General features: G+C 39.6%; 4 protein-coding genes and 1 long non-coding RNA gene across 7 annotated transcripts in view; 1 reads left to right on the top strand and 4 right to left on the bottom strand.

Moving 5' to 3' along the window:
* Positions 1-13,613: 13,613 nt before the first annotated feature.
* brcc3 (BRCA1/BRCA2-containing complex, subunit 3) lies at positions 13,614-15,450 on the bottom strand. The gene has a single exon (XM_034126053.1). It carries the CDS (start codon positions 15,355-15,357, stop codon positions 14,581-14,583), a length of 777 nt encoding a protein of 258 aa, XP_033981944.1. The 5' UTR covers positions 15,358-15,450; the 3' UTR covers positions 13,614-14,580.
* Positions 15,451-16,412: 962 nt separating this feature from the next.
* Positions 16,413-18,569, bottom strand: LOC117478871 (E3 ubiquitin/ISG15 ligase TRIM25-like). The gene has a single exon (XM_034125801.1). The coding sequence runs from the start codon at positions 18,408-18,410 to the stop codon at positions 16,734-16,736; it is 1,677 nt and encodes a 558-aa protein (XP_033981692.1). The 5' UTR covers positions 18,411-18,569; the 3' UTR covers positions 16,413-16,733.
* Positions 18,570-23,365: 4,796 nt separating this feature from the next.
* On the top strand, positions 23,366-79,550 carry rab27b (RAB27B, member RAS oncogene family). Of its 3 annotated transcripts, none has more exons than XM_034125804.1 (6): positions 23,366-23,633; positions 68,714-68,885; positions 72,457-72,545; positions 74,384-74,487; positions 74,691-74,814; positions 77,275-79,550. In XM_034125804.1, the coding sequence occupies exons 2-6, from the start codon at positions 68,733-68,735 to the stop codon at positions 77,459-77,461; spliced, it is 657 nt and encodes a 218-aa protein (XP_033981695.1). In that variant the 5' UTR covers positions 23,366-23,633; positions 68,714-68,732; the 3' UTR covers positions 77,462-79,550. The 3 variants fall into 3 exon arrangements, with proteins under 3 accessions (XP_033981695.1, XP_033981696.1, XP_033981698.1); XM_034125805.1 differs by lacking the exon at positions 23,366-23,633 and adding an exon at positions 52,098-52,233; XM_034125807.1 differs by lacking the exon at positions 23,366-23,633 and adding an exon at positions 53,287-53,418.
* Positions 79,551-83,815: 4,265 nt separating this feature from the next.
* Positions 83,816-98,070, bottom strand: LOC117478870 (cingulin-like protein 1). The gene is made up of 16 exons (XM_034125800.1): positions 97,787-98,070; positions 96,773-96,871; positions 95,868-96,023; positions 95,082-95,264; positions 94,930-94,988; positions 93,693-93,840; positions 93,503-93,607; positions 92,791-92,943; positions 92,303-92,470; positions 91,409-91,582; positions 90,263-90,352; positions 90,071-90,154; positions 89,117-89,235; positions 88,163-88,271; positions 86,471-86,634; positions 83,816-85,960 (listed from the first exon to the last, which is right to left on the bottom strand). Exons 2-16 carry the CDS (start codon positions 96,809-96,811, stop codon positions 85,837-85,839), a joined length of 1,875 nt encoding a protein of 624 aa, XP_033981691.1. The 5' UTR covers positions 96,812-96,871; positions 97,787-98,070; the 3' UTR covers positions 83,816-85,836.
* A 13,136-nt stretch (positions 98,071-111,206) lies between these two features.
* LOC117478875 overlaps positions 111,207-144,179 on the bottom strand; it is a 33,983-nt gene continuing 1,010 nt past the window's right edge. The window contains exons 2-4 of the long non-coding RNA XR_004555510.1: positions 125,978-126,085; positions 122,397-122,527; positions 111,207-111,222 (exon numbers count right to left, since the gene is read on the bottom strand). This is a non-coding gene — a long non-coding RNA (uncharacterized LOC117478875). The remainder of the gene's footprint in view (positions 111,223-122,396; positions 122,528-125,977; positions 126,086-144,179) is intronic.

Raw genomic sequence — 144,179 nt, forward strand, 5'->3', positions numbered from 1 at the left:
AATCTTTCTCTCTCCATTGACTTCAATACATAATTTTTCCGAAAATAAGTTCCCATGGAGGTCCACCGGAAGGGGAGGGACTTCGCCACTCTATATAATACCCTTTCCAAAAATGTATAGTTTAGCAAATCCCCACAAAAATTCCACGAAAGTTAAAATCAAGTTATAATGAACCTGACTATAAGTTGGATTCTATCAATTCCACCTGGTCTGGTGATTTCTGCTGAACGAAACTTAAAGCCTGCAGTACTTTTTCATTAAATCAAGGCCAATCATAAGCCTTTTTCATTTTTCAGCCTGCACAACAGTTTAACTTTAGAATGCAAAGTATGAAGAATACATATTTTACAATGCATTTAAAATGTTAGGTTAGAAAATATTGCATTTCATTTAACAACTTTGGGGCTTTCACCATCATTCTGACAATCTCAACATGTGTCTCCTGTTGATACGCATAGTAAATATTTTATAATATAAGACATTTAATCAGATTGAGTTTATCTATATCATAATTTGACAGGCTTCGTCAAAGCAGCCAAACTTAACATCACCATGATCACAGCATTGATGTTAAGCAGACCATTTCAACAGGAATGGTCTTCTTCTCTAATTCAATTCACTCACTGATCTATCCACTTGTGTCTTTTCACATTTTTGTATCTTTTATTTTCAGAAGTTACAAGGTGAGACAATACCATACATTAAGGACAAAACAACAAATCATAATAAAACCCACAAAACAAAAACAGACGAGAATCTTTATATCCATGCATCCAGGACCATGCATACAATCTGAAATTGTTGTTGTAGTTATTATTATAACATAATATCCAACTATATGTTATGCTACGGACAAAAAGTTTATTATTCCACCGACTTATTTTGGCCCTCTTCTCCTCCCACATTCAACATCGCAGAAACTCCGTTCAAACATCAAAACGTTCAGCTCGGTCGGGAATCACAGGCTATTACTTTTATCATTCATAACTTTCATAATTCCAGAGATACATCCCATAATACATCACATTTTTAATATTTCAACTTTAACATTGCGCAGCTCGTTAAGGCAGAGTGCGTGATGTCACCGCTAGAGTGTAGGAAATCTTGAAATTTGCCTTCATATTTTTTTTTAAAACTGCCATAATTCCCAAACCCTACATTCCTGAGACATCATTTTTCATGACAAACGTAGGAAAACATCTCGTAGCTTGAAAAATGACAAATAATTAAGCAAAAATAATTAAACAAAATGCCTCTTGAGGGCATGAAGTGACAACAACATTCAACATGTCTCCATTAAAACCCATTGTAATTTCAGGCTGATATTTCCTCACAGCAGCAGCCGCACACCTTTAGTTAAACTGCCAAAAAGGCCACATTATTAACCCGAAAGTACACAAAAATTACACTTCAGATACTCAACTTCCTTGACATGCTTCACGTTTTGAAATTTCACTGATATCTGTTATCGTTCTTCCACAAAACGTTCACATGTAAGAGGTTTATCTCTCATTCAGAACAATGCAAACCTTTGATCTCTACAGAGCTCGTTAGCTCAACTATAAACACCTGTGTAATGGAACCACGAATGATTCATCACTCCAACTACTTCAGATATGGTTAATGGTCGTGCCCTCAACAGCTCTACGTCAATTATGGGGTGTTCATCATATGCCGTTCAAGAGAAGAGAGAGAGGGCGATCAAGAGTAAGTCTGAAGTTCAAAGGCTCTCGAAGATCTATAGTAGATCTAGAGGGTAGAATAGAGAGGAATCGAGAGATACTGATCTCCTCGATTAGCTCGAGAGCATCTCGCTAATCTTCTATCACTCTCTATCTATTCTCTCATCTACTCTCTCTATCTCTCTCTATCTCTCTCTCTCTCTCTCTCTCTCTCTCTCTCTCTCTCTCTCTCTCTCTCTCTCTCTCTCTCTCTCTAATTCATTTTTACCGTAATTTAACTGGCCCAATTGCCAAGTTGTTACTTACTGTATTCATTTTACAGTAAGTCACTTGTCATTGCTGCCAGTTACATACTGTGAAATTTCACGTACTTGATTCAATAGGTGTCTGTGTCGGCGCGCCGCTCGCTAAGGCTCTCTACCTTTAGCTATCCTGTTTTTGTTTTATGTTTGTCAGAATGTCTCTGCTCTGCTCGTTTACGATCGCCAAGCTCTCCTCCACCTCAGACCCTCACTGGAGTTGATATTGCTGCCCAAACCTACATCTGGCAAACATAAATCGTCCCCCCCCCCCTCTACTGTCGAATATTCCCACCTACCTACGCCTGTTGCCCTGCATCCTGCCTCGCCGAAAGCGCTTTAGACGACGGGGAAAGCGTGGTGGTGCACTGGTCCATCTTAAGGCATACCTGACGGCTTCTTCTGGGACTTATCCACGCCTCGGATGTCATGGCCCTCCCGCTGCACGCCATGTGAGGGATCGGTGGATTCGCCCTGTTTTTCCGGAGCTGCGGACTCTGCTGGGCCCGCTGGCAGCTCCTCCTGCCCGACTGACTGCTCCCGGCCCGCGCGGCGTTCAACACGCACATCTTCGTCAGCTGAGACGCACTACACCTTCGGCAAGCCCGGAGCGAAAACTTTGCATGGCTTTGCTAAATGCTAGGTCGATAGCAAACAAAACGTTCCTGCTAAACGACTTCTTCACCTCTCGTGAACTGGATTTTATGTTTCTGACGGAGACCTGGGTCCACGCTGGCGAGTATACACCGTTCTCTGAACTTCTTCCTCCTGACTGTACATTCTTCAGCTCCCCCCGTGCCACCGGCCATGGTGGGGGCATAGCATCAGTGTTTAGAGCTAGCCTCCAATGCCGATTGCTTCACCCTGTAACTAGCTATGCTAGCTTTGAGTTGCAGCTTTTTGAGCTGAACCCGGCCTCGCCTATACTCTGCGTAGTCGTGTATCGTCCGCCAAAGTGCAATAAGGATTTTATAAATGACTTTTCTGACTTTCTGTCCGGGATCATGGTGAAATATGATCGTGTTTTGATCTCCGGAGACTTTAATGTCCATGTGTGTTGCGAGTCCAAACCTCTGGTTAGGGACTTTTTAAATCTCCTTGATTCTTTTGGTCTCGTTCAGTCCGTGGCTGGCCCAACACACGAAAAAGGACACACCTTGGACTTAGTATTATCGTTTGGACTGTCTGTATCTGTGGATGAAATATGTGCAGCAACGCGTATCTCAGACCATTTACCGGTTCTGTTTACAACCTCGATCCCTTCCGCAGGAGTCGAATCACGTGCCCCTGCGCGTCGTCTGCGTTCGATTAACCCCTTGACTGCCTCACGGTTTTCTGATGTTTTTAATGCTTCTCCTCAAGGTTCAAGGTTCAAGGTTCTTTATTGTCAATCTGACATAGCTACAGAGTAATTATGCAGTTGAAAATCTTATGTCACAGGCTTCTCCAACAATGCAACATAATAACATAACATAATAACAATAAGAGCATGAGCAATACAAAAATAATAATAGTTATAAAAATGAAATAAAGTTATGATGTGGAATAGTGCAGTATGAGTCTATATACAAGTTATTGGAATGATATATATATATTAGGTATTAGATACATACTACTGAGTAGCAGTTGAATGTTTGAAGTTGTTTCAACAGTTCAATTTTTTAACAGTCTCACTGCCCGCGGGAAGAAACTGTCTCCGAATCTTCTTGTCCTTGCCAGGATGCTGCGGTAACGTCTGCCAGACGGCAACAGAAAGAACAGTTTGTGGCTGGGGTGATGGGGGTCTTTGATAATCCGTAGTGATTTCTTCCTGAGCCGCTGGGAGTACAGGTCCTCCATGGATGGCAGCTCCGTCCTGGTGATGTGCTGTGCAGTTTTCACCACCCTCTGTAAAGCCTTACGATCGAGGTCGGTGCAGCTGCCGTACCAGGCCGTCATGCTGCCAGTGAGGATACTCTCTATCGTGCACCTGTAGAAGTTGCAGAGTATCCTGGAATCCATTTTGAACCTCCTCAACCTGCGGAGGAAGAAGAGCCGCTGTCGAGCTTTCTTAGTGATGGTGGTGGTGTGAAGAGACCATGTCAGGTCCTCAGTGATGTGGACCCCAAGGAACCTGAAGCTTTTGACTCTCTCCACCGTAGTCCCATTGATGGCGATGGGGGCGTGTCCCTCTCCCTGCTGCTTCCTGTAGTCCACAATCAGCTCCTTTGTTTTGCTGATGTTGAGATGGAGGTTGTTCTCCTGGCACCAAGATGTCAGGTTTTCGACCTCCTCTCTGTATGCCGTCTCGTCATCGTCTGTGATCTGGCCGATGACGGTCGTGTCATCAGCAAACTTCACGATGGTGTTGGAGCTGTGTGTGGCCACGCAGTCGTGGGTGAACAGGGAGTAGAGGAGAGGGCTGAGCACGCAGCCTTGAGGGGCACCGGTGTTGAGAATCAGGGTGGAGGATGTGATATTTCCCACCCGCACTGCCTGGGGTCTGCCCGTCAGGAAGTTCAGGATCCAGTCGCAGAGGGCGCTGTTGAGTCCGAGGTCTCTGAGCTTGATGGCCAGCTTGGAGGGCACAATGGTGTTGAATGCTGAACTGTAGTCAATGAACAGCATTCTCACATATGTGTTCCTCTTCTTCGGGTCCAGGTGTGAGAGGGCAGTGTGGAGGGTGAGGGCTATGGCGTCGTCTGTGGACCTGTTTGCTCTGTAGGCAAACTGCAGGGGGTCCAGAGATTCAGGGAGGGAGGAGGTGATGAATAATTTGACTAACCGCTCAAAGCACTTCATTATGATGGAGGTGAGTGCTACTGGGCGGTAGTCGTTGGGGCAGGTGATGATTGTCTTTTTGGGGACAGGAATGATGGTGGAGTGTTTAAGACATGTGGGGACTACAGACTGCAGCAGGGACCTGTTGAAGATGTCTGTGAACACCTCTGCCAGCTGAACTGCACACACCCTGAGAACACGGCCAGGGATGCCATCAGGTCCAGGAGCCTTGTGTGGGTTAACCCTTTTAAAGGATTTACACACATCTGCCCTATTTAAAACAAAAGGGCAGTGTAGCTCCTGGTCCCTCTGTACCTCCACAGCCTGGCTGCTCTCAAAGCGTGCAAAAAAACTGTTTAGCTCATCTGGGAGAGATGCGCACGCAGACACTCCCGCAGCACCCCCCGCTGCTCCTTTGTAGTCAGTCATTGTCCTTAGTCCCGCCCACATATTCCTAGTGTTACAGCCTTTGAAGTCAGATTCCACCTTCTCTTTGTACTGTCTCTTTGCATTTTTTATTGCTCTCCGGAGATCATACCTAGACTTCCTGTACTCCTCCAAATCTCCCGCTGTGTGCGCGAGAGTGCGCGCTTTCAGTTTGCCGCGCACCTCACCGTTTACCCAGGGCTTTTGATTTGGGAATGTCCGTACAGAAACCTTCGGTACCACGTCATCGATGCATTTCCCAATGTAGCAGATGACAGTGTCCGTGTGTGTGTTGATGTTATTGTCCTCAAACACACTCCAATCCGTAGATGCAAAGCAATCCTGCAGTGCTGAATCTGACTCCTCGCTCCATCGTTGTACTGTCCTTGTTATCGGTCTGTCCCTTTTAAGTTTCTGCTTGTACGCAGGCAACAACAGTAGTGAGATATGGTCTGATTTGCCGAAGGGAGGGCGAGGGAGAGCCTTATATCCATTCCGGAAAGGGGAATAAACATGGTCCAGTATGTTTCCCCCGCGCGTCGGGAAGTTGATGTGTTGGTAATATTTTGGCAAAACCTTCTTCATGTTGGCGGTGTTTGAAATCTCCGGCCACAACGAACGCCGCATCTGGCCGTGAAGTCTCGGTTTTATCAATAAACCCAAACAGCTGATCGAGTGCCGTGTTGTTGTCGGCGAGTGGCTGCGGCGGGATATACACTGCTGTTATCACAACAGATGTGAATTCCCTCGGCAGATGGAAGGCCCGACATGAGATCATGAGGTGCTCTAGCTGTGCGGAACAGTCCGATGAAATAATCTTCACATCTGAGCACCAGTTGTTGTTAGTCATTACACACACACCGCCTCCCTTACTTTTCCCCGAGTTAGCAGTCCGGTCCTGACGAAAAATAGAGAATCCGTCAGGGACAATAGCGGAGTCCGGGATAGCGGGGTTGAGCCAAGTCTCAGTGAGAATTAACACGTTACAGTTCTTAATGTCCCGTTGAAAAGCAATCCGGCTTCTGAGTTCATCTAGCTTATTTTCAATGGATTGAACATTAGCCAGAAGAATACTCGGAAGAGGGGGCCGATTCTCACGTTTTCTCAGTTTGACCAGCAACCCGGCCCGGCATCCCCGCTTTGTCTTCTTCTTGCGTCTCTCAGGTAGAACAGCAACAGGTAGCCATGGTGAATCTCCATTGTCTGTCGGAGGGTTAATATTGTCCACGAAGTTTCGCAATTGGAAAAGTTCCTCTCTGCTATATTGTATGGCAGAGTAGGTGCGGTCGGCTAGCATGTTGCGAACCATGTTAAAAGTAAAACGGCAAAAGTAAAAGAAATATGTACAAAATACGAAAATGGGCAAAGTTGGAGAGGAGCACAAAGACGATGCGGCCATCTTCACCGGCGCATCACATCACATCCTATCTGTAAATTAGAGGTGAACTGTGTTTTTAGTGCTGATGAGCTTATCTCCATGTTTGACTCGACATGTACACTAATACTGGATTCTGTTGCTCCTTTTACGCTTAGACGCACCAAAGTTCTCTCAGAGCCGTGGCTCAATGACTGTACTCGCGCTCTTAGAAGCACCTGCAGGCGTGCAGAGAGAAAATGGAAAAAGGATAAACTCCATGTCTCCTTAGAAATCCTTCGTGCTTGCCTTTCTGACTACCAGACGGCAGTCAAAGCAGCCAAAACAGAGCACATTTCTCTGCTAATCTCCAAAAATAGCCATTAACCTCAAGTTCTTTTTAATGTCCTCAACTCGATCATTAATCCCTGTGATGTTTCTTCTATTGTCCCATCGACTACTCTCTGTGATAAGTTTCTCACATTTTTTATTGAAAAAGTATCTGCTCTTAGGCTAGCCCACACTAGTGCTACCCCAGATCCTGCTCCTTTTCTGTGCCCTGCTGTCCTCGACCACTTTGAGCCTGTATCCCTCTCTTCTCTCTCTGCACCTCAGACAGCATTCCCTCTCGCCTTCTCAGTGATGTTTTAGGATCAGTTGGAACAAGTATTTTATTACTTATAAATACCTCTCTTAGCTCAGGATGTGTCCCAGCTGCCTTCAAACATGCCGTGGTTAAGCCACTACTTAAAAAGAAAAATCTCGACCCTTCCATTCTCGCTAATTTTAGGCCCATCTCCCAGCTACCTTTTTTATCAAAAGCCCTGGAGCGTGTAGTCTACGCCCAGCTGCAGTCTTTTTTAACCACGCATGGAATCCATGAAAAGTTTCAGTCTGGCTTCAAATCCATGCACAGTACTGAAACAGCCCTTTTAAGAGTTTTTAATGATCTGCTCCTAGCCGCCGACTCAGGTAGCCCAGCTGTCTTGGTGCTGTTAGACCTGACAGCTGCCTTCGACACTGTGGACCATAGCATCCTGTTGTCACGGCTTGAACAGTCCGCTGGCATCACAGGCTCTGCCCTTGCATGGTTCAGGTCCTACCTGACAGACCGTAGCTTCTCAGTGCAGCTAGGTGCCTTCTCCTCAGCCATAGCCCCTCTTACCTGTGGGGTTCCCCAAGGCTCGATTTTGGGCCCCATCCTTTTTCTACTGTACATACTGCCCCGAGGTTCAATTCTCACAAAACACAACATCCCCTTCCACTGCTACGCCGACGATGTACAGATCTATCTGCCACTCAATTCAAATGTTAACTCATTACAGCTATTGATGGACTGCTTAGCAGAGATCAAATCCTGGCTGAGCCAAAATGTCCTCAACCTCAATGAGAGCAAGACTGAGGTTATCTTTTTTGGACCCCAACCTCTAGCCTCCCAGGTTGATATTCTGGGCTCCCTCAAAAATAATATCCTGCCCTCTGTCACGAACCTTGGAGTGACCTTCAATAGCGCTTTTAAATTTGATAAGCAGGTCAGCAGCGTAGTCAAAACCTGCTTTTTTTAAATACGACTATTGGCCAAGACTAAGTCGTTTTTATCGTTTTAGGACCTGGAAAGGGTTATTAATGCCTTTGTTACCTCGAGGTTGGACTACTGCAACGCTCTGTACGTGGGTATGGACCAGGCGTCAATTAAACGCCTGCAGCTAGTCCAGAACGCAGCTGCACGTCTACTCACTGTTATTATGGGTTTTTTATATATAAACTATAAAACTCAATACACACACACACACACACACACACACACACACACACACACACACACACACACACACACACACACACACACACACACACACACACACACACACACACACACACACTAAAGTGTCCAAACCCATGTTATATTATTCAGTTTGCTTCAATCTCCCCTGGTAGTTTGGCGTTGTCAAAAACCTTCTTTGTCTAGATGTCTGTATTTTCTTCACCTGTAATTACTTTAACTACAGCACATTTTTTCACACAAAATAAATATATTAAAAAAAAAACTTTTATAATTATAATCAAAGTAAGAACAAAGTATCAAACATAGGAATGTGAAAGAACCTTGGGTGTGGCCCTTTATAGAGAGATACTCACACTGCTTAAGGCAGCTAGAGCTGACACAAATGACATAAATAATGAAAGTTGTAACAGATTAAATTATCAATATGTATTCAGTACATAAAGCCATGAACAATAAGTGAGAGGTAGAAGAGAACTGTTGAAGGAAACTTTGCAGATTGGGTCAATAAATGAACCGGTTTGATGAGTAATAATAACAATGTAATGGGAAGACAAACACCTCTCTTTGGAAAAAAGCACTACCTGGAAACCACTCCCACTTGGTATATTGTTAGTCTCATGCTCGATATTCAGAGGCAGTGAGAGGTGACATGGCGCTGCAAGGAGAGCTCTGTCGGGACAAACTGTGCTGTTTTATCTGCAAGGATCTGATTAAGAATCCAGTGACTATTCCCTGTGGACACAGCTACTGTTTGAGCTGTATTTGTAGACGTTGGGATGGAGAGAAGCAGAAGAAAATACACAGCTGTCCTCAGTGCAGCCAGACCTTTGAACAGAGGTATGTCCTGATGAAAAACACCATGTTGGCAGAGTTAGTGGAGGAAGGGAAGAATAAGAAAAACACAGTGGGACTGAAGAAGAAGAAGAAGAAGAAGAAAAAGAAAGAACCCCAAGCTGGTCCATCTGATCCCTGTGATGCTGGACCTGGAAATGTGGGATGTGACATCTGCAGTCCTACAGGGAGAAAGAGGAAAGCTCTGAAGTCCTGTCTGCAGTGTCGGGTCTCTTACTGTGAGCAGCACCTCAAGCCTCACTATGAAGTTCCATTCAAGAAACACAAGCTAATTGAAGCTTCAAAGCTTCAGGAGAACATCTGCTCTCAACATGATAAGGTAATGGAAATCTTCTGCCGCACCGATCAGAAGTGTATCTGCATTCTCTGCTCCATGGATGAACATAAAGGCCACGACACAGTTTCAGCTGCAGCAGAAATGGCCGAGAAGAAGAAAGAGCTCGGGGTGAGTCGGCAAAATATACAGCCGAGAATCCAGAACAAAGAGAAAGTTGTGAAGCTGCTTCAGCAGGAGGTGGAGGCCATCAATCTCTCTGCTGTTAAAGCAGTCAGGGAAAGCGAGTCCACATGTACTGAATTATTCAATCTCATTGAGAAAAGAAGCTCTGATGTGAAGCAGAAGATTATATCCCAGCAGGAATATGAAGTGAGTCGGGTCAAACGGTTTCAGGAGATGCTGCAGAAGGACATCAGTGATCTGAGGAGGAAAGACACTGAGCTGGAGAAACTCTCACAAACAGATGATCAGATCAAGTTTCTACAGGCCTACCGCTCACTGTCAAATCTCAGGGACGCTAAGAAACCATTCAGAGTCAACAAGGGTCCTGTACGATACTTTGAGGATGTGACAGCAGCTGTGTCAGAGGCCAGAGGTAAAGTACTGGAGAGCTTTGATAAGGAATGGATGAAGATCTCAGAGACAGTGACTGAAGTGGATGTTAAATTGTTGCCAGACCCCCAGACCAAAGCTGAGCTTTCACAATATACAGGCCCCAACAGTCTTCTCAAATTGGATCCAAACACAGCGAGTATGCAGATACAATTATCTGAAGATAACAGGAAGGCAACATTAGTGAGAGAGCCACAGTCATATGATCCACACGTAGACAGATTCATGGCTAGGTCTCAGGTTCTGTGTGGAAAAGGTCTGACTAATCTTTGTTACTGGGAAGTGGAGTGGAGTGGTTTAGGTGGTTCAGTAGCAGTCGCATACAGAGATGTTCCCAGAACAGGACAGGAAAGTGCATTCGGGGACAATGACAAGTCTTGGGCACTAGAGTTTAGTAAAACGATTTGTAACTTCAAACACAACGGTGAAAAAAAGGCCATTTCTGTTCCTCAATCCTCAAGGATTGGTGTTTTCTTGGATCAAAAGGCAGGTGTTCTCTCCTTCCACAGCGTCTCTGAAACCATCACCCTCCTCCACAGAGTGCAGACCACATTCACTCAGCCGCTCTTTGCTGGACTCGGTGTTTATTATTATGGATCTACTGCTACATTTCGTGACACCAAGGTGGAACAACTGTCAAGTGAGGTCAGTGAAAACTAAATGGACATTATTTTGTGAGATCTGCAGCTGAGATGTGTGATCTCACATAGAGTTGTTCATATCATTGTGTCTCCCAGAAAACAATGAGCAGAATATCTTTTGTAACCTTTTGTTAGATTCTTTTTTGTGTGCCTTTTTTTCAATATTTATTTTGGGTAGGGACATAGGGGCTCAGATAAATAAAACATATATACAGTCTTTAACATATGCAATTTTAAGTAGTGCCTGTTTGTCACGTGAGGGACAACCTCTGACATACAGTATCTTGTTTATTCTATATTGAGATATTATTGTATCTTCTCATCATTAATTAGAACATTGACTTGATTGTGTTTTGAAATGTAGAAATGTAATGTAAAAGGGAAGATTGAACATGAACTTTAAAACTAGATTTGCTGATTAGATTCTGTCGATAACTGTTAATGAGTCAATTGTTTTTTAAAGAATGAATAAAGTTTTTTCTGATTTATTTGATGTCTTTGTTTCTTTCTTCTTAATAGTCATCCAAAAATGTTAAATGTCGGCCCACGGCATGAGTTAAATAAAGATGACATTTATACAGAGATGGCAAAAGATGATACACGGATCGTGTTAAAATCAATAGGCATGACTCCAAATAATAATGATCACGACAACCAACAGTGGATTAAAGTTTAAAACTAAAGTAACCAGCCTGTTTTGAAAATAAAAGAAGTAGAAAGTACAGGTATTTGTGTTAAAAATGTAAGAAGTAAAAAGTCGTCAGAAAAATAAGTAGTGGAGTAAAGTACTGATACCAGAAAAATGTACTTAAAGGTAGGGTAGAATGGAGAAACCAGGGTTGCGTTCGAATACTCCAAAAAAACAGCTCCTAAGTTCTAACCCTATCGTCTATTCCTTGACCTCGGAGTGAAACGTCATGGGGTTAAGGGATAGTGGATAGGAGAATTCAAAAGGATTTAGGAGAAGAGACTGCGGCACTTTAGAGAATCCGACTGCACTTTCACTATCCGACGTGTTTATGATGCGCCAGCAGAGGTCATAAATGTGCGCCTGCTGCTGTGGGGAAACTATGGAAACTACAGTTTTCTATCCAGCGGACTACAACATGGATGTTTAATAAGAACGAGGGACTACTGTAAACTCATCTAGAGACTCTGCACCGTGCTCTGATGCTGTTGTTTTATGCTTTATGAACGGGGACAACAGAGAAACATATTCTTCATGACCAAAGTTGGAATTGAAATAAAAAAGGAAAGTGAAACTTATGCTCGTCACCCTCTCCCTCCGGTCCACATTAATACAAATGATCCCAATACATATGATTGTATGAAAAGATCTTAAAATCAATACAAATGTATTTATTATAAACGTTAGCCCTTAACATCTATCACTGTGTATATCACCATTCAAACATCTTTTAAAAGTTGAACAAACCCCACACAGCTCAGTAAAGACTGTGAAATGTTGACTTTATTTGATCATTTCAGTAAAAACTAACGTTCATATTTCTCTTTTTGATTATAATACTGATGAACGTTCAAAACAAAGCACTTTGGCAACTTACCACATACGTTTTAAAATGCTTAATAAGCACCGTAACTTTCATGATATCATTTCTCGTTCATAATCGGTTGTTTCCGTGAACGGCCGACTGTTGTGTGACGGCAAATGCTGCGGCCGCAAGGCATTGTGGGGCAGCATTTTCTCCTCTCCTTTCGGTTAGGGAGGTCCAGTGGTTCCTAGGCTAAAGGAGGTTATAAAGGAAGTTTGAAACCTCCTTTCCTTTTAATTTAGAGAATTCGAACGGCACTTATCATGGCTGCCACTGAGGGACTTCCGGGTCATTTCACTCCGTTAGGAAGGTTCCTAAGCTAAATGGACTATTCGAATGCAACCCGGCTCGAGATCGCTAGAATTTGAAAATACACAACCGGAGAAAATCAGCCTCTTCCTTACAGAGCCCCTCCTCCAACACACACGAACGCGCACATGACCAATGAGGGCACGAGATACGTTTGTGCACGAGATGGAAGGCTGACAGGCAGGTAGGCCATCCAGTTATTTTAGCCGGGCCGGCTCAGATGATTGGTTGTGCTTTTTACAGTACTACGGCTTCCACAGATGACATTTTTTTATGTATTTATTGTCAAAGCATTTAATATATTCATTGCTATCGGGATGTTAAGAGCATTCCATGGAATATAACAAAAAGTGTTTCTGAGGTAAATTACCTACCCCACCTTCAAGTACAGTTACGAAGTATTTGTACTCCACTACTTTCCACCTCTGCATTTAAAACAAATATAGACCTGTTTGAGTATCAAAAACTGGCACTACAAGAACACTAAAGGTCAATAAGAAAGAACAAGACAAAAAACTCAGATGCGAAAATAAAGAAATTAGTTAAATCAGCAGACACCACCTGTCCCCAAGCGAAAAGTAAGCCAATGGGGACATCTGGTGGTACACACACACACACCCACACACACCACACACACACACACACTAAACTGGGGAGGAAATGGATGCGGCAACACCACACATATGTTCATATGGCAATTATACGGTTTTGTTTTTAATCCAAACTAATAACACGGGATGATAAATAAGGTAATGCCTAGATTCCCCTTTGCGAGAAAAAGGCAGCTGCTGATCAGTTTTGGACAAAATAAGCAACTTGAGGATGAAATGAAAACTGAAAACTGAAAAGGCCCTATTTTTTGCCCTTTCTTGTAGTGTGGTGTGCAAAGGCTCAAATCCCTGTGTTCCCTCCAGAAGGAGTTTCTCTCCCACACACACTAATGAGTAAATTAGTCTTCTACATTGTTGTGTGCTGATTTAGGAGAGCACACATTTAGTGTGACCAGCAGCTAGAAATTAATCATTGATATAAAAGTATGATAAAAAGAATATCACCACAACATTTCATAACTAAACGAAAGTGACAGTGAAGTCTCTGTCTTTTTATTTACATTTCACAGATGCAGAGAAACACACCATGATATTCACACCTGTATGATGCTCCTTCAAAAACATCTGGAGAAGACAGGAGAGGGAACAAAGCAAACGGGGTAAACAAAATGTCATCCGAAGCATTACAGATGCTTCCGTTTATGTTTAACAGCAACCGCTAACATCCTCTTCACCCAATAACCCCCATTCACAGCATACAGTATGTACAGCTACTGTCATTAGTCCAAAGGCACATTCTCTGTCACTCCTCCAACAAAGGGAGGCGTGTTTTTACCAGTTTACCATCAATTATTTTATATTTCACATCAGATTTTGCTTCAGTTGTCCATTAGTGTCATGGTGGGTAAGGGTATCTTTCCATCACATTGTCATCATTCCAACCTAATGAAAATATCTTGCTTTTGGCAGGATTAAAAAAGTTTTAGAGATACCAAATCCACCTAACTAAGGAATATAAGATATTTTCTTAACAAAACTACGCCTCCGAGGAAACGGAACCCCTAAAATGCTCTGATTCCCGCTTCTCAAATGTGACGATTCAAAGCTTTTCCTTTTTATATCATTGTTAATCTTAAAACTTATGGTCAGACTTAAGACATTCTCTCGGAGGTTGTGATGGACATTTTGTCATCCTTCTCTGATATATTATAGGCCAAATCCCAGTTTACACATTACTGAAAGTACAAGTTAGACCAGCTCTAGTCTCAATATAACACAGTCTGATCATACTTTTGGCATTAGACCGTTTTCTTTATATTATGGACACTTCGGTTCATACTAATATTGAGGTTTGATACCAAGCCCTGCCTGGTACATGGTAAAGAAGCTAAAACCAGCCAAACAGAAGGTCCGTTTCCCCTGTCCAACAACAGCAGGACAACAAGTGTCCCCCCATCCACCCTCCATGTCCCCCCGGCTCAGGGAGCAGCCAGCTCCCGCAGCAGCCTCTCCTTCTCCAGCTGCAGCTCCACGATGCTCTGCTTGTTCTGCTCCAGCCGGTCCTCCAGCCACTGCAGCAGCGGGCCGCTCACCGCAGACATCTGGCTGCACAGGTTCTTGGTGAACACCGAGCCGTTGTGGATCTTGGTGACGGGGTCCAGGTGCGCCAGGCTGTGGATCTTGCGGTAGGTGTCCTGCTCCTCCTGGCACAGGATCTTCGGCAGCTCCACGGCGGACTCCAGGCACACCTTCCCGATGGCTTCACGGGGCACCACGTGGATGGGGATCTCCACCCGCTCGTACTCGGAGCCCTTCTGCACGGACTGGAAGCAGGTGTAGAGCACGCGCCCCGTCTTGGTGTTCTTGTCCTCTATGAAGCAGGAGAAGATGAGGCCCACGAAGCACTGGTCCAGCATCTGGTACATGGCCTGCGTCCTGACATCGACGTGGGAGGGCCACACAGTGATGTGCGGGTGGGAGTGGTACCAGCCCACCACCCGCATCGGGCGGCCGGTCATGTCTGCCAGCCGCTCCGCCTCGGTGGAGGCCGCGGACAGCTGCTCCGGGGAGATCTCCACCCGGTCCTTCCTCTTGTCAGAGCGGCGGAGGATGATGACCGAGTGGATGTGGACGATCCTGGCGGGCTCAGCCTCTCCGATGCACAGCCCCATCACCTCCTCCTTCTCCGTGCTCAGCGCGTGGTTCATGCACACCAGGAAGGCGTCGGACTCCAGGTGAACCGCACTCACCGCCATGATGTCAAACTACTGAAGTGTACCGTCGTCCCGGACCAAAACATAAACAGCAGCGCTTCACTTCCGCGTTCTGAAGTGCCGCATAAAAACAGTCCGTGTTGGTGCAAGCGGATTTGATATAAGGTTCCGCTTATTTTCGAGTGACTTCTTCTTCTTTGGTTTTAACGGCTGGCAACCAGTGTTAAAGGTGCATTAACTGCCACCTACTGTATTGCAGTGTGGACCAGAATTATCTACCCCCCCCCCCCCCCCCCCCCAAAAAAAATCAGCTCGTCTTAAATAATATATTGGTCTCCCTGACCCAATGTCTAATATCTCTTTGAGAGTTGGGTGAACCAAGCCTTCTGATTTCTGTCTGTAGAGTTTCTCTTGTCTGTATTTGTCACAAAACCTTTACCGAAATAACGTGCATTCATATTAATTGTTTATTAATTTTACTTCACTTTACTTACTATTTACACCTCATCTTAAATATATTACTTCTCATTATCCGTATACATTTAGTACATTCAGTTAACCTGTCGGAAATAATTTCTAACCCACATTTATATACATTTTTTTATGTATTCTCCCCAGACCTTGGTTATATTTTAACTTTTATTATTTTCCCCTTTTATATTGTCATTTGAACTTGCGTGGTTTTTCTTTTATAACATAGGCCTATTTAGTGACATTATGTATGAGATTTATTTAGCTATCATTGCCAACGGATGCTTCACTGTAATTGTTGTGCATATTATAATAACGATTCGGAAATTTGAATCAAGAAAATATGTCAGAAAAAGATAAGTATAAATCCTGCATAAATACAGAAACATTTGCCAAAAGTACTCGTTAGGCCATATTATGATAATAATAAAAACTTGTATTTTCCTCTAAATTCAGTGAAATATAAATATGAAGTAATTAAAATGTAAGAAAGGTACACACACCTCAAAACTCTACTTTAATAAAACAAAACGTGTACATGATAACCAGGGAGCTGTTTGCTTTCAGTTGTCAATGTTTTTTTATGCTGTAACCCCTAGAGAACAATGTAGTCAATGAAACCAAAATGAAATTATAAAGTTTATTTGCAAAGTGCTTTTCATTATAGTTGTACAAAGCAATAATCATAAACCAGGTGTATATAAAAAACATAGTCACAAACATGTTACATCAATTAAAAGTGAAAGTGTAATTGTTAACATATATTAAAGTAAGGCTCTGCAATCACTGTGCTACTTTAAACAATTTATATAAAAAGTGCTGCAATAAGTGCAATTTGGTTTTGCTCTACTGTACCTTTCATGTAGATTTTGTACCTATGGCTAATTATATTATAATACAGGTCAAATCAATATGCAAAACCTGTTATCAAACCCCTTCTACTGTATCTACTCAAGCTTTGAAAACTCAGCAGATCCGTTACCAAAGAAGGCAAACACACCAAACCCAGGAAAGAGAGGCTCAGTGAATGTGGTGTGGACTCTGTGGAGGAGAGTCATGGTTTCAGCAACGCTGTAGAAGGACAGAACGCCTGCACTGTGATCCAGGTACACTCCTACTCTGGAGGACTGAGGACCTGAAATCACAATGTTAGTACCTTTATGTCTGAACCCATAACTGTTGTTAAAACACTCCAAAGCCCAAGACTTGTCATCATTTCCGAATCCACTTTCATATCCTGTTCTGCTGATGTCCTTGTACGTGACTGCTACCGACACCTCAAATCCGTTCCTCTCCACTTCCCAGTAATGACGTCCGCTCAGACTCTCTCTGCTCAAGACCTGAAACATGTCCGTAAATCTGTCCTGATGGCTTGGATATAACAGTTTTTCACTCACTACTGTTGCTTTTCTGTTGCCCTCAGATAACAACAGCCGTGCGTTTGCTGTGTTTGGATCCAGTGTGGTTTTCTGGGAATGTCGTAAGAACTCAGCTCTGGTCTTGGGCTCTTCCTGTTGGAGTAAAACATCCACTTCTTCAGGCTGTGAGATCTTAGTCCACGCATCAGCGAGAACGTCCTGTAGTTTATCTCTGACCTCCGACACAGCTCCGCTCACGTCTTCAAAGTACTGCATAGGGCGGGTATTGATGCTAGGTGAGTCTGTAGGATCACCAAGACATGACAGTGAGGGGTAATGGTGTAGAAACTGGCTGTGATCCCCTGTGTGTGAGAGCTTTTCCAACTCAGTGTCTTTCCTCCTCAGCTCATTGATCTCCTTTTTCAGCTTCTCCTGAATCTTCATAGCCTGACTCACTTGACTTTTCTGCCGGTGTTTGATCTTCTGCCTCACATCAGAGCTGCTACTCTTGCTCAAACTGACCACCTGAGTGAAGATCTTCTCACTGTCAATCACTGCTTTATCAGCAGAGAGATTGATGGCCTCCACCTCCTTCTGAAGCAGCTTCACATCTTTCTCTTTGTTCTGGATTCTCTGCTGGATGTTTTGCCGACTCACCCCGAGCTCTTTCTGCTTCTCTGTCCTTTCTGTTGAGGCTAAGACGGTGTCATGGCCCTTATGTTCATCCATGGAGCAGAGAATGCAGATACACTGCTGATCTGTGCGGCAGAAGATCTTCTTCTCCTTACCATGACGAGTACATATGATCTCCTGAGGCTTTTTTGAGGGGTCGACCAGCTTGTGTTTTCCAAAGGCAGGGGATTCATAGTGAGGCTGGAGGTGCTGCTCACAGTAAGAGACCAGACACTGCATACAGGACTTCAGAGCTTTTTGTTTTCTCCCAGTGCAGAAATCACATCCCACATCTCCAGGTCCAGCATAGCAGTGATCAGCTGGAGACGCTTTGACGTCTGTCTTCTTATTCTTCACTTCCTCCACTAACTCTGCCAACACGGTGTTTTTCATCAGGACAGGCCTCGGTTCAAAGGTCTGTCTGCACTGAGGGCAGCTGTACACATTTTTCTGATTCTCTTCATCCCAGTGGCTGTTAATACAGTCCATACAGTAGCTGTGTCCACAGGGAATAGTCACCGGATCCTTCAGTAGATCCAAACAGATGGAACAGCAGAGCTTTTTACGATCCATGAGGTTTTGTTGCTGCGCCATTTCACCTCTCAGAGAATGTGAACTAGTTTCACTTTCTTATAAAAAGTGATCCAAACTAAAGCTCAGTTCCTTTTCCTCACTTCTGCTCGCTGATCTGCTGATCTTCACAACATGTGGGTTACAGTTATGTGTCACTGGCAGATCTGCAAAGGAGAAAGGGAGGAGAACAAATCTGGCCTGAATGGGACTGTCCTGTTGGACAACAGGAAGAGGAGGCGGGGCTTCTACTATCCCTTTCATTCCAGGGAGAGGAGTTGCTCCAGTGGAGCAGCAAGTCTGTTTAACATTAATCGATTAAGGGACGAAAACAGAGGTGAAGGATATTTCCAGATGCCTTACTTAAGTAAAAGTACTGATAGGAAAATACTCTCGCTCCTAATGAATAAAGTAAAAGTATGTAGGAGCTATTATCACTCATGGATTCATGTAAAAGCAGTTTTTTTTACTGTTGTAGTTGGTTATGGTGGAAATAATGATTAGTTTCATTATTACTTAATCTCCTGATTTTGTCCTTAATTAAATGATTGGTTGTTTGATTTGTGAAAAATAATCAAAACAGTGAGATATAAATGACAAGTTCTCATAGCACAAAGTGACACATATTCAATGCTTTCCATCGACCAGTACAAGGACACATTCCTCAATAGTTAAAAATACATCAAAATTAATTAAAAGAAAAAACAATATTCACGGCTTTAAAGATAGCTCCTTTAAATATGTTTGAATAAACAATTGTCAAAATAGCTGCCAATGTATTTTTAATCCAAGTACAGTTTCAGGTGAACTTTTATAATTCTAGTAATGTTTAAGAAAATGTCCTTTTATAAGTTCTTCATTTGTTTTCTATCCACTATTTTGTAAAATAACTGCTGACCTAAATAAATGAAGTGGAGTAAAAAGTACAATATGGAGTGGAAGTATCAAGTGGAATTAATACGCCACATTGATTTATAAAAGGTGTCTTCCATACAGCCTGTCAGCAAAAATACAAATGTTAGGGCTGTTTCCCTCAACTCCTTTCCCCTCAGTTTTAATAGCTTTCTTTGTCATGCCTGTGTTTCACCACCATGTGTCCCACTTGGCTTACAATTCATTAAGTTTCGTTTCCTCACGTTTGTTAGTTCATTGGCTTGTCTTTGCAGTTTCTGTTTCTGTCTTAAAAATAGACAATAGCCCAAGCTTTCAAAAGTTAAACACAATTTTAACCACATTTATCCAATAAACATTAAGACTACAAAACAAAAATAAACTTCATGATGAGTTCCAGTGATCAGGCGGTCATTTAAAGGTGGGGTAGGTAAGTTTGAGAAACCGGCTCGAGATACACTTTTTGTTATATTCCATGGAATGCTCTTAACATCCCGATAGCAATGAATATATTAAATGCTTTGACAACAAATCCATAAAAAAATGTCATCTGTGGAAGCCGTAGTACTGTAAAAAGCACAACCAATCATCTGAGCCGGCCCGGCTAAAATAACTGGATGGCCTACCTGCCTGCCAGCCTTCCATCTGTGCACAAACTTATCTCGTGCTCTCATTGGTCATGTGCGCGTTCGTGTGTGTTGGAGGAGGGGCTCTGTAAGGAAGTGGCAGATTTTTTCCGGTTGTGTATTTTCAAATTCTAGCTCACTCGAGCTGGTTTCTCCAAAATTACCTACCCCACCATTAAGGTAAATGTAACTGTTCATTAATAGTTGTTATTTCCATTTTTGACAAAGATCAACTTATTTTAAACAAAGATAACATTGACAGGCCCAGTCATGACTGTAAATTCAATATCTTAAAGGCTTCATTTTATTAATGAACATTGGATTAAAATATTAACATGCATATTTCTGTGTGTTTATTCACAGGGGAAGAAAAAGAGGGGGATCTTATCCTGAAATATCTTTATTCTTATAAACAAATAGCATAGGCTGCGAATAACTCATATATTTGCCTTAGATAATGCCCTGGTTCCCACCACAAAAAGGCAATGGGAATTTTACATTAGATACAATTCGTACTCCTTTCCACATTTCTGGTCTCAATCCTGCAGCACTCTATATGAAGACACAGTTGTACTTTGAACTAAATGCTTATTTTCTACAACTATTCAATATCCAAAGAAAAATGGTCCTGCAGGTTGGCCCACAAGTATCACTGTAGCATTCAATGGCCTCACAGAACTGTGCAGCGGTGGTAGTCCCAATTTGCTCCTTGTATTAACGGTCTGAATGTGGCTATCATTTTCAAAGAAACCGCACCACTACTGGTTCGAATACTGCAGCCACAATCCACCTTAAATCCACCACCTACTATGGCAGTTCTGAGGTACAGGAAGTTGATACTTATTATAAATCCGTTGTCATGTAGACGTATTTTAATGGATCGGTTCAAACCCAAAGGATATGTAGGATACAATTGAATAAGGCAGTTTTAGTAGAAGTAAAAATCAATGCCTTGGAAATACATCGTGGGGCAAAGTATGTTTTCCTTGATACAACTGTCTCTATGTTTCCTGAATAACGAGAATGGAGGACCACTCTCATGTCTCCATGGCAACAGTTTGCGGTGGTAAAACTTTGATCTTCAACGTGGCTTGACATCAGCACATGCATGATCAAATGTGGATTCACTCATGCATGCCTTAGCACAGCAACACACACACACACACACACACACACACACACACACACCACACACACACACACACACACACACACACACACACACACACACACACACACACACACACACACACACACACACACACACACTAAATGTCAACTAATTATCAGCATAGGCTTGCTAGTAAGATGTTGTATTCAGGAGTCGATAGAGCATTTCCTCATGCACATCACGTGTTTGCAGTCTTGGCATCCATTACGACAAAGATGCTGGCAGTAAGATTTGATCAGGAGATAAACAGGACACCACTAAGTATGGGTTGAAATAAAGAGGATTAGACCGTTCTTTTCAAATCCAAATATATAGTTTGATTATTTTTCTAAAAGGGCCCAGTGATTTCCTATAACAGCTGGGCACTGTAGTTTTTAGCAAATGTTCTCTAAACAGGACTTGAAAGTGTATTTGTTCGGAACTATTCTCACCTGTGGGTTATCACACATTTGGTCATGTAGTGAGTATTTGGAGGGAGAAAAACTCCCTCTGGAGGGATCTTTAGGATGTTACCCTTTGCAGACCATTTACATGCACAAAAACTGAAAAACACACTCCAGGAAAGTGAAAACCCCCAAAAGTACAATAGGGCCCCTTTAAATGTACCACATGGTATAAATGCTACATTTAGTGTATGCCAGTTTAAGTTATGTGGTATATAGTGATTCTGTTATTATGTATTTATTTAGATGTTGGTAGGCACTCCGTATTCCAGGTTCTCTGTAGTGTCGCTACCAATATTGCTCACAAAGTAAACAATCTTGGGTAAATAACGTTCCCCTTACATTGTTTTCTTGGACTGTACTGGACGCATCACCATATGCTTTCATTTTAGTTTAAGTTAATTACGCAAGTTTGTCTCTGTAAGGAAAATATGTGATCATTATTTCATGTAGTCATATACCATGGCTGGTTTGCTCATCAGTGTGCTTTACTAAATGTAAACCGTCAAAATGGGTCCAAAGTTATTTCCTGTTACAATGTTTGCAAGCAGTGTCAGGAAATGAAGCTGTTTCCTAGCAACCTATTATCAGTAAAGGGGTCTTTGCTGACCCAACTCTGGACTCATGCTGCACAAATAGGATTTTCTTTTAAAATTCTAATGTGGCCCGCGATGAAATTGAGTTTGACACCCCTGCATTAGAGTATTGAACCATATAATTTACAGACTTGGATTTATTGAGTTGTTGATGACCCAGTGTTTTGAGTGAGAAAAAGAAACAGAACAGCTTAAAATACATTTATGTCATATACTGCAAACACAGCAGCTTCACTGTGGAGTTTGAAAAAAGGAGCATCCTTTCATCTGAATTGATTAAAACAATGTCTTTCTTGTTGTTTCATTTCTCATATTTTCCTTCTTTTAAGTGAGTTAAAATACTAGTTCAAGTTGTCTGTGTTTCCACCTGTTGAGCGTTTAGGCCACAGTGAATGAGGAAGTAAAGTACAGGCGCTAGGACCTTGAGGGTTCACGTCTTTTCAGGTTACACACGATGCTGCCTTCACGTGCTGCAGGAATTGTCATTATTACATTTAGTGGTGGAGAAGTAATGCCTAAAATCGACTGATAAGGTTCTGCGGTTTATCTTAGAAACTATTTTAAATCAAATGTTCCACTTGTAGATGTATGAAGTCACAATTGTATTAGATGTATTAGATTGTGGTAAAGTAAAATTACAAATGTTAAACTAAGTTATGGTTAGCTAGCTTTCAACTTCTGGCGACTGCAATTGTGACACGAAAACATGAAAGTGGTTTTGAATAATATTAATATCTCAAGTTAATTATTAAGCTGTCGGAAAATTCAGCGATTTAACTAAACTGAAGCCTCAAATTACTTAAAATAATCAGAACATGGGATTGGGAACCATTTATTTAATTAATGGCACAAAGTTATGAGTTCTTTGTGGCCTTTATATATTTGTTTATCTCTCTATGCCCTCCATAAAAACCTGATCCACCATGATATAAATTCCCAACCAGTGAATTGCATGTAATGATTTAACCTTGTAAGGAAGAATTGTGCTTGTAAAATAAACTCAGGATTAAATTGTTAGTTAAAAAACAATACCTATAACAACAAAAAAGTCATCGGAACCATGTTACTTGTAGACTATTCTGCACTATTTAAATGATATTTTATTTATTTATTTTCATCATCATTCATAACTACAATATAGCTATGTACAAATGACAATAAAAGCCTTGCATCTTGAATGTTAGCACCTGTTTACTAACAGCTAATAAATCCGAGTTTCTTAGGTGTCCCTGAACGCGGCATGAGCGTCAAACCTCCACCCCTCGAGGAAGCCGAGCGACATCCATCAGACTCTGCTGCACTCTCGGAGGTACACACTTCTTCAGGCTGCACCCCACGAACACTCCGCCGGGCTGTCACACCGATTTCCGGGCACAATCTGGTGATCTCCCCGCTGATTCCCCTCTCCATCAGGACCGAGGGAGAGATGCGCCGTCTGGGAGGAGTAGGAGGAGAAGAACAGCAGCAGCAGCAACACACACCTGCGAGCAGGATCTGAGTTTCTGTAACATCAAAGAAAGGTAAGTGCAGAAAGAAATGTTACCTGGTCGTGCTTCAGGCTCGGGGTTTTGTCCCGTGTTTTGATGCAGATGCTTTTTGTTGATTTCCGCGTTACTTCCCAGCATCAGGGGAAGGCAGGCAGTATGAGTCATAGCACGGATCTGCTGAGGAGCAAAGTGTCTGCAGCCTCCAAAGCCTCATCTCTGATCAGTACATGCAAAGCGATGCACCTCTGTGTGCTGTTTAGGCAAATGACTGCTTACTGTGTGCATGTGTTTGTAGTGAGAGTGGGTGTTTGCAGACACGTGTGTGAATGGGATAGTTATTTCACATGGCTAGCAAGATTTTGTATACCAGAATGAAATTCACAAGTTTTTTTTTAGGAAACGTCTGATAAGTTTATACATTTAATTTTCTTTTAGGGCTGCAAATAATCTTTTTTTAGGTCGGTTAATCGTTATTTTCTCGATTAATCGATGAGTTGCTTGGTCTGTGTCAGAAAATGGTGACATGTTGTTTAGTGTTTATTTAAAGCTACAGAAAACATTAAGCAGGCATCACATTGTTTCTGACTTTGAACTTGTTTTTAAAAACATAACTTGATTCCTGATTGATTTAATAGTTGACAACTAATCAATGTAATCTCTTGCAGCTTCTTATTTGACCCCTTTAGGTGCAATGATGCTACAGCATACAATATCTAGAAAGTCTAGCTTTTTTGGACACCTCAAATGTTTGACCAAAAGTAAGCTCCTGAAAGAAATGGTTTTCCCAGTTTTGCTTGGAAGAACTTGACTGGACTGCACAGAACTCTGACATTCAACACCTTTGGGGTGATCTGAAGCATCACTTCCTTGCCAGAACTTTAAACAAACATCAGTTCTTGGACCTCTCTAATGCTCTTGTTGCTAAATGGGAGTGAATCCCTGCAGCCTGTATCCAACATGTTAGAAAGCCTGACTGAAAGCTCCCCTGACCCTATTGGCATGCACCTTGGAGACGGTCCCTAACTTTAATTTCTCCATTTCTCTCTTTTGTCAACATATAAGGCTTCAAAATCTGATCATAAACTAAAAACAAGACCTGTTGAACATCAGTTAACAGGGTTCTTACGGTCATTAAAAACCTGGAAAAGTCATGGAAATTCAAAATGCTAATTCCAGGCCCTGGAATAGTTATGGAAAACAATATTTTTCCCAAAGTTTTGTAAAAGTCATGGAAATGTAACTAAAGTTGCATAAAATATAATTTATATTTTATCTAATCGCCGAAATAGTAATACTATAATGATAATAAATACTGTATCGTCTAGTAATGAAACGTAAAATGGCATTTAACTGACGAGGTATTTTGCTGGTGAGAGATTTTAGTTGCTTTAGCGTGTAGAAGCTAGTAAGACTACTATTGGATTTGTTTTAGATAGGCACAACATGTTTCATATGCAGACCTTATTTTCCTGTTCCATGTTAAAATAAACCATTTTCAGTGATACCGCTGAGAAAGAGTAATGTTTTTGGTCATGGAAAATTAGGTAAAGGTCATGGAGAAGTCATTGAAAATCATTGGTGAAAATGTGTATGAACCCTGAGTTAAGCTTTGTCCTACACTGTAGATTAGAACACTGATAAATAGTTATTGAGTCGTGCTGAGTTGAACAACCTCAGTGTGAGTGTGGCCTACCGCTAAGCCCACTAGCAGTTTTCATATCTGACTTGTTTTACTTGTTTTCCCCCGGTAAGAGAGGTAAGAGACACTCATCTGAAGCTCCTCTGTGGCAGAAATGAGTCTCTCTCTTAGACTCACTGTATTTGTTGACTCATAAATCAGTTTGTAAACTAAGATGGAAGGAGCAGAGGTAATTAGTGGAAGCTGCCTTTTATTGGTTTGGTAATTCACTCCGATCCCTTGAGCTGCTGGCAGCTTTATTGTTGTATTACTTCTCTAACATCAATCCAAGTTGATTCCTCACTGATGGACCCATAATGGAAATTACAGATTACATTCTCGCTGTTATCTCCACCGTTGTTATACACTGACAGGCGCTGCTTTTAAACGTTGCATTTCATAAAAAGATGAATTAATTAATGGAGATAAATCCTGAGTGTTGTGGCTTTAGCAGATGAACACAAGTGTTTTAAAGTGTCATTACTCTCATGGATGGCAATATGGCCAAAAGATCAATCATATTTTCTAACAATTCAATAAATAAATATTCCACATGAAATCACCTCATGGTAAAACCTATTTTTGTATACTCACGTTTGAATTAAACACCAGAAAAAAAATACTCTATCTAGTATTTTCTTAAGAATTTTTGTGCAAAATGAAACATTTGATAAATGCAAATACATTTTGGCTTAACTTAAACTATGAATATGAAAAATACTAAAAGTAAACATTAAACAGCTTCATAAACAGTATATATTGTACGTTATATTGCATTGCAGCAATACCAAGTGGAATAACCTCATAAAAAAGTGCACAAGAAAGTAATTCGACAGAAAGAATATTTACCAACCATTTAACAATAATCAATTGATTGTTAAAGTAATCTTTATGCAAAAATATCCTAACATTTATTTTTTAAGCTGCTTTATATATGGAGATCTCCTGTTTTTCTCACATTTTTCACAACATTTAAGTGAATATCTGACAAAACAACACTTTTAAAGACATAACCTTGGACTGCGAGAAACTGCAATGGACATTTTTCACTATTTCCTGACACAACAGTTGTTTTTATTCAGCTGCAGCTGTAGGATCAGCTATGTGTGCGAATGACTCTTTGTCACAGTTTGCATACGTCTGTGTAGCAGTTTCACTAAAGACTTGTTTTTTCTCCTTGGACCGTTTCTCTGTTATAGTTTTTAGTAAACTGTCACACAGACGTTTTGCACACGGCATTGTTGAAGAACACCCACTGCCCGCAGCAGCTGATGCGGAGGGGAGCCTCCAGGCAGACTCTGCAGGGAGACACTCTGGGGGAGGACGCTTGCCATCATCATTTATTGAAACTACTGCCTGCCGCTTAAATTGTGACGCAGCAGCTCACACCTCAGAATAAACAAAATCCTGTGTGAAAAACCAGGTTACTGTTGGGTTTTCTACGATCTGAGTTTAGGATGAAAAGAGTCCATGAAGCTTATTTACAAGTTAACAGCGTTTAATAAAACAATGATACAATGAATTTGCAAATGGTTAGCCCGGCCGAGCTTGCTCTCTCCAGTCGCAGGGGATGAGAAAGAGACCGGCTTCCTGTTTGTGTCACATATTTATCATCTGTAGTCTTCTCCCATTGGCTTAGCGTTGACGGGGGCGGGTCTAAGGCACGTCCTGTCGTTTTCTGATGTTAGTTTTACAATCTTCTAATATCTGTTGGTCATTTAAACATTCCCTAATAATAGTATTGCAGCGTCTATAAGTGAGAGTTGAAGACAGTGTGTTTAGTGTGCAACACCACGTGTCATTCTCCTTATATTCACGTACACAAAATAATATTAGCTACATGCTAATGCTACAAACACCGTCTGCCAGACAGGAAGTCGAGTGTGTCGACAATGTCGTGAACATCCGGTTACAGAATAAAACAGTGTTATTAATTTAAAGTTTACGGCACATAATGATTTTATTCCTTACGTTCCATACAGACACCACACCTGAGATCTGGCTGACCATTATGAGCGCATGTGTGTTCTTAACTCCAGTTAATTGTGAGATTATAATTAAAGTCATTGACGTCCTTCAGGTTGGGATCAATCCAGGCTTTTTTTTTTTTTAAATCATTGCATACAAATCAGGAAGAATCCGTGACCAATGGAACCCATAGATTCGGTTTCATGTGATTTAAAACCATTCATGAGACACAGGAAAAATAACGTTAAATTCAACATAATATAATATATATATTCTTTTAATAAAATAACGGAATCATAATGAAAAGATCAGATCAGGGTAAAACAAGACTTTAAAAAAAAAAAAAATTCTAAAAACATAGAATAGACAATAGGATAGATAGATTGTCTACCAAATTCTCCCAAAACCAAGTATATGTGACCCTTTTTTAATGTTGTGATACAGTCCCATAGTGGCTGACATTATTAAACACTTGATGTTAAATGGTGACGATATTTGTATGTCTTTCACGCTCTTAAAACTACATCACCTGACCTCCTCGATTGCACCAGTCGCAATGACTAAAACTAACACTCGAGGTTGCCTTATGACAACTAACGTAAATACAGGTCATAATGAAATGCTTTTACAAAGTCAAAGCTTAGAAAAACTCAACACATTTATGTGCAGCAGAAATTCATTTTTCTGAACAACCCTCTAAGGGTTAGGAAACACTCCTCTTTCTTTTCCTGAATAATGCCAATCGGATCGAGATAACAATAATTAGGAGCCACAGTCAAACTAATTGCACGTGCTCAGCCTCAGACCTGTAGACCTTTCACACTGTTGTCAGATAGTTTTTATGAGGTGCACCAGCAGTTTCCATGGTAATGTTTGAGAACCCAGTTGTACTTTTGAGGATTATCCGGACTGAATTGCCACCTGTGAGAATACAGGTTGGATGTGTTGCTGCGATGATTTTCCGTGACCTTTTAACTCTGGGACGGCTCTCCCTTACCGTCGTGCCCTTTTCTCCTCGCCCTGTGTCTGTCTCTGTCTCTGTCACTGCCTCACTCTCCTGCCAGCCACCTGCAGTGTATTGACCAGAAGCAGCAGGATTCAGCCTTTCGAAGATGATTAATGCATAGATAAGATTGCCACCTGATAGCGAGGGCCTGACTGACTGCAGTAACACTTCTCTCCAAGCCAAGCGTGGTGTGTGCGGTCCCGATGGCTGTCAGCAGAATTAAGTTTTAGTGATAGAAATGTTTCTTGGCGGCAATAATTTGTTTAAAGCTCCATAGGAAGTTGGAGCCAAAGAACCAGACCGTAACAAGTTCACTGGAGACAGTACGTCTCGAAATCACCAAATTATATCTGGCATTTTCAACTCGTATTAAAGCGGCTATGATTCAGATTTTTTTATAGCCTATTACTAATGGATCACATGACAACATGTATATGAAGTAGGGCCACTCGTAGAACAAAACAGCAGCCGCACACAGATCAAGACAAGTTGGGTAAAAATAGTAAAGTGTTTAAACGCTAATAAGACTGATATTATTTCAGTAGTTGGAGGTTAGGGGATTTTAGGCCAAATTATAATCTTCTATGGACCTTTCTGGACGCAAATTACGTCATTTACCATGTCCACAAAGATCTTACGCCAATTGCTCCTGTTTTGTTCCACACTCAGTCCAGTTGGTGGCATCTTTAAGAGAATACAAAGACGGCCATGTTTTTGCCTTGTAACCATCAGTGGAGCTCACTCATCTCTGCCATGACTGACAGAACTCAAATGCTTTTTTACTAACTTTTTTAAAGATTTTGATTGGTTGTAGTTCAATGGACTGTGCGGTTTTGATGTTGTGAAAAGATACATGGAAATAAAAACTAATACAAAAATGAGTTGCAGCTACTGTAGGGCTGCTCGATTATGGCAAAAATCATAATCTCGATTATTTGGGTCAATAATTGATATCACGATTATTAAAAACGATTATCCATTTACTTGTTTTGAACAGTTGATTACCCTGAACTTTAAGTATAATTCAACTGAAAAAACAATAAAAAAAAATGTATTGTACAAAAATAATCGTTTTATTTAAATTACGTTGTTTTCGTAATCGTTGCAAGCCATAATCGTAATTGCGATTAAATTACGATTTAATTGAGCAGCCCTAGTTGCAGCTGTGTCTTTAACCAGTGCAACCCTGTGTGTTGTTGTAAGCTCCCTGTAGTGGTTGGAGTTGTGCTCTGGTGTAAGGAAGGATGGAGATGGTGTGACACATTCAGGTTAACGATTTGATCTCAAGTGTTTCGCTCGGTTCAGCCAGTCAGTTCAGATAACTCACAGCCGGATAAGCAGGAGAGGGGTAAAGGAGAGAGAGCACTTATACTGTAAGTCTTAGTATGACAACCATACATACCTAGAATAAGCAAATAACCCAAAACATGCCAAGATGCCACTGTGGCTTCAGCGACAAATTCACTGGTCATTCTTTTAGGGTCTACCTTAGAAGGAAAGGACACAAAAAATGACTTATTGGAAAAAAACACTCAAACATACATGTTCAGCCGCTAGCCAGCTAAGTAAATCATAATTAATACATTGGCATTTTGGACAAATAAACACATAGAAAAAATTCCCTCAACAATTTATACAATTGTGTTTTCTGTCTGTAAAATATAGATATTTTTTTGATGTACAAGTCAAAAACAATTCGGGTCTTAAAAGTGAAGCCAATGCAAAGGTTCATTTAAACTTAAAAAAGTGTGTTTTCTGTTCATGGTAGTTCATTCTAACAGTTCGGTTGCCTTAAAAAGCTAGTTAAACAATGGGTTGTACTTTTGGTTGCGAAAAAAACAACAACAGTTGTCCAAAAACCAATGGGTGACCTCCTGGCGACTTCATCCACTTTTATACAGGCCCAATCCCAAACCACGCCCTACACCCTACCCCTACACACTACCCCTCCGTTTGCGTGTTCGCGCGGAGGGTCCGCCACATTAAGTGCTGTTCCAAACCAACGAGTGTGGAGGGGGAGTGGGCTATCAAGCCCTCAAACAGCGAGTCTGCATCGGTGCTGACTTGAGACTGGTCTCTACCTGACCGGAGTCACGCTGTGTGTGTCCGTCAGGAAACACGCTGTTTACAAGTAGTTCCAGCAAACATCCACTGATAAATTGCGATGTTAACAACCTCATGATAACCTCATATTTTTTTAACTTAGGATCATACCTGTGTTTAGTCTAGAAAAAGGTAAATGTGTGCATTTTATTATAAAGTTGTGTATATTTACAGACTGTTGCAAAAACTAAGAAGCTTATAAACATCAGGTTTAAAACTAAAAGAGCTTTACAAAAAAGTAACACAATGAAAGATGTTTGGACTTTTATTTGAGTTCTTAATTTACATTTTTTGTCTAAGAGATGCTGATTTGAAACCGTTGTTACATACAGTTACGGCATTTCCTGTTTCTGCCGGAGAGAGGGGAGTTTGTCCCAAAGCTTGCCGCTGTATTTACTCCCTCCATCTGACAGGAGGGAGCCTCGTTGAGCTGCGAGTGTGGCTACAGACGGAGTTCACTCCGCCACGGAGGGGTAGGGTCGAGGGAGTGGTTTGGGATTGGGCCTAACAGTGTATGCCCGAAACCTGCTAAAAGGTTCTAGTGGTCAAGGGAAAATGTGACTTTTAGACAGGAGGCTGATGTTTATCTGGTTTCCTACTAATGTTAGTTTAACCTTGGGTACTCTCTAACCTTAACCAGGGGGTTGATTGGTCTAGAGATGGCTGATTAGGAAACTACTATTTGAAAGTCCCAAGCATTTTGAAAGACATTGACAAAAATCAGTTAAGATTGGATTGCTTTTTCTTGTATGCAGCGGAAAAGCGTATAAATACTGATCAAATGACTAACTCTGGTGGACAAACTATGTAATGGATTACTGTTCAGAGATTAGTTCACATATTGCTCATACTAAATCTTAATTAGCAAATATCTGCTCAGCTTATCTAGCTCTATTCCTGAGATGATTTAGGTAGAAAATACATTCCTCAGCGTTTGCCTCAGAGAGACAGAGACTGAGAAATGGAGCGATTGATCAGGGATGTGGGTATGACTGCAGGATCAATAAAGAATGCTGTTCTTCTGGACAATAAATCAGCTCAGCAGTACATTCTCTCCCCTCAGTTGCCACTTTTATCCTCACTCATAAATACCAGGATTACAACTTGTTATGATGGGGAACTCCTCGCACTGTAGTGCTGTTTTAATGATGTAGGCCATTCTTGATTTATATACAGCACAGGCACACTGATCTCTAAGGGTAGATAGATGCAGTTTTTTAACCGTCCTTTAATCCAGCATCAGGAAACAGACTTAGCTGGACACCATGAAACTGTCATTTTGAATAAATTCACCTTTTTTTTATTCGTTTTTATAACAATGAACACTCTCCTATTTATTGTTTCTGCTTTTTGTTGCCCAATTTTTACAGTTTAAGTCAGTGCTTCTCAAACTTTTTTTTAGTCATGTACCCCCTTTGAAACATTTTCTCAGCCAAGTACCCCCTGACTGACCCCACATTTTTAAAGAACAAGCCTATATAAATAATTACAATATAGTGATGTTCCATCAGTGTGTGATTTATTAACTCCTTCATGCATGAATTACAACAAACTAAGGATATTATATGTTTAACAAACCAATGAACAAAATGATATATTATGAAAAACTATAAAATACAATACACAAATTTGACATGTTTATATGAGGACTCCCTTAGTGGTTCTAGGAATATTTTATGTACAATTGTGTTTTCTATTTAACTTATTGTACTAAGATTATTTTTGAAATCATGCATGGTATTTTTTTTAATTAACCTTTTCTTTTTTATCTCACGTACCCCAACGTACCCCCATTTGAGAATCACTGGTTTAAGTAATAGATTCCATACAACTGAAATGAACTGCTATCTCCCTTATTCACTTGGGTTGTGTACCAAACTCTGTTCTTTCATGGGTACTGATCGAATAACGACGGTTCTACTGAATACCGATCCCCGTTAAATCCATCTGTGTCAAATTGTGGTACTTGAGTGCCTCTGGCTGAGGGAGTCTGAGACACACTGGTGCTGTCGGAGAGGAACTACTGGGAATCTGAAAGTGGTCACAAGTGTGATCTCGCTTTTTAAGAACTGGAGGTAAGCAGTGCTCCCTGGAATATTTACAAATTCAAAGCTGGCATCGTGTCTCACATTTGCTTCCATCAATACACTCTACGGTTATAAGCGGGTTTGGTGGGGGAAAGGAGGTAGGAAGGGGTTTTATTTTGTGTGCTGTGTAAAATGTTTTGACAAATAAGAACGGTAAAAAACAGAGAGACGGAGTAGATTACCGAATCAAGGTGCTGTTGGGTACTGGTATTGAATTGCAGTTACCTGTACCTGTTTCTTCATACAGTATGTGAAGGGTCCCAACTCTGATAGTAACTTAAAAAAACCAAAACAACATTATAAGCTTTAAGTTATTTTCCCACATGACTTCCACAAGATTTGATTAAGGCAAAGGTTCAGAGAAACTAGTAAAATTCCTTTGCACCGTAATTCTCGCTACCATTTACTAAATTGCTTACTAAGATTAATATTAGTTGTGAACGTGGCTAATCCTCCAGGGTCAGATAATGGTAACAGGGTGCGTACGGGTGCTGGAAATCCTTGAAAATGCTTGAAATTGTACGAGGTGTTTTCAAGGTTTGAAAAGTGCTTGAATTTTGGGAATGGTGCTTGAATTTGGGATAAAGTGCTTGAAATTGTAAATGCTTTACTTCGCTTTTTAGATTAAAAGAAAATAAAGAAGTCGGAGCGCACTTAATTGCTTCGCTTTTACATAAAACAGCTCCGCTCCGGCCTTCCCGCGCAATGCGCGTGACCGGCAAGTGTTTTTGTTACGTGTGTGACCTGGGCATTCTGATGAGAGTGATAGATGACAGTATGCCAGGAGGTTGCCGTTTCAACGAGCGTTGGCTAGCAGAAGACAAATACAAGCCATGGCTAAGATGAGGGTCAAGCGAAGCCCAAGAGTAGCCTCCTGCAAAGTGTGCAACAATAACGATGCGAGAGTCTGCGCTGACGAGCCACACACCATACGAAAGGTACGCGGTAGTAGAGCATTTTAGATTAGGCTATCGTTGCATGTAAAATACATGACACTTTTCTCTGTGCGCGGCAAAACAAGCTCGCCAAAATGGCTTCACTAGTCTGGCAGTATTTTAAGTGTCCGAAAATGACAATAAAATAGCGGTATGCAACGTGTGTGTGAAGCAGAAATCCTTCAGCTCCACCCGCTGTGACGGACCGGTGAGCGAAGCAGAACACACATTAAGAGTTAGACCTAACACACTTAGCTATTTTATCTACCTCTGGAACAAGCTGATTCCGGCGATCGGCCCCAAAATTGGCGATCGGAGCATCCCTAATAATTGTATATGATATGTTTTATAATGATTGATCATTAAAGTGTTATCAAAGCTGGTAAAGGTGCAGCTAGTTTGAATGACTTTGTATACTACAGGGTAGCTTGTGAATTTACTCCAGGTGGAACTAAAGTCTGATTTAACACTTGATTATATTTCACATCATTCATCCAGATCTGTAAAGTAACTAAAGGTATTAAATACATGTAGTGGAGTAAAAGTACACCATTTACCTCTGACTTGTGTTTACTGCGAACCTAAAAGTACCTAAAAAAATAGTAATCAATAATGTATTGAAAAGTTATTTGGCTGATTGTTTAATATTGGCTCAGCCAGGTTATATGGGATGCCCAGTCTACGTACAGATGGGTCACTCATTTTGAAATATTAAACTTAGTTTTCTTTTCTAAAAATGTAAATTGTTCATGTAGAATGCTATTATGAAACACACATTTGGTTGTTTATAGCATAAAGAACATCTGATTTAATGTGAGGTAGGGAAATAATCATTTGAGTATAAGTATGTGCATATAAATATGTAATTTACAACAGCTGTAAGATGCTTGAAAATGCACCTTGAAAATGCTTGAAAAGTGCTTGAATTTGACTTTGGAAAAGGTGTAAGAACCCTGTGGTAAGGTAACTGCAATCTAGGTGGACCATGTTTGGGTGTTACCAGTCTTGATATTTGAGGGATTCAACATTTGAGCAGATCTTCAAAATTAATTTATCCGTCAACTTTTTTCATTGCTCAAAGGTGGGGTAGGTAATTTTGGAGAAACCAGCTCGAGTGCGCTAGAATTTGAAAATACACAACCGCAAAAAAAATCTGCCCCTTCCTTACAGAGCCCCTCCTCCAACACACACGGACGCGCACATGACCAATGAGGGCACGAGATAAGTTTGTGCACAGATGGAAGGCTGACAGGCAGGTAGGCCATCCAGTTACTTTAGCCGGGCCGGCTAAAATGATTGGTCGTGCTTTTTACAGTGCCACGGCTTCCACAGATGAAATATTTTTTCATGTATTTATCGTCAAAGCATTTAATATATTCATTGCCATCGGGATGTTAAAAGCATTCCATGGAATATAACAAAAAGTGTTTCTGAAATAAATTACATACCCCACCTTTAAGTCAATTTTCAGGGACAAAGGTCAAAACAACTGGCGGTTGGTTCCATGTTCTCTAAGCCAGACATTTTAATTAAAGTATTGGAATAATGGTTGGATGAATTAAGACATGTAATACCTTTTTGGGCTGGTGGAACAAGTGAAAGCAATTTTGCAAAGGTCTCGTATGTTTTATAGACAAAATGATTAGTTGAGAAAATAATTGTCACATTAATGGTTATCGAAAAGCCTTTAAAGCAGTACTTCTGACAGCATGGAACAGGTTGTATGTTGCTCTTGTTAATAATAATCCCTGTATTAAGATGTTATTACATTCTTAAAAAGTGAGGATGAAAGCATCTGATCGAGCGACCAGAGAGATGCGATCATTTTCAGATTCCCATGAATTAATAAACTGAGAAGTAATGAGATCTATATGTCACTGCCAAGAATTCACCATGGGACTAAAACACAATCTGTGCTTGTTTGTCTCATTCTCCTTTAATTCACTGTCTTTGCTTCTTTCTGTATTTCATATGGTAGGAGTTCTTTTTATTTTCTGCTAGAAGTCACAGGATAGATAATACCACTCTGTTCTTCTGTCTCATTTCTACGTGAACATGTCCATCTTTCATCAGGGCTTTTATTTGTAAGATCAAAATGCTCCAGTCACTCTTCTCTCCATCTGTAGCTTGTTTTGAAGCATATAGGGATTTCTTTTGTACCTTTGCATCAAACATGCTTTGATGCAGAGATGCCTGAAGGCAGAGCATTGATTCAGCATTTGTAATGTCCTCTGTTTTGGGGAAACCTTGACATTTAGAATTTTCTGCACGATATATATATATTTGTTTAAACTCCCTTATCGCTCTCTCTCCTTTGAAAGACAGGACTTCGGTGAGGGCAGCCTGATCCTCTATTTTTGTGATTTGGTACCATCCTTGGTGTTTTCTCCAGTTCCTTGCTGCACTGTGGGAGGAAAAAGTTTCAGTTTTTCTTTTACCCATAGATAAATGTGCCTGGAAGAAGAAAATGGGCACAGAATATAAATTGATATTGATCCAAGAATTGACTTGAAGTAATAAATTGACTTTCTTCTTGGTCCACAACTCAAACCTAGAGTAAATGTCTTTTTTGATAGGTCCTAATTTCGTATTTAACACAACACTAGAATATATAATTACTGCCAGAAATGGGATTTATTCCCCGCCTAGAGCTTATGATTCCCAGGTCTGAAAGTTTTCTGAAGCAAAGACGACCAGGATTAGAGTTATTAGTCACTAGTTGAAAGTCAACTTGGAAAGCGAGGCACTACTACTTGATGGATGGACTTGACAAGATGAATGTTCTGTTCTGTAGAGGACCCTCAGTGGAATTTGGATCAGTTGTCTAAAGCTAGAAATGTCTCCTAGATGATTATATGTTCATGGTTGTAAGTGCAGTTCCCTAAAGCAAGGCACTACAATTGCCTGTTTTATAAGATGAGCATCTCTAAATAAGTATGGCACTAACACTGCCAAGTTTGGAAGCCAAGTGCTCCAAAGCAAGGCACTCTTAGAGCCAGGGTTTGTACCAGGAACTCCCACACGGACATATTTGGATAGTTGCTCCTAGAGCAGACAAGAATACCCCCCACAGTTCTGTTCTCCAAGGGAAAGGCATCCACTGTGCCAGTTTTGGACGTTCTCTTCAGAGCAAAAAGTCAGCATAAAAGTCCATCCAACATTTTTAGGTTTTCCATTCGCAAAAGTTGTAAACAGCACCTGGAACTTTTATTGGTAGCTCCAAGCGAGCTGATCCGCTACTAAGAAAAGTTAAAACACTGCAGACAAAGAACTGGTCAAGGAGAACTAGCGTGAGCCAGGGCAAACCTGCCATTTTGAATCGGCTAAATTACCGTCAATATCTTTTAGTCACTAGACACTTTAAAAAAAAAAAATGGAAGCACCCAAAATGTACTCGATGTTCACCCCAACGTACAAGTGACCAGTTGCAGAAGGTCCTCTGTTTGGTTGCCAATGAAAATATCCAGGTGTCATCAGCTGATCACCCTGCCTACACTGAGGGGGTTAGGGTTAGTAGAGTAGGGTTAATCGAGAAACTACTTGGTACCAAACGTGAGTGGGAGTCGAGCCAAGCTGTGCCGTACCATGCCTTGGAATGTATCGGTCGTACATGTCAAGGTTGGGAAAAGCACTCGCGTTACTGGGGTTGGAGGTTCACTACCCTAGCAAGTGCAAACATAAAAAGATAGTAGGGCTAATAAACCAGGGAGTTGATAGAACATTTAACAGGGACAATTTCAGTAACTGCATCTGCGGGGATTTGCTTTCCATTTCTGCTTTTCTTCAGTTCTTGCATCAGTCGATCAGACAATACAGAACTGTTTTTTTATTATGCTTCTTACATGTGCTTTGGGAATTCATGTCAGGCATCTTATTATTCCTCCCGTAGATCACTGTGTACAGCATGCACTGAAACTAAGCATGTTTTATTGATACTAGGATGTTTTAAGGGTGTGTTAATTTGTCTGCTAATCAGTCAGAGTCTGTGCTGTAAAGGGAAGCAGCAGATTAGAAACTAATTGCATCTTATTAATAATGCATGTAACCAGCAGCAGTGGATGTACTGTATTCACCGAAATGCTGTGTGTGTGCGTGTGAGATCAGACTTAAACAGTCTTTTCTGTTTGTGATCCAGGGTGTGTGAATGTGATTTGGTTATTGAGGCAGATATGGATATATCAATATTTCAGAATAGTTCATGTAAAAAAAAATGTGCGTTCAACAGTTGTTACAAATGATGTGATGCATATTTATACCATAACATGTCTTATTATAATCATTCTAACCACATTACCAAGCCTACATACTGCAGAAATGACCATCATTATAGGTTAAAAATCACCAAACATGTTAAGATCAAATGAATCGTCATGATATAATCACTGACTTATTCTTACAGTAAAAGTCATGCAGGAAGAAGAATTTCATACCAGCCTCAACCATCCTATAGCTTTCTATCACCAGTCGTGTCTCAATAAATTCATAGAAATCTGTATTTGCATTCAACCGCTGCCTTTTCAGATTTCAACCATCAATGATATCAACAGATCTGATTCCCTTTTTGAAGTTCTGAGGTCATAGAGGTTTATATTTTATGTGTGTGCTAATGTCCTGCTGTGACGCGTTGGCTTGATGTACGTCAGAAGTCTCTTCATTACACATTGTAGATACGGCTTCAAGGGGAAAACGGCTAGTTTAAAAATGAGTGAACCTAAGGAGAGTTGAGTAAGAGAAGAATAGAAAAACAGAAGCAGCGGGAGAGCAGAGGCGGGGACGAATACGATTGGAACAAAATGAGAGGAAGAAGTAAATATGAGGTCTTTTGAGTTCGCAAACCAAAAATCGAAGAAATTAAAACCACTTCAGACGGTTTCTCTTCTAACATCCACCATTCGATTCAAGTGTCCCACTAAGCCATGACAGTGTGCCAGCATGAACACAACCAGTATATCATGGTTTTGGTTAAAATTAGATGTGTCAATCGTTAAAAAAATATTATCACAATCTCTGATTAATCATTATTAATCCCAAGTAAAAAAATAAATAGCATTTACCTGCATTTTCTAAGGAAATGCAACAAATACGCACATGCTTTTGTTGTGACTTTAATACATGTTTTCTGGATTATTGGCATTAAGGTAGCCAAAATCCTCGACAAAGCCATTATCATGGAGAGCCGCTTTGATCACCCTCTGTATAATGTACGCTACACAACGCATATGATCTCTGCTGCTTTCATACTGCGAGCACTATCTCTTCCTACACTGAAGACCCTGTCCACTATCTCCCACTCCTTTGCAACTTCAAGAAACTGGAGCATGCTTCTGCAAAATGTCTTCTCTCCGTTTTTACCTAAAGAACGAGTGCAGTTGTTATTCGTCATGGATCAGGTGTGCTGTAACACAGATGTAGTGATGGCTGCTTACTGATGTCCAGTGATCTATATTTGATAACTGATGATTATTTTGTTATCATAAACCTCATTCTCATGTGCTTACTGTGAAACTGAGTCTATGCCACAGCACTCGCCACCTTTCCAGTCCATTTCAAATCAAATCAAAATGTATTATAGCCCCAAATCACAAGAAATGCCTCAAAGGGCTGGACAAAGCAAACAAAATACAAACATCATAGCATAACAATTATAAAAACATTATACCTCAACATAAGTATTGCCATGTGACTGAGGTGATGGTAATGTTGAACGGAAACTAGGTGATGGAAATTAGTTGACAAGGAAGACGGATGCGAAGAGATGGGTTTTGAGTTTGCTTTTAAAGGAGTCAACGGAAGTATCTTTGCGGATCTGAAATGGAAGACGATTCCATTTCTCTGTCCATCCAATGTCATCGTGTAAAAATGTAATGCAAGCAACAATGGTCATGACTTAAAAGTGTTTGGTCAAATTTCATTTCATTTCAAACCTTTATTTATCCAGATTGTCCCTTGAGATCATAGATCTCTTTTTCAAGGGAGACCTGCAGGTCAAAAACATGCGATATATCTAATTCTCGCCATATCGCCCAGCCCTTCCTTTAGTTAGATGATCTATGGCTGCATGCTGCCTCCTGAAATAGTGCCTCTAGTCCTCAGAAGAAGCTATACAATTTTTATGAAATATATTATTGAGATTCAGGAGAAAAGAGCAGAGGAAAACATACAATTCAGCTCAACTAGCACAGAACCTTAAACTACAGAATCATACAATGTTTATCATGCTTCAGTTGCCATGCCTCACAGTATTAAGTACATTGCCATGGTTGAACAGATAGAAGCAGTTTAATATGTCGTGTCTGAAAAGGTTGTTAAGGGATTAAATGGCTGAAGAAAGATAGTTAAAGAAAGAGTAAGGTGCAGACGTTTCTTGCTTTTTATGAAGTCAGTTATAAACCCTACATAAAATACATAGCGAGGGAGGTTAAATGCGTGACTAAAGGGGGGCTGACGGAGATGAGAGAGAAAGAGAAAAAAGCAGATAGAGGGTGGAAAGGCTAGTTGCCTGGTGACGGAGGCAGAAGGTGAAGAAAGGAGAGAAAACGAGGGGGAGGAGGAGGAGAGCCGTGGAGTTGTTTTCCAAGTGCAAAGAGTTACTGGTCACGATGCCACATCTGCTGCTGCCATCCCTCCCACTGCGCTCCGCCTCTCAGAGGATGAAGAAGAGGTGTTGGCTCTCAGTCTTTACATCTTGCGCCGTATTGGATGATTTATGGTGTTAATGGCTGTAATGAGGGTGAGTTTGAAAACTGGCAGCCAAGGCACATTTTTGGCATTTTTTTTTAGACTGCACTCGCAGTTTTGAGGAAGTGCTGGCTCAGGGTAGGGTATCCAACTTTATCAAAATCCCTTTCTGTTTTTGACACCACAATGAAAGGCCCTAACATCATTGTTAGGGCCTTTTTATTTGAATGTTTACCCTACCAAAAGGTCACTCTACAAGCTTGTAAAATTGCCAGCCACATCCTTGATTTCATTGCTTCTAAAGTAGTGTTATGGTAAGGCTGGCCTCTAAAAGCGGCAAAGGTCACAACCGATACCGCAGCGCTACCAAGGTTTTGCACTCAGCGGCTTGTTATCGAATTCTTGTAAAGGAAGGGGTGAAAGTCAGTGGGCGGCATTTATAATGTAGTGCAAGAAGTGTGAAAGTAGTGCAGGAAAAAGTCCTTGAACCTGCATACGTTTTAGCATTTCGCACGTTTGAATGTCAATGTTTTCTTGACAGTGCTTTTGGTAAGATGGCTGAAATAAAGTCTATAGTTAACACAAGATTTAGAGAGTTTTAGGTTTTTTTTCTCCAATATAAAATACTTCCTCCCACTGGCTAATGTCACAAGCTTTTTTTTATCTGATTTAAAAAGGACTTCTAAACGCCATGTCTTCAAATGTTAGCCGCCTTTAGCTCATCGGTGGTGATGTGATGCTTTGTGACTGTGGTGTGATCTAGCCTTGTGCATAATAGCTTTAGAGTAAATGTTGCTGATTGATTGATGGATGGTTGTCACTTACCTTCTCTTTCATCTCCCCTCTTACCCGTTTTGAATGTTTGGTTGTATTTCTCCTGTTCCTCCTCTACCGTAGTTCCCTTAATGCTCCCTTATAATAATAATAATCCCTTAAAGATTTTGACTTGTCATAGTTCGAAAAGCACAAACAGTTATTAATAACATTAACCATGGCTCTGTGTCAAAATGTCAATGGAAAATGCTTTCTTCAGATATTAAAACAAGGAGATTCCAGGTATGTTCTCCAGATTTCTATCGTTTCAACACCACCTACCCTTCCCTTAAACACTTTGCCAATTATCGAGTGGTGTTTCTTCCTCGACAATAGCACATTTAGCTGAGCAAAGTGGTCCAGACACTGACGTACAGAGAGCGTATCTTTTCAGACGGCAGCCAAGACTTTTGTAGTTTGGCAGACCTACAGAATTAGTGCTAATTAGCTGCAGCTGAGTGCATTTGTCAGCGACAGTTGTCATTACAGTGTTGCTGGTGTAAACAACAATTGGTGACTAAAACATTCACCTCCTACAGCTCGATAAATACTGTTCATTATGTTAGTCAGTTATTCTCAACCTTGGGTTCAGGACCCCTCAGAGGGGCCAGAAGATCAATTTGTAGGGTCGGTTTCCTAATGTTTCCAGGTTAAGAACATTGTATTGCCTCCTAAAGGAATTCCACTGCTTCTTTCCTTGTAAAATACAAGATAGTTTGACCTCTTTAGACCTCCAGAATGATTCCACTGAATATGTCCAAAGTAAAATCACTCTGACACATGTGGGTCCATGAAGCTTTCCAGAAGAATTGCATAAAAAAAGTAGTATTGCAGAATCGGATCAAGTCACAATCATGACGACTTATTTCCTTATTTCTCTGTTGGCCAATTATTGGATATTCTTATAAATAGTTTGGGCCTTGCCTTGGGCATTAGAATCATAGTATAAAACTGTCTCTGGAGATTATGAAACATTGCAAATACCAGCTGACATCAAAGAACAATGAAGTATTATCCGGATAAACTTAATTACTGATTACCTAAGGTGGCAAACGTGACTTATTTCAGGTACTCATGCTCTACTTGTTCTCCTCTGTTGACTGTAGGTTAGGCCTATACTGCCTATTCTCTGAGAGTGATATTTGAGGATCTGTTTTCCAACGTTTCAAACTTCACTTGAAACTCACTCGACAAATAAATGGAAACCCCACTAGTGAGGATGAATTGGACGACCTGAATTTGCGTCATATTTTATAATTGACTTTCTATGCAATTGCACGACTTCCTAAATCTGCATCTGAATACACATCTTCCTTTTCTCTACTCTTAATGCATATGTTTCCCCCCCTTGCTTCCTTTCCTCTTCCTCAAACTCCCTCTTTCCCTTCTCTTACGTCTTCTGGTCTTTCCTTTCCACTTTATCTGACTCCTTTTCCTCATTCCTCGTTTGTTCCTCCTCTTGTTCTCCTCGTCTAACTCAGTTTCTTGACTGTGTTTATTTCTCTTCCTCCGCCTCATTCGGGGACTCGTGACTCTTACTCTGCGCTCCAGCTGACAGAACTTTATTAAAAGTCAAACAGAGGCTTCTCTTTCTCTCTCACATGCGTAAATGTCATCAGCATTGAGTGTGTGAAATGTGATCAACAATAAAAACCTCAAACCTGACACGCACAATCACACACACAGTCAATCTGCTGGAGGCTGGAGACTCATACATTTTTTAAATACAGTATTGTCAGCCTGTTCTTCCTTCTCTGTCTCTTCTTTATCTTGATCTTGATTTTCCTATTGTGTATCCTTTACAAGTAAAAGGTCACGTCATTTTTGCCCTAATCATTAGATTTCAAAGAATGTTGGAGAGTGTCTGTCAAGGGAGAACAATAGCATCCATTCTCCATGAAACTGTCTAAAGATGCCATGTTCTGATTGACCTGATAAGAATGTTACTGTCCTTGTAAATAGGTCCTGTGTGTCAGGAGGAAAGCAGACGTAGTGTAAAGACCATCTGTTGTACAGCCTAAAGGTTCTCTAAAGGACTCGAGGGTTGTCAAAACTGTCCCTATCGAAGTCAGTGAATTGCGTGTAAATGTAATAGGGCTGACTAAAAAAAATTAACGCCACTAATTATTTTAACGCGATTTAACGCATGTGCATTATTTGTCCTCGGCCGCCCCGTAGTTTCAGAGCGCATCGAGTTTAAAATACCATCTATACAATCCAAGCACACTGCTGATGCCGACAGCCCCGCTCCTGCCGCCCGCTTGCGGCAGACCACACTTGAAAGTGTGCGGGGGGGACGCCTGGACGAGCTGCAAACTTTCAACAAAGATTGCTAAATGGGTGGCAACAGCTTGCAGGCCAATTAACATTGTGGTTGACGAGGGGCTGCGTGATATAATTCGGGTCGCATCCAACGACTGCACTTATGAATTGCCTTCCAGAGCCACCACTGTGTCGAAAATACACAACTTGTATGAAGTCCAAAAAGCGAAAGTAGAGGATTTAAGAAAGACTTCCACAGTTGCGCTCACCGGAGAGTATTGGATTTCACTCAGTAATGACAGTTACCTCGGGGTCACAGCGCATTATTTTGACCCACAGTGGGAACTTCAGTCGCATGCTTTGACTGTTATGAAAACAGAGGATCGGCATCACACACACACACACACACACACACACACACACACACACACACACACACACACACACACACACTCTAATTATTGTATGAGAGAGGTTCCAGGTTGAATTGAGGCGAATATGTGTCATTGTTCAAATGATAATAAACAAACATTTGCATAAAGCATATTTGTCCACTCATATGTTAAGAGTATTCAAAACTTGAAAAATATCCTTCTAAGGTACATTTAGAACAGATACAAAATGTGCGATTAACTATGGACAATCATGCGATTAAATATTTTAATCGACTGACAGCCCTAAAATGTATACATCTGGAGTAGAAGAATAGGAAGACACAGTTTCTGAGTTTGAGAAGGTGTTTTAAAAAAGAAACTAGAAAAGTAGTAAAGTCTACAGCCACGGTAGAAGCTGTGAGAGACTATTTACTTTGAGACATTTCGAGTTAAAACCATAAATGTCAACCGAGAGGAAAAGTCAGCAGATCACCTCAGTCACTAGAGGAGTTCTTCCTCAGGGCATTGTGGATATCTCGTATACCACATTTCAATGCAATCCATCAAAAAGTTGAACAGATATTTCAGTGTGGATCAAGACAACGTGCAGCGTTTCATTGGAAGAGTCGTGGTAAATGGACTCACAATGGATCCCACAAGTATTGAGGATAACGGTACAAAGTACGACGTTTCTAGTCCTTTGGTTCAACGGTTCTTGTTTCCTTTTTAAATAGCTTTGTAATTAAACTCTTCAAACAACTAATTTGCCGAATCTGAGTTCAATAAAGGTCCTTCAAATGCACCATCTGTTGCTGACATTATCCTCACACAGTCTTAATTAATCAATAAATACTTAGAATTCATCTCCTTTTATTGATCACTGCGGTGTCACTTTAAAACAGGAGGTGGTCCTGACCTCAGCGTCTGCTTTTTCTGCTGACTTTCTGCCATTACAGCGACTTGTGAAGAGTGTGACATAAGACATGATGATCAGCAGTTGCGACATAATAGTCTCCATTGTGCTGGTAGAAAACAACAATGTGAGTACTGGCTGAGTCACATTTTACGACGGTGAGTCTAAACAATCAATACCTGTTCTCCTCGGTTTGTGAGAAGCGGTCGAGTTCGGACTCGGCATGTCGGTCCCAGTTTAGAGGCTTTTGTAAAATAAAAACAAGTTTCTGTCTTTCATACTTTAACTTCCATCACACTTCTGTTGTAGGGATAATTCACTTTGAACCAAATGGTCTACCCCATGGTGGTGCTAGAGATAAGTCAAGGGATCACCATTTAATTTATTAAATCCTCTTCTTGCATTAATATACAATGGCATACCATGTTATGGTTGTTAAGATGTTACAGTTTTGACAGATTCAATTTTTTTGCACATTTAGAAAAACACAGGACTGGACCCAAGGTACCTTTTTAGGTTAGCATGTCCCTCAATACAAGTATGAATAATAGACGTACAATATGCCCTAAAGTCAATAAAACAATAAAATCAAAGACCAAAAAAGTCAACAACAGATTATATAACAGTCATGAGGGGATTACAGATTACAGTAATCAAGTCAAGAGGTGACACAGTAATAGATAACAGGACATGATTATTCAAAATGGCTTGTATTTGGCTGAGATTTAAAACTGATAAAAGCTGCCATTCTCAACACAACTGACCTGTTTGTAAAAGTGTTTAAAAAGACATTGAAATGTTTTACTTTGTTATACAAATTTGACTGGTGACAGAGCTAGGAGGGCCACACATAATTACCTTGCTTTAGTTTCTTTTAGTTAGAGAAAGGGCCACTCCAATTCAATATCTAGTTTTGTGTAGACAGTAACAAGTTATTTTCCGAGAGCAACCTCTGTCGTGTCCATCTAAAAGGTAGAATTGTCCATCGTCGGCATAACAGCGATACAGAATGTTTTATTTCCTATTCTAAGAGCCAAGTTATATGTATAATGAAAGTCTTAAAGGGCCTCAAGTGGTGGACCGACAAACATTGTCAGTTTTATAATTGATACTCATCTCAGAAGACATTACATCTTTTGTACTGGGTTACGTTTTGAAGCATTTTGATTTCAGATCATTTAAATGCTGCCGTCTGGATGTTGACGGGGGAAAAAGAAATGTGAACGTCCTGCGCTGGTTACCTGTTCATAACATAACTGACTTTGATATATTAGCTTCTATCTGTCGTGCTACACGTAGATTCATCACTACGTTGTTGTGTGTGCATGCTTTCTGTATTATTGTAACCTGTTTTCAAGAGTATAACACCTTTTATACAAACCTCAATGATTTTTCTTTATGTGTTCAATAAACCATCAGCACGTTCTGGTTACTGTATCTTGACTACTTCCTATTTTGTGTGGATTGATGTGAGGCTTCATGACGCTTGACCCAACTGCTCTGTGCCGTAGTAGTTTTATTACAACCATGTACGTAACGTTGTAGGGTTTGTGTGTTTTAAAGGTTTCAACTTCCTAAATACATTTTACAAAGAGTTATCCCTGCTTGTTCTCAAGTCTGTAAGGAATAGCTTCGTCCCTATGTTCGGATTTGAACTAGTGACCTTCTGCTTACAAGCTATCAGTCTCTGAGGAGAAAGACAAGTTGTGTTCTGCAGAGTGTTTGTCCCTGGGTAAACAATGTTAAAGGAGAGGACATTCTTCCGGTGTTTAAGGCTTGTAATGGAAACTGTGTGACTGACACATTGTTTTTCACCTTCAGCTTAGCCACAACTTTGCTGGTGGTTATGTAAAACTGTGTAGCTGAATCAAAAATACATCCTTAAATGTTGGTAGTTCATTAAAGTCCTAAAGACACATGCCTTTTTCCTGTTTTAATCCTCAACATGAAAAAGGCAACTTTAGATTATTGCTTAGAATTGCCAAACATTTGGATCCGTTTGTTTCAGTTCATTACCATTTAAATCAACCTGCAGTTTGGAATGCTGTTGCATATAAGTGATCAAAGCGGTTACATCATTTGCTGATGCAGCTACAAGGTTGATTTAGTTTCAGAATGAGGGAAGACACAATATTTGTCTCGGTTGTTAGTGAAACTCTGTAAAGGGAAATGCCCACCCAGAAGCTTTGACACTGTTCCTGCAAATAGGCTGGAGTTAAGACGCCTTCACATGATGCGCGGTAAAACGGCTCTGCGCTGACATTGCCGTTTTGTTTCTATGGAGAATGCGGTGCCTCCCGACTGGGCGAAAGCGCTCAAAATTGTCGCCTAGCGCTGAGCCCAAGTTTCAAATGATTGCAAGTGGTATCATGTTTACCGCAGACCTTTGATACGCAACCAATCAGACGACAGCTGAATGATTTGGCACAAGCTAGCAGGGTAGGTAACCATAAACTTCACTGGTAGTTTTCACCGCCGTGCGCCCAACCTTCTGGTGCGCTAAGAGCAAATGGAGTATCATGTGAATGCAGCTTGATGCTCTTTTGAAACATCCCTATCTACAATATCGTTGTAGTTTATTTTTTTCTTACAAAATGTAGTTTGCTTCTGAAAGAAAACCCTGTTTCACTCTCGAAAAATGTTAGAAATATTTGTGTTTTGTTTCGTGTCGGACTGAAGTGTGAGGTAAATTCTAACAGACGGATAAAGACCGGAGGAAATGTCTTTACAGCCTGTTGTATGTGTTCTGTGTTAGACTGTGAGCCTTTTACTATCAGCAGCTTTGAATATGTTTACACACACAAACATCGACCGACAGATAGACACGCAGACAGACGATTCCCACCATTCACATTCTGTTCTGAAATGTATGGCAGCGATGACTGTTGTATAACCAGTGGACCCTGTGAAAGTGATGCGAGCTGTGTGTGTGTATCTTTGTTGCAGTATTATCTCTCTCCGTGAACTCATTTCCATCTCTGTGTCGGTTGTGTGTCTTGTTCTGTACCAGTGAGAGCCTTGCAATATATCACCACGTTCAATTTTTAAGCACTTCTCTCTGGTTCACTGGGAATTGGGGACTGGCTGTCCCCGACTCGCAGCACGTTAATGCTTAATGTCAAAGTCTGAGCAGATTGGTTTGGACCTTGTTGCCCTTTTCACATTCAGCCAATGTGATTGAGGGATTGTAAATGTTTCAAAGCATCTCTCTGCAGCTTTCTGAGCCGAGTCGAGTGCCGCTGTTGGTGCTGATTTAGTGGAAAGAAGCACAAATACACATATCCAGTATGTCTCTAAAGGGACTTTAGCGTAGAGGGGGAAATATTCAAACTCAGTGGTGTGAGAGGTTGTGTTGTCTCAGTAAATTCATTGTTTGGTCCACTGGCCTGTTATGTTTCTGCCTACCCTCGGTGCATTTACCTATTATACAAATCATGTGGAACATTATTAAAGACTCCATGACATGGAGTGATGTCACGGTCCTGCTGACGTCGCCATGTTTGCACCAACAACCGTCGCTCAGTGACAGACAGACTAGTCTACTGCTGTTTGAGGGAATGCTGGTTTTTTTCTTTAGTGACTACAGGCAAGCAAAAACAACATTACACGTTAATAATGGTAATAAAAGGATTGTCTTGTTTGTAGAGGATCTTTTTGCTTGGGTAAGTGAGAGACCTACTTCGAAGTATACCCATTGTGTTCCATTGGCCCAACTTGTACCACAAGCATTATAAAATATGGTTAGAAGAATGTCAAGGATTGCTCATATGACAACACGGTAGATCATGTAAAAATGACTGGCAATCGACTCACTACAGAGAAGACTTTTTAAGCCTAGTCAAACTTATCAATCATATCAACAACTTTATAGTTTTCTACCAGGAACTGCAATATTTAGATCAAACCTGTTAAAAAAAAGGGTGTTAGAGTGAATCTGTTTCATACAAATCGCGATTCTATCTCTGCCGATTCAGAATCGATTCAGAAATTCCAAGAATCGATTCATATTTTTCAGTCTTGCCGCAACGCTGTTTTCCATATTTATTTATTTGTATACGCCGTGAGCTCCGTAATGTTCCGCTAACATTAGACTATATGCAGCATCCAGGGAAACACACCAGGAAATCCTCTTCACTCTGTCCGCTCGTCATGCCTCACAGGGCGGACTCCTGAGCTATTTTGAATCGCGAATGTGAATCGAATCGTGACCCCAAGAAATCGAATCGTGAGATTTCCTGAATCGTGCACTCCTACTAAATAGCGACCTTACAGGCAGTTCTGTGTAAAGTCTGATGCCTGAAGTGCACCATGAGAGCATTACATTAGGTGTATCAAATGAGGCATGTCATTTATTGTTTTCAATTCGTTTGGGCCCTAAGTCGAGCCCCCAGGAACAGTGCCGGGCTTTGAAGCCATTTTTATAGTGCCCAAACTGTGGAATTACGACCTCCGTGTCAGTCATGTGACGCCCTGGGGCCCATAAAGACACTTTTGGTGAACGAGCAGATACCATTTTCTTTAGATTGTTAACTTTTCAGTACAACAGTTAAAAAAGCACTACGTCCTATAAGTTGTATAATATGCTAAAATCTTTTTGGCTGAGTTGAGACCGCCCGGTATGCAGGGTTAATGGAACCATGCGCTATCAACCCCTTTAACTGCAAAAGTCAGCAAAAGAGAGTAGGGTATTTTTATACTTATAAATTGAGCCATTATAGCTTTATGAACCACTGAACCTCTTTAATAGGAAAGAGCAGGACCCCACTTCCAATGCTGTATGCAGTATTCTTATTAAATCCACGCTTTAAGTTTCTGTGGAATATATGTTTGCTTTCTTGATTAAATGATTGTATAAATGTAACAATCTTTAATAGTTGAAGTTAGCTTAGTGCACCCAACTGGATGTCAACATGGTGTGAAGGCAGATACCCTCTGTGCCAGAAGTTGACACGGGACATGGTATGAAATCAAAATGTAACCATTGCGAGACGGAAAAGGATGGATATTGGGAGAATTTGTCTTTTTATGACTCCCAGATAAAGCCTTCTGTCGTCTTAGAGAAAAGGAAGCTCATAGAGAAAGGAATAGTTTCAGGTGTAGCAGAATATTGTCTCCTGCTGTCGGTGTGTCCTTGCAGCAGGTGATAGATGTTGTTTTGTCATGGTAACTGTCAGTGTTGTGGAAAGGTGGCATTTAAAGGCCTTAAAGGTCACCAACATGAGCTGCATGATGCCTCACTGCTCGGACACATGTAGACTCCAAACCAGCTTAAAAGGGACAGCAGAGATATTTAAAAAACAAATCTATTTATGCTTTTCAGCCATATCTGCCAATTAACACATGCTTTTAACATCTCTTTCACCATCCAAAGAGTGCACGCAGAGAGACATTTTATATATTTTAAACATATTTTTCATGTTTTTCTTAAACTTAAAGCCACACAGATGTTTGTTAGTTTTACTATTAGGACACACAGACACACTTTTCCAGTTGTATTACTGGTACAGAAGGAATAGTTTTTCTCAAGTAGCTGGGAGCTTTAATGATTTAAGCTTTAATGATGCAGTTAAGGAGTAAATGGCCCAATAAAGCCAAAATAAGAAGAACATTGGAGAGCTATTGTGACTCAACATCACCAGCATGCCTACCTGGCTAGCGAGTTAGCACTTAGCTTGGCAGCTACAGTAGATAACTAACAAGCTCAGCCAGTGGGCACTACTGTATATCAACAAACTTCTAAAACACAATCATTTAAGAAAAATGCTGATAAATATGGCTATGCCACTCTTACATGTGCCCAATGAAATGAGTGAAGTAAATGAGTAACAAAAACTGTGTGAAACCCTCGCAAGACGGTTAAAGATAAGACATTGACCCTAAAGCTGGCTACACACCAACCCGATTTTGGGAGTCAGAGGCAGTCGGGCATTCGCGGCGCCCTACTCAGGTTGGTGTTTCCCGCACCGTCGTCTCTTTACGGCACCTTTTCACACCTCCGCGGCCTCAGAGAAAGTCAGCCCAAGCAATCACTCTGATTGGCTGTTCACACTACCGCTGCCTGCTGGTAAGGACAGTTATTGCCACTCGTCGACTGAAGTATTTGCGGTGTGTTCGTAGGCGGGCAGCGTAGCGGGCGGCATAGCCAACGTAAAAGTCGGGACGCCTTCGGTACGCGTTCTTTGGTCTCAGGTGGGTGTGTAGCGGCCTTAAAATGGTTAAGGTGAGTATGGGTGAATGGGCCGCAAAGTTTTTCCTAATCTAGGGTTACCCTTGTGACACAGAGTCACTTATCAGCCATATTGGTTTATTTGTAAGTAAATCAATGTGAAGCAAAACTAAAAGGCATTATTGTATTTTTTTTTTTTCTTGGTTGGGACCAAATGAACCAAACCATATGTGGTACAGCAACTCATTTAGATATGGGTTTAAAGCTTGTAAATCTCAGTTTAACTGAAGTGTCTCCTTGTGTTAAGGGAGGAGAGGAGGAGTATGAAAGAGGAAATCTCCTCCGCCTGTATCCCTTCACCCTCTCTGCTCTGCGGTGTCTCCTCCTGTTATTGTCAATTTGGGTGATGGACGTTTCTAATGAAGCTGTCATGGCTGATGGCCAGCTAGAGACTCACCAATGCTACGATGTTGCTCAGAGCCGAGGGGAGCAAATAACACTAATTGTAGCTGGGCAGATCTGTTCTAGGAGTAGTAATATTCTCATTGGTTGTGGAAAACATCTCAATGGGTTGAGCCAAATAACTAGATTTACATACAAGAAATGTGCATTAAAAACAGTAAAAAATGCATTATTTAGTTACAAGCAAAATAATATACAGTAATTGTATTGCAACAGTGGATTAGTAATGGAACTCAATCTTCACATAACCTTTAATACTAACCATACATTTGTTTAACTATTTACTCAAACTGTAATAAAACAGTCATATCATCCAGGAGATGCAACATTTCTCTCATTTGAATTATACTCTATTTGAAAACCTGCAGTTCTGGCCATCAATTTATGACTAATATTTGTTTTAGTGTTTTACAATCCTTATTGAGGTTTATAATATATTATCTTACATGTAGTAGACAAGCCCTGGCGAGTCCTTCAAAATAGCAATCCAACAAAACTGCATTCTCATGAATCTTTTCGTGGAAGAAGTTCTTTCTCTAAGATTACACTCGCAGTTTTACATGCATGGTTATAATTAAGATTAAACCAATCCAACAAATGAAAATGTACTTGGTGATGGTTAGGTAATAGGTCATGGCTTTGCTCAAAAAGAATACGTTCACTACTTTTGATGAATTGCGGACATATATTTTAAAAGTCAACATTGATGCTGATTTAACACGAGGCATGTACATTGGTCCTGTATTTTTTTTAAATCAAAGCATCCATACTGACCGTTTCCTATATGGACTTCCATTGCATTTGATCGGAAACCTATATGTGATGTCGAAGACCGTACCTGTCTTTTATCCTTTATCCTTGTTTTACCATCTTCTTCCTGTTTTACGGCTACTGCTGCACACACACAAACACGCACCCTTATCAGGTAGTAAGTGCAGAGAAGCCACAGGTCATGCTGGTAGAGGAAGTGTGCGGGTGTGTGCGGTTGTGTGTGTGTGTGTGTGTGTGTCCAGAGCTAGCTAACTGTAGCTCTGCCCCACCCTCTCATTACACAGAGGAGCAGTGAGAGAGACAGAGAGAAGCAGAATATAACAGAGAAGGACGAGGTGAGAAGCAGCGAGAGAAGAAGAGAGAGACTTAAACCTCTAAATCAGCGGGTAAATAACCAGGCGGCCTGCTGCTCAGATGGTAAGGACACCAGTTAACTGTACTGGTTTACATTTGGATAGTTAGTTGGTTATCAGGCCATAGAGTAAGTTACTCATAGTAAATAATAATTTCACATCAAAACGATTAATTCTGGCAGTGAAGTGAATTGTATCTAGAGCATTGTTTTAAGTCTCTTTTTAAGGTAAATTGTTGCATAGCCTAAGTTTTTGTTTGCCATATTATGTGGCTTTGCATTTTACTTGCACCATTGTGTCAATTGCACTATTTTACTTCCTTAATTATGTTTAGGTCTTTAGGGTATTGTATGTTGCACTGTTGGAGGAGCTTTGGATTTAGGATGTTCTTTGCCAACTACACTGCAGCATGGGTGCATATGACAATAAAGCCTTTGAATCAAGAACAAGTATATCTTAGTCTGGGTTAGGGTTAGGGTAAACAGTTATTGTAAAAGGTAAGAATGTAAGGGGTGAATGTGGTATGTTCTGCCTTTTCAAAGTCCAAATAAGTGATACAATTTGGAGTCTTTTCACTAGACTATTTACTATACACTAGTGTACGTTTCAAATTTGTCCGCTGTAATTAGTTGATGTCTTCATTTGTGTTGGGAAATCCGAGAACAATCGTCTTCACTTGGAGACAAAATATATTACTTTTCACATTGTAATATTCACATTTTGTGTAAAGACACCAGTTCGAAGAAATACAATAGCTCTCGAATAATGAATAAATAAATAAACAGCCCCTGTTTGTAAAGGCCTTTGTGCAGGTTTTCAGTTTGTTTGACAGTCTGCGATGAGCTGGTCTGTTCGGGAGTTTTTAAGTTGTATTTAGATGGTTATTCAGTGAATTCTTGGTCCATTTTGGTCAGTCTTTCATTCAGTTGTTCAGGCAGGAATTCATTCGGTTAACAAGCGAGACAGTCAGCAACGCAGAGCCATTAAACTAGTGATCCATTTATCCCTCCAGCCAGGCAGGCAGCGAGTCAGCTGCTGGATGAGGGGAGTGGCTCTCTGCCTCTCTGCCTCCAGCTGAAGGAGAGTCAGTCATCCAGAGAGTCAGTCATCCAGTCATCCAGCTTCCCACTCACTCAGTCAGTCGGTCAGTCGGTCGGGTGTAGATGCAGAGCTGCTGGTCAGCTGCTCCGGATAGCTCGTATCTCCCTCAGGATACACTCTGTTGAATCAGCTGAGGAGCCACTGAGAGGTAAGGAGCTCCGACGCTCAGCAGGATGTTTTTTCGGCCAATTTTGGCGAGTACAATTCAAAGCTGACTTTTGTAGGCATGTGACACGCTGCAAGGTGATTCAGAAGAAGGGTTTGTGTGCAGATGTAGATACAAAAAAAATGTGTTTAGCTGGGAAAAGGCTGCTGTAGAATGTGATCACACCCTTTTTTCTACAACTTGAAAACTGTTGCTGCGTTGTTGCGCTCAGCTGCATCATCCTGCCTGCTTGTAAGCTGCTCATTAATTTTCTCTGTCTCATTATACAGTATGTGTGATAAATTAAACAGGAGGCTGTTGTTTCTACTTAAACTTGTTTAACTAAGGGATGACTTTTGTCAACTTAGTGTTATCAGAAAATCAGTTTGACTTGTAGTTGTCCGTTTATGTATATTTTTTGGAAACTGGTCCTTGTGTCTGTTAATATGAGAAGAGGGTTTACCAAATATTCATGAAATCATTAATAGAGACAGTTTGTAAGCCTTTGAAAAGGGTTAAAGAAGATTTTGAGCCTTTACAAACGGGGTCAACCTTTTACACAGCACACTTTATATTGTTGATAGAATTTTTATTTTACGAAAATACATTATGTTGAATTGTAAGACCATTTATTTTTGAAATGGAAGCTCCACTGAGACTTAGACAAAGGACTGATTGGTTCAAAGATTATGGGAGCCATACAAACACGTATTGTATTCATAGAGATGAAGCAAAAGACAATTTTCCACATCATGGACTTTAAAATGTCCTACTCAGACTTACACTGTAGCAACTTCTGTAGACGGTTAAAAGGCCTAGTAATCCTAACTCCACTGTGACGATCATACAATTACGCACTGAAATCAGCTGCTTTTTAATGCTGTTTATAAAACCAAAAGAGCGAGCAGTTAATGTACAGGAATAGTTATCACAAGACATGACAGTAACCCACTTTTAAATCTAAATTCTCCCTTAGAAGTACATGAAAAGACGTCATTTGAGCTCTTACTGTATTACACTTGGCTTCTTTGAGGGAGGCTTTTAAGCAAATGTTAGATTAGCATAAACCTGTTGGTTTAAAAAAAATGTTTTAAGTTATCAAAGTGGATGGGCCAGGAGTCAATCAATTATTAACGTCTCTCGAAAACCCTTCACGAATTAACTGTAATGTTTCTTTAGCGACCAAGCTAGCTACCCTGTTAAAAGAGAGTATTTGATGGGCAGCATTTGTTGGGGAGCAATTGTTTTTGACTGACTAGCACGGGCACATTCAGGGATGGCTAGCATGTTAGCAGTTAGCTTGCCAGCTCCATCATTTCATTAAGTAGCCCAGTTACTACATACTTTGCTTCTGGTGTGGCAATGAAAATGAAAATGCAGTGGTTTTCAACTTGACAGTAGCCATAAATGGGGTTTTTCTCTGTTTTTTTCTTTGGTCAGCAAATCTCATGACACCTCCAAAACCTACTAATCTTTTCTACCTAACAGTATTGCTGTATAGCCAAAGCTTAGTGGCGTATCTATGCTTTGAACATCCATTGTTAAGGCAGACCGCTGTAATGTTTAATTAAAATGAACACGGACATTATTCTGATACAATCCCGAACAAGCTTTCTTGCTATTAATATTTAAAAGTACAATTCCAGGCTGGTTTGTTTTTGGGCTGACTATTATTTTTACCAGACACAACATTTACACAAAGGTTTGCGGTTAAACTCATGAACCAAATAATGAACAGCTGTATTTCTACTTCTCTAAGGTCCGGTTTCTTTGATTTTCTTTTTTTACGTATTTAATTATCAAACGGGGCACACTTTAATTTCAATGAACACGTTTTTTATAGTTTGTCTTTTGAACTGGTCACAAAGTCTAACACTCTGATATAGGAACATCTGTGTAAATGAAAAATGGCCACTTTGTTTAAACAGTATTATCTTAAAACTGGTTTGACTTCAGAGGAAAACTAGAGCCATTTTTAAAGCCTGTAAAATGTTCGAAAACACTAATTAAAATGTCTGTTCTACTGCTCTTCAAACAGAAGCACTTCTTCTTTCATGATTTAGTAGATTCTGAGGTAAATATTTGACTCCGGCATGCATGCGTAATGATGAAAATGTAGACGCCATTTTGAAAATAAAATGACTTGAGTGTGTTTGTTTCAAGTACAAGAAACACCCTTGGGTATTTAAAGGTCCCATGTCATGCTTTTCCGGTTATTACCCGTCCCCTTGTGTGTTACTGTATGAAGGTTTTTCTGCATGCAAACGGTCTGCAGAGTCACAAACCCTCTAAGTACACCCTGTAGCGAGTAAAACTCTAACACAGAAAAGACCTGTCTATGCTGCCCCAGAACGCCTCGCTGGAGATTTCTTTTTTTCCATTTGTGTCTTCCGGGAACCGCATGACGTCATGCGGTTCCCGGAACCAAAATGGACCAATCCGCGGAGCTCCTCACACACCAGGAGGGGTGGGGACCTTTAGCGTACATTGACTTGCATAGAGCTCCCTGGTTGGTAATAGACGAGTTGGGATCACGGAGAAATGCTCTCCGCAGACCCATTCTCACAGCGTTTATAAACCTTTTTCTTACTCAATATCAAGCCACACTTATTGTTTTTACTTCGGCTGTGAGTGTTTGTGTGTGCTCAGGATGAGTTTCGCGCTGTATCGCCGACCCGGAAACCACACCAGTAAGCCAGCTCACTGAGCAGCGAGCCTCGCAACGACCCGACCAATTAGAGCACACTGGGCTCATAGGGAGGGGGGGTGAGCAGGAGCTCCAACAAGCCGTTTGGGCCAGAGAGTGAATACACATACTATACAGAGATGCTGTATGAGAAACCAATGTGAGTTTGGAACATTGCACAATATAAATCTATTTTAGTAGACCTCAACAATAGAATTATGATCAGTGGAAATGGCCATGACATGGGACCTTTAAACACTGAAACATGACACATCTTGCACTTGGCCTTACTTTATGGCACTTAAGTGGAAGTAAAACCTTCTTGATGTTATCGCTTTAAAAATGCCATACCAGGAGAACAGGTTTTTTTGTCTCCGTACAGGCTTCCTTTCTCAATAATAAGGTCTTATTTTTCAGCACAAATGTTGTACGTTGTATTCATCACTGTTGTTTGACACGGAAACTAAAGCGGACAATGCTGAAATAATAGCTGACATATTTATTTATCGCTTATGTGAAGTCATCTATTAAACTAACACCCCCCTCCTCTCAGTATCTGTTCTAAAGTTAGGCATGTGACATATTGAAAGTGTAAAACCCCCCTCTGTCTATTCATAGTGGAGGACAGTGACGTGTGTCAGTGCGTGATGAAGATTTTTTTTCAAGATTCAAGGCTTTTATTGTCATTCGTACATAGCTACAGTGTAGTTATGTCGATGAAAATCTTAGGTCCCAGGCTCCTCCAACAGTGCAACACAATAAAATAGTGCAAGTAAATGCAATAAAATAGAATAGAAGTAGTGCCATACGAGTCTATATACAAGTGATACATAATTTAGACAGTGTATAGTTTTACCAACCGGTGCCTTAATACCATGATATTTTGGAAAATATAATCAAGTACTGTATGCAGCAGGTTACATAAACATTAACCGGATCACAGTAACAAGAAGCATAAGTAAAGTTATAAAAGACACAACATGTATTCAAAAAGAAGACCAAAGAGAGACTAAATGTAATAATTTGACTGGTAGTGAGTGCACTTAATGTGAAATCCTTTTAGAGTTGTTGGGTTAGATATTCAAATCTCTACCACTGATGGCAAAACTACAGTAAGAATATAACATTTTTTTCAAAGTGTTTTGCTGCCATATTAATTAATGAATGTGTATGTGCTTTACGCAAATGTAACATTTGTATTATTCATATTCAGTGGGTTTTATTTTCCATCTCATGTCATGTATTATATTCTTTTTCATCACATTAAATCACATCACATTTATATTTGATTATCTAGTGTGTGTTTAGTTTCCATCTTATTTCCCATTATTTACAACATGCTTTCTATAATCATTCTACGTCTAAATGGGTTTTCACAGATGTTGTGGTGTGTATATAATTTCCATTGCCAGCTTCACATCCGCAGCATGTCTATATCTCATTGAACAAAAATAAGTGGTAATAATAATAATAATAATTAGAATTTGAAAGAAGCAACTGAAAAGCCTATTGTAAAATGTAATGACTACTGAACACATTTTCAAGTATGTGGTATAATTGATGTTAATACCTCCTTTGCATTTCCTGGTATTCATTTCAAAAGGTGCAAAGGTTTTAAAATGTTAATGTTGTGCCACTTTTGCAAATAAATGCCCATTTTATATTATAGTTTTGATAAACACAGAGAATAAAGAGGACATATTGTGGTCAGTTTAAGGTTCATATTAGTATTTAGTGTCTCTACTGTGACATGTTTCCATGCTTTCTCATTCTGTGCTGCAGCACCTCTTTTCACCCTCTGTCTGAAACCAGAGCCCAGTCTGCTCTGACATTGTGAGTCACTGGTTTACACTTTTTTTATTTTTATCTTTCACCCGCTCCTTCTCTCTCACACACTCTTGCACTTCTGAACACACCAGGGCTATAAGATCTGTCTTCAGGACCAGATTAATGACCGGATGAGCCAGTAACTATAACAGGTGTCAAAGGTTAAATTGATTTCCAATTCCTGTCAGTATATAATTTGGCTCCATTACCGAGATAAAGCAACATGGCGGACAATATATACATGTGTTTCAAATGTTAAAGGCTTGTGAAGAGGACATTCAAAAGCAGAGTTTTTAAAGGAAAGGAGCTTATTTTGACCAACATTACTATTTTGGGAGGCTTTAGAGATTTCATTTTGAAACCTTTGCTCAAAGGAAGCAGTATTGCTCCTGTGGAGAAATTAGATCAATGTCTCTGCCCCAGGCATTGAACCCACATGGGGGTTTATTGGATGAGGCGTTTGTAATGAAACAGCATAATGAATAGCTTAGACTTATATCACCATTTCTATGTAACATGTGGGTTGCTACTTGACACTGGCTGTTATTGCTTCTATGAAATAAGTACTTGAGTATAGTAGTATAGGACTCAAGCACACACATATAACACAAGATTAGCCTCTTAACAGTATAACAGTATACCCACTTTCAATGGTAAAGAAGTTCAAAGTGGAGATCATTGTATTTTTACGACCCAGCTTGTAATGATGCTGTGTGCACTGTCCTGGGGCGAATGACAGAACCACAAATTCAGTCAGCTGGCTGATCACATGACCTCCAACTCAATAGGCAATGAATAAAAATAACAGAATAACTCAATATAATATATGGAGAAGAGTCACATTAAGAAGAAATGTGCTGTGAAACAGAACTGATAGTTTGGTTGTTCATAAAAGAGCTGAGTAAAGTGTTTAATTTATTAAAAACTGTATTCCAATAAGCCAGTTTTAGGTCCTTAGTATTGTGTATACTCGCTCTGTTATGGTCACCTATTTCCCCCATGCAAGCATTTCACTTAGTTCAGTTTTGTATACATATCTGCATATAAATTCAGAACCTGTGGAAGGTGGGACAAGAACTTGGTATCAGAAGCTTTTTGGTGTCCGTATGTAGTCCTTGTAGTATTGACGAATCACATTTGAGCTGATTTTGGCTGCATAATAGTACATGTAAAGGGCAAAAGAGGTGGAATGCATTGGCCAATAGGGAAATTGGAACCCATTGCCTATGCTCTGACAATGATTAAGCACTTTTTTTTAATAAAAATGTATCTGCATTGAAACATGAAACAATCCTGTTGTGATGTCATGGCCCAACTCCAACACCATATTGTATCTCAAATTGCTGGTCTGAGTGCTGCAGTGATGACATAGTTTTGGAGGGCCAACCCAGAAGGAAGTAAGCATCGCAAGAGGTTCATGACTAAAAGCAATGAGATTTTCCCAGTGGAATGTTGAACCGGAAATAAATTGTGTGGCAAACACACATTTATGATACTTACACGTTTTGTTCAGCAGCCTAATCGCCACATTAACACCGTTTTAATGTTCTTGGGAGCATATATGTAATCGGCAGATGAAAAAGGTCTTACTGTTGTCTATAGACAAACTTTATAATGTATGCATGGCTTCGTGTCATCCACAGCTGAGCTAAGGCAGACTTGTTTTTGCCGTGAAAACGTTAGAAGTCTAATTTAGTCACTTAACTGCCAATTTATTACTCAAACAGTAGAAGCTTTGCACTTTTCTCTTAGGCTTCTATTAACTACATACCCATCTCAGGCTTCTGACCAAAAACATGTTAAAAAAAACGAATATCTGGGTGTTAGGACTTGTTTCTGCATCACTATGGGGTTCTGAACTTTGTACTTTAGGGTTATTGTTGGAAAACTCATTCCTGTTTTATTCCATTTTGGCCAAACACCAATGATTCACTAAGCTCTGAGACTAATTTAATAGATTCTTCAATCCCTCTTCGCTTGATTGGTTAATTTATGCAGCCAAAGATAGATTGTTAGAGGAAGAAGAGCACTACTATCTAACTCATCTCTCCAACCACAAGTTAACTTCCTGTATTTGTGTTTCAAAAAGACCAATAAAGCAGTTCATCCTTTCTTGTACAACTACTACATCTCGCTGATCATGTTAAGTCAATATAAGTGGGAATAACTGAAATACAGCTTCTGTTCCTGAAAGTGTTTATGGTAGATCAGCCAAAATAGACTCAAAGGCTTGCTGTAAAAACATAGAATCACCAAAGCCTCTACATCACAGCTTTGCCGCACACAGCCTGGTTGTTCAACAGTTTGTCCTGTACGTGATCATAGCTGTAAGATGTAAATAGTTTAACTAAACACATCATGACTATTGAAGTCATGAGACCTTCAGGTTGCAGCTCAATGCTCCACATTAGTTTGATTTCTGACGGTGTTCTGCTCTGATTATATCAGGTTTCATGTGGTCGGATTTAGTCTAATTTAAGTGCTGCAATTGAAAGGGGTTAGTTTACTTCTCTCAGGACAAGAAGAGCTTCGCATTTGGAATTTAAAATCTTGCTGGTGCTTTTTTAAAGACACTTGAAGATGTGTGATGTCTCCTTTTGGCATCCTAGTTTTTTGGAGTTATCCTGCACTCCTCAGAAATCAATCAATGAAACGGAACCTATTTTTCTTTGGGTTTTCTGTTGTATAGGTAGATTTTTGGAGATGGAATAATTCTTCTGTATTGCGAAGAAACCATGAAATGGTAAAAACCGTCACTTTCTGTGCGGCCGCAAAGGGCTGTGAAGGAAATGGAAATGCTTTAATGACCTGGATTCGCTGTGAACTGGATCACTGATTTGTGAAAGCGACCACAGACAGAGAACAGCAGAACATATCGGTTTGGATGGAGATGTCACAGGTTTTTGGTGCAGTACTGTAAACACCATCTGTTCAGTCACTGGTCCTTATGTGTGGTTGTCTGGAATGGAGATAAAAGCAACATGAATTAGCCATTTATTAGACCTGTTAATAATCTGATGCACCATACAAGTTTTGATCAGCATGTGACTAAAAGGATTACACATTTCAGCTGATATACATATAACTGTGAGCATTGTTATTGTGAGATTGCTTTAAGCGTTTAGCTGAAACAACTCGGAGGTTATAATACAATTAAATACCATTCCAGTGAATTGCTGAACTCTGACCCTTAGAGGTTGACCTTCTCATCCTTCCTGTTCTTCCGCACAGTTTTCTACATCCATGTTGACCTTTTTCGATCCAGCTGTGTGTGCTAACTCTACAGGTGTAAGCTCACCTCCTGCTGTGGGATAAGAGAGGGGTTGAGGAAGCTATGGTTGCATTAACAGATGGATAAATAGAGTGTGTAATGATCTGATCTGGTTATGAGTCCAGAAGCCACAGGATGAATGTAATCGGTCTCTCTGGTCCTTCTTTAAAACCACTTATCCATGCTGGACAGTGTGGATGAACCTTATCTGTTTGTTCATGCAGAAGTTGGTTTTACAAGTACAAGAATAGCCTGAAGTAAGAGTAGTAATTGCAGTTTTTGTGCACAGCAAGCCACCCAGCTGCTGATTAGGTTCACTCTATTGATCTTTCTGCTGTGCCATCTCAAATGCGCCTCACTGCTTTTGTTAAGTGGGCCTGAAATGCTAAAAAGGTTTCAGACAACCTTAGGCGTAACCTGAAGGAAGAATGCACACATTGGATAATCAAAGGGTCAATCCTCATCCATGTTAACCGTTATTGATTGTTCTGGAGAATAAATTGGTTAACGACAGCAAATGACCTCAGCGGTGACCGCAGATCAGATGGAAAACAGATTAGATGTCTGACCTGTTCAAGATGATTTGAAGGCCACAGCCGTCGGAGACAAAGGTCTCTGACAAATGTTTGCTGACCTTTTAATATATCCGTTTTTCTTGGAAAACCAATGTCTACTTTACTCGGAAATACGGACGACATTGTGTCTTAATTAAAGGGTGTCTGTCAAGTATTGGCATTTTACTTTGGGTTTTTCAAGCTGTAGGAAACATCAGATTCAATTTCAAAGATTCAATTCAAATGTTTTAATGTCATATGCTAGGGCTGCACGATTTGGGGAAATAATCTAATTGCGATTTTTCTGACAGATATTGCGATTCGATTTGCGATATTTGTTTTTAAGCGACCCAACGGAAGTTTATTGTAAAATGCGGCCATATCTCCGGCTAGGAAGGTCGTATCAACGTGCTCCCGTCTCTAGCACCCCCGCAGCCCGAGCTACGAGTGAAAGAACTAAACTTACATGAAACTTCCGTTGGGTTGCTTTAAAGTCAAGCTTCAGTTTAAGATTCACCCTGTAATAGATGTAGAACATGTGATGGAGCATTACTAACCTGACTCAGATGGTTTGTTTCACCAAACCATCTAGGAGAGCTCCATTGGAAGCCATTTGGAAAAGGGCAGGCACTTTCAAAAATACTTGGCAGGTGATTGGGTCAATCTGTCTATCACCTACTATCATGGGCCACTTCTGATTGGTTAACAATGGCTGGTACATGTGGAGCACAGCACTTCTGATTGGTGTGGATGACTGACACACAAGAAGAAAAAAAAAAAAAAAAAGTTTAAAAAAAAATCGCAGGCTTTGAGATTTGATAATCGCATCATTTCAAATTTCGATTTAAAATAGATGAATCGTTCAGCCCTATCATATGCACATAGTGTAACAAATCTTATGACCCGAGCAAAACGCATATTCAAAAACATTTGTTGGCTGTAAGGCATCTAGTTTTATATCCCAACAGTTGTTTTCATTATAAAGAAACAAACGATATGTCCATCCAGTCCCTTTTACATCTAATCAGTTCTGCAATAAAGCCAGAAAGTTTACATTCCCATCTCATAATGGAGTCAAATGTGTAAATCATTGCCAAAAAACCAGCTGTTGGACTCGACACAATCTTTTTTCCTTTGTCTTTTTGCTTAGTTTTTCAGATTAAATGCGCAGTGTGTTATAAATCTGCTCGAACTGGAAATTACACTTGGGGTTTGTCGGGTGGTTTCATGCTTCTCTAAGGAAGAGACTGCTCCAGTGTTGGAACTGATATATGTCGCTGGTCAGTGTAGGATTGAACCTGTTGATTGCAAAAGCAACACCACAACACATGATGGATGAGTTGTTCATTATCATGTTCTGCATCCATTATGAGAGGACTAGTTCTTGTAATAAGTCAGTATTCTGTTGTTTTCTCTGTCATGTGCAGAATCCTTGGGCTCAGTCAATTAAATCAGATGCATTTTAATTGTGGTTTAAAAAAAAAAAGGGGGATTCTTTAAAGGTATCAATACTCAATAACAAGTGAAATAGCTTTATAAAGTTATAGTATGGTCATATAAAGTAGAAATTAGTCCTGTTTATTGCGCTTATATTACAATGAGACCCATTATGCCATGCCATCAGCTGATGCTAATGATGTGTAAACTCAAGTCATCTCTTTTTGTTGTTAATTCTGTTGTCTTTCTACATGTTCCTCTTATTCTCTGTTGGTTCCCACTCTGCTATTGTGTGTGACGGCTCATACATTTTTAATGTCTCTGTTTTATGCCTTTGTTCTTGCTTGTTCTTGAGACGGAAGGTTTAGCAGACGCCAGGGAGAACCTTTCCTCCATAACCTGATTGAAGCAAACCTGTGATCCACTTTTCCTATTAGTTGCTATAACCTTATGATATTAGTTCTACACTAAATGACACTGCATAATGCACGCCTAGTTGAACATAATGCAGTTTAATCTGCAATGAATCTAGTTATATCAACAAGGGTAGGCTTAACATTAGTAAGACTTTTAAGACAAAGGCAATACAGTTCAGCACCATCACAAGTAGGGCTGCACGATATTGGAAAAAAACTGACATTGGGATATTTTGTTCCCCTGCGATATATATATTGCGATATGAAAAAATACAGGAATTGAAGAAAAGACCGTTTTTTTTTTGTCCGCAAACCATCCTTTCTTGAACTTTAATGCTATACAATTGGTATTTTTCTAACTATATTTAACTGGATGAAGGATTTTAGTCACGAACGTCTGGATCTTAAGTTATCAGAGCAACAAGCTGAGCTAGCTCGGTTAGCACTGCCCTGGAGAAACACATGAAACTACTTTATTCAGTGTTTTTACCTTTGAATCACCGGGTCCCTTTGCTTTGGAGATTTGATTGTGATTGGTGGTTTGCTGTGCATGCAGAGCCTGCATGTCACTCAAGTACACCTGACATGAGAGCCGCGAGAGTTTTCCTTTTCTAGCAAGCAGCAAAATAATTGTAACATGACGTGTTTGAGTTAATTTGCCTACTTCATATCGCACGTCCTAAAAAAAAAAAAAAAAAAAAACTTCCTGCGATGTGACTGCATGCGCATATCGCGATTATCGTCATGACACGATCTATCGTGCAGCCCTAATCACAAGTGAACAATATAAACTCTGATAGGAGGATTCATTGCTTGGCTCCTGCATATAAGTTAATTGTACCTAATAAAGTGGCAACGGTGTGTACATACATTCTGCCTGTAAAATGTGAAAACAACTACTCTGAACAAAGTGTCGCTTTGCACACTTCTTTATCTTTTTAATGCAGAAAGAAATATACAATCACCTTTTGTTTACAATAATCACACAGAGGACAGATACACATTTTTTGAAACAAACAATAGAAATGTCTTCATTGATGACTATTAAGAGACTAAAGAAAATAAATGGGTCTTTAGACGGGTGCAGTGGGGAAATCTGATCTATTATTCCAGAGTTTTTCCACATTTATCTTGACATTGGGAATGCTAAAAGTCAACATGACTGGACTCATGACTAACTTGGGAAATGCAGCAAATGTGAACGTTTAAATCCCCCAGAGTTGAGATATTTGTTGTTTTATGCTTTAGAGAAAGAGCTCATCACCAGTTATTTGCTTGTTTTACATTAAAAAAAAAAAAAAAGCATTCTGGCGTTTAAAAGCCCCATTTTGGCAAGCGGTGCAGCTTGAAGAGTATGCTTCATGTTTTCCCTGAACATTAAAATATGGATTCGATGATATACCCTGGATGTATTGGCTGAACATAACTCGATATGATTTCTCGTGTTTACATGTACCGGGTTACTTATTACAAAGGATTTGGGGCTTTTTGAACATAGCCCAGAGCCTTTGGAGATTTTAATGGGTAAATGAACAAGCCAAGTATAACCAGGGAACCTTTAGATCCATACACACTAGATCAGAGAACAAACTGTCTGGCCTCACCTCCACCTCTGGACTGGTTTGTCAGAAAACATCATTTCTAGTGTTTTTGGGTCAGCAATACAATCATCCTGTGTTCAATTGTTTTTCTTTAACTCGTACCAGACACTTTTCAGTTTAGTAATATAGTGAGCAGAGGTGGGAAGTAGTGGAGTACAAATACTTCGTTACTGTACTTAAGTACATTTTTCTGGTATCAGTACTTTACTCCACTACTTATTTTTCTGATGACTTTTTACTTTGACTTTTTACATTTCTAACACAAATACCTGAACTTTCTACTTCTTACATTTCTAACACAAATACCTGTACTTTTACTTCTTACATGTTGAACACAAATACCTGTACTTTCTACTTCTTACATTTCCCAAACAGGCTGGTTCCTTTAGTTTGAATGTGTGTTTGGTGGCGTGATCATTATTATTTAGAGTCATTGCGTGCCTATTGATTTGAACACGATCCGTGTATCCATCATTTCCTGGTCTTCTCTAAAGAAGAGGGACCAATGAAAACGTTGTCATGTTGCCGTTGTTCAGCATGGAAACATTCATTAGCTAACAATGACATTATTGTTCTATTAATATAAAGGGAGGTCAGGTACTCTTTAAAACAGCTGCTAGTTATGGGTACTTTTTACTGAAGTACATTTCAAAGCCCTCTTTACTTTTACTTGAGTAAAGAAGTTTAGTCAGTACTTCTACTTTTACCAGAGTATTTTTAAACACGAGTATCTGTACTTCTACTTGAGTAAAGGATGCGTGTACTTTTGCCATCTCTGATAGTGAGCTGTTCGCCGTAATGCTGCATGCAGGAAAGTATCTACACTTTATCGCTGGGTGATCCAAGGAGAACAAACATGTACGAGTGTTACAATTCAATTGTTAGCCGGATGTGACATCGAAGAGGTTTCAGGTCCTCATGAAACCTCTGGTGGTTGTAACACGTGTTTGAAAAATGTCATTTTCATCCCCATTATTTCCCTTGGTGTTCCCTCCCTTCAGTCATAACCAACACTCAGTTGAAATCCATCAGCTATACCCTTCAGCTATGAGCGTGACTTCTACATGGGGGCGGGACATCTACAGCAGTAGGGCTCCATCTGATTGGCCAGATATATAAGATAAGATAAGATAGGACTTTATTTATTCCCCGAAGGAAATTGTTGTGCCAGTTACAAATATACAATAAACACAGCAGCATAATACTAAAACTGTACACTAACAGTTCAGTAAAAAGAGCAATTGGATAGTAACATAGACAGTCAAATAATTAACGTAAAAACGGTACAGTGACGAGGTATATATGATGTGAGATATCAGAGAGTGAATGCATGGCACATTAAATATACTATGATTTATCGCAGTTCGTTAACAGTTTAACCCTCGGGGAGTCATGACTGACCACACCACTCATCACACCACCGGTTGTAGTGTTCCCAGTTTCCTACAAATGAGCACAGATCAATAACGTTGAAGCATCTATCTCGTCTCACCCCCGTCCTTTCAACGTCGGGAGGCTTCATAAAAGACATGACTGATTTATGCTAAATGTGTAAGAGCAACCAAAGAAAGGAAAAACATATCAGAGTACTGTCATGTGCCAAAACGTCCGCACGAATGAAGGAAAGCTCATTGAATTAGGTCTAGAAAACGGTCCTTATAACTTGATTAACTTTTGTCGCGAAAGTCATCATTGTGATGCATTGAATTTGTTAGATTTATTGATTTGTATTGTATTAAAGTCTGCTTTATGTTCATTGGACATTTAAACCAGATTCATTTGAATGAAATCAATTTATTTAGCAAACAAAACAATACAGCTCCCATTAAAGTTTAGCAGCACCTTGTACCATTTGACCATATTCATTATATCCACCATCACTAGTTCTACCTTGTTTAGGCATCCCTCTGTGGACTTTGGACTCTAATCTTCTGTTGTCTTATTGATTATAAACCTGGGATGGTAGAGCTTATGGGAAATGGAGTCTGTTATTCCTGGGTTTTACTTCAGCTGTCTATTTGAACTGGCTGTGCGTGCATATGTAGCTCGGTGAGTGTAGGTTTTGGTTCATAATCTAACTCAAATATGCCTGAAAAATCAGATTTATCATCTCTGTGAACTTGTATTTACTACAGTTCTTTCTATTCTAGACAATTATACAATTCTGCTATTTATAATAGGAATACTATCTAGCCTTGAAGCCAGTTTGACATAATGGCTAAACTGTGGAATATGAATTTCCGGGTTTGTCATGTTATGTTGTTAGGCCTCCTTAGACTTCCATTGGAAATGATCAGAATATCAGCGACTCGTTGTTTTTGAAGTAATCAACTTGCCAATACTGAATAGCCCTTTTTATATAAAAGGTCCTTAAAGTTGCAAAATGCACTTAAAGTCTAATCCAGAGCTAGTTTATAGATAACTGGGAGGGAGGGTTAATGAAAAATGTACTTTTTAAGGGCCCATGGATACGGAAGGTAATCTCATAATTCTGCTAATTTTAAGATTAATGCACCTTCAAACTACTTTCGTAGAAAATACACCCGGCCCCGCCTCCAACACTATCTAGTAATCTTTATATATGTGTGATAACTAAGACCATGTTTGCTTCAGTGTGGTTGGTTGGTGAACAGTGTAACTGGTTCTCATCGTACTATCTGACGTACAGTGAGGTTATTGTGAGCAGATCAGAGCTCCTGGTTAATCACTGTCATCCCTGTAATAAAGCTCAGTGTTATATCTGCTTCCTCTCAGCTGAGTGAATTAGAGTCTTGTGATCCTCATTCTAAAAATACCTCATCTAGCTTTGAGGCAAACAGACCCCAGACTACAACTAAATAGAACCATGTGAAAAGAAATCATGGAAATCAAACGTTTTGAAATTCATTTCTTGATCATGGTCCTGCTCCCCAGATGATAAACCATTTCAACATTTACTACTGGTAAGGCTCTAAGAATATCATGGGGGAGTATTCGTTTGTTTTTCAAGCGTTTATTTTGGGGGTGAAGTATTCCTTTTAATAAATGACCGTTAAACTGAGTACATTTTCTACTGCTTTCCCATACTCTGATATACAGACATACCCTCTCCCCACACACACACACACACACACACACACACACACACACACACACACACACACACACACACACACACACACACACACACACACACACACACACACACACACACACACACACACACTTTACACTTTTCCCAGAATGTCATGTTCTGGGCAGGATGACCCTATGACCACACTTCCATAATTCAACAGTGGCTAGTATAACACACACACACACACACACACACACACACACACACACAGTCTCCTCCCTATCTATTCATTGGCTAGTTTAACCAATCAAACCTCACATTGTTCCTATTAGTATGATTATATGCACACACTCACACAGAATGCCTACATTATGCAGTATGTATGTTAACCTCAGCTAAGCCTCTCTGAGTGTCTCTGTCCGTTAACATCTCCTCCGTCTGTTTCCCACAGGTTTATTGCGGGCATCAATATGACTGATGGGGATTATGACTACCTTATAAAGCTCCTTGCCCTGGGAGACTCCGGCGTGGGGAAGACCACCTTCCTGTACCGATACACAGACAACAAGTTCAACCCAAAGTTCATCACCACAGTCGGCATCGACTTCAGGGAAAAGAGAGTGGTGAGTTCTATCATCTTATATTACTGGGATAGTCTTTACTGAACGCAGGGAAATGTGTATATCTTTCCGGTAGGTTTGAGACGTTTCTGTTTCTAGTTTTTAATCAACTTAAAACAGGAGTATGCGAGATATTCATGCTGGGTTACCATAGTTACTTGTCATTTTCCCAGGCATATTTTTGGCCTGTACTTGAAAGAACAAACACAGGGTCAGGTCAGGTCTGCTGTTTTTCTCCTGAACATCTGCTGAGCTGAGTCACGGTCATTATATTAACTTGTACAGCGACAGACAGTCAGATCGACCTCTAGCCCAGGAAACAGTAACTGGGGGAAGATGGTGGAGTGTTGTGACGTCATGATTGCTGTGGTACAAACACATGGACAAATAAAGTAAATCATCATCAGGGTTGGGAGGGTTACTATAAAAATGCATTCCCTTACAATCACTAGTTACCTGTAAAAGTATCAACATATAATAGTAACCTGATTACTTTCCGTTGCTTTTGGATTACCTGAAAATCAAATGCAATGCACATGAAGACAAGAGAAAATATGTTTTTTATTTAAGTGTATTATGTAAGACAGAACAACGTGACCTTAAAGAACCAAGATATTTAGTATCAAACATTTGTCATCATAAATTAAAGGCTGGACTTAAAGAATAGTATAGTTTACAAATGCCGTTTTACTCTTAATACATCAAATAAAAGCAACACAGTATTTTGGTTTAATAATTAGGTGTACATCACAACATTACACAAATATATATTTAAAATATAGAAGAATGAGAGTAGCTAAATGAAAACATAAAAAGAAAATTCCGGCAGTATGTATACCTACATTTAATATATAGATTTAGATTTTTAAATGTATTTTGACATCCTGTCTAGCCCTTTTCATAATCTTAATTAAAGTGATATACATGGCCATATTGTTAACAATGAGCATCAGACACACAGAACTTTAAAGATATAGCCGGGACATACTGACCCTGTTCATAATAATACAATTGAATTATTTGAATAGCTTATGCACATTAACAGTGAAATGTAAAAGTGTCTTACTGGCACGAGTCCCTTTTTGTGATTCCAAAAAGTAGGAGATGAAATGTTGTAGTGTTTTCTTTCCCGTGCTGCACATTACGTCAGGAGGAATAGCAGTACACAACACTGACATTACAAAGAATAATAAAAGAAAAATGAACAGTATTTTTGACAGATCTAGGCCACATGTTTCAAGACTGTATTCCAAGCGAAGATAGCCCTTTCCTGGCTGGAGCACCCTTTTTTTATGATCATATTTAAACAGATATAGATGTACAGTAGTATTGTCAATCTGAAGCAAAAAAGCAGTGTTGATTCCTTGCTTGAAAAAGCTCTAATGGATGTCATTTCCCCAGCGTAACAACTAGTCAATGTTAGATCAATCTGCTCTAATTGAGATAAATCCAGTCTTTCCACAGCTGCTGTTATCTGTGAAGAAACAAACAGCCACCAGAGGCTTTAACACTCAAAAGATTGACTGTGAATACCACTTTAAACTGTCCCTGAGTGAAAACATTGACTTCTGTAGCTGGGATCTCATCAGGGTGAACACATTGAGATGTCTTAAGTGTGAGTTATTTGAATCAGAGAGTGGGCGAGGCTCGCTTTGGAAAGATGTTTTTTTGACTTTTCTGCCGTCGTTCCTCTGAAATACAGACAACGCTGTTTAAACCCCAGCGCTCCGGATGACTCATAGGATTGATTAGAGTTCCTCACTTGGTCTGTGTGCGTGTTAAGATCACACCTCGTGTCCAGGCGTCAAGAGTCAAACAGAAGCAGACACGTTGGATCACAGCTGTAGCGCCGTGATGTCAGAGGCTCCTCCTCAGGGTCTCTGTGGAGCCTGAAGCTGAATGCTAAATGTGGAACAGTTTTTTTTTTTTCAAATGGAAAGGAATGGAGATGAATTAAGAAGGTTTGACATTCAGGCTCTGCATTTAACTATACTTTTTACATAGCTCAGTTGAATTCTTTTTTTCTTTGTATTATATATTTATTTCAACAAGGACCATGCATACAAATACATTAATCTCAGAAAAGAGAAGAGATGAATTATGCCAGATTTGAGCTAATGGCTCATTTCCATCTGCAGTCCGTGATTGTGGTCAATTTGGACATTATAGAGGTTGTTATGTTTCGCTGCTAAGGAGAGCTTACCATTGCTAAGGAGGATCAAGGGACTATGTGTAGTCATATCAATCCGCAGAGAAAAGTCTGGTTATTGAATGTCAGCTGTGAACAACATATAGTTAGTTTTCTCCATCAGTAAGCACGTGGAATACTTTTTGAATATTCGTTTTTTTATATTTGTGGAGAGCACAACACTTTGGATTCATGATGGCTAAACTGTACCATGTTAAGAAAGAAAAATGACCGCAAGAGAAGGAAAGAAGTTAGAACGATAGAGAAATCAACAGCAGAAAACACACAGGAAGTAAACAGTAAAGGGAACAGCAGAAGACAGACAGGAAATATCTCTAACAAGAACACTGTATGGGCTCTGGCTGTGTTTAAAAAACTGGTTAATAGGAAAAAGACATTTGGACAGTTACAGTAAACCTCGATCAGTGCTTCCGCCATTTTAATTCGCGTTGCTGTTGCCGCAGTTCCAGCGGATGCAATACGATCAATTCATACAAAAAAAGTCATTTAAAATCCATGCTGTGAGTCAAATCGTTGGTTTAGTATCCCTCACATAGTGTGTAGTTATACATTACCTGGAACCAGTCGACAACCTACTTGATTGGGGACTTTTTTCCTTAGACGTGAATGTGCAGATGTGGCATTAGTGCCCGAACTTGGCATCGTAATCCAGCAATCCTTAGATTCAATAACAAACATGTCTCCCTTTTGAGGAATCGCTTTTGTCAGATGTACGTCAACAATTTCAAGTTGAAAGTCACCTGGAAAACTGAACTAAAAGCACTTTACTTTTTTTACTTTTTTTAAGTATGATCCGTATCAACACAGCTTTCAAAGAGAGTGTCTCATCTGTGAGAATGAGAGGTGTGAATGACGCCCGAGGCTTCATGCTGAGACACCGAAACAACAACCAGCTGCAGCACACGAGAGTTCATCATTACAGTCAGAATAAATCACCGTTAGTCAGACATGCTGAGAAATCAAATAACGAAGCAGTGGAGTTTGTTAAAGCCCCTAGAGCTATGAGATACACCATTTATTTAGTTTTCTTTGCCACCATCTTGAATGTAAGAGGGCTAGGACAGAGAGATTGCTCTGTTTTCTGTTTGGGATTACCAGGAGAGTCTTTTTTCTAGTGATATATGTTGTTGGTGTTGCCTGCAACCCAAAGGCATTGAAAGTTGTAGCTGCCATTTCAATGTTTAACACAGTTCCTATCACTTTATTTCTTCAACAATGCGCCCGTATATCTGGTCCTACTGGTTCAAACTAATGCCTGCAATAGATCCTACCTTCCCAAGTGTTCAAACATTTTCTCTATATACATTATTTTGTTAATTGTATCTGATAAATGTAACTAAACTAGTTTTGTTTATGACCCCTCAGGTGTACACAGCGGCCAATCCCAATGCGACGACAACAGGGAAAACCTTCAAGGTTCACCTTCAGCTATGGGACACAGCTGGGCAGGAGAGGTGGGTTGATTGTCTTTCCTTACATCATGCCAATTACAGTTTTTGCACACAATTATCTATATTCACACTTTTCAACAACTTGTTCACAGTGGTGTTTACCAACGTAGCAACAGATATATATATATATAGCATTGATAGTCAACCATGTCTATGCTGTCTTTTCTTGCAATACACATGGTAAATAATCTTCTTCTAAAAAGAATAGATATTTCCAGAGCTCTCTGTGTCCAAGAGGGACATCTAATCATGTGCCCAATGGTTTAATGAAGGATACAATAACCCATTGGGTTACGATTCCTTTTTTTCCTCAGTTTCGTAGCAGTAATATTGTGTAATGTTGGCCACTAGAGCAACTCCATAGACCCCCATGATAACCCAAATGACCTTACAGCAGAAATAAACATGTTTACAGCCTTATACAAAAAAACGGTTTGGTCTCTGAGGGTAATTTCCCCAATATTTACTAGGAGAGAAACACTAACTATGGTTCCATCTACAACAATGCAAGATGTGTTAACCTATTGACGAGCAAATCGTATCATCAAATCACAGAGATGGTAGCTGTAATGCTTAACTTTGATTGACTTAAAGAAGCCCTATAATATTTTAGGGGGGTTTTAATTTCCTGTAGTGTGTTTATATAGTTCTTTGTGCATGTAAATGGCCTGCTGTAGAGGGAACTTTGGGAGACATGAAAGCATGTAAATGTTACATGTGACAGTACAGCCCCTAAATATATGAACCTGAAAATTAGCGTGATATGTCTTTCTTAATGCAAATGTACAAAGGGTAGATATTGGGTGCGTCTGGGTGTGACACCACCAGCGATAATAACTAATATGTAAATATGGCTTACTACTGAGCAAATATTTGATTCGCAAACAATCAGGATCAAGCAGCCGACATCAGGGCGGTTCCAGTCTGACAAACTGGTCACAAAGGGTGAATAATGACTGGGTGCTCCATCAAAAGATCCGTTTATGAAAATAAGAATTTGTTCTCTGAAGAAATAAAGTTAGGATTATGTAACTGACAGTGAGTCATCCTGCAATGAGTCATCAGGCCTTTATAAACAGATTAAACAAATCGAGGCCAGTGGCAATTAAAGACCATATGTCAATCATGTGTGCGGGAGTGTGTGCATGCAAGGAGGCACACAAACAATGATAGTGATCTGTTGAAACATTCAGTGTGATGATACAGGCTCGAATTTCAGCGATGAGATTTATTATCTTTGTCAAAACTGGATCTGCTTTTACTGAGATGTTGCATTGAAGTGAAGGGCACCTAGCCCAAAATAACATACATACAACAAAACTCTATTCTCAATAACGTTTCCAGGGAAAGATTTTTCTCCCCGAATATGTTTTTGATGTGTCATAAATGTGTTTCTTAAAAGGGCCCAATCATGCTTTTTTTTAAACATTTCCTGTAGTGTGCTATATATGTTTTTGAGGCTTGAGTCCAAAAGTGTTTGGGAGTTTCTCCTTAGCAGTTGACCAATCACAAAAGAGCTGGCCAGCTAACCAATCAGAGCAGACTGGGCTCTGGTTTCAGACAGAGGGTGAAAAGAGGTGCTGCAGTATGAGAAAAATAGAGCTTTTTGAACATTAACGCATGGAGACATGTCCCAGTAGAGACACTACATACTAATATGAGCCCCATATTAGCATCATATGTGAATATGGCAGTTTTAGATAAATGTTGTAGTCTCTTCACACAGTCACATTTGTCTGAGTTTGCCTATAGCATTGTTGGAGAAACTGCACCTTTTAGGCATTTCAGCTCAAATCTTAGCTGCCATGTCCTTTGTTTGATTTGCTGTACGTCTCTTACAGATTCCGCAGCCTGACGACGGCGTTCTTCAGGGACGCCATGGGCTTCCTGCTGATGTTTGATCTCACCAGCCAGCAGAGTTTCCTCAATGTCAGAAACTGGATGAGTATGTGTCTCATATTGTCTTTACGTGTAACAAAATCAATTTCCGTTCTAGCTTCAACATTACTCTTTCGTGCCACTAGAGGTCCAAATTCCACAGGGGTCAGAAAAGTTTTTGTTATATTTGGACATGAATGAAACGTATGAAAATAAGGATACAATAGACCAGTGTTGTTTTATGTTGTTGTATATTTGTATTGTTTCCAGGCCAGCTACAGGCCAATGCGTACTGTGAGAATCCAGATATCGTGTTGATAGGAAACAAGGCGGACCTGGCGGACCAGCGGGAGGTTCAGGAGAAACAGGCCAAGGAGCTGGCTGATAAATACGGGTACGTTAGTTTGTTAGTTTTCAGTATTTGTTGCAGGAGTTTTATTTGGAGCTATGATTACTAGAGTATTAAAGGTCACCTATTATGCAAAATCCACTTCTTCATGTCTTTTCTACATCAACATGTGTCCCCTCTGTGTAAAAAGATTCTGAAAGTTTCAGGAACAAAGATTCTCTCTCTTTTTGTCCTGATCCATTTATATAAAAACCTGTCTGAAAATGAGCTGATCAGATTTTGGCCACTTTGTCATAACGATGTTCTGGCTTGTGTAACCATTAGCCAATCAGCAACCAAGGTAACCCCCCCCCCCCCACCTTATCACCTGAATCTCCTCCGAGAGCACCATTGTGTTCTTTTTAACCAAATATCTCTCAGAGGGGCGTGGGGAGGGGCTCCTTATTTTCATCTAAAGTCACAGACAGAGAATAAACTGCACAAAATGTTTCTCAACTTAGTGAACAGCCTACAGGATAGATGGAGCCCACTGCCCCTTCCATGTTCACTCGACTCTCCATCACCTCTTTATCGTCCGCCTGTGGTTAGAATCACATTCAGTCATTACCTGTCAGCCACCCTGTGATGTAGCTCCTGAGCTAAGTGCTTAATAATTGTATCCATATATTATTTTAAAGTCTCAGGTCGCCAGCGTCTGCCAGTGTTTTTCCCCAAACTTGGCCTAAATCATGAAGGAGTCTTTGCGTTGGCTGTTTTTGCCTTTTTTAAATTGAATAATTTATGAAAAACTAACTCTTAGATTTGATATAGAGATAATATTATTTTTTGTTTTATGTATATTTTATGCTTGTCTGCATCAACAAATAAGTAGTTAAGCCACTACAAAATATACACAGTCCTCATGTGATGCATCTCTTACTACAAAGGAATTGACCCTTCATTTTATTTTATTATATTATTTTATACTTTATAATATTTGATTTTACTGTGATGCAGATTAACAGTGTCACACTTACTGTAAACAGGCAAGTCAAATTTCTTTCTTTTTGGTCATTTCATCAAACAATTACTTTGTTGCAAACATACAGGCATGAAAAAATGGTTAATCCGGGGTTAATATTAGGATGTTTATGGGTTTGTACGAAGATAAAGGTGAACTGTGAGCAATATCTCAACAAATGACTTCCTGCTAGTTAAACATCTTTTCCTGTGTAACTCCAACCAGCCAAGATCTTATGTTGCCTGGCAACAAAACTATCTTCAAGGAAGTCATATGTGTTCAACTCTGGGGCGCAGTGGGAAAGTGTTCAGGGGCTAAATCAGTCAAATCAAACGGTCTAACTCAGGGGTGTCAAACTCAAGGCCCGGGGGCCAAATCCGGCCCGTGACTTCATTGTATGTGGCCCCACAAGAGCTTGCAAAGAATAATACGTTTATAATACCTGTTACATGCCGATTTACAGAAGCACGTTGCCCATAAACTACATGTCCCACAATGCATCTCAAATTTGACTTTTTTTCTCAGAATTTGACTTTTTTTCTTCTAAATATTCCTTTTTTCTTAGAATTGTTTTTGTAAATGTTACTTTTTTTTTCAAAATGTTACTTTTTTTTCTCAAAATTTCACTTAAAAAAAAAAAAAAAAATCACTTATTTTGATCAAATTTTCAAAAATAAATAAATCACTTATTTTTTTCAAATTTCACTTATTTTTTAGGATTTTGACTTTTTTTCCAGAATTTTCTTTTTAAATCATTTTGTGACATTCTCACTGAAGAGACTTGCAATTTTTTTCCCTAGACTTCTGCTTTCAGACGTAGTTAATTATGAAGTTATTACCCTATCAGATAATAATCCAATGCAGAGGAAAATAATGTAATATAATACATTATTTTATATATATTAAATATTTATATATGTATTTTTATATAGTCTTAAAGTTACAACCGGCCCTTTTGAGTGCAGCCATAATGCTGATGTGGCCCGCGATGAAATTGAGTTTGACTCCCCTGGTCTAATTTTCTGAGCAGATCCGAATATCAGGATACGCACATTTCTTCTCACTTGTACTTAGCAAAACTTATATAGCTTTTACATCGCAATAACTTTCCCTTATCCCTATAACTGTTTCTGACATCTGTTTTTTGTGGTACATAGTATATTGTAATAGGGAAAGGCCTAAGGGCAGAAGATAAGAGGAGTAAGATTTTAAATAACATTTTGGGAATAATGTGAAACTCTCAGTATATGCCCACTTTTTTTCCAAATTGGTATTAAACTTTTATTTCCAGAAAAAATGTAATATCTTCCTCTATCCATTTCCCCCCCCCTGATGTCTGGGACCAATACTAAAGGTTTCCACTTCATTTTCACTTTATTCTCAGGGACAATTCATCAGCATGACATTTCAAGTCTCTACAAGATGATTTTAATAGAAATTACATATAATAAATCTGATGAAATTAATTGGAAAATTGTTCCTAAAGTACTTTTTGTCGCCCACAGGATCCCGTACTTTGAGACGAGTGCAGCCACAGGGGCGGAGGTGGACAAGGCGGTGATAACGCTGTTGGACCTAGTCATGAAGAGGATGGAGCAGTGTGTCGACAAACCACCCGCCGATCCAGCCAATGGGAACGGAGCCACGAAGCTCAGCGATGAGCAGCCCAACGAGAAGAAATGTGCATGCTAGATGAAGAAGGAAACGACCATTCAGCGCTCTTCTGTCGTCCGTCCTTTCTACTCACCACATCTGTCCTTCTTTTACCTTCTCCTTCAGTCATCTTTGCATGTTTCTACCTCTTTTACACTTTCTAAAACTAACCTTTAACCATATTCTGCTTCTCTTTTCTTTATCTTCCTTCTTTCTCCTCCCATACTGTTTGGCACTGTGGCAATGACACAACCCTGTCCCCCCCTAGTGGCTATTCAAGGAAACACAGTCTTAGTCTGAGGAAATGAAAACAGGAGGGGATCGTTTCATCACTGTCAGACACATAATGTGCCTCATTTACAGTAAAACATGGGAATTAAGCTCTGCCAGCTCCCAATTGCTCTGCTCCCAAGTGGTTTGAATAATTTAAATTGATCTCTAAAGGCAAAAAGGAGATGTTTACAACTTCAATTTGAACCTTTGATGCTACAACAGTACATCACTTTGTAACAGAGGTAAGATGTTACATGTTTAGGCTATCACTTGATGACAGCAGGCATGAAGAGCTTGACATCAGGCTGTGTGTCTGTGTAAATTAACTTATGATCCTCTCCTGAAACCTTTCCTCCTGGACCAGGGAGGGCAAATGTGTGTCCCCCCCTCCTCCCCTGTTTCAAACATTGTTCATGCAATGCTGTACCTGTATGAGAGCCATGAATGGACATTTTTCAGTGTTTCAAGCATATTGGTCTGGTTCACGAATGCAAAACGTTGTTCCTAAAAATGTAGCCACACAGTTTTTAACACAGTTGGCTACAGCGTCATGGTGGAGCTCTTTGACCCTGTGTTGGAGAGGCTGTTTCTGTTAGCCTTTACACAATAGCTCAAATGACATGTAATGACAGCTGAATCTACAATGACCCTGCAGATAAATATCGGCAGTATATTGAACTATATTAGCATTTTTCACAACTAAACTGTGTCATATTTTTATCACATAAAAGAAATACTTGTGTTGCCACTAAATAAAAAAGAGTTACCTTGGAACAGGTGTTGCTATGAGCTAACCGCTACATTTCCTCCTGTTTGCACATCTGATTAGCAGCTTGTGTAGCTAGATAGCCACAAACTAGCTAACGTAGGGTATCAGTGCTCAGTAGTGATAGCAGTGGCTACAAACGGTATGCTAATATTAACAAAAGCAGGCTAGGTGTGGAGTGAAGAGTGTTTTTAGTAACTCATTTGGAAACATTTCGAGAAATGCATAGCCCACTTCTCGCTGTACCATTAAAATCGTGCTATCAAGACTAGCTTGCTAGCTAGGTTGTTGTGGCCGTTGAGTTGCTGCTTTTAGCTATTCTTGCTTTTCTTTGTCACTTTCTTACATGACTGCCATATGATCAATTAGAAAAAGAATTGTCTAAATACGTTTACATTGCATTGATGACCTTTATTTCTTTGTCCCCATGATTATTTCCCAGCCTTAATTCAAACTGTACGGAACAGCGGCTAAAGCTAGCTTGTTAGCTAGCATTTTGATCGCGCCTTTCTTTTGCAGTTTACTCTTTATTTTGTCTTCAGATTAGTGTCAGACATGGCTGATTATGATTTGTATAGTATACCATCCGTACGGTACAATACATATGGGTACAGCAAAGCAATGGGAAGTGGACAAAAAAACATATATATTATTAATAGGGTATCCTATACAGTACCTGGATAGGCATATTGTTCCAAACTGATCTACTGCCTTGGCTTTTAAAGCTTTATTTCACTGTAGTGGAGCAGACTTTAATCGTTGTAGGAGTTTGTGATAATTCAGCACCTAACATCAGTTGCTCTGGGTATGCTAGGTCACCCTATTGCTATCACTAAAATGTAATAAACATGTTATGTCAATTAGTATGAATTCATCTTAAATAAATGTAATGGATTTATGAGTGCAGAGCATGATTATCTATTTCAGATTATTATGGAAGTCAGGTGACTTCTGCTTTTCAGGGCAGCTGATTTTCCATCTCTTTATAACGACAAAGTGAAATATTGCTTTAAGGCTCCATACACGACCAATATTGTTGGAATATAAAGTGACCAATTATTTATATTAAAATAAATGTAAAGCATAGATTATTATTTCAGTTGTCATATTTTTGTGATGTCCTTCACATCTCACACATATCCTTTCTTTTTTTATTCCATTCATTTGTTTTTCTTTTCATTCCTATATTGCTCTGAATCTCTGTTTTCAATGACCCCACAAATTACTTAACAAAATGCTTCTCTTATATGAAGAAAATACACTTTTAAACTCTTGAGATGTACAGTGGAAATAGTTTTTCACCACTTGAAGTTACTGTGGACCAACTTTCTGTTGTGTATTGTGCATGGTTAACACTAAATTGTTTCCTTTTTTCATTGCATACCTGACCATAGAACAGTTGCTTTGAAGAAAAACGTAAGAACTCACATTCATATAGAAACTCAACTAAAAACGCTGCATTCAAGCCCTTTAAATTTAAAGTGGACCTATCATGCTATATTTGAATAATATAGTGTAGGACCATACCTATATAAGGCATATTTATACTTTTTTTTTTTTTCAAAATACCAAACAGATCATGCATTTTAGCCATGCCTCATTTCGCTCAATTTGAAAAATGTTAGTCTGTTTTTGCAAGGGTTGATTCTGTGAGCAACAGCACCATCTAGAGGCCTGGCATATGTACTACAGCGTCTCCAGCGCTTTCGAACGGCAATGGCCGTGTCTGTCTCCTCCTGATTGGTGGAGTTGGCCCAATAGCCGTAGCGCCACTGTCCTGACGTCAGGACAGTGTTCAAATCTGGATCAGTTTTTATCAGATCCGTTGCAGCCCCTTTTTTAGAGATTTGGGTATGGAGGAAAATAGAGAGGGTTGTGTTTTCTGACACTTGGTGAGTTCCCTGGAACACCGGGGACACATATTCATGTATAAAAGACGTACAAAAGTGCATTTTGCATGATAGGTCCCCTTTAAATGAACACAAATCAAATCTGTTTCATTATAATGTCACATCTCTGCTTTGGGTCCAAGATGATTTATTTTGTTTTAAGTCCAGCTCAATGGTTTTCCTCATCATGTTACACCTTGATCTGCCTTACAGTACTTCATGAAAAATCTTGACCCAAGTTGAGGTGCACCAGAAACATGGGAAATACTATTTTTGCTTGCCACCTGCTGCCGGATAAATCCTTGTTCTTCAATGAGCCAAGTTTTATATAGCAGTCCCAACTAAGAAAAGTATTACAGCATGTCGGTAAAGGTTGGTTTAAAGTCAATTGAAACCAGGGGCTGCCAATCGGGTTAGCAGTAGGTAAAATGTAAATGTGACTTATTAATGGCAAAACACTTCTATGGTCGTTTTAAACAGTATAAACGTTTAGTTTCAACAAGTTTTGTATCAGTATTATCTTTAGTATCGTGCCTAATGGATACATAACAAATCGAATTAAAAGGTAAAGCGTCAAAGCCCTTTGGCTTCACTTCATTGTCACCTATATTTAATCTACCAGTGTGCCAAATTAAAAAGAAAAGAAACGCCACAAACAAGTGTTTTTTTTACCAAACAACATTCTGCTGTGCACTTAGAGAAAAACTGCCTTCACAAGTAGAACATGTGTTTTTTATTTGGTGTATTGATCTCTTTTCAGTTTAAAACCTCACAAAGTTACCTGACAACAGCTGATCTCAGTGCCATATCAAAAACCTAATAGTGTTGCATTTTAGTTTATCAAAATATGAATTTGCTGGCTTGCATTGTATTCTCTCTAAGTTACACACAGCATAATTGATTTCCCTAGAAAATACATCTATAGAGAAGGGTTTCTTGTTTTCGCTGATCAGCTGCTTAATTTATTTGTGGTAAAATATGTAGATTCCACCTTTTAATATTTAGTCATGTAATCATAGTGTACAGGTAACATGTTTCTTAACACTTACAGAAGCAGCTATGTGAAGTCCTCTCAATACAAGTACATTTTTATCAAGTTAGTTCAACAGTCATTTAGCAGGTGGTATTACAGGAGAATTGTATTTTCTCGATCATAAAGAAAGTTAAGGCTGCAGCAATTAATAGTGAATTGTTTGAACACTGACCTTATATCACTGTAAACCAGTTTTTAAAGTTGCATTTAATTTCATTGCAGCGTTGAGTTCTTCTGAGGAATACAGTTCCAGTGTCGCTCTCCTTTTAGCTCAGTTTGGGTCTCCACCAACTCTCCACTGTGCCGTTAAAACTAGAGGCTAAAAGCTCATGCTGCATAATTCTCACTGGGGTCGTGTTTCTATCAAACAGTCCATTGTTACATGAAAAATGGCTGAATAGTGCAACGTTGAAAAGTATTATACATATATTTTAAAGGCGTGTACAGACCGAATGCGGTAGACTATTTGGCGAGGCACAATTACATAAGTGAATGCTAAGGTACAAATATATGGAAAATGTGCAGTACAACGTTTATTCTCGCCTGCAGAGGTAGAAATGATTAACTTACGAGAAATATATGCGTGAGGATGTTTCTAGAAAGCCTATGAGAGTTGAGATTTTCCTGATTGCTGAATCGGAAGTGCAGGACGAACTTATTGTCACCTGTTTTCCTGAGCTAAACCCAGACATATCAATTATTATCGGTGTACCTACTGCAGAACTTCCTCTAGGCTGTAGTTATTTCAGTCATGGGTGATGCCAAAACAAAATGTTGCAAGTTATATGGTAACCATGGAGGAAAGGAGTAGGCTACCTGTTTAGGGATTATAGGGGGAATATTTGTGAATCGCGGCCATATTAATGCAATTAACACAAGGGGAGAAAGTCGGTCCGAACTCACTTTAAAGGTCCCATGTCATGGCCATTTCTACTGATCATAATTCCATTGTTGAGGTATACTAAAATAGATTTACATTGTGCAACTTTCCAAAATCACATTGGTTTCTCATACAGCATCTCTGTATAGTATGTGTATTCACTCTGTCCTAAACGGCTTGTTGGAGCTCCTGCCCCCCCCCTCCCTATGAGCCCAGTGGCCGTCTGCGAGACAGCAAGACACAGCGAAACCCAGCCCGAAACCAGCCCGAACATACACACACACCCGCAGCCTGGCTGGGAGTTTGTGCTCACACACCGACTCACAGCCTCGCCGCGTCCTGCCGTCTCAGGGAGGAGAAAAGATTGAGCGTGTGTGTGTGTGTGTGAGGTACGTAACGGCTCCGCGGACGTGACGTAACGGCTTCACGGATGGGTCCATTTGGGTATGGGCACGTCACCATACCCATGAAGAAAACAATGGAAAAAGAGAAATCTCCAACGAGGCGTTCTGGGGCAGCATAGACAGGTCTTTTCTGTGTTAGAGTTTTACTCGCTACAGGGTGTACTTTGAGGGTTTGTGACTTTGCAGACCGTTTGCATGCAGAAAAACCTTCATAACACACAAGGGGACGGGTAATAACCGGAAAAGCATGACATGGGACCTTTAAGGTTGCCAAGTGTTGATTTAATTCAAGCCACTAATCTGGTGTGTAACTTTAAAAAATGTTAAAAAGAAATTATTTCAGGAATAAAGCAGCCTCTTTGATTCAAACTAATTCATTAACTCAAGATTTCTAATGTGTCAAAACCTCTAGATTGTTTTTCCTAACTTTTTTTGAGCCGATGCCTTTTATCGTGACAATCTTCTGAACCAAATTGTCAGCTTTTATCCGAGCCTTTCTTCTTACGTTGCTAATTTCATGTATATTTTCTCTATTTTTATTAAAATTTTAAGTTTAACTTCCATTTACACTACATTCATTTTTCACTGCCTTGAATCACGTGTTTCTCGCAGCATCTCTTCCATATGTCTTAAATTATTTTGGAGTTCACTTTGAAAGTTTACACTGTTTGAAGAGTCATGTTGTGCCTGTTATTAACTCTTCTGTCTGTAAAGTTTGTGAGCTACTGAATATTTTCATGCATTATGGATTATAGATTACAAAGCAGAGGCAAAAAGAGACCAGAAGTTGTGATGATTTTGTGCCCGATTTATCAAAAACAATGAATCAATCCAAGTACCTCTAAGAGCTTTTATTTTTGGAAAATCCTGTGTGTGAACTCTCTCTGATGCCTGCGGTTTGTAAACGTTTCCTCAGTTCTCACTGCGTGTATCGATGCCTGTGTGTTTGTTGGGTTTGTTGCACCGTCAGCATGTTTGACATTATGAGAATGAAATGACCCGTGATGCGTTTAATGTTTCTGATGTCAGAGCTGCAAATAAATCTGTTTGTTTTATCCAGTGTTTGTTTTTGTTCCAGATGGGACTGCTTTGGTTTCCATTTGAGAACATAATACACATTTTAAAAGAGACACAAACCACACCAAATGTCACAGTGCATAGGAGTTTATTTGCATTTTGTTATAAGAAACTTCTCACCAAAAGAGAGAATGTGAAAAATAAATACCCGAGAACAGCAGAACCAGTAGAGTGTGAAGTGAAGTTACAAAAATAAGTCAATGAAATCTATTTATTTTTACATATCTGACGCTTTTTGTTTGGAGAATGTTAAACGAAAAGACATTGGAAACACTGAAGCACACATTCAAACAGCTGGGAAACTCTTTCATGTGATTAGTGTTCCTGTTTCAACAACAAATGTAAACATAACAGAGAATCCAAACTGTATCTGAATATTAGCTTATGAATATTAGCCTTTCGTGTTTATCATACACATCGTTCCAGCAGAGGACTGTAGGAACAGGGCTGGGTTCAATTTAATAACTCAATCCTAAAGAGGAAGTGAGTTATTTTCAAATTAAAGTACTTGTCATAATTGTTGGATTGAAACCAGTTCATTTCCTACTGATGATTTGAATTTCGCAACCCAGCCATGTTTGTCTCTGTCCGTACACGTGGTTTTCTTTTGAAAAGTTATTTCCTTTCAAAATAAGAGCATGCCAAACAGACAGCAGAGTGATCTATTCTTCTTCCACACTTTGCATTAACACACATCTTGGATCCAAACCCTCTGTAGACATTACTTCTGAGAGCTAAAACGTCTCAGTTCCTTTCCTTTTTTATTTGAGTCTGCTCTGAGTGACTTGAATAAAACACATTTAACAAAGACGCCAAGTGTGAAACAAAACCCCTTTTTGTATCATCTTCTTTGCTGATAGAAAATATCTTATCCCTTAATCTTATCACCTGGACAGAAGCGTATGTAGGAGGCACATTAAGATACATCAATACAGCAGCAAACCCCCCTAAAATACCTTAAACTGCACTAAAATCATACATTAAATTCACTAAAAATTAAGTTTGCCCCAGAAGCAATTGCAAATACAGAATATTCAATAATCTTGGTATCATAAAAACATTATAAACATACAAAAATACGGTCAATATAAATAATTGTTGGTGAATCAAACAGCTATAATCACATGCAAAGATCCCTCTCCTGCATTTCAACTTGTTTGGAATATTTTCTAATTGTGCAGATAAACACATGTCAAACTAAATGATAGAACATCCCTCCGTATGAAAGAACCGTTAGCTTAGCTCTAAATTGTCAAATTTACGTGGTAACCAGTGATTCTTTTCCAATTGAAACTCGCTTTTTCTATACAGAATGAAATTAAAAAGAGGTTTTTAAAGGAGTCCCCTTCCAAAGTGTCCGTTCAGGCCAAAACGCCTATTGGATGATATCGAGAAATTCACACTTCAATGTACTTCATGCTGTTTGAAGCTCAATTAAACAGCAACTACAAGAACACAATTTAAAAAAAAGGCACATTTATCAAATCCTCATCACGCCACTAGTAATATTTCCCTAATGCATGTCAGCATCTCTTCGCACCAAGCATCTGTACACGTATGCAAACAAGCAGATCATGAATTTATTTAATATTCTATGTAATAGAAATGTTAGGTTCAACATGTCGAAACATTTGACTTCAATGTTGACAGCTGTATTGACTGACATTTGTTTTTAGGGTTTTTAATTGATAGCTGTAATTCCTAATAGTAACCACAAGAGGGCGACCAAAGACATTAATTTGTAACTAATTCTAGAGAGAATACTGTTCACATTTCATTCAGTTAATTTGGTACAATTGCACTTAATAAAGTGCATGCAATGTTTCAATTTAACAGGCTCACTGTTTAACTTTGTCTCTTATTATTTTCTATAATTTGTTACCATATTAGATCATTTTATATTTTCACTTTCTAGAATATACATCAGTGATTATTTCAAAGTGTCAGAGGCAAAGAGCGTGGTGGACTTTTGGGTTTGATCACATCCTATTTTCATGAGAAAGTGGTGTCGGCAGCTTTAGAAAATGTCACCGCACCCTGAGTGCCAGTGTAGAGATGTGCTGTTATTGGTTAATGTGTGAAGTGGGAGGGTTCAAACTTTGGTGACAGTGTTTGTTGTTTGTTCCTCCGGTGGCTGATTCTCCTCTTCATCGTCCACGCTCAGGTCCAGCCTCAGGTTATCCAGAGTCTGACGGATGGTCAGAGTGTCCTTACGTCTGGAAGAGAGACACGTTTTAATTTGTGCTTTAATGTACTGACTTTGTGACGGACTGTAAATGATGTGTGCTTTTGATACAGAGGAAGATGGCTACGGAAGACCTGAGAGGCAAGTCAGAAAGGAACATTTGACTTTTTAATCAAAATGGTCTTCTCTTCTGTGTTTATGACCATAGAACAAGTGTGATTTCTAAGTTGGTGATGTTGTACTCATGTGTCCAAAAAAAACCAAATGTACTTCAAACCCGTATTCGAAATAAGACTAAAAGTGGCAGAATAGCACAGATTTAAATCCATTTTAGTCATCAGCAATTGACAGTAATGTTACATAACTTGCTGACACACAATATTTATACCTTGTGTTTGGAGTGCAGTGAAAATTAAACTCTTCTAGAAGATAACAGGTTTTTATATTGAAAATGTGGGATGCTTCATGTTAACAAAGGATAACATTCACGTCTGTTTGTGTGTGTGTTTCCGTGTGTGTGTTTCTGTGTGTGTGTGCGTACTTGTTCTGCAGGCTTTGGTCCAGCGCCTGCCTCTGCAGCCGGCTGCTTGTCTCCCTCTCCTCCAGCAGCTCTCTCTGGGTGTGGCGGTACTGCCCCTCCCTCCGGCTCGCCTCCTCCTCCGCCTCGTTCAGCTGCCGCTTCAGAGAGCGCATCCTCTGGGTCATCTGGGGACCAATCACAGAGCTCGCTCAGTTTGGGCACATGGGGCGGGACCAACATGTTAACAACTGGGACATGAAGACAGCTCCAGGTTGTTTCAATGTGTTTAAAGAATATTTCAAACACTATTGATTGCTGCTGTTCATTGTCATATACTGTATGTATTCAACGGGACCTGTGAGTAAATGACTGTAAGACACATTTCTCCAGGGATAATAATACATTTGAACATTTTTCAACAGACAAGGCTGAACAAATTCAACAGAACTGTCTAAAAGAGTATAAAATGATATAATTTAGTATCTTTTAATATCACAAAGCACAGCCTCAAGAGCCAGTTCACAAGTTCAAGTCAAGTGTTCCTAGTGAATTAGGTTCAGACATGTACGGACGGTAAAATGATTAAGTAACGATAGAGATATGTACATTTTATACAAATTAACTTAACTATAACTTTTTTGTAATTTTTTTATTTCACTGTTTAAGTGTTTGCAATGTTTGTATTGTCACAATACCAGAAATGCCAGTTATCAATACATGACTACATTTCAACTTAGCTTTTGATCTTGACCTTATTTCTGAGCAACTCAATCAACTTAATATTCACTTGTCCACTAAAAAGACAACATTTCTCAATATTTCACTTCCTTCCGTGATAATTTTAGGCTGCGCAGGTTCTATCATATGTCAAGGTCTCTGTCAGAATTAAATCCTCTGTCACTTTTCAATGACAGCCGACTGGTAAAGAGGTTGTCAGAAATACTTGTATTGTCCATCGCAAAATCCCTGCATATGGTTATTAAAAACAGGTGTTTGTCATCAAAGCAACAAGAAAAAAGCTGCATATGTTGATGTTCAGGTCTCTGAACACTGAGGTCTGTGAAAATGAGAAAGTGGTCTGCTCTTTGTACCATTGCTCTCCTAAGTTAAATACCTTTTTCTCTTCAACATTTAAAATAAACGGAAGTATTGGGCTACTTTTTCAGTAACAAAATATTGCGCAACACATGTTTGAGGATAATGTCCAGTGAAACCATTATTGTCCTCATGAGTACAGGTTTTCTACAAATCTGTGTGTGTGTGTATATTGTCCAGATATACCATTGTGGTCCTCATAACGTAGGGACTTGCTTTGTGTATGGGTGTGTATGGGTAATGTCCAGCTAATCCACATGGGTTCTCATAAGTCATAATCTTGTCAGGAAACGCCCACTCCCGCCCAGTCCCGCCCCCGTCCCCACAGTCCTGTAGAATTTCAGGTCTACAGATCTCTAGAGTCTTTTACCAAAACTGAATTCTAAATAGCCAGAAATGTAGCTGAATTTTTTATGATCAGTTCAAGCACTCTGCGGTCTCTCTACGGCAAAGGGAAAGGTGGGTCCCCACAAATCAGTGTTTGAACTGGTACGAAGAAAAAGTCCTGACAAACCACCCGTACCAGTATGTGTGTGTGTGTGTGTGTGTGTGTGTGTGTGTGTGTGTGTGTGTGTGTGTGTGTGTGTGTGTGTGTGTGTGTGTGTGTGTGTTTGTTACCAGGTCTTTCTGCTCATTAGCTATCCTGTGCTCCTCCTCCATCTGGTCGCTGAGCTCGTTGATCCTCCTCTCCAGTTTGCTGATGGTGTTGGTCAGAACAGACTTGTTCCTGCACGCACATGAACACAATGTATTGATTTATTTTGTTACACCATTTGTACAGGTAACATACAATAGGGAAGCTAAAGCTGCAAGAAGCTGCAGGTTTCAGGTAAAGCACTTTTACTTGCCTGATGCTTTATGAATAAAATGACCCTGCTTAAAGGTGGGGTAGGTAAGTTTGAGAAACCGGCTCGAGATACACTTGTTGTTATATTCCATGGAATGCTCTTAACATCCCGATAGCAATGAATATCTTAAGTGCTTTGACAAAAAATCCATAAAAAAATGTAATCTGTGGAAGCCGTAGTACTGTAAAAAGCACGACCAATCATCTTAGCCGGCCCGGCTAAAATAACTGGATGGCCTACCTGCCTGTCAGCCTTCCATCTGTGCACAAACTTATCTCGTGCCCTCATTGGTCATGTGCGCGTTCGTGTGTGTTGGAGGAGGGGCTCTGTAAGGAAGTGGCAGATTTCTTCCGGTTGTGTATTTTCAAATTCTAGCGCACTCGAGCTGGTTTCTCCAAAATGACCTACCCCACCTTTAAACGTCTTTTTAATTATCTGTTGTTTTTACAAAATCTTTGTCAAAAAATGGGTGAACTTGTGCTTGCCTTCTTTCATATGCTTGTCCACTTATTTTGTTATTTCGCCTTATATCTGCTCTGTGCTATCATAATGTAGAATTATTGTAAAGGTGATTTCCAAATGATTTCCGAAGCTCCAAACCACAGGTGTGAAAGTGACCTTATAATAAATAGGATGCCTAAGGAACAGCTTTTTAATCAACGCCTGTTCAAACATTGATACAGAATAAAGTGCTGATGGAGTAAGATAAAGCGTTGTGACGGACCTCTCCTCGTTCCTCAGCGTGTTCTCCATCTCCTTGACTCGGCTCTCCGCTCTGGAGACCACATCCTCCTGAACCCTGGAGCTCTGGAGCTCCTCCACCTCCAGACGCAGCTCCCGCAGCTACACCCACACAGAGAGAAGCGTCCATTAGATATGATACAACCTTTCTGCTTCACTTACTTTCATTACTCTTCATTTACATTATTTACGTAGCCTACTTAAATGAACAGGCTTTTTCAAACCATGTTCTTGTCAGTCCATTAGCAGCTTAGCACAGAAATACCTGAGTTCACTGTATATCAACCAATAACAAGAAGTATCAGTATAGACATGTCCAAGAATTCCTTCAAATCAGTCTTGCCATTACACCGTCTCTCCACCAGAGGGCGAAAAAGCTTAAAAAATCGATACTGTTTTTTTTCCTAATTTTAAATATCAGTATATCCAAATATGATAGAGAGATACATACTTAATTGTGCTGTAAAGCTGTGAGGAATGCTATTACCTTTGTAATTTCTAAGTTTATATTTGGCTTTCGGATATATATTTTCAACACACCAAAGAAATTGTAAAAAAATATCAAATAAAAACCCTGTGAGCATTTGAATGTATAAGTGGTGCTTTATCTATTCGTTACAGCCCTACTGTGGTAAACATACACTCGTAAAACAAGTGGACACACACACACACACACACACACACACACACACACACACACACACACACACACACACACACACACACACACACACACACACACACACACACACACACACACACACACACACACACACACACACACACACACACACACACACACACACACACACACACACACACACACACACACACACACACACACACACACACACACACACACACACACACACACACACACACACACACACACACACACACACACACACACACACACACACACACACACACACTCTACCTGTCTCTCGGCGGAACCCTTCTCCATCTCCAACAGGTCGTTGAGGTCTTTCTCCTGAATCAGCTTCAGCTGCAGCTGCTCAGTCTGACAGCAAACACACACACTTCTTAAAAACCAGCCTTAAGAGTTTTCAAGGTCTAGTTAATGACAGAACATGTTCAGTTAGCTCACTTCCTGTTTGCGTGTGTTTACCTGTTCGATGGCTCTCTTGTGTTTGGCCGCCCACCTCTGCTCGCTGTCGTGCAGCTCCTCCAGATCGGTCTCCAGGTCGATCATCTTCTCCTGTAAACAGAATCATCATAAATAAAAAGTCATGGTCCAAACTAAACTTCTGATCTGTCGTCTCATCAGCAGAAAACATGCAGGTTATTTAGAAAGTGGCACGGATTAAGTATCCTCAGAAATAGCCACATTATGAATATTTAGGATTATGGCATTAGCACGCTGATTGCTAAACAGGATTTGCATGAATAATTCCTCATTAACCCTAAAACTCTGATGGTTTGCATGACTGATTAATTCAAGTGGACATCTCTCTCTTTGAGACATTAGGTCGCGTAATGCAGACACATGGATACTGTCTGATCCATAGCTGGAAACAGAGTGTACTTCAAGGAGGTCAGGAAATATGAGCTTCTTTTTTGTATTCATCCCACACAAAAAAAAGTGTTTTTCTCCTATAAATACTTTTTTTCCCCTTGTTATGAGTCTAAAATAATATTCATATTTTATTGTGTTGATGCTTCACACATATTGATTTATTATAATGTTAAACGGATACACCTTGTTATATTCTACATTCAGTCTTTAGAAGGAACCAATGGACTGAGAGCAGCAAACAGATGAACACCACATTAGTTTTGGGCTGTCTCAGAAATATTTTTTTTAGTGTTGTTTGTATTATATTACTTATGAATTTGTATAGTGAACTTGAAGTATCCCACAATGCATTGTGAAAAGAAATTGACCATACAGCCAACGGTCACCAACCAAACATATATACCAGCATGCATTGTGCTGAGGGAAAGATGGCGGAGACACAATTCATCTTAGAAAATACTGCACTACACTTAGCATGATATTATGTATTTATCACAGAAAATGCAGGATTTTTTAAAATTAATGGTCCACCAACACATGTTGAATTAATTGTTACCAGCCTTATCTTTTATATCAGTCATTCATTTGATATAAACATGTACTGCCTACAGAAATCTAGGGCCAAATACCTGAAACTTGATCCTTATAAAACCCTCCTTTTTCTGGTGAAATTGTTTCATAATCTTAAGTTGTGTATGGTCATTGAAAGTGAGTGTATCTGAAGATGTGGAGCCGTACCTGGGACTGTTTGACTTGTTTGGCCAGGTCGTCTTTGGCCTGGTTGGTGGTCTGCAGCTCCATCTTCAGGTCTTCCACCGCCCTCTCTGCCTGCTTACACTGCAGCTGGATCTTCTCTCTCAGCTGGATCTCCTCCTCCAGAGTCTGCTCCCTATCAATCAGCTTTCCAGAGACCTGCACACACACACAGACACACACACACGTTAAAACTCAAACAGGTCCTGAGGCTCCATCCCAGCTATTATTAAAAGAGACACACGCAGGTGAACAGGGGACATTTATAATAAACAGATATAACCAGGAAACTATTGGGGCAATTTTTTGTATTACCTTTTATTATTATCTTATCAAATGTGCTGATTTTCATACGTTGTGTTGTTGATGATTTAGATTCAACGGGTGTTAAAAAGGGAAATATGGATATTTTTTGTGTAACTCTCTGTTGTGAAAATACTGAATGTCCTCTTCCAATATCAGAGTCCACATGATAACAAAGGTATCCCAACTGTAGCTGTGTTCATGACAGGATGTATGATTACCTAGAAGAGCATCAGGACTGTTTTAGGCATATGATAGCTATGTGATTAACATGATGATTCAGCCTCTATGGAGATAGACATATGACAAGCATGCTCATTTCTGACGTGGAGCTAATCTGAAGTAAACATTGAATACTGCTTTATATTCCTCCATCTTGTAACTCCCTCTCTTGGATATCAGCATGTGAAGGACACTGTTCAGGAACTAGTTGATGCTCTGAATGTGATGACTACTTCCATTCTGGAGAGGATCAGAAATACATGGATCCTGAGATTGAAGCTCAAGCCGGGTGACGAGTGATATTTATATAACACACAGGACTCATAATGGTTGTATTGATCAGTGTTTGCTCACCTCTCCCTGCAGGCGGCCCACGAGGCTCTGCAGTCTCTGCTGCTCCTGCTCCTTCTCCAGCAGCTCTTCCTCCAGCTCCTCCACCCTCTGCTGCTCGTCCACACGCAGCTTCTGATGGAGGCTCAGCTCGACTGAAGCCTGTGTGGACACCAGCAGGGCCTCTGCCAGCTGGAAACACACACACACACACACACATACACGTTAAGGTACATACACACATCAGTGCTTAGGCTTTACCAGATCAACTCTAAATAAACACTTAAGGAAATTCACGTCTATAGGAGAGGAGTGATGTGATATTTAGGACTTATATTGTGTCTTTCTCTCTGGTGAACAGAGGTAGTATTCACCTAACCAAGTCTCTTTTAAACATCTCCTATTAGTTCATTGAAATTAATTGAAATGTCTCTACATTTTTTATTCGGAGCAGAGCAAGTCTTCTATACAAATATTCAGTTTGTAACGGTGGGAGGAAAGTATCTCTGTACCTCTGTCTCCATCCTGAAGAGGTTGCTGTTGAGTTCGGTTGTCCTCTTGTCTCTGGTCTCTTTGTCCACCTCCAGCTCCTCCAGCTGTCTCTCTGTCACCCACAACTTCTCAGACAGAGACTGGGCGTGCTGCGTCTGCTTCTCCAGGTTTTCCTGAACACAACACACATAGCATTGTCATTTGGTACTCTCACAATGTACTTAGATGATCATTTGTTTGTGAAATATTGCTAGCATGAGTTAGCTAGCTAGCTATTGTGGGTAATGTTTATTCTGCTAGACGAGAGATATAGTTCACTGAGCGTTTTCACACTAAGCCAAACTGTGACTTTCTTGACTTTCAAAATAAATTACATTACAATACAATTCATTTAGCTGATACTTTTATCTCAAGCGACTTGTGGCACGCCATTACTACTGGCGTCAAAAAAGCCAAACACTTTTTTACCGCTACATAGCTAGCTAGCTACCTACAGTAGTTAGCTACATTGAAAGTAATCTATTAAAGTGAAAACATGTGTAATTTAAAGCTAATTTAAAAAGGTGTCAAAGAAGTATTTGTCTCCCGATATTCACTACTGTACAGTACGTTGTCTTCCAAATGGCACTAAATGTGAATTATCTGTCCTGATGACAAGTGCCACACACTGCAGTTGCTGTAGAAATGTGGAAGAAGAGGGACATTTTTTTAATGTTAGTTGCTGCTGTGTACCTCAGCGTCCTGGATCTTGTTTTTGAGGGTCTGCTGGAGGAAATTGAAGGCATACTCCTGAGTGTTGGCCTCCACCATCACGTCCCGGGCCTGCTTCACCTCAATCTGCACAGGGCGAGGAAAAAACAGTCAGACATGCAAACCTTTGGATAATACAGTACCATTCCCTTGCTTTTCTTTATCCTCACACCTCCATCTCCCTGAATCTCTCGCCCAGGGATTGGTGCTCTCTATCCATCTCTATCATCTGCTCTCTCATCCTCTTCATCTCATTGGTCAGCTGGGTGTTGGTCCTCAGCAGGTCCTCGTTGTTCACCAGCAGGCCGCGCATCTCATACCTTCACAGGGGTTTGAAATGTGTCAAACTTTAGGTTAACACTCAATATCACAGAGGAAGGAAGCCAAAGAACGACAAGAGTAGTAACAGAAAATCGCTTTGAGGTTACAAGAGCGTCTATGAAAAAATTGAGAATGAAGATCGGTCCATAATTTGTAAGAAGAAGTGTGTTCGGTACCCTGTGACATTATGTGTTGTTGTTACACATCCAAATAAGAGAAAGTCAATAAATAGTTCTAGCTTAAATTTAGCCTAATCTCACACCCACCATAAAATGTTATATTGTACTCATCATCATACCCACTTTACATCATTTCAGCAAAGATAACCTTAGAGTTAAAGTGGACCTATCATGCTATATTTGAATAATATAGTGTAGGACCATACCTATATAAGGCATATTTATACTTTTTTTTTTTCAAAATACCAAACAGATCATGCATTTTAGCCATGCCTCATTTCGCTCAATTTGAAGTTTTTTAGCTCTGTTTTTGCAAGGGCTGATTCTGTGAGAACAGCACCATCTAGAGGCCTGGCATATGTACTACAGCGTCTCCAGCGCTTTCGAACGGCAATGGCCGTGGCTGTCACCTCCTGATTGGTGGAGTTGGCCCAATAGCCGTAGCGCCACTGTCCTGACGTCAGGACAGTGTTCAAATCTGGATCAGTTTTTATCAGATCCGTTGCAGCCCCTTTTTTAGAGATTTGGGTATGGAGGAAAATAGAGAGGGTTGTGTTTTCTGACACTTGGTGAGTTCCCTGGACACCGGGGACACATATTCATGTATAAAAGACGTACAAAAGTGCATTTTGCATGATAGGTCCCCTTTAAGTTACTCTTTAAAGAGTTTAATCAGAATGAGAATCAGACCAAAATAGAGCAAAATTAGGAAAGGAAGCATAGGAAAATCTACTCTAGTGAAGAGTGCGACAATTAAAAAAAGTAAAATAGGCTCTACCTGTCATATGTATATTTTAGTTGTATTTTAAAAGTATTTTAATATGCACTTTCAAGCTGACTATTAAAAATATTCTCTTTTGGTGATATTATTTGGTATTGACGTGACAAGAAAAAAACATCATGTCTGACCTTATCTGGTTCCTTTCCTTCTCCATCGCCACGCTCTCTGCCTCCAGGAACTGGTTACGCTGGAGAGGACAAAAAGAAGTGTTCTTATACTTGCTGTAACAAACCTCATTATTAGTGTGATTGTAACCCATAATAACTAGTATAAGTTCTACCTTCTGGCAGACGTCCATCTGTTTGGTCAACTCCTCAATGTAGTCCTTTTTATTGGGCCCTCCTAAAGTGTTAGAGCGCATGCTGTAGTGGACGGGAGCCATCTGATTCATGTGATTCATGTGATTCATGTGATTCATCTGATTCATCTGTGGCATCTGGTTCATCTGATTCATCTGTGGCATCTGCAACAAAGACCGACATTTAAAGGTCCCCTATTATACTGTTTTTCATCAATATATTACAGGTCTCAGATATATACAAACATGTCTCTGAAGTGTTTGGCTCCAAACACCAAACAGATCATTGCAGCATCCCATAATCCCCTCTGTTTCAGCCCTGTTTCAAAGGTGCTGATTCTCTGTCTGTTACTTTAGATGAAAATAAGGAGCCCCTCCCCACGCCCCTCTGAGAGAGATTTGGTTAAAAAGAACTCAATGGTGCTCTCGGAGGAGATTCAGGTGATAAGGTGGGGGGGGTTACCTTGGCTGGTTATTGGCTAATGGTGACACAAGCCAAAAAATCGTTATGACATCATAAAGTGGCCAAAATCTGATCAGCTCATTTTCAGACAGGTTTTTATATAAATGGATCAGGACAAAAAGAGAGAGAATCTTTGTTCCTGAAACTTTCAGAGTCTCTTTACACAGAGGGGACACATGGTTATGTATAAAAGACATGAAAGTGGATTTTGCATAATAGGTGACCTTTAAACACAGTCAACCATTAAATAGTATGGACGTGAGTTTTGATAGAGTGTGTTTCTGTGTGTGTGAGAGAAATCGTACCACATGGTTGTTGACCTCGGCTCTTCTCTTCGCCAGGGTTTCGTAAGCAGAGAATCGGGGGCGGGTGAGGGTGGGCGTGCCAACAGGACTGGTGCTGCGACTGTTGAAACCGTACAGGTTCATCTCTGAGGTGGCAGGAGAAATCCCCCCTGGAACCTGGAGCGGAGGAGGTGGGCACAGAGGAGGGTCAGTACAGAGTGATGGTCAGCCTCAGAACACCTTTTACATCACGATGCATGAAAATGTGATGCAATTTCCTCCTAGATGTTTGACTATTTTGAAACACTTGCTAGGGCTGAAACTACATCTAAAACAAGGGTCTGACAGTTGCAAAAGCATACTATTTTTTGTTTATGTAACTACTTTTTAAATATTACACAACTTGACATTACGGAAGCCCTGAAAGGCAAAGAAGAGAGACAAAACATTTCATTCAAAATGTTCTCTCTCAAGTGTCTCTGGCTTTAAACGTTTGTGACAACAAGTTTATAATCCGTTTTATCTGTGAGAAGAGTGTTAGTTGTAGTGCACATTTAGGCCACAAGAGGCAGAAGTACACCAATGCCCCAATCTTTAAAATAGGACTAAAGTAGTCCTCCAAGTTTCTGAGTATTATATTCTGAACTCACTCTCAACACAAGGCAAACTAATTGTGTTGTAGCAAGAAAACATAATTGCTTCTAGCTGTAAAAAGAACAAGGGGTAATGGTGCACAGCAGCCTCTTGTGGCCAAAATGAATATGACAACAAACATGACAAAAATATTATTTATACTAATTAAAAACCTTTTTATAACACCTTTAATATAGATGATACAACTTAATTAAGTAACTTTCAAAGATATAATTCTAAACCTACCTTATCTATTAAAGATATAAATAGGAAAATAGCTTCTCACTACTAACCTTGAACTCAGACATCCGGTGCATGGGGTTGTAATCCATGGAGGCGGTCGTGGAGTACGGACTGTTGAACACCCTGGGAGGGCTGTCAACAACTCCATACTGTAAACAAAAAAAAACACAACGGTGATGAGAGACAGCACGATCAAAGGAGAGAGCAACAAAATAAAAATAGATAGAAATTACAAAAGCAAACAATCACAGTACGGACTGAAGGCAGACTCAGAAGGGCTGATTTTATCGTTGGTTTGCGTGTTTTGCTGTTGATTAAATATTAAATAAATAAAAGCAAATACAATGTGGTAAACAGATATATTCATTGGGCAGCAATCCTGTTATTGTTGTACATTAAACACTGATGATTAATATTCCTTACTGATATTCAAATAGGAATTTTTAATATACCTTCAAGCAAATACTTGTATTTCTATCATAATTTGACACTTTTGAATCATGCCATTGTGCAATACTTTGTGAACATTTAAAAAGATGGATTTATAATATTTAATTAGATTCAGGATCAAAAACTTTTTGGAATTTTAAAATATTATAGATTGATTGAGATGTTTTGCAGTGCATGGGACATACAATATCTTAAAGCTGTGTTTAGTCCAGGAGATGGCACTGTTTAATAACTGGTTCAAATATGACACACACAACACACACACACACACACACACACACACCCACACACACACACACACACACACACACACACACACACACACCACACACACACACACACACACACACCACACACACAAACCACACACACACACACACACACACACACACACACACACACACACTCACACACAACACACCACACACACACACACCACACACACACCACACACACACACACACACACACACACACACACACACACACACACACACACACACACACACACACACACACACACCACCACACACACACACACACAACACACACACACACACACACAACACACACACACACCACAACACACACCACACCTCGGTCCGCCTCACCCACCCTGTCAGACGTGTTGTCCCAGTCCCGCGAGGCCAGGGACTCCAGGGACCCTTGGTATTGGTTCTGCCCCAGCCGGTCGCTCTCGAATCGGGACCGAGGGCCGTTCTCCCCCCCCGTCCCGCCGCCTCCAACTGGCCCATCTGCATCCCTGCCACTCAACCCGTTGACCTTGTAGTCGTTTGTTGAGGAACAGCTGATATTTGGGGTTCTGAGTGGCGGCACCGCTTTGGGGTGTGGTGGGGCTCATCCTCTGACAACAGGCTGTCCGGCTGCTTGTTCAAATCCAATTCTGACTCCTGGAGGAAGAGGGCAAAATGTAAGGAGGGAGCAATGAGATAAACCTGAAGGATATATGAAAATAGAATTGTTGGAGGGTCGAAGGAAGTCTACAAATACAAAAAGAATCAAAAAGGAATAATGAGGGTGAATTCACTGAGGATATGCTGGTGTTGTCAGTAGGGAGAAGATGTATATATGATTTGCAAAACAACAACATATAACACAAAATGAAGGCGGAGGCAAAATACTGAAAAGTTCCAGGGTAAGAAATCACACTTGAAACTATATTTTCTGGAAGCAATAAAAATCAACTTGCCAGACTTTGATATCTTTCTGCAATTTCTTCCCAAACATTTTCAGCTATAGTGCCTTTTTTAAGTCGCCAACTGGGGTTTCTTTAAAGCAGACTTCAAGTTTTCTGACCACTAGGGGGCAGAAGAACTCTATAACATACTGGTGAACAGTAAACAGTCGTTCTGGTTAATATGTTAGCAAACAGCTACCTACTCCAACATCCAGACACATGGTCATCCCACTGGTGTTGGACGATGTTGGAAGAATTGTGTTTAATTTGCAAGCAGCCAATCACAATGTGTGAAAAATAAGGAAAGTTGTGTTTGGCAGTGCATACAGACAGGATAATACACTGATTAAAGGTCTTGGGCTGAGGACTTGGGCTTTGCTTGAAACTGGTAACTCATTGACATGGGACTTCATAACCAAGATTTGGCTATGTCTTTATTGCAAAACATCGACCTTAACCCACCATAGGCATGCCACTATACAGTAGGCCCCTTATGTTTCACACCAAGCAAATTACCAGATAGAAATTCCGAAATGCACACAAGTGTCATTAGTCCCAATCAAATTCATTCGTCCAAATTAATGCAATCATGCAGGGAAAAAATCAACACAGGCAGTTAAAATCAACAGCGTTAAATTGTTGTTATTTTCTTTAGATAAAAAACAAACCTGGCAACATGTAAAGATCATTTACAGGTAAATAATTAAAGAAAAGCAAGAGTTAAATATTGGATGTGAGGCCATTTTGATTAGTACGATTGAAGAATGAGTCTTGCCGTAGTTTCATGCTTTTGATCTGCATCAGATTGTGAACGACGCCTTAATCATGCAAGGACATGCATTTTTGAAAAACTGCAATGTCATGCTTTGATTCTGTCTCCATACAGGGAAGATCCAGTGATTTTCGCTTCATGCAAAGACATGGAAACGGTCGGTCGGCCAGGACATTTAGTGTTTTGCTTACCGATCCCATGCCGGAGTCAGCTACCGAGTCTCTACCAGAGTCTTTGGTTTGTGTTTTGTTCAGTGGAACCGAAGCAGTCTTCTCAGCCCTGACATCGACTGGACAATCGATCCTGGCAGCGATCTGACTGTTAAAGCTTCCTTTCATTGCCACTTTCTGACTGGTTTCCCTGAACGGAGGGGTCACGGTGATGCTGGGAACAGAAGCGTCGTCTTTTTCGACTTTGCTCAGTGTTGAAGGGCTTGACTTTGACCTGGAAAGGTAGAGAGCCTCTGTAGAAGTAGCTCTTGGGAGTGTTCTAGATGAAAAGCTCTGTTGGGTCCCAGAAGAAGGACTGGAGAATATACTGATCAGGTTTTTGACGCTGCCGGATCGGCTCAGGTTCGAACCACGGGACAGGCCTGCAGCGGGTTTCTTATGATTGTGTCTCCAGGCCTGTTCTGCCGCTTGTTCATTGGTGGTCTGGTGAGGACTAGTTGGTGATTGGGAGGAAGGTGCATGCTGAAAGAGGTGAACACAATAACAGACCCCCGAAACACTGTTAGCCAAGAGTCTGAACCTCATGCAGCAGGTCTGGTACATCACCCAACACTGAGTGATGTATCAGAATACACATTTACCATTCAGTATAGAACATGGTAGCTATGTATTAAGCATTCAAAGGTGCATAAGATCATTGTGGGGAAATGTTGTAAATTAAAAGCAGGGTTACTTTATGGCAAATATTGATCTTAGTATGACTCGCAATATATATATATATCTCGATACCACATGCTTGCTTCTTTACCAGATGATAGACGCTAGCACAAAAGATATACAGAAACTCAAGACAGGTGTACTCAAAACAGCAACAGACCCAAGTGGCAATGCAGGTACATCAGATTGAACTTCCTGTGATTTGCCAAGATTCCCATATCTAGTTGATTTAAATGGAAATACATCAAAGTCTCCTTACAGGCCTCAGTTAAACCGCTGCAAATGTGGAATACGTTTGTTTTAAGCTTTTGTGGCTTTACAGGGGGCTGCGCAACATGTGATACCTTGTCACTTGAGTCAGTATCCGTTGGTGCTGAAGACCACATGGTTAATAATGAAATAAACCTGGATTGGAGTAGTTAAGAACTTACAGTACTAGCCCTCAGTAGCCCTCTCCTTATCTCTGCTGGAGGCTAGCTGCTGGAGGCTAAATTAGCTGCTACTAGCGTAACAAACCAGATTCTCCGACTTAACTACTTGCAGGGCCAGATTTTTACGAGGAAGAAGAAAAATGCATTGAAAAAAAGAGAAGTAATCTTTGGTTGTGCTGGATAAGTATTTATGTTTTTCTGCTAATTCTCTATTCCATTGTGACTGCAATATCGTTATCAGGTGCAATGCTAAATCTAGTATTCTTTAAGGTGTCTTAATTGAGACCGATTATAATGGGACCCTTATGGGTTGAGGTACATTGTGTTTACTGTTTGAACAACCGTTTAGGACACTAGTCACCAGTCAAAAAACTGACTCCGTAATGTCAACAACTTGGCCATATCTGTCTAAATAACATAACGCTAACATTAGCTACTATTTGCTTCTGCAATACAAGAAGTAAAGGCAAAACAAATTGGGTTAGTTCCTCTTTCTTAGTCTTTTTTTTAAACATAAGAAGCAGTTAGTATACACAAACACTAAGTAAATCTCCAACAAGCAATTAAATTGAAACACATCACTCCATCACTTGGATTTGAACTTTAAATGAAGGCAGCATGTTAATAATGTGTTTTCTCTCCGTCTCTGTCGCCTGTCTTTACAGTCTGTGGATGTTGTTGACTGTTGAAATGCATACATAATGACATGAAGCCCAGTGTGTGTGTATGTGTGTGTGTGTATGTGTGTCCCTATCCTGACATAAATCCCTCTTGAGGAAGTGCAACATCTGCTCGCTCATCTGAAAAATCCCCACCCTCCCCCCCCCGAACACACAACATCCCACTTCCTCACAGAAATTAAAAGCGCAGATAAATATATAAACAGACTCCAGCAAAAGGAATAATTCGAGTCAACTCAAAGACTACAAAAACCAGAAACAATAACAGAAAATGAATATTTCATATGATTATTATATATTTGAGCTTAAAAGCCAATTGATTAAATACAATTTTAATTAACGTTATGACGTTGGCGGATGCCACTTAGAGAAATGAAGTGGCGAGAGTCCAGGGGTTTAACTTTCGGGGTTTGAGGGTCCAAAGCGTTGAGTGGCCCTCTTCCAGGGTCTCGCCTGGTCGCCTCCCCCAGGAATGGTGATCCAATGCTGGGTTAGGAGAGGAAGCTGGGGTAGGGTAGACTGGGGGTTTGAGATCCCTGCTAATCACCACGGTATTAAAATATTTACAGACCGGGGATTAGCTTTGCGCTGATGATTTTTAATGTTATTATTTTCACCCCGTGAGTCAGGACAGGGATACACTGATGAAATGTGTGTGTTCTAATATGTGCGACCTTATGTGTGGTAACATTATTGTGATGAGTTTCATAACATTCAGGTCAAGATCCCACGGAGGGCCAGTGGATAAGCAGAAAAGGTTAAACACTGATTAGTCAATATTAGTTAATATATTCAAAATAAAAAATAAAAATCTGGTTACATACAACTAACTAAAATTCACATTTCCGCATTATTTTAAACAGTATTTTCTCAGTAATTTAGCAAATGTGGACATATTGTACAAGCTTTCTATTGGTTGAACAAAGGAACAACAATGTGTGCTGTTTTGTTGCTAAAATATTATTTGTATTTTATTGAGGGTCCCTCAATGAAAACATTAAAACTACTTTTATTTGTATTTTACTAATCTTTTAAAGCCGTAAAAGACGTGCAAATTATGAAACATTTCTCATGTTTAAGGAGTATAATCACACACACACACACACACACACACACACACACACACACAACACACACACACACCACACCACACACACACACACACACACACACACACACACACACACACACACACACACCACACACACACACACACACACACACACACACACACACACACACACACACACACACACACACACACACACACACCACACACACACACCACACACACACACACACACACACCACACACACACACACACACACACACACACACACACACACACACACACACACACACACACATCCCTGTGGCCTCACTACAGTACAGCCATATGGCGTGGAGCTGTACAACATCTGACCCAGATATAGGACAGCAGTGCATCCTGGGAACTACAGTGAATGCCTCACTGATGTTTGGTGAAGAAGTACTCAATGACCCATCAGAATAAATGTTCAGGAAAGGCAGGACAAGATTACATGGGGAAGAGATTCAGTGTCCAATGAAAGAGATTCTGAATATAGGCGAAAGACGTTTAGGGTTTGAGGAACTAATCTGCTCCACTTGCGTGAGAAATACCCAAAACGCATCGTGCAGAAGGCTGTCATTCAAGATTTGACTACACATGTTCTGGCAAGATGAATCGGAAAGTTAACAAGCGTGCTAAGAGACAGCATAATAATATAATTGTGAAAGTAGAAGCATCAGAGGCCAAGATAACCAGGTTTACAATTCCAGTTTCAAAAGCATCCCTTCCAATGCATTTTTTATTTTCCAAACCCAAGCTGATGACCTGATGACATCAAGGTCACTTTCCCAGACTTGGTGAAGATCCCCCAGATCCAGACATTAAACCAGTTTTTGATGTGATGCAAAGCGATGTGTTTCCATCAATCATTCTTCCATCAACAGCATTTCAAACGTCTCCTTTGATGGTTTCCAGACTGATGAAGATTGCATCGAGAGTTTCACCTTGAGCCTGAGACCTCAGTGGCTACAAAGACTTTTATAGCACATTTTTACTTATGTATAAAAAAGCATATATGTATTTTATTCCAATAAAATGCAACCTTCACGAAACCAAATTTTCCCAGGGATTAATAAAGTATTTTGATTGATTAATTGATTTTAGAGAGTTAGGGTTAGGGTCAGTGAAATGCCCCTTTGACTGCACTGCCTTGGCTCCATCCCGATGACACTATGAAAATGTATTTTGCTGTGGGACATGTGGATGAGAGTTGAAATGGATATGTCTGATGGACAGGCTGGCTTAGCCAAAACACACTTTCAGCTCATGGCCATCTGCAGACAGAACAATAACAACTCTTCAAGTTGGTAACAATACATTTGATCGTGTGTCTTCAAACATCATTTCTTTGTATTTGCTAGTTGTTTTCTACAGTAGATTCTCCTGGCCGTTCCCTTCAGTAGTCCCTGTGGATTTCTGGCTTTGTTCCTTGAATTTAATCTTCTGTATTTCACTGACGCTGGTTGACTTTTAGCTTCTTGTGGCCGTTCTTTAGCTTCTTCAAATATTCTTTTGAGTTTCTGTAGGTTAACTTGTAGCTTCTTCTGGTTATTTCGCAGTAGTTTTCTAGTTCAATCGCATTGTTTTCTGTTGTTACATTGGGTTGCGTTTCAGCTTTCTTTGTTCTTTAACTTCTTCGAGTTGTTGTCTTTCTCTGGAGTATCTTTTGATAGCTTATCCTGATTCAATTGTAGCTTCTTCAAATTGTTTGGTAGCTTTTAAAAGGTAGTTTGGTTCTGGCTCTCCTGGTTGTTTCCAGCCTTTTGGGATGTGTCCAAAGTCTCCCTGGTTGCTCTTCAGCTCCCTTGTTTATTGTCCAGTTTTAAATTGGCTGTTTTCTAGTTCCTATGGATTTTTCTTTTTCCTCAGGTTGTGTTCCAGCTGCTTCGGTTTTCTTGCATCTTCTGTTTAACAACTTATTTTTGGTTGTTTTTCTCTCCTCTCCGGATGCAGTTGTCGCTTCTTCAAATGGTTTTCTAGCTCCTATAAGTTGCCTCTTAAGTTTTGTTGCTTGATTTCTAGCTTTCTTAAACAGTTTTTCAGTTTCTTCTGGCAGTCTTCTACCCTTTCATGGTTGTTTCCAGTTGATTTGGGGCGTTTTGGCTTGTCGTCTAACTTCTTATGGTTGGTTCCTCTCTTCTTAAAGGCCCGGACACACCAAGCTGACACCAAAGAACTGACACAGACGGACCCCGATTGTTGTGTCGCCTCACGTCTCCTGCGTCTTGGCCAACAGTCGCACTGGAACACACCGCAAAGACTTCAGCCGACGGCCAAGTAGCACGTACGAACTGCGCATGCGTGAGTGGCAATAACTCTCCTTACCAGCAGGCGGCGGTCGTGTGTATTCGTCATTCAAAAGAGACAACAACCGGAAGACAGACTGCGTGATACACCGAGAGAAGAAGAACAGACTGCGTGATATAAACAAACAACAAATAGCGTGTGCGTTCCATTTTCACTCTACAGCGAGAAGCTCATGGGGCTTTCCTGAACCTGTGTCGAGAGTTAAATGAAATCTCAGATTTGCCTTCTTAATAGTTTGTTTGGGTCCCTCTCTTCCGTTTCGCTTCTCATGCACTGATTCAGTGCAGTGATTTATTTTGCCGACTGCCTTTCGGCCGAAAAGGCGTCGGCACGGCTGAAAAGACACGACGGTGCGGGACACACCTGACGCCCACCGACGGCCAAAATCGGCTTGGTGTGTCCGGGCCTTTAGGTAGTGACCTGCTTTTTTAGGGCTGCTTTACATGTTCTCCTGTTTGTATCCACAATCCTTTCAGTTGTGTCCATGGAAAATATTGTATAAGACTTTACGCAGCTGACTTATGTTAACATTCCTGGCACTTTTAAACATAGGTGTGTTTGTCTTCAATCCAAATCGATTCTAACAATACTTTTACTCTCAAACGTGATCTCACACACCTCTCTCTCTGAACCCACAGTCAGAGTTATTACTGTAAGACACTCGTATCGCCTCAACATCAAACCCTCAAATATTAAACTTAAAACTCGACACACACACACACACACACACATACACCAGAGCAGTGAGAGCACACACACCAGTGTAATAAAAAATGAAATAAATAACCAATTAGTGGCAGCAGTCTTGTGTTGGACACGTACGTCTCTCACAGAAAGCCAAACGTCGAGCTCCGTTTGGCCCGAGGCAATCTGCTTGGCAATATGTTCCTGTGTTATTGTTGTTGCCCCCCCACCCCCACCCCCCACCCCTAATCTACATGGCTGAGATTATTAACCAACCGGCGCTCTGTCCTCGGCCCTATTTCACTAAACCGACAACGATCCCTCCAACAGGAATATTTGTTACAGAGCAGGCTGAAATCTGGTCAAACTAATCCTGGATGTCTCTTTGTTTCACGTGGGAATAAAAAACATGAGCTCAGATGTATGATCACTGTAAGCCTGTCAAATATGTTGATTAGGGATATGTTAAATATGGGAAAATAAAAGCAGCTTAGTGAGGTCCCTGTGAACAGTCTGTTGTCATTGAATAGAGCAGATTTGTTCGGAAGTAAAAGAAAAGGCTTGATTTATCAACTACATGCGTCTAAACTAAATAGATAAAAAAAATATGGATCTTATAAAGCGGACAAATCCACCTTCAGCAATTTGACCAAAAGAAATATCTGAATATATCGTGAAAATTAGTAAATAATTTAAAGTGGACCTATCATGCTATATTTGAATAATATAGTGTAGGACCATACCTATATAAGGCATATTTATACTTTTTTCTTTTCAAAATACCAAACAGATCATGCATTTTAGCCATGCCTCATTTCGCTCAATTTGCACTTTTTTTTAGCTCTGCTCTGCAAGGGCAGATTCAGTGAGAACAGCACCATCTACTGGCCTGGCATATGTACTACAGCGTCTCTAGCGCTTTCGAACGGCAATGGCCGTGGCTGTCTCCTCCTGATTGGTGGAGTTGGCCCAATAGCCGTAGCGCCACTGTCCTGACGTCAGGACAGTGTTCAAATCTGGATCAGTTTTTATCAGATCCGTTGCAGCCCCTTTTTTTAGAGATTTGGGTATGGAGGAAAATAGAGAGGGTTGTGTTTTCTGACACTTGGTGAGTTCCCTGGAACACCGGGGACACACATTCATGTATAAAAGACGTACAAAAGTGCATTTTGCATGATAGGTCCCCTTTAAGTTATTAATGCAAATAATTATCAAATTTGAGCTTCTCACTTCTCACAGCTTCTTTCTGTAATTGCAGACAGCATATTTTTAAGTGTAGGCCTTTTGTTCAAACCAAACAACATAAGTCACCTTGGACTTTTGAGGATTTTACACTATTTCTTTATTTACATTTATAGCCACATTTTCAAATAAAGGTTGTTGCTGTTTTCTGTCTAGCCGCTTCACGTTTCTTTTTAGTTTCTTCAGGTATATACTATATTTGTTCTTATTCATATAAAAGTATAACTGTAGAATACTTTGTGAAACTAATCTTTTTATATCATGAAAACTACTACCTTACATCATAAAGAAAAAACACAAAAATGGTTTGTTTTCGGCACACGTAAGAACCCATTTCGGCATCTGTCCTACACTGAAACTCTTTTGAAACTAAATGGAGCCAAATTACAATAATTGAAACTGAAATCAGAAGCACTTCCCGTCCCAGACTCATCTTTATAAAACATATTTACCCAAACATCTCCCCATGAGCATTAACGCTGTCCTCACCAGATCACGTATTGCACCTGTGTCCAACCTTGTTTTGTATTCTTCTTATATTTTTGGTTCATGTTTTTATGACAAACTAACAATGTTTTTCTGTTTCTGAGTGCAGTTTAAATTAATTGTAACATTTTCACTCATGCAGCTGCTCCGCCTTTAAAAAAAACACAAACAGATGATGCCTGGCTTTACACTGTACTTCACCGATTAAAGTTATTATTTCGGCTCCTAATTCAAAATAAATATCATATTTGATATGAACTTCTAATGCTAGAACCTCAAGTGTTTTGGCTTCTGTCTGATTTTTGTATTTCTTTTCAACCACTTAAAATGTATTTTTAACCTTTAGGGTTATGGAATGTATGCATTTCTGGTTGTTGGTTCATTTATTTACCCACAATGCACTTCTACAATATGCTGCGCAGCTGAGACCTCAACCTGTTTTTATGTTGTTGTTTTTTTGAGGATATTACAGTTCATTAAAGCTTAATAATTAGTGTATATTTATAGAAATATGTTGATTGAGCCTGAATGTGTGTGCGTTAGAAAATCGGCTCTTTATTAAATCAGATCTCAATCTATTACATTTACATCTAATCAGAATGATGTGTGATTATACAAATCCTGGCTCATTTCCTGACAGATTAACCTCCGATAATCTGATAAAAAGGTTACTGAGCCTCTGGGGATTAACAGGAAGCAGCGTGAGACTGAAGGTGTCGAGGGTTTGAACCCCCCCCCCCCCCACTGAACAGAAACAACATGAGGTCGTTTGCCTCTTGCTCTATGATTTTATTTTTCAGCATCGAGGTTATAAAGTGCCACAAAGCTAATTCTGTCAGCTGTTGAATCCAGTCTGCACTGAGTTGACCCATTTCCATTTAAATCCAGTTTCAAAGTGACTTCAGCTATCAGATGAATAATCTATTTCCAATGTTGATTTTTGACTATTTTCTCAATGTATTTTGAATTGTCCTGTTTTCCATTTCATTCATTGGTGTGTCAATGCTTGTGTGAATCACTTTTGAACTGACTTTAACCTTAACGTGACCTTTTGGTTATGAGTTCTTCTTGGATATAATCAAAACAAATCTAACAAGATGAGGTCTGCTTGCTGCAACAATGTCAACACAAAGTCAGTATGGGATTTCATGTTGGGTTGAAATGATGAAACAAACCCTATCCAAAATAAATGATTGATTTTTTGGTAGAGTTTCAGTTTGAATCCCTGCTGAAGTGAAAAGGATGAGGCTGAATCATGTTGTATTTGTGAGCAGAGATACAAGCTGGCAGCGGGCCGTCTGCTGTTTGTGTTTAAGCTTCACAAGTTAAACTGTGCTGACACTTTGACAGGTTTCCTGTTATAATAAGACTCCAAACCAGGTTTCTTCCCTCAGCGTTCCCTGTCACTACTGTGTCAGTCTATTATGGGAGTTTTTGTTGTTGTTCTTTCAGGAAAATGATGCTTTGGGTGTGTGTGTGTGTGTGCGTGTCTGCATCTGTGTGTGTGACAGACAGAGCCAGATGAGCGGGCAGATGTTTCCTCTGTCTCCTCTCCGACTGTCTGAGAAAGACTGACAACAGCTGGACCACTGCCACACACACACACACACACACACACACACACACACCACACACAACACACCACACACACACACACACACACACACACACACACACCACACACACACACACACACCACACACACACACACACACACACACACACACACACACACACACACAACACACACACACACACACACACACACACACACACACACACACACACACACACCACACACACACACACACACACACACCACACATCACACACACACACACACACACACACCACACACACACACACACACTACACACACACACACACACACACACACACACACACACACACACACACCAACTGTTCTACCTGATTTTAGGCATTACATTTTGTCTTCTATATATTGAACTTCACCCTGTAGAACTGACATATTATATATTATTCATGATAGTCCAAAATGCACATTAGGTATCAGGTTAGGTGTGGATTTCATGGGTTCAGGTACACCGAAAGTGTGAGATGTTATTAAAAAAAAGGTCTTGCGAAAAGACAGTTATCAGGCAAATACAGCGTGAGAGCATGTGATACAGAGTGGGGCTGAGATTGAACCAAGGTGCATTCTGATTGGGCCAGGAAGTTGAATCTAAATGCACAGATGCACTTAGTTTGGAGCTTTGTATGAACCCTCACCATACAGAATGGCAGCTAGGGTTAGTTGTGTTTGTCAGCAGTCAGAGAAAGATGTCGTTCAGAACAACATGATCTGAGGTTAGAGATCAGAGTGTGTGTGCTGTGAGTTCAGAGGCTGAGTTGTACCATGTTGTTTTCCTGCTCTGTCTTTCCCTGCACGCTGCGGACACTCTCTCTGCTGGTGAACGTTTCCTCTCTGTACGATCTGAAAGAAATATATGTTAGAGACATGTTAATAATTATTAGCTTTATATAGGATTGTCAGCCACAAGTTTTGTCTTCAACATCTGAGTCATTCGAACTTAACGAGGCATTTCACTGCTTTAAGCAAACTAAACTAAACTTCATTAAATGCACAAGTCCTGAACATTTTCCATCGCAATTTTAACACAAGTTACACTACATACATACTTTTTTTCCTATCCCAAAACTACCCCATATGCTATACTTTATATTACCATAACATTACATTTCATTTAATTATTTAACCTTAACCATAACCAATGATGTAACTTAGGCCTACTTATTTACATTGGGATGACTGGTTCAAGTCTCTGACCTGACCAAGTATAAAATTGTGGATTTTCTGGTACTTTGAGATGCCCTCCTGCGCCGGAGCAAGACACCAGGACCCCTGCCCTGCACTATATAGAAAGCATCCAACTGTTCCTTAAACTAGGATGGATTAATTGCAGAGAATACATTTTAACATGTTGTGTGAAAGTATTTGATTAAAATCCTTTATTTCCATGTATGTAACAAATACTATAAAGGCATCTTGAAAACGTACCACCGCGGTTGTACGACAGACTAGCTTTCACCCTAATTTATTTTTTACGATACATGTATTCAATATACTTGCATGAGATTTATAACAGAAACATTTTGCAGAATTTTTATTTTATTTATTGAAGATAATTGCTAAAGGGCAACCTATCCAATTGAGTCCCAAATAAGCATCCATATGCAAGGAGTTTGAAGTGAGTAAGGGCTGACCAGACATTTTGTTTTACAGGTGTTTTCTATAAATGATATTTCACATGTCCCATTGATGACCCTAGTTTACCCTAACCCTAACTAAATACAATCAAGACAAGGATTATTTAAACAGGATGTGGAGTTGTGTACCTGTGGGACAGTCTGAGTACTCTCTGTGTGAAGCAGGTGAGTCTGTGCGTCTCTTCCTGGTATCTCAGCTGGTCTCGGGTCAGCAGCTTACGCAGCGCTCTCAGGGCCTCCTGCTGGAACACCAACCGCTCTGATTGGAGCAGACGCTCGGTGACGGAGACCTGAAGCTCCCGACAAGCACACAGCTGAAACTGGAGAGGGAGAAAATTAATAAATACAACGCTGGTTTGTTTCTGATCAGTGCATTTGGAAGTTGATGGTGTTATTTTAATGATCATCTCATCGCTGAAGGAATTAACACAATGTTTGATGGTGCAGTAACGGCCACGTGAAACACAAATCTCATGGAAGAATTAAGTAAACTGAGATAATAGAACTAGTGGATGTCATTTTTCAGATTTGAAAACCTATTTAATTTCTCCGACGGGTATTTAGATGAAAATGTACATGCAACTTTTTTTAAATTGTAATTATATTGTGTTAAAAAATCAAGTTCATTGTGTCTTTATTAGATGTTTCACTCTATAAAGTTGTACATTCATCAACATTGTTTGTTTGACAATGAGATACCTCTAATATTGAACATATTGTATATTATATATGTAGTCATCTTTCATTGCATCTCTTAAAATGTGCAATTTATAATCACTAAAAAGCACATTTTGGCAAAGCCTGAGGTTCTCACAGCCATAATATTTTGGACATTATGACTTTTTAGTTCGTTTTTTTTAACCCATGTGACCTGTGTGTGAACTCAGTGTCCTGCTGTGATCTTACAGTGGCGCTCTGAAGGCTGCTGCTTCTCCTCAGATCCTGTTTGCTCTGTTTCTTCTTCTGCTGAAGAATAAAAAGCTCAGCGGTCAGCAGCTGCTGGCGGCCTTCAATCTGCAAGAGTCTGAAAACACAAAGACAAAAACATTTAGGTTGTAAAATACACTTCTGGAATTCACTCTGTGTGATAGCGGAAATGTATACTATCATTATGTTTGTATATATATTCTTTCAGTATGACATATTTCGGGAATTGATGACTGTTTTTTGGCTGGTTAACATTTTGGTGTATAAGTTCTTATCAGCTCAGTATATGGAAATGTATTCTTTGAAAACTGCAATATGGAAGAACTCCGTCGCAGGTCAGAGCTTCATAATGTTGGTAATGTGAACAATAATTATTATTATTTTAAATGTACTATCCAACATGTATTTTTTATTACGCAATACTGCAAATATTGTTAATTTCCCTATAATAATTTCCTTGATTTGCAGAAGATAAATACTAGGTAAATGTGTTAAAATGGCCGTTCATGCAGACATCAAGATAAAAAATATTCTTTGATGCATAAAAACACAGTTATATAAAGACACATTTTAACAAGCTAACATGAAGTACATACTTGAAAATAAATTGACTTTTAATGAACACCAATTAATTAAAAAAATATGCAAATGTGCAGGATAGTGTTCCATATTTGAGATCATTACAGCAAATTGAATTCATTATTTTGTATGAATGCACACAATGGGAGCTTTTATCCCGCGGGTGCTGCTGTATGACAGTAAATATATTTTCACTAAACACACAGAGCTCTCTATTTGTCCTCCAGCAGCTGAGCCACTCGCCTGAGAAAACACCAACGAAAGATACATCACGATATTTGATACTCTAGTTTTTTTCAGAGGTTGTTCAGGGGGTAACAAATAAAGATTAGTTGTGGTCTTGGGATTTGAACCATCAACCCTCGGGTCTCCAATCCTGATCCCGACCACCTTGTGATTCCCACATTCCTGGCTCTCATCACCCTCCCTGTTTGACATGAAACTGTTCCTTCCTTGAACAAACACAGCGGCGTCTTCAAAGATCCACACAGAGCAGAACAGCTGATTTAGTGTTGGAGTAAGTGACTAATCTTCCTGTTTAAAGTCAACAGCAGCCACATATTCCAAACCACAAAGCAACCACACATCAGCAGGAGTCACACCATCATGTGTCAGGATCACATCAGACTATGCACTACTGTTATCTACTGTGCAGTGATAGCACTTAGTATGAAAGTATGCAGAGGTAGAAAGTAGGGCTGCAGGATTCGGAAAAAGAACTAATTGCAATTCTAGTTATCTAGCAATATCACTAGCATTAGCATTCTTGATTTTAGAAACCTTTTAAATTATCCATCATTCACATAATAATAAGAAACAATACTAACATGATTATAGTATGATTTCTTAAGAGGATATGGGCAGGATCCTTTAATAAGTCTGTAAAAAACTAATTTTCAACATCAATCAATATTGTGTTCATAATAAAAATGTTGATAAGTGTGCAGCCCAAGTAGGAGGGGTATACATTAGTAATACTTGCAGCAATGGAAGTAGTACTGCTAATATATGTACAGTACGAGCGATACTACAAGAATTTTCATACTCATATGAACAATTGTATAGAAGGCTAATGATAAATGCAACAGCAGTAGCAGCTTCTGGAATTCACTCTGTGTGATAGCGGAAATGTATACTATCATTATGTTTGTATATATATTCTTTCAGTATGACATATTTCGGGAATTGATGACTGTTTTTTGATTGGCTGGTTGACATTTTGGTGAATAATTCACATTTTAAGTTCTTATCAGCTCAGTATATGGAAATGTCAGTAAAGCAGCAATAGTAGAAGCAGAAACAAAATAAGTGTCGAATAAGAGAGGGATAAAATATAGTATTCATATCTGTCTCTGTATTAACTACCCAGAATAAGGGGCGAAGTGAAGTGCTGCAGTGAGTGTAATTCCCCATGTGTCCACTGGGAGGCAGTAAGCCTCTGCACAGCGTCAGCGATGAGAGGAAGAGAAGTGTTTTGTTTGTGAGGAAGAGGAGGCGGCTCTACTGAGAGGCCCTTGATGAACTCAGTGAAGAAGTGACATGAGACAAAAAATTAGACGAAAGGACGCAAACAACGGCAACACAAAGGCCCTCTGGGAAATATATCAATACTCTGTTAATGAGCTTTTCAAGGAGGCCTGTAAAGTCCACCGTGTGTTATTATGAGAGCAAACGAAACCTACAGGACAATCGAGATCCTTCACCTTGTACTGCTGGAACAACATGCTTTTGACACTGATATACAAAATGTCTGATGAAAAACATGTTTTGCAAGGACTATTTAGGGTCTTTTTTATTCTACTAACAGTATATGGATAATTCCCCAATGTGTGTGTCTAACAAAGGGTTTTTATCACAGGTGCTCAGGCATTATTCATTGGGCAACAGACGGTTGTATATAAGAAGAGATGATAAAGTATCATGATTTTACCGAATCAATGCCAAATAATATTGAATTATTGAGTTATCGCCTAGTGTCAGTGTATTTAAAGGAAAAAGTTAATGTTTTTGTAAGGGAGTTATATTCAAAGACGCATACTGTAACATATTCTTTTTTTTATAATAATGTCAAGTCTTGTGTACAGATGCCCAGAAATGCAATACATTTATTTTAGACATAAGTCTGACATACATTTATGGAACGGTCTTTTTTTTTGCTTCTATGTAAAATTAAAATTTGGGGCTGTTTTTCATTTTCGATATGACACTATTGATGATATTTATTTCAAACTATAAATAAGAGGATGCCAGATTCAAGTCAATCACTAACTTTCTTTCTTGATCTGGTATGCGTCATGTCAAAGAAAAAATACAGATGACTACAATTTGGTTAATTGTGTTGAATCCACATTTCTGTATTCATTTACATTTGTATTATTTGTGGGTTTTGTTCGTAATCACTTTGAAACACAAACAACAGTAACAGGTTTTGAGAAAAATGAAGATGTGATTCACCTGCGATACCATGGCAACCTGTATGTATCCTATAATATCTGTATTGTAGGAAATCTCACATTCATTCAACTTTAACTCAGAAATGTATAGCGGCGATGTTTCTGCTCTGTTTCACTTTTATAAGACATTAGCATCTTGAGAGGAATCTCCAGGAGGTTTCAAAACTTTGACGAGCCACTCTGTCACCTGTCAATCAAACTGATCTCAGCCAATCAAACGACTTCATTAAAACGCTGCGTGTGACGAGGAACATCCTCCATTGGTGTGAAAAGACAGTAATTACCAATGAATATATCACACACACACACACACACACACACACACACACACACACACACACACACACACACACACACACACACACACACACACACACACACACACACACACACACACACACACACACACACACACACACACACACACACACACACACACACACACACACACACACACAACACACACACACACACACACACACACACCACACACACACACACACACCACACACACACACACACACACACAGCTGTCAGAGTGTTTTGATTAGCTGCTTACGTACAGAAACGCGTGAATAGGACTCCTTAATTGCTCGAATGTATGTGACAAACACATTTCCCTCCATAATTGCAGGTGAAACATGTGTGGGTGTTATTTATTACTTTATTTTACATTAATGTACGTAACCACTTGCAGCCCGTCACACATATCATTTTCAGTGTCAGGTCACGCAGGATATATACGTTTCTGCGCATTTATACTGTGTTTATCGCAGGAAAATAACTCATTTGGATGAATAAAATCCAAGTGTTTGTATCGCGGACAAAGGTGACGCATATAGACCTGTATGGAAATGTTCACGCATGTTGATGCCTCTGCTTTACTGTACATTGTTTGTGTTATTATTGTTTTCATGCATATGCACTAGAATAGATACAGTCTGTTGACAGAACGTAGGCCTATATTATCTCGTTTCACATCTCCATTGTGAGGATTTACTGCAAATATCACCATTTCAGCAACAACACATTAAATTCACAATTTATCTAACAGTTTCTTTTTTTCTTTAGCTGTTTTTGGGGCTGTTTTTTTTTTTTTAATATATATTTTTTCTTTTTAACCCTTTAAATAATGCTACAATAATTATGTTAAGTTTCATTTTCTTTCTGTTTTATTTATGCTACATGTATATGTGAAACAACATGAGTTTGTATTTTGACAAAGCACGTATGGACAAACTAATTCAATAAAAAAAAGAGAAAAAATAAGTTAAAAAGTATTTGTGTGTGAATTTGTGAAGCAGTATGAGTGTGTGTATAGTTACGGTATTAGATAACACAGACACATGTACAAATGAGAACGTGTAGAAGGATTTAAAACACTTTACTGTATTAAAATAGTCCTCTTGTAATCCCTTGTTTTTTAATTCCCTCCATGTATTTAACTTTTACTTTTGAATGCAAACAAATCATTAGGCGCTTTCACACCGCAGTACTTTTCCCACAAAGGTTCATCAGAACTTAGTTCATCAGAACTCTTTAGTTCTCATGAACTAAGTGCAGATCGCGTTCACACCGGAATAAGTCCCTGGGGGAGGATTAGGCAAATGAAGCCGCTGACGTCACTTCTTCTTCTTCTGCTTTGGGTTTACTGGCAGGCCACAAACAACTTCACGGCGTATACTGCCACCCAAAGTCCCCGGCCGGAAGTCCCCGGAGTTAGGGACTGGCTGTAGCTGGGACTCCCAGCAGCTTCTACTGAAGCCTTCAGAGTAAATCGCCAGAACGCCGACACCCTCCTCATCTCCACCGCTCCCATGTTTTCTTTTGTGTTGCCATAAGTTAGTCTCTCTGCGTTTGTGGGAGAAAAAGGTTCTCATGAACTAATTTTAGTTCCAGCTCTTTTTGGTGTGAACGCGACATTTCAGAACTAAAGTGGGAAAAGTACTGCGGTGTGAAAGCGCCTAATAGGGATTTTGGTTATGAGACATTTTAAACCATGACAAAATAATACAGTAAGTCAAGGAAAATAAACTCTAGTTGCAGATCTACGAACAGAAACATGGTGATTGTTGTTTTAGTAGAAAAACTTAAGTGGAAGAGGAAGAATGTAGAAGAGGGGGAGTGATGGAGAGAGGTTCAGGAGGGGAAGGGGTGAGAAAGAGCAGAGGAAGATAATAAACAGCTGAGAGAAAGGGAGAAAATATGGAAAAACATCTTGAAACATTTGAAGAGGGATAAAAGAGGAAAGGAATGCAAGGATGAAGCTGACATATTTAGGAGAAAAGAGGAATCATGTTTAGTGTTGTTTTTGTGTGCTTTTAAATCAGAATAAAAGACGCGACAGACGAAAAAGCTGTATATGAACATTTCTTATGGACTATCTGAAAAACTGTGATCTTGAAAATCTCATCTGTATATTTTTCACATTTCTGTTCAATACTACGTCTTTTTAAACTGCACAGCTTTTCCTTTCTTATATAACTATGTTGCATTGTTGGAGGAGCTCGGGACATACGATTTTCATTGCCATTTCTACACTGTAGCTAATGTGCATATGACATTAAAACCTTTGAATTCAATTGAAATTGAATCTGTGATCTACTGCCAATATATACCTATATATATATATATATATATATATATATACTCTTTTTGGCTTTTCCATTTCCTGTGTAGCATGTAGCATATGAGTGGTCTGCAAAGTCCTGAAACACCGCCAATGGACTCATTTGTTTAATTCAGTGACATAGTGACATCACTGTGTTACTCTCGCGCTTCTATTGGCTAGCGCTCCAACACATTGTACGTGACAGGCTAAGGGAGCGGGACATCTCTAGGCAGAAAGTAAAAAAAGACACCTCTGATTTCAGATTAGAAGTGAATGAGGCGTCTCAGCTTTTCCACCTTGATAGATTTTATGGTCGATATCAGATTTTCCGATAAGCAACACATGAACCTTCCGAGAAGAAGAAGGAGAGGGTTGGCAGAGTTCAGCTGGGTGTTTTCCAAACTGCCTGTTAGTCTTGGCAACAGACTGAACTCTCCTTGCATAACCCCACCAAACACTGACTCTGGGAAAATACCACAAAACCATCTACTACTGTGTGTGTGTGTGTGTGTGTGTGTGTGTGTGTGTGTGTGTGTGTGTGTGTGTGTGTGTGTGTGTGTGTGTGTGTGTGTGTGTGTGTGTGAGAGAAAGCTTTCAGTCCATCATGCACCGCTGCCGCTAATAAAGAACGTATTGTTGCTTTTAAAGGAAGCGTGGCAGGATTTCAGGTTTGTATTACTTTGTAAAACTTCTGAAGGATAATATCACTGTTAGCAACAAAGATATATAGAAATAAAGAACATTTTCCAATTGTAGTCCGGTTCCTACATCTGATGCTCAGTTCCTATTGTCCAAATGGTCTTGTCAAGGTCTTTAAAAATCCACAACACAATTAAGCTTCATAGTATTTAGTCTGAGTTGCTCACGGTCAATTTAAAGTCAATATATACATTAACGGAAGGAGCTAAAATGATTAGTAGATCAACTGATAAGTCAATCATTTGCAGCCATTTTGGCACAATTAATTAAGACTAAGTATTCTATTGCCCCTTTCACACCAACGCGGTTCCCGTTCTAGCTCCGTGCTTGCGCTCTTCTGGTTCGGAACTGGTTTTTCTTTTCAGCCCCCGTTCTGTTTACACCGCCCAGAGCCCGACTGGTGCTGCGTCATGACGTCACCGTTTACGTCGCTGATATTCTCCCCAACGGCGCTCACAACAACAACAACGGGGGACTGCGTCGGGTCGATGATCGTGTTGCTTTTAATCATACGAAGCCAGATTAAATTAAATAACTACTTCTCAACCCTTATACTTTTCTCCAGAGTGCCGTGGTTCATTGTTTATTAATGTGTTTCAGCGGCATTTACCGACCGCTGCAGTGCTGCCCGCTGTTTGGCATCACAACGCTGTTATGAAAGTTTCTTTAGTATAAAATGGGTGATGTTGGCATAGCAACCGAAGCTAAACTGACTATCTTGACGACTTGTTGCTGTCCTATTGTGGCATAAGCCGTTTTCTACAGGCACATTTTACCGGCGTATTTTTCATTATGATTCTACTTGTGATAGTCGGACATGACAACCTGTGCAGCCCATGTATTGATTCCATCCGATAGCTGCTATAATACAAAACAAAACGTCTGCCTGCTCTCCACAATGATCAATAACAGCGAACGGATGGTCAAAGTAAGGTACAAATAAACAGAATCACACGAAGCCTGGTTAGTGTTGCCTGACTTTATAAAGTGTGTGGTTGCGTTCTAGTCACTTTGGTCAGCGCTACAACTTTTATTTGCCGTACTCGCCATAAACTGTTGATCAGGCTGCTCCCGCCTCCGACGTAAGCGGTTCTTGCTTCTAGACCGACAATTTTTTGGAGCTTGGTAAGAACCGGTTTTCGGGGAAAAGAGCCGGCTCCGCTGCGGTGTGAACAGGAAATACGGTGCTTATCAGGCTCTGGCTCCGAACCGGCCCTGGAACCGCGTTGGTGTGAAAGGGGCATAACTAACCGGTTCCAGTTTCTCCATTGAGGTTTTTTTTAAGGTATTTTGTTGACCAATATCTTTAGATTTTGGGCTCTCTTAGATACTTTATTAGTAGAGGGTTTATATATATGTTTATATATGATGCATCACATCACATCACAAAACAACATTTTACTTGTCCTTGTAAATGTGTTAAAGTACTTGGAAGCTTTATTCTTGCGTGTTTCCCAACTTCACCGTCTGGAAGGTCAAAATCTCTTCAGCAGGGCATGCTGGGACACCTGCCTGGGATGCTTCCAGTAATAAAAAACGGTATTTATAAAACAGATTTCTGAGGAAGATAAACATAACAGGAAAGTTAGCCATAAAGGGAGGAGTTTAAACGTTTAGTTTGCTGTATGTCAGCGGTTCCAAATAAAACAGAGCTTAAAGAAACAAGTTGCACAAGAAGCCTTCCTGAGTATTTTTTGATGATGTATGCCTTTGCTTTTCTTCCTATAGATCGGGCGCTGTACAATAGCTGCCCACTGCTCCTAGTAGTAGACTCCTGGTACTAGGATGGGTTAAAAGCAGAGAACACATGTCACTGTGTGTGCAGTGTGCTCTGCATGTGTGACCATTAAAAGAGGGTTTCATCCCTCCCAATTCTTCTTCTTCTAAGATACGTGGCATTTCAGATTTCAGCCTCCATCTCCTTTTGAGGCAAATGTCTCTATAGATCGTAAAAGATGTGGGTGATGTGTCTATGACATAAAGGAGAGGGGAAATAACTCTGACTTTAGCTATTAGAGAATTTGACGACCTATTCAAGTTATCACACTTTACCTTAAAAAAAAAAATGTATACACCAATTAACAGACGTCTATTTCTCAATATAAGTCAGTGGGAACAATTATTTTTGGGCCCAACGGCATCACATGACTGGCACCACCGTTAGGCCACCACAAACACTTGCTTTGACACCCTATTCACTTCCTGAAGGGCTTGCTGAAAGAGCATTACAGTACAACTGCTTTATCTCTACCACAGAAACATGAAGGTTACTACATTGTTGGGATTATGTTCTCACTTCTTACAGACAGCAGAAGAGTTGAGACTTGTTGGAGTTAGAAGAGACTAAAAGGCATTATTGTCACATAAACTGAGTAACTGTTCCAGGAGTTCTTGGTGTGAAGCTGCTTGATTCAACTCAGTAAGAGAAAGAGACTCTCCTTATCTCCTCTGTTAAACACTGCAGAGAGGTAGCGCCATCCTCTTCTCCTTCACAAAGCCCAACCCTGTCTTGGCACTGACTTTACTACATAATCCTTCCTTTAAAGCGGAGGAAAACCCCGGCGAAATGAAAGCAGGGTTACGTCTTCTTCCAGTAAGCCAAGTGGCTATTAGAAGTGGAATCCATGTTGGGCAGGGCAACATGACGGAGACGTGTAACAGAAACCATCTTTCTCCTCTCATTAAGCCTTTGATCCAGGAGCACGTCTTGGCAATGAGCTCAAACGTTGCTGAGAAATTAAGAGATTTCCTGGAAATGTGTCAGAATAAGGTGTGCGGGTCTGTGTGTGTGTGTGAGTATTAGCACACCTTGTAATCCTGAGATGTGTTTTAGCTTGTCTCGTCTCACAGACCTGAGAGCAGTGTTGCCAGACTGATCGTCATGGCAGCAGAACAGAGAGGGTGGAGCAGCATCAATCTACTGACACCTGAAATTTACTGTCAAAAGGGCGGAGGCACAATACGTTCATGTGAGAATCAATATTGTTATCTCATCTGAGATTCTGGAACAATATGCAAAATATCTGTTTCATTCTTCTAGAAAAGAACCCAGATATACTACCGATATCGAAGTTGCGTCAAGCATTATTGTGTGCTGTGTTGAACAATCACACAAAATAACATGATGAGCGTCATTTAATGAAAAAAGTGTCAAATTGAAAGGCACTTATTTTAATACTAAAACAGGCAACATTTGTATTTTTTGTCTAACTTGAACTTGAGTAAGGTTTAGGTTACAGTTGTTTTTGTATTTTTTCTAATTTACCACATTGCATCTTTTTGTGTTGTTTGAAATGTTTTTGTAAATTTACTTTGAAACCTATAAGAAATGTCTTTTATTTTGTCAATAAATGTTGATTTTTTCTCAGTTACTGAAAGCTCAGTTCCACTCAAGGAGTGTTCGAGATTGGTAAATGTTTCAAGCAACGTAACAAAGAAATATAAAGAAAGATGGACAACATTCATGCTTCACTTTTGGGAATAGCAGGCTATAAATAGAGGAACAAATCAATCAAAGTTTTAGCCTAAATTGGGTCCTCAAAAACACACACACACACACACACACACACACACACACACACACACACACACACACACACACACACACACACACACACACACACACACACACACACACACACACACACACCACACACACACACACACACACCACACACCACACACACACACACACACACACACACACACACACACACCACACCACACACACACACACACCACACACACACACACACACACACACACACACACACACACACACACACACACACACACACACACACACACACACACACACACACACACACACACACACACACACACACACACACACACACACACACACACACACACACACACACACACACGGGATCCTGTTGTTCTCTCCAGCCGAGCAGAACCTGCTGCTGTTATGAGATACAGCAAAACTCCCATGCGTGTTTCAGCTTTGAGACAAACCCCACACACACACACTCAGAGCTGCCTCCCACTCACATGTTCACACACAACACACACTGCTGTTTATAGGATGACAGGAGGCCAGTCACACAGAGAAGAAGAGAGGAGTGGGCCAAAATGGGACACAGTCTATAGGGATATTATATTCACACATGCCAATGGTCGCAGGATGTGCAATATAAGTAAGGCTGGTTTTAGTCAAAGACGTCATGCTTAATTTATTTTTCTGCTTCACATTACTATTCCTCAAGAAAAGTCCGTCTGATAGAACATCATTTACTCCCATTTAAGGGTTCTCGGATACACATGGATTCTTTAGGTGGCTGCTGAAGTGAAACGGACGCACAAAGAACCACCAATCACAGTCATTCTTAGAAATGTATCATTAAAAAAAAGCCCAGCTAGTCATCAAGGGTTAGAGAAAGACAGAACATTGTTTGTACAAAGAAACATGTCCGATTGAAGTGGCAATATTACAGCTGCAAAAGTTGTCGTGTTGTCAACATTCCTGCTGTTTTTATATTGCAATATGCCATTTTTTTTCACACTCTAGTACAGCCCTTATTAGTATTACAGTTGATACAACCTGGCTGTATTTCCTGCTTACAAAACAAGCAATTGTTATGACCAAAAACATACATGCTAACAGTAAGATAACACTAACAGTTGAGTTAAATGATTATAGTCATTTTGTAGTGTTGGGAGCTGTATTAGTATCACCTTCTTTGTATAGCTAAACTTTTCCTTATGGAGTATTTCCAACTGTAAGAAAAGTTATTGCATCAAGATAATGGATATATTCGTAGGGGACATCTTAAAACCCAAAGAGCTGTCCTTTAAACACAACTATCCTCAGCTAGCTGCACCCTGCTGAAGTTCCCTGTGCTCTGTGATCCAGGACTGTACACAGCAGCCTCCGCGTACCAAACACACAACATGTATCTGACTCACTGAGTGTGGATGTTTCTGAGCTCCTGCTCTGTCTGTCTCTGCAGCTGCTGGAGGTGAAAGGTCAGATCTCTACTCAGAACAACAAACCTCCACAGTCCTCCTCTCTCTGTGTTCTCCTCACGCGCCAAACCCTGAAAACAAAAAAACACAGAACTTATAGAAGTGTGTAACATACAATTTCATTTCTCAAACGAGAGCATTTAAAAAAAAATGTTTGTACCTTGAATTTGTGATTTTTTAAGCTACTGAGAATTGAGAAATGCTAAATTTGATATGTATTAGGTTTGTAACCTAATATGTATCTGCAACTGTGCTGAAATTACCCATTAAACATAATTAATGGACATTAATGGCTGACAGGAAGCAAACATAATTTCACTGATGGATGATTTTGTGTTAGAATTATGTAATTTTGTTAACTTAGCTGGCCATAGTGAGTGCTGTTCATCTGTATATCATGCTAACGTACAGTAAGCTAGCACATTATCATGTTAAATTAGCATGTTATGATGACTTGATTGTCTTTTTAGTGTCAGTCTATATACATATTAAAGCCATCGCAGGTTTAAAATAAATATGTTGCGGAGCCTGGGGAGTGGAGTACTATTCCTAGTAAAACATTTAAGAAAAGGGCAGAAATGTACCAGAAAAACTAGAATATTCTCTGACATCAACATCACTTTTTTATGAGAAGAAAACATCTGAAAATGTGGGAACCAGTATACCAATGGTGCAAATAAGAGCCCTAATGGACATACTTCGATTGAGCCCACAAATATCCTTTTCTTTAGTGGACATTGCTTACTGAAAACACACATAATCACGAGGGAAAAACACATACTAGAAGTAGCCTAGAGAAATTGAGGATTGTTTATCGTTTTGAATCAATGTGTTTTCCTCTGAGACCTAGACCTGTGTCTCATGCTATATTGAAGTCATTTTGAGCAGTAGACAAACAGTCTCATCTAGTTGGTTCCCTGCACTGTTTCATACTGGATCTCAGAGGGGGGGAAAGTGTGCTGACGGAAGAAATACAGACAAATGTTCCTTGAGTCATAAATCATATCATATTTAGCCCAGAGGGTATCTGATATGTCAGACACACTGTAGCAACATGTTGAGTAAAATAGTGATGAATCACCGGATGAAGGAGCTCAGAGTGAGAGGAGCGGGACAGACAGACAGACAGACAGACAGCAGGTGGAAAGAGACAGGCAGACAAAAGGAATGAGGTAAAGAGACAGTGGAGGACATGAGGAGTGAAAATAAAGTTGGTTGAATCAGGTCGTGAGTCTGAGCTGAAAGGAACAGTCCGACTGAGTCATGCTGGCAGAACATGACAAACCCCCCTTATCCCCCCCCGTCTGTCTGTCTGTCTGTCTGTCTGTCTGTCTGTCTGTCTGTCTGTCTGTCTGTGGCCATGTGACTCAGTCTGAGAGACAGACTGGCACTATGTTCACACAGCAGCCAAATCTGATTCAGATCACAATCCCACTTTAAAGCTTACAAGTGGAAATGTCATTTGTTTCTCAGACATGTAATTATTACATGTAAGAGTTGAAACACAAAAACGAGTGCCAGATAACGAGATATAGATTTGATAGATAGATACGGACGTAAACACGAGTGCATTCCTGACTGCACGAGTTAGACAAAGCATGCATAATCTCCATCGTGATATAAACATGATACCAACCAAACTATTTTGTACCTTTTGACCTAATGTTCTTTATCCACAGTAAGTAAATTAGTTAACATATTTGTTTTGTTTTTTGTTGCACCCCTTGGTTCATTGAATTAAAATGATAGGCCCATCTGATCTTTTTGATCTGTTATTGAATAAAGTTCAGTAACTGTAAAAAAAAAAAGAAAGAAGAAACCTAATAAACTGAATTGAAATTGTTATTTTTTAAAGTTGTAATTATTCGAACTATTTAACATTTTTATAGCTTGACTGTTTCGGACAGGGTGTAAAAATGCCCCTCCCGCCTCCCTGGACGTTGTAGTGTAATGAAATATTGAGGCTTGTTGTTGTTGTTGTTGTTGTTAAAACCCAGTGAACAATATTTCAAACATAGAGCTAATTTTATTTGATTTAAGGGAAAAAGTCACATATGCGATTGAGTAGGGGAACAATGGATTTGAGCTGTCTTTCTGATCAGAAAGGGAAAGGAAAGGGTGAAAGTCAGACAGAGAAAACAGAGAGGATCTCAGATTCCCACGAAGAAAATGGAGAGAAAACCACAAGTGAGAACGCTGATAAAAACAAATCCCCGTACAAACCGTTGGAGGGAATGCAGTAAGACAGCGTTGAGCAATTAGTCCTCTAGCCTCTAGCAAACATTCATGTTTTAACATCAGAAAGACAGTCAATGTCAGCAAAGACAGAATGATACTTGATGGCTTTGTTCTGCCGGTGATAACCATCTAACTGTTTTTTTTACTGCAGGCATCATGTCTCAGATTCCTGCGAAGCTGCAACTCGTTATGTTCTCAGATACAGTTGTAGTGATTTAAATCATTAAAAAGTCATGTGTTTCCATCACATTTAAAACAGGGAAATGCAGCTTTAGATCATGATCGTAGTTTTATTAGAATCTATTTGACTGTTATCATTACCTGGAGTATAATGCACCCCTTAATACGGTTTACTTTTTTTATGCTTGTAATGTCTATCATTTGTAATTAGAGCTTTAACTCACTCTAGTCGCTGAATATCTTTTAGATTTAGATTCATAATTTGGTCTAGGGATGTCAGGATATCGGACACAATATCAATTTAATAATTGAATACTGAAAATGTGAACATACTGGCTTTTCACTTAAAGGTGGGGTAGGTAATTTTGGAGAAACCAGCTTGAGTGCGCGAGAATTTACAACCGGAAAAAATCTGCCTCTTCCTTCAGACTTCCTTACAGAGCCCCTCCTCCAACACACACGCGCACATGACCAATGAGGGCACGAGATACGTTTGTGCACAAGATGGAAGGTTGACAGGCAGGTAGGCCATCCAGTTATTTTAGCCGGGCCGGCTCAGATGATTGGTCGTGCTTTTTACAGCGCCACGGCTTCCAGAGATGACATTTTTTTATGTATTTATTGTTAAAGCATTTAATATATTCATTGCTATCGGGATGTTAAGAGCATTCCATGGAATATAACAAAAAGTGTTTCTGAAATAAATTGCATACCCCACCTTTAAGCATTGCAGTCAAATTGTATTTGCAACTACCTTTGTAGAAGTTACACTTTATCATAACTTATAAACTGAATGTTTAATTGCATCGTATCAATAATACTATTCTTTCTTTTTTGTATCTCTTTCTTTTTAAAAGGGTGGCAATTTTTCTACAGAAAAGTTATAGTGATAAGGAAAATGCTTGAACAAACTAAATTGTGAACACATTGCATAACACATTACACTTCACTGGTTTCCTAGCTGTTAACCCACATAAAAGTGAATAAAAGTGTATTAAAAAACCCAGTAGTAACTGCTGTTCTTTAATTGCTTTTCAAGTACAAAGTCACTTTACATAAGGGTTTATATAAAGGTGAGATTTAAAAGATTTCTCATCATTTACCTGTAGCTCCTCAGTGAAGCGTGATTTTAGGACGTGATCTTCTATCAGCTCTCGTAGTTTGTCTGGAGAAGCAGGGAAGTCCTCTCTGTTTCTCTGGAACTCTGGAGGCTTTAGAGAAAGAGAAACCGACTGAGTATTTCATCAACTTTCACCACAGTAACCCTCAAACAGTCAATCTGCCAACTATTTCACAATCAGCAGCAACCAAACACTACTGGGATCCTATTGGCTGTTGATGAAGTGATGCTTCTTTAAACATTATCTACTCAATCTCTATTCTAAATGTGCACTTTGGTTGTTGACCTTAAGTAGAAGGACATTCTGCAAATTGTTTTTGAGTATGTGAACATCGTAAACCAGGACTAAGGCAACACCCAGCTAGCATGAAAACAAACCCTTGCATTGGTGGGGAATGGAGACAAACAGGTAGGATCACTCTCCAGACTAAAATATGTTCAAGTGAGCAGCTCAATGAATTAATGTAAATGTCCTGAATACACACAGCTGTTTCCAGACTGAGACACAAAACACAACAGTGGACCAAAGTTTGTCAGGAGAATCAGACGGACAGAGGAATCTGATTGGGCAAATAAAGTCCGGAAAGTTTGAAGAACAATTGAGTGAAATTAGGATAGTGAATGTGGGTGAAAAAACATCACAGAAGTAATTTTCGTTAGTAAGTGACTAAGTATGCCCTCTTAGATTTCCATAGCTTCTTCTCTAATCATTGTTTTTTTGTATTGAAATGTCTGTAATCGTTGTTATTTGCACTGAATATCATTTATGTCTGTTATATTGACCAATAAGCATTTGGTGATAAATGCTCAGTATATTAAAATGAGATGAACCTGAATAATTTATTTGTTATTTTCAGGATTAAAAGCTCTATCAGAGCCACATTAGACATCATTAAACGGAGACCTGATGACTGCTCGTCAATTATTAAAATATTTCAATTGGAGGTCTGTGCTCTAGTTGTATTATCTTACTGGTTAAACAACTTGAAAATAAATAATTAGCCAACATGGCCATTGGTGCATTCAGGTACATTTCCTGCGTATGGAAGTATTTTCTTTGACTGTGGGGTGGTCTTGAACTTCAAGTAACTGTTCAAGTATTAAGCAACAAATAGGGTTTTTTTAAAAGTAAGCTTGCTTTAGCAAACAACATTTCCATTAAACCCCAAGCCATGGCAGGTGAATCGACGCAGTTCAACAAAAGATATGAGTCGAGAGGGGCCATGTTTACTTAAGAAAAGTCATTTAGGAAGTCTTCATTGAGACTGCAATTTGTTAATAGGGATGAAGTCATTGTTTAAAACTGAAGCAGAGGCTATAAGCAACAGTGTATCAATTGCCAAATGTTTACGTTGGTTTTGAGCAGCTAAATGTCAAAGTACGCCATCATAAATGTTCAATAATGTTCTGAGGTGTTGCTAACCACAATAGGAGTCCTACTGAACAGACTTTTCCCACCCACCACTGTGTAAACACACCACAGAGCGCCATTGTGAGACTGAGCTCAAGTGGCTCATATGTATGTGTTCATCTTAAAGGAAGGAATCAATCTGCATGCATATATATAAAAAACTACAGATGGACAGCAGGCAATTAATTCCCTTACTCTCCATACGAGTGTATGCATTCACAACATGAGTGGGCTGGGTATTCGTGACACACTGGATCTATGTTGTCTGATTAAACGCAATCAAAACAAGTCCATTGTTTTTTAATCCCTCTGAGAATGATGACATGCCTCGACAGGAGCAGAGAGGAATGTCTCGTTGTTAAAAGGATGATGGAGGTAAGATAAACAAATCTCTGGATATACAGTATTTAAGGAGCATCTGACATTCTAGACCCAACAAAGTCGTCTTTTCAAAAGAAATCTCGTTATAAAGTATAAGAGTGCCTTAAGAATGTGGGATGCTATAATTTCTCTCCGGGTAACTTCCCAACCCTTTAAATTATGTTTATTTACTGCTCATTTGTTTTCTAAATTACATTTACCAGCAAAACATAATTGGGAAAACAAATTAGTCGCATATGGATGTCATTTCTCGGAGACTGACAGTATAAAATCTGAATCAGAATATCTTTATCGTCATCAGACATAGGTATAACTAAATGTTGTTGGCATCGTTGGTAAAACATTTAGGCAATTCAGGATATTAAACACTTCTGTACAAATGTTTCTGTATCAATAATTCATCCCTTCTTTATTATTGGTAACCACAGTTAGAAAACAAATTTCCTTTAGCAAACACAATGTCCCAGAAGCCCTAGACGGTTATGAGCGAATCGTGGAAGTTTGACCTAAGACACGACTAGAACGTAACCATATTTACTCTTTACCAAATGTCAGCAGGACCATACAGCAGTTCTGATTGCAGAAGTTACAGCAAGACCATTTTATATAGAGCATTTAATGGTTATGGACGAAACAAAGTTACGAGAAAGTACCTGCGCTTGAACGTTGTCATGAGAGCTGTAGTTTTCTGACTATTTATTGGGACCGTATGTGTTGTTTCTTACAGGCGTTGACCCAGGGTGAATTTAGCTGATTATCTAAGTTTAAAACGCCATGACTAATAACTTTAACATTACATAACTTGTCCCCCACTTTACTAAACGCTTGCACGATTAAAATTGTTAAAATGTGCAAAAGCTGTTACCTGGTACGTGCATGCCTCAACACATTAATGCAATTACACATAAAAAACTTCACAAACTCTTGCCCTGTGTCATGGTGTCAGCCAAAGGGTAGAGAATTTCAGCTAAAAAGCAAGTCATCCAAATCCCAGACAAACAACACCAACTTCATCATTATGTCAAAACTACCAACATTATCTAAGTTTAAAACAACACCAACTTCATCATGTCGAAACCACCAAAATTATCTAAGTTTAAAACAACACCAACTTCATCATGTCGAAACCACCAAAATTATCTAAGTTTAAAAAGCCATGACGAATAACTTTAACATTACATAACTTGTCCCCACTTTACTAAACGCTTACACAATTACATTTTTTAAATGTGCAAAAGCTGTTACCTGGTACGTGCATGCCTCAACGCGTTAATGCAATTACACATAAAAAACGGTGTCATGGTGTCAGCCAAAGAGTAGAGAATTCCAGCTAAAAAGCAAGTCATCCAAATCCCAGACAAAACAACACCAACTTCATCATTATGTCAAAACTACCAACATTATCTAAGTTTAAAACAACACCAACTTCATCATGTCGAAACCACCAAAATTATCTAAGTTTAAAACAACACCAACTTCATCATGTCGAAACCACCAAAATTATCTAAGTTTAAAACAACACCAACTTCATCATGTCGAAACCACCAAAATTATCTAAGTTTAAAAAGCCATGACGAATAACTTTAACATTACATAACTTGTCCCCACTTTACTAAACGCTTACACAATTACATTTTTTAAATGTGCAAAAGCTGTTACCTGGTACGTGCATGCCTCAACGCGTTAATGCAATTACACATAAAAAACGGTGTCATGGTGTCAGCCAAAGAGTAGAGAATTCCAGCTAAAAAGCAAGTCATCCAAATCCCAGCCAAAACAACACCAACTTCATCATTATGTCGAAACTACCAAAAAAATCTAAACATCACAATGCTTCTTTATTAACATTAAAAAGGAAAATGTTAGACAGTTTTTAACTAAGGCTTTAAAAAGATCATGTTTTAAAACAAGAACATTTGTCAAAAGTAATAATATGCCTTAAAAATAATGTTAAGCTAGCTAAGGTGCTGCACTTAGCTATAGCTAAACACACTAGCTGCAGAACAAAACAAATGTTTAGCTTTACCTCACCAAGTATTCAGGCTATCAGCTTTGTTACTTGTCTTCAATAAATAAAGTTAAATCGAACTTCTTCAATATAAAGATTTTAAAAGTTAGCTGACTGACCAAAGATCTGTTATCAAGCTAGCACATGTTTCAGCAGTAAAGCTTTAGAGAAGACTCTTTCCCTCACTGTTTGAAGGCAATTAATAAGCTTCTTAGCGGTTACAATGTTCTAAAAAGTACTCACTGCAGGTCTTGGAGAGAGAGAAGTATTCATGATGACAGACAGACTGAAAACGAATTTCCTGACTGAGCTCAAACTACAGGGGGTTCCTGTGTGTGTGTGTGTGTGTGTGTGTGTGTGTGTGGGCCGCAGTATGTGTACATGGAGATGACCCTAACTACAACCTCAAACTGACCACAATGGACAAGCAGAGTGAGAGAATGTGAGTTTGTTAGTTAATATCTGTCTAGGTTTCCTGTGCCCGATTGATCAGTTTACTCAACCTCACGTGTGTGTGTGTGTGTGTGTGTGTGTGTGTGTGTGTGTGTGTGTGTGTGTTTGCCTGTGTGTGAGTGTGCGTGTGGAGGAGACCTTTATCCCAATGCAATAATTAACTGATAAAATGGCGTTATTACTTTAGTAGAAGAAAGTAGTGCATGTAAAGTGTAACATACTAAACAAAGTGAACCCCAAACTTAAGATATGAAGGATTACTACAAAATAATGAGTCTCAATTCCAGACTATTTTCAAAACAGTCCATCTAGGGGGATCTTTGGCGACCACAATGTTGAAAAGGAAGCTCAATATAAACGCACTGACATGATGGGAAACCAGTCGTCAAGTCCAGTCAAGTTACGCGCTCTGCAATAATAAACTATGACTAAACCTAAGGTTGGGTTTGATCAAAGAATTCAAATCTTTATCCCCCCCCATCCAAGTCACAAGAGTCCCTCTTCCCACTCAGGGTGTGTCAGGGTGGAGCCCGATGACTGTGGAAGGACGCCAACTCACACACACCTTGATAAGCAGGCCGGTATGGAGGCATGTCTGCAGCTCTCTGTTCCTTTTTGTTGACTTTGTTCTTTTCATGCCTTGTGTCTGTCTCTTTACGACACACACCCAAACACGCACACACACATGCACACTCAGCTGCCTGCTAGTAAATGTGCTGTAAAACCAAAACAATAAGCTAAAAAAGCCTCAAATGCTCTGTAGAACTGCAGATTTGGTTATCATTTTTATGGATTTGTTACTTTATCATATCAAATTGAAAATTCTTTATTTGTCCTGCTGCAAGAAAAACAAGGTTCAAGTAATTTTTTTATTATTTAACAACAGAAGGGAGTGGACTTCTATAATAAAGAAAGAGACGCACAAGATTATAAAAAAGTTGCCGTATTTTAGATGCAAGTGAATGTATGAAAGTATTAAAAGGAGCCGGTAATGTTAACAAGTTATTAATACAAATACACAATTGTGTAAATTGCACATTACATAGACTTATTCCATTAATGGTTTATTTTAAATATATTGGTTTGTGGAGCTTTAAGTAACTTCTTACTCTTAGTGAGTTTAGTTTATTTGCCAAGATCGCAGTGAAGAAGAGTCAATATGTCCCTATAAAATAATTTAGGACTCTTAAAATCTACTTATCTGCAGGGCAGTGCTTCTCATTAAAGTGGAACTCATTTTATTGCCTTCACTATAAAACTGTCCTAGAGGAGAGCTTAACGGAAAGAGTTGATCAGTATTTAGTAGAAGATGTACTTCAGTAAAAGTAAGATGAGACTGATAAGAGAGTAACTTTCTCTCCCAGAGAAAACTCTGTCAGCGGCTCAGAGGAGCGTCCCATTCTTTTCAGATGAGACACTGCAGACTCTCCCTGTTTGAACAAATCATATTGTGCCGTGAGGTGAGGTTATGAATCACTCGATCACCCTTGTCATCCACATTACTATATGCCCTTCCTATCTATGCTTTTAGAAATATGTATTTGTTCTTTAATTCATATTTATTTTCCTTAAACATTGTTCACATTTGTTTATAATTGATTAATTTATGTGATTTTAAAGACATGCAATTGTATCAGATAATTAATTTGCAGTAAGAAGAGAAAAAAGGTGTGAAAAGTATACTGCGTCTTTTGTTCCGTTCTCATGTCTGTACACGGTATCTTATCGGAGTTCAGAAGTCTTTTGACATGCACTGTCACGATTACTAAACAAGTTATTACTCAGCAAACATATCTGTATGTGTGAAGTGCACCAGGAAACCCCTCTACCCAGCATGCCTTGCTCATGACTCACAGCTGTGGTATGTCACCTTGTGTGCTGGTGCACTTTGATCCAGTAGCAGCTCTAAATTGGGAGACGCCCTGCATGCTCATTAACTGACCAGGAATGTTTCATCATTAACTGCAGCCCTGAACTCACTGTAAACAACCATGGATTTACACATGTGTTGGGTAACGTGCACTTCATATAAAATGTGTTTTGTTGCTAAATTTAAAGTAAAGTTCCACGTCGAATGGTATTACTATAGGGTTAAAACTTTGTTTGAAAGCTAAAAGTGAGTAAGAAATGTGGCACAGGTTATGTCACGGTTACCATTTGACACACTATCACTATTTTACAAATGAAAATAATATTTTCTTCTTCTCTAGAGATGTAAATTTGACAATGACCATAGGTGGTGAATTCTAGCCATAAAACTGATATATATATATTTTCTACAAAAAAAAGGAACAAAATGTCAGCTTGTTTGTGAAATAAATAGTAAATGGCAACAGGAGAGTCTATGCCAAAAATCTAAAATGTCCACCTGATTGTTATACCTGAATTATTAAAAGTAAGTATAATCAATTTACTATAGGGCCTCCGCTAACCACTTCTTATGGGCTGTTAATATGGGCATTCACACTGATGCTACCTGAGTGACAGCCTCTTTCCACCAGATGGTAAAACCTGCTGCAGAGATTTGTTCCCATTTAGTGATAGTGGGGTCCGAGACTCATGTTTGGGGATAAGGTTGGGGATTTCGGCATGATTTTTCAAGGTTGTATGCAAGTATGTGCAATAGGTGGAGACATTTTATTTTACAGGCATAAAAAAAGCTTGAAGAGGATAATTTGTTCTTGGTTAGTCCTATTTTATTTATGAAAACAGTTGATCATCAAACATTTTGGGACGTAAAGATTTATTTTAAAACATTTACTGTAGACCAAAAATTGACAACCAGAATCTCTCACTCGCATCTCAGGGCTTCCGTACTTGGCTCACAGAAGGCGTTCATGTTTATCCTTAAAAGGTGAAGCATGAAGGTGATGCCAGAGCTTGTATAAAAACACTTTTTATGGATCTGGCTTTGTGCACAGAGGCATTGTCATATGGAAACAGAAAAGGAAACACTAATTGATGGGACAAAGTTGAATGACCACTATAAAAAATATCATTGAAGCATAAAGAATTCTCAGTAAGGAGCCAACGACCAAATGATACACAGACTTTGGCCAACATAGTATGAGGTGAGAGACGCTGAGATCTATGTTAGAAATTCGAAATAGTTAACCATACATTTGCAGTCCCTCACTTCACCCTTAGATGCATAAGTGGGTCTTTTTGGACCCGGTGAGGTGGTTTTCTTGAAGTATCTTTGTAATTACATTTTTTTATCATTTAATATTCCAGCTATTCCTCAAAAAACTTGTTTTGGATATCATGCCATTCTAATTTTAAATGTACATTTTAAGAAATTGTAGTTTTTGTATTACTACCCCAAGCTTCCATAAGTGGGTCTTTTTGGACCCGGTGAGGTGGTTTTCTTGAAGTATCTTTGTAATTAAAAAATGTCATATTCCAGCTATTCCTCAAAAAACATGTTTTGGATATCATGCCATTCACATTTTGAATTTACATTTTAAGAAATTGTAGTTTTTGTATTAGTACCCCAAGCTTCCATAAGTGGGTCAAAACTGACCCGCATGCATTTTCTATGGAATCCTATGGGAAAACGTTTTTTTTCAAAATGTAAAAGACATTTCTAAAATTATAAATAGTGAAAAATTAAATATAAAATATTTCTAGTGTGAACCAAAATATAATAGTAAATATTATACAAGAGATTTTTTCTTAACCAAAATGACAGAAATTGCATAAAAACACATATTATTCTAATACGGGTCCTTTTAGACCCACTTATGGAAGAGTGTAGGGTCCAGTCACTCGTGCATCAAAGGGTTAAAAGAACAAGGCCGGTTTGTATTAGTTAAGTGGATTATAGCATGCAGCTCTCTCTCGTTCTCAATAAACACTCCAGTTATTAAACAGTAGAACCAGTTTTGTACTTAATGATGCGGTGAATAAGCAACATATCACTCCTCATGTACTTGCTCTCCTTCTTTGCCTCTCACTTGGGAATTAAAGCAGAGCCAAACCAGTTCTTTTGTGTTTAACAATTACACCAGTTTAAGATTGCTCCCCACCCTATCAGTATCTGTGTAAAACCGAACAAAACAACCAGTCTCTGCAGCCTCGGTTTTTCTTGAAAAGCCACTCATTCAGAAAGTGTGTTGAATGTGTCATGTTCTGTCACCCTGCATCACTTTCAAAACTGCCTTCACCTTGTCAGTAAAAGTTAATGGAGCTAGATGAAGTAAAAGGAAAAGCAGATCAAGGCCAAAATTAGAGAGAACTTTATGCCAAAGATTTTCATTGTTGATGCCGTCTAGTATGGAAGATGTCTGTTATGTGTGATTGTCTTCACACATAACAGACAGGCTTAATAACAGCAGACTGATTAATGACATGTTTTCATTGCATACAGGTATTACCGCAGGTTATTTTAGGCACAGCTATTGCCACCACCCAACACACACAAACACACACACATACAGGTTTTGCAACCTACTTACATTGAGCTCCTCCCAAAATAATAACAAAAAGACTCTGACAGGACGACAGACAGATTAATAACAACAAATAAAGAGCATGTTGACAACCACACATGGAGAGAAAAAGTTATTTCTTTTACAGTCATTTTGAACAGATCACTGAAATTGTCAAAGATTTACAAATAACTCTTTCTGGGGACTGACGTAGTATTTTGCACACGGTAAACTGTTTTTCTTAAATAGAAATACGGACCAACAAAACTCATCCAAAAGGCAACAGATCACAGTAGGCTATAAAACAAAAAATCATCTCTTATGCTATGAAATGAAAACACCAAATTAGGAAAATTGTTGTTCAATTTGAATTGTAAATAGCCTGCATTTATATGGTACTTTTTCCAGTCTATGAAACCCTTTCACGATGAAGCAAAGACGGCCATACCAGGCCACCTGCTCAAGGAAGCTAACATTCACAAACACTCACACACTGTCTGCCTGCCATACAATCAGGAGCAACTTTGAGTTAGGTATCTTGCCCAAGGACACATCGAACATGTTGACTGTCCCCAATCCATCGTCCCGGTCATGAGTGTGTAACATTTGATATGGCTTTTCAACACCATACTTGTTTTAAACTTTCTTTCTGCTTCACTGACTTGCACGATAATCCCTGTGTTGAGCTAACCTTAGCATATGTGTCTTACGGATGAATGCTAGAAGTTTGGGAGCTTAAGTTACTCATTACAAACAGTAGCAAGTATTCTATTCGGCACAAATTCAGCCCTATAAAGCATATGAACTATAACACAGTGTAACTATGCCTAAATCGTAGCAAATCTTGATATTGGAAGCACAATTGCCCTTACCAGAAAAAGAAAAACATCAGCAATTTGTTCAAAAGTTATATTTGACCTACTATTAAATACATCTGCTCTAATATTAATGAAGGTCTAAAGCAAAGTGTAAAAAAACGGTGTGATCATTAGGATAAATTCATTAATTCTCAGGGCCTAATGTTTACAAAAAGCATGTTCCTGCAGACAGTAAATAGACTTATAAAGACATGCGGATGATGGAGACTTTTACATTCCCTCACTTTCTCATTTCTTAGTTTACTTCCATAACTAGAACATTGAGAAAAACAACAACATCCATACTCTCCAAGCACTGCAGCACCCACCAAGCCAGCACCCACTTGGCCCTCCGACGAGGCTTAATGAGTAATAAGCACTGGGTGACCACAGTCTTGGAGTCAAGCCAACTTTCCCAGATGCCAAATTGAAGCCTGGAGGTACTGCATAATGCAAAACAACACTCATTAAAACTCGGAGGGAAAAAAAACCAAGGAGCTATAAAATGCAAAAATGCACTAAGATGCATTTCAGGAGAAGCTCGGTGGCAGTTTTGAAATGACTGAGATGAATAATTAGGACTCTCAGGCATCCATTAGCAGGAGAAATTACAAGATGTAGGAAATGGGCTGCAATACACACTCATGACCCTAGAATAAACCGTGTGGCCTGAACGTTATGTTGAGGTGGGAAAAGGCTGATGAAATGGGATGAAAGGCTTTTACTGCACAAACAATTCAGATGAGTTCAGCGAGATAATACGTCAGTTTGCAGTTTGAGTCAATTATAAGTGTACGTGTTTTGGGAAATAATAAATAAAGGACTTTGAATTCAACCAGATGATATCCTGTCCCCTGCACTCTATGTATTTGACTTGGTAATTCGTCTAAAATGGTATATAAAAAATCCGTGTCACAATATGTTTTGCAATCAGCTGAAAACAAATATATTAGCACATAATTCTACATCGTAGATCAGTTAATTTAGGAACAGACGTTAAACTATCGAAACCAAGCCAAGTCAACACACTGAAGTAGTAAACCATGATGTGTTGAGTCCTGTAAGAAATCCATCCAATGATTTGTCATGTGTTCATCTTTGCAGAGAAAGCTGAAGATTAGGAAACTAAGATGAACTGTGGCTCTGTTCCAGATCAACTGGATGATTATTGTAAGTCACTGTCAATAATGAACGACAAGTGGTTGTTTTCCCAACTCCAGTAATACAGATTTTAAACTACTTTCTTTTCTGATGTTCAGTAACCAGATAAGCAGGACAAACTGTATGATATTCAATCTCCTGAATGTCAACACCAACTGCACAAAGAACTCCGTGTAAAAGAAGTGATGATCAAATCATAACACATCATACCATTGGCCCTATCATTACAAAGTTGAACAGAAGAAGGAAATAGTTCAAGTTTGGGGACATTTGGGAAGTATGTGGCCATGGCCAAGAATTTAAACAAGATTGAAACCATTATCATGACACCGCCCTTAATCTTACACTAAAGCCAGCAAGTTATTAACTTAGCTTAAAGGGGACCTATCATGCAAAATGCACTTGTGTACGTCTTTTATACATGAATATGTGTCCCCGGTGTTCCAGGGAACTCACCAAGTGTCAGAAAACACAACCCTCTCTATTTTCCTCCATGCCCAAATCTCTAAAAAAGGGGCTGCAACGGATCTGATAAAAACTGTCCTGACGTCAGGAGGAGACAGCCACGGCCATTGCCGTTCGAAAGCGCTGGAGACGCTGTAGTACATATGCCAGGCCTGTAGATGGTGCTGTTCTCACATAATCTGCCCTTGCAAAAACAGAGCTAAAAAATGTCAAATTGAGCAAAATGAGGCATGGCTAAAATGCATGATCTGTTTGGTATTTTGAAAAAGTATAAATATGCCTTATATAGGTATGGTCCTATACTATATTATTCAAATATAGCATGATAGGTGCACTTTAACATAAACACTGAGTTGGGGAAAACAAACAATACATTACATGTCAATTTGCTTAATTTAGAAGGTGCTGTCATGCAAATTTGCAAAGCTAATCGGCCACTGGCTCAATGCATGTCTTTATCTGACTGTGAAGTTGATTCTGCACACACTTCATCATCAGGTGTTATCCCTACATTAACAACTGATTCATTTAAAAAATTTGAAAACTATTTCCGTGTTTTGTTTCTGACAATGCCACCAAATCTGTGTGTTCACAAAGAATATCCCAAAAATGTACTCAAGTGTCACATTTTAGGAACTGTGAGGATCTATGATATGTGGTAAACTCTGGGATCTGCCTTAGTTACATCTGTGTTATTGTTGCCAAGATGCCCAAAGATTACTTGTCAATCAACAATAGGGGGCGGTTCCACAATGTTCTCTTTATGTAATTTGTTGATTTACAAGTTTGTTGACTTACTTAATTAGTTGTTCATTAAGTAAGATATTGCATTCTCCAATTACGGGAACAGCTCAAATCAATGGTGCAAGTTCATGACCCGTCTCAATGTGCGTTTATTTTCTATTCACATCATGTATACATGCTGTTATCCTACACTCGAAACAAACAAAGTATTGTCTTGGCCTACGTTTATTGTGATTGTAGTAATGTGTTTTTATTACATGTACAGCACTTTGGCTCGACCAAAAATCGCTTTTAAATGTGCTATATAAATAAAACCTGATTTGATTTGATTTTATTTGATTTTATTTGATTTAATACATGCTGACATTTGAACTGCACAACAACACAATGATGTGGCAACAAAAAAACACATCACAGTGTTTAACGAGGAGCTGTCATTCACAGGGTGAGTCAACTATGCTCTGAAGTATGTGATGTTACCATTTCAAACTATTTTGCATGCATGCGTGTTTTGTTTGTTAGCCTACCATTCAAGGCTCACACCCTCATTCCTAACATACTGCCACCTCCTTGCATCTTCATACTTTCCCATGATTCACTGCTGAGTTACAGTTGGTGACACAATGACTCAAAATCTTGTGTGCTTGTAATATCTGGCCTATAATGAAATATCAACAAGTGCAAGGCTAGCTTTAACAGGTCATACTTTTAGGATGTTTTTAATAAGTTTGTGATCATTGTAAAAAAAGAGGGAAATCTTGACCTACATAAGCGTTTTGATGAGTCAGCAGGCAGCATGGTACAGTAGAATTTAGTTGACTCTGGTGAGTGACTGAAGTCTTCTAGCTAACTTATTACAATTCAGAATTGAGAGTGATATTTTAAACAATGCTAAACATTTGCTGTGAAGTCACATTCTCCACTACACTGCCAACAATCTACAGTAGCACTCAGCAGTTTACCATGTAAGGAAGTAGCGGGTTCGATGCTCCATGCTAACATTTTAGCATACGATGTGTAAGCACGTCTAAGTAAAACACAACCTACTTCCCTACTTGCGAAGCTGATTATTAAAATTGGTGCAAGGTTGAGTTTCACGCAATTTAACTGTGGATCATTATCACGTCTAGTACATGTTCTTTTCTCTATTTTGTTCTCCATTGCAGATTGTATACACCTCATTGTAAGCGTAACTCTAATCTGATAGTCATGGTGTTACCATGTGAAAGTGCTGTAACGGGACACTTGCTGAGGATTTTTCAGAAGAGGAACATTTTCATTTAGCCAATTTCATATCCCATGTAGATTAGATTAGAACTTTTTGAGCATTTTTGAGGATGTCCCGTGTTACGCTAGTTATCATTACAGAGACAATCCTCTTTGACCAATCAGTGGTCTGCTGTGCTTTAACTGTACTTTCCAGAAATTGCTTGGCTAGGCTTGTACGATTTACAAAATTGCTAACAAAAACCCCCCAAATGTTGTGCCATAGAGTAAAGATAAAGCATTAGGAATGTATCACTGATTGTAGTTAACATTACTGAAATAGAGCTGATAATAAAGATGGGGAAATATCTCTAAACTGACTTTAATAATTGTCGCTGTACAGAATTGAAGAATAGATTGATGTCACAGTTGGAACTAATGCGTCTATAGCGTCTAATGCACAAAACAGACATATTTAGAGCATTATGGGAACTTTTTCTTGCTCCATAAAATCCATTGCGTAAATGATTGATGGGCACCAGATGCCACCTCGGGGTGTTCCTCCTGATAATAATGGAAAAGAATGCAGCGCATAATAGACGGCTTGTTCATTTGACTTTTGGGCAGCACTGACGAGACTAAACATTCTTCATCGAGCCAAACTCTACTTGCTGCCTCAAGTCTTCAAACTAAGGCCCAACGACCACTGATACCCTACTGGTTTTGACACATGACGACAGAAAGTATATATTTTTCTGACAACACTAATGAGCTCTGCATCCATAGAAGACTTGAGTAGCAGTACAAGATTTACATTAGGTAGAGGGTCATATCATGCTAAATGTATTATACTATTTTGCCAATGAATGATTTACACAACCTAATGTCCCTAATGTACTTTCTTTGTGTGTGTGTTATTAGAAATTGATAAAATAGCAAAAACTTCTTGAAAATGAAGTATGGTTTCTTAAGGATTTCAGAACATTTGTTTTAATGTATACTGCTGAGCTCTACATACAGCAGATCTAATGGTTTTCACGGTATAGGTAACTAAGTTAGGTCTCAGACAGGATGTGTGTAAACCTCTAATAACATGAATGGATCAGAATTTAGCATGAAGGAAAACACAGACATACTTTTCCTCTGTGAAATCATGCTGACAGATAGCAGACAGACAACACCCTGAACAATAACTCATCACACAGCAACGCAAGCACACAGCTATTTAATGAATGCTTTTCTTTTTGTCAGTTCTAATACCTTGTGTTCATTTTGATCCCTTAAACTAACAACTGCTCCTCTCTCTGTCAGATCTGTTGATACATGAGATATTCAAAGTATTTACATAAAATGTTCACTGTTAACATATCCTTCTTTATCCTTTAAGATGTGCTCATTATTATGGAAAGTTGGCAATGCACTACTGTCCCATTATTATATATAACAAGTTTAGTGTTCTTATATTAAAACATTTTAAGGTACGTAGAGGATTGAGAATTAATTTGGTGTGAAAAGTAAAACAACAAAAAAACAATATACAACTTCCAAAAAGCAAGCAGTGACTTCTTCAAGTAACAGCGTGTGTGCTAAAGCCAAGACTGAGCTCACCTTTTTACTTTTATGACATAGCTTTATGCTAAGGTAATGGAAGTTTCCACACACACACACACACACACACACACACACACACACACACACACACACACACACACACACACACACACACACACACACACACACACACACACACACACACACACACACACACAACACACACACACACACACACACACACACACACACACACACACACACACACACACACACACACACACACACACACACACACACACACACACACACACACACACACACACACACCACACACACACACACACACACACACACACACACACACACACACACACACACACACACACACACACACACACACACACACACACACACCACACACACACACACACCCCCGTGGGAAGCAGGCTTTCTAATAACAATGACATCATCTATAATCTCATTGATTTTTACCGTATTACTGTCTTTTTCCATAACACCATGTAGCTTATGTTCTTAAGCTAAAAATGAGCCGAACTTTAAATATAAATAATATGACACAGTATGTGTATACAAAATATTAAGTGGAGATTTAACTGTCACGGGTTAGATCACAAAAACTAGTTCTTACATGGAGATTAGGTATATCTTAATATTAAACAAAAAATATGTATACTGTTCAAACTGAATAAGCGTACTGACAGAATTAACGTTAGCATGTTAATATATGACTTCTTTAGACAGAGCAGTAAAAGAGTTGTTGATAATATCTGACCCTACACTTCAAAACACTGTATAAAATGATTAAAAAATTTATAAAATCACAAATTACAGTATCATATACAAATATAAAACAATAAATGACCAAATACTGTTAGCTTAACCAGATTTCTCCCTGTAATTCTTGAAAAATAGATTCCTAAATGAGTATACTATCAATTACTTACTATAATTAATTAGGCCAGAATGTACTCACCAAGTCTTCAAATGTGCATATATTTGTTTAGCATGGTATTAAAAAAGTTTGATTTGGCAAATGTACTGAAACTAATATATTGTATCAGCAGTTGTACATAAAAATTGCGATAACCCAGTAAGAGGAAAATATCTGGGCTATTTTCATGCCTAGAACTCCCTTTTATATGCAAGTTCAGAAGTAGTCAGGAAACCTTGGATGCCCTTTAACATGTGTCTATTTCTGGACTCTTTCTTGGCAAGTGTGTGTGAGAGACTGTGGAGGAGAAGGAGAGAGAGAGGCGAAAAGGTGGGTGTGTGTTGGGCAAAACTGAAAGTTGTTTTTTCTCACAGGATCGGTTGGTCAAGTGTCTGAACCGGAGTCAAGGGAAAGAATGTAGTCCCATTAAAACACATTAAAGAGATGGAGAGAGGGGGGGGGGGGGAAGTTGACCGTGTGAGAAATCTCAATGAGGTTAACGGATATAAATGAAAAAGGGGCAAGAGATCAAATACATTGACAAAAAGACAAGGAAAAAGTGAGATTCGAGAGATATGCTAGAACAAAAACAGAGTGGGACAACTAGATCAGAAAAAGATGGGTAGAAAGATAAAGGGAAGGAGGATAGAAAGAGCCAGACAGAAGAGAGAGTCAGAGATGCTAGCAGCTGATATTAGCTAGCAGCGAGAGTTTCTGCATTCCTCACACAAGGAAAACTCTTAAACGTGCATGAGTGACTCCTCTGTCAGATTTAGAAGCAAATGAGACTTATTCAGAATGCAAATTAACAAGATAGAGATCTTCTATTTTCTTGACACACATATTTAGCAGTCTATCAACCGTTTTCATTTACAGTATTTGACACACAGGGTTAGCTATGTTTTTCCGGCATACACTACGACAGGAGGCTAGCATTTTATAGCTCATCTATTTTGGACAGAGTTCAAACAAAACAGATACATTTTGTGTTTCAGGGCACTTTTTATTGGTTATATATAGTGTCTATAGTTGATAGTGCCACAGTTCAGGAAGCTAGCTATTTAGCAACATTAGCAACAAGCTAAGCTAAGCAAACTCGTAAGATGAACAAATCGCACAAGCCCACATATATTTGATCAATTCCCATTAGCCAACTTCATGTCAATCATGTCCAAGTATAATGTTAACTCTCTCTCCACTAGAGATTGACATGGTAGTGATACTGCCAATAGATATCTGCCAGATACTGAATAGCTCGATCGGCTACGTTTTGTCCAACAAAGCAAGAAAAAGTTGGTTAAGTTAAGCCTGTTGTGTCTTTGCAGCGAGCTAAATAGTTAAATGTTATGATTGAAAATTCAGATCCACTTTCCTTGTGGCAGCAACCAAAACTGAAAACAGCATTTTCCGCCATTTTTCCATTCATTCATTTTGAAATACTTTTAGAGATTATCTGCCGATCAACTTATCGATTAGTAAACAAATGGTCTTATCATTGCAACGCTTTTTGTAAACTAAAACTATGAGCCTAAAGAGGCTAAAAGCTCTGTAGAGAGTTGGTGATATCTCCTCAAGTGACCCCTTTCTAATCAAAAATAGATTGATTAATGGAGAAATTAAACATTGACTAACTGGAAACCACTGCACAGCTTTTATTCTACAAATGATCAATCAGTATCAAACAGTCAGACTGAACAATAACACAACCTCCTGTTTCATCACAGCTGTAAACCTGCCATGGTTAAATGTCCGCTGTAGATAGATTCCACCTGTTCATAGGGTTATTGTTATTATTGTTGTCATTAATTAACTGATATCTACCATAGGGTCCATGTGGAGCCAGTGTAAGTGACATTAGCGCCACCCGCCCAGCTAAAATAAAGATACGGTCTCCTTTCCGCAGCCCTCTTATCGGTGCACAGTGCAGAGTGCAGTCAGACTCGCCCTTTGACTGAACAATATATATATTTCATCATTGTGACACGTTTCATTGTCAGTGGGTGTTTAACTACGACCAGTTGGGTCCTGCACAAATTTTCCGTTTCCGTTTCATTCAGATTGTGATTAAGGCTCAAGTCAGAGTGGAAACAACTCTTATCACCTGATCTAACTATGACAAGACAATCCAACAGCCATATGTTTTATTTCTTTCTCTTACAGGATAACATTCCATGACTTGAAGTTAATATTTGAACAACACTCCTTGGACAAAAGTATGTTGCTGCCTAACATTCCAGCCATAACTGATGGGTGACACAAGTCCTTCATAAACTCTGCACATTAACACGCTGATAACAGTTTCTACAGTTGTGTGTTAGACTTTCTACAAGATTCTACACGATTATCCAGATCATCCCAAAGCTGTTGGATAGGTTTGAGGTCAGGGGTCACTGCAGGTCAGTCAAAAAGAAAACCAACTGGAAAAACAATGTCTTGATGGGCTTTTCTATTTGCAGTGTCATGTTGAAAAGTTGGTATTTAATACTGTAGCATTAAGATTTTCCCTTCATTGAAACCAAAAAACACAAACCACAAACTGACCCCAGAGGTACACCAATGGGGG

This window comes from Trematomus bernacchii, unplaced genomic scaffold, assembly GCF_902827165.1.
Source record: "Trematomus bernacchii unplaced genomic scaffold, fTreBer1.1, whole genome shotgun sequence".
Taxonomy (NCBI): Eukaryota; Metazoa; Chordata; class Actinopteri; order Perciformes; family Nototheniidae; genus Trematomus; species Trematomus bernacchii.

Bases quoted from the DNA above. Each gene is read 5' to 3' on its own strand.
- brcc3 (XM_034126053.1), bottom strand. From the start codon at position 15,357: ATGGCGGTGAGTGCGGTTCACCTGGAGTCCGACGCCTTCCTGGTGTGC.
- LOC117478871 (XM_034125801.1), bottom strand. From the start codon at position 18,410: ATGGCGCAGCAACAAAACCTCATGGATCGTAAAAAGCTCTGCTGTTCC.
- rab27b (XM_034125804.1), top strand. From the start codon at position 68,733: ATGACTGATGGGGATTATGACTACCTTATAAAGCTCCTTGCCCTGGGA. The intron at 68,886-72,456 runs GTGAGTTCTATC...ATGACCCCTCAG, and splicing joins ACTTCAGGGAAAAGAGAGTG to GTGTACACAGCGGCCAATCC. The intron at 72,546-74,383 runs GTGGGTTGATTG...CGTCTCTTACAG, and splicing joins GACACAGCTGGGCAGGAGAG to ATTCCGCAGCCTGACGACGG.
- LOC117478870 (XM_034125800.1), bottom strand. From the start codon at position 96,811: ATGGATTACAACCCCATGCACCGGATGTCTGAGTTCAAG. The intron at 91,583-92,302 runs GTGAGCAAACAC...GTGTGTGTGCAG, and splicing joins TGGGCCGCCTGCAGGGAGAG to GTCTCTGGAAAGCTGATTGA. The intron at 89,236-90,070 runs GTAGAGTGTGTG...GTGTGGGTGTAG, and splicing joins AGGGTTCCGCCGAGAGACAG to CTGCGGGAGCTGCGTCTGGA.